General features: G+C 37.1%; 1 protein-coding gene and 1 long non-coding RNA gene across 3 annotated transcripts; both read right to left on the minus strand.

Moving 5' to 3' along the window:
• Positions 1 to 31,374: 31,374 nt before the first annotated feature.
• On the minus strand, positions 31,375 to 101,863 carry LOC147393167 (SNARE-interacting protein KEULE-like). 2 transcript variants are annotated; one of them, XM_086454982.1, is made up of 21 exons: positions 101,555 to 101,862; positions 97,364 to 97,422; positions 87,523 to 87,604; positions 87,265 to 87,343; positions 85,766 to 85,816; positions 85,577 to 85,673; positions 85,371 to 85,403; positions 75,761 to 75,889; positions 57,145 to 57,336; positions 56,969 to 57,052; positions 56,764 to 56,862; positions 56,581 to 56,657; positions 51,689 to 51,785; positions 50,857 to 50,982; positions 50,471 to 50,566; positions 45,127 to 45,246; positions 44,943 to 45,020; positions 32,492 to 32,691; positions 32,067 to 32,157; positions 31,855 to 31,944; positions 31,375 to 31,672 (listed from the first exon to the last, which is right to left on the minus strand). In XM_086454982.1, exons 1-21 carry the CDS (start codon positions 101,625 to 101,627, stop codon positions 31,619 to 31,621), a joined length of 2,007 nt encoding a protein of 668 aa, XP_086311108.1. In that variant the 5' UTR covers positions 101,628 to 101,862; the 3' UTR covers positions 31,375 to 31,618. The 2 variants fall into 2 exon arrangements, with proteins under 2 accessions (XP_086311108.1, XP_086311109.1); XM_086454983.1 differs by lacking the exons at positions 44,943 to 45,020; positions 45,127 to 45,246 and having other exon boundaries at positions 101,555 to 101,863.
• A 29,215-nt stretch (positions 101,864 to 131,078) lies between these two features.
• Positions 131,079 to 131,589, minus strand: LOC147393168 (uncharacterized). The gene is made up of 2 exons (XR_015182453.1): positions 131,435 to 131,589; positions 131,079 to 131,367 (listed from the first exon to the last, which is right to left on the minus strand). It is a non-coding gene; the product is annotated as an uncharacterized LOC147393168 (long non-coding RNA).
• Between the last annotated feature and the right edge of the window lie 12,590 nt (positions 131,590 to 144,179).

Raw genomic sequence — 144,179 nt, forward strand, 5'->3', positions numbered from 1 at the left:
GAGAATGGAGATTCCATTTCTAAAGCTGAGTTGGAGAAGGCTGAGGAGCCCATTGTGATTAGAACCGTGGCCTCCCTTGAGTCCCTACCCATTTTACCAAGGTATATTCCTCCTTTGTCCCTTCCTATTTCTACTAACAAGATGTTACCTTCAGTGATACAGGCCCCTACACTTGAGCTTAAGGTTTTGCCAGATCACTTGAAGTATGTCTTTTTGGGGGATAAGGAGACGCTGCCTGTTATTATATCCTCGAAGTTGGAGGAGAATCAAGAGAAGAAGCTTGTGGACATTCTTAAGAAGTACGAGACCGCCATTGGTTGGACTTTGGCAGATATCAAGGGAATCAGCCCAACCATGTGCGTCCATAGAATCCTATTGGAGGATGGTGCCAACCCACCAGAGAAGCCCAGAGACGCCTACATCCACCCATGATGAAGGTAGTACAAGATGAGATAATAAAATTACTTGATTGTGGCGTTATTTACCCTATTTCAGATAGCAAGTGGGTGTCTCCTATTCAAGTTGTGCCAAAGAAGTCTGGAGTTACTGTAGTAAAGAATGAGGAGAATGAGCTAGTACCTCAACGAGTTGTGACTGGTTATCGAGTTTGCATAGATTATAGAAAGCTCAATGCGTCAACAAGGAAGGACCATTTCCCTCTGCCCTTTATCGATCAGATGCTTGAGAGATTAGCTGGTTACCCTTTTATTGCTTTTTGGATGGATATAGTGGGTACAACCAGATCTGTATAGCCCAAGAGGATCAAGAGAAGACCACCTTCACTTGCCCTTTTGGCACTTATGCCTACAGACGTATGCCATTTGGATTATGCAATGCACCAGGTACGTTTCAACGTTGTATGCTTTCCATTTTTTCTGAATACATTGAGAATATCATTGAGGTCTTTATGGATGATTTTAGTGTCTTTGGTAGAGATTTTGATACATGCTTAGGAAATTTGGAACTTATTTTAAAACGTTGTGTTGAAACTAATTTGGTTCTGAATTGGGAAAAGTGTCACTTCATGGTGACTCAAGGGATTGTTTTAGGACATATTATATCTGCTAGGGGGATTGAGGTTGATAAATCTAAGGTAGATCTTGTGCGTTACTTACCCTCTCCCACTTGTGTGAGAGAGGTTCGGTCATTTCTTGGTCATGCAGGATTTTACAGGAGATTTATCAAGGATTTCTCTAAGGCATCAAGGCCCTTGTGCCGGTTGCTCCAAAAAGATACTTCATTTGAGTTTGATGAGGAGTGCAAGAAGGCTTTTGAGAAGTTGAAGGAGTTATTGACTACTGCTCCAATTATGTCTCCACCTAACTGGTCCTTACCTTTTGAATTGATGTGTGATGCCTCAGATTACGCTGTTGGGGCTGTGTTGGGACAAAGAATAGATAAAAAGCCCTATGCTATCTACTATGCCTCTAGGACGCTCAATGATGCCCAACTGAACTATTCCACAACTGAAAAAGAGCTCCTTGCTGTGGTTTTTGCTTTAGATAAATTTCGCTCTTATTTACTTCAAACTAAAGTTATTGTTTATACTGATCATGCAGCTTTGAAGTATTTGATGACAAAGAAGGAGGCCAAACCGAGGCTGATTAGATGGGTGTTGTTACTTCAAGAATTCGATTTGGAGATCAAAGACAAAAAGGGGAGTGAAAACTTGGTAGCTGACCATTTGAGCAGACTTGTACATGAGGAGGACACCTTACCCTTGCAAGAATCATTCCCAGATGAACAGCTCTTTGGGATTGAGGTAAGTGAACCATGGTATGCAGATATTGTGAATTATTTAGTTACTAAGCAATTCCCTGATACTTTACCTCAGTCTAATAAAGAAAAGCTTAAGAAAATGGCTAGATATTATGTATGGGATGAACCTTATTTGTGGAAGCATTGTAGTGATCAAATCATTAGGAGGTGTGTCCCTGAATCTGAGCATAAATCTATACTTGCCTTTTGTCATTCTGAGTCTTGTGGTGGACATTTTGGTGCACGTCGGACAGCCCGTAAGGTATTAGATTGTGGTTTCTTTTGGCCCTCTATTTTTAAGGATGCATATATGTACTGCATGACTTGTGATAGGTGCCAGAAAACAGGTAATTTAAGTTCTAAAGATCAAATGCCCATGGCCCATATCATAACTGTTGAGATTTTCGATGTCTGGGGCATTGATTTCATGGGGCCATTTCCTTCATCTAACGGTTTTCTTTACATTCTTTTGGCTGTTGATTATGTGTCCAAGTGGGTAGAGGCTAAGGCCACCAGAACTAATGATTCTAAAGTTGTTGCAGATTTCTTGAGATCTAACATATTTACTAGGTTTGGAGTGCCTCGTGCGATTATTAGTGATGGTGGATTACACTTCTGCAACAAAACAATTGATGCTCTGCTAAAAAAATACAAGGTGAATCACAAGGTGGCAACACCATATCATCCTCAAATGAATGGACAAGCAGAGGTCTCAAATCGTGAGATTAAGGGAATTTTGGAAAAGACTGTGGGTTATACACGCAAGGATTGGAGTAAAAGACTTGATGATTCACTTTGGGCCTATAGGACAGCATACAAAACACCAATTGGGATGTCTCCATTTAGACTTGTCTATGGTAAGGCGTGTCATTTACCAAGTTGAGCTTGAGCATAGGGCGTGGTGGGCTGTTAAGTCTTTCAACATAGACATTGATGAGGCCGGTTTACATAGAAAATTGCAACTGAATGAACTTGAGGAGATTAGAAACGAGGCATATGATAGCGCATGGATTTACAAGGAGAAAAGTAGAGCTTTTCATGATAAGATGATCCGTGGCAAGGCCTTTGTTGTAGGCCAAAAAGTTCTTCTTTTCCATTCTAGACTTAAACTTTTTCCTGGTAAGTTACGTTCTAGATGGGTTGGTCCTTTCGTTGTCACTAATGTTTTTCCTCATGGTGCTGTACAGATAAAAAGTGACAAAACTGGAAATGAATTCAAGGTGAATGGCCATCGCTTGAAGCCTTATTATGAGGCTTTTAAGGAGCACACTGTGGGAAGAAGTACCCCTCCTAGAGGCTCCACTCACAAAGGACTAAAAACGAGGTACAAAGTCTAGGCTGAAGGACTGTAAACATTCAAGCGCTACTGGGAGGCAACCCAATTCAGCCAAGGCTATTGAGGATACATCAACACAGATTTGCATTTTCTTTCTCTCCTCTATTTACTTTGGTGGATTTCATTTTTTTTTTTATTGTGTGATTTTCGTGAATACCTTGCTCATGTTTATATTTCTACTTACAGGCTTATTCTGATTTACATTGAGGACAATGTAGGATTTAAGTGTGGGGGAGGGATTTACAACTTAACAAAAAAAAAAAAAAATTAAAAAAAAAAAATTAAAAAAAAAAATTTGTTTGTTTTTAGAATTCCTTCCAACTCAATGATGAAACTGATTCTTAAGATAGATGGCTTGTAAATAGAATTGAGCATATTTTTACAGATAAAACAAGAAATGGAGTTAATTTGCTTATATTGTAGTCATACTTGGAAATTTTGATGCACATTAGCCTTGATTCGAGTAATATGTTATCTTAAAGTGAAGCATGGAGACATATTGAATGATACTTGCATAATTCCGCATATTTGTGAGCTATTCGAGCCTTATAATTGATTCATTATACATATCAATTTAAACTTCTTTTCTGAGTGCATCTTGTGAATATCATGTTTTCTAGAACTTGCTTTAAACCTGCTTGAGACAATTTTACATGTTCAGATTTGGAGAAGACGGAGGCAAATTAGGATTTCACCACCATGACCAAATAGCCTTTGTCCTGATTGTGATTTGACCCTTAGATAGCCCTTTGAGCCTTCATTAGCCTATTTTCTTCATTAACCCACATTCACTTACTCTTTTTAACTTAAACACTTTACTTACCCTTTTCCTTGGAACTAGTGAGCTTGGATCTTGTTTATAAGGTGATATCAAGAAGGGTGGAAAAGCATAAGTGTGGGGGAGGATTTCATATGGTTCTAAGGTGTAAGATTTGTTAAAAAAAAAAAAAAAAAAAAAAAAGAATGTGATCAAAGGAGAAGTAGGGACATGAAAAGAAGTGTTGTGATTTAAAGAATACAAGTTCTGAAGAAATGGGAGCATTACAAATCTCTCAAGCAAAGTGAAAAAAAAAAAAAAATTGATGAAATCTACCTTAGAGCGATCGAAATGTGGTACTTAATGATGAAGACCTATTTATTGACATTTCTAATTGCTTTCTAGTTCTGAGGAAATTTTGTGATATCCTTTCTTTTCCTTCTTATGAACCCTTGACCCTTTAGCCCCATTACAACCTTTTCAAAGACCTCTTGATCCTTTGATGTTCTGTTTTAAATGTGGAGAGTGGGTGGACAAGCAAGCCTATGGTTTAAACTGTTTTCACAAGTGTTTGAGTGATTAGTGTAGCTAGCACCATATCAAATTGAGAGAAAATCAGAGTGATACATCGTGAGAAGTAAAGTTTGATACAATTTGTGCATTAACTTGAGGATGCATATTACACTTATATTTGGCTACACACACACACTCCAAGTATGCATGCTATATAGTCTTAATAACTCTGTGGCTTATTTTTGAAGTAAACTTGTGCTCTTCCTACTTTATTATGCCATACCATCTAAAGGATCTCTGAGATGTAAGTTGGAAGGATTAGAGTCATTTAATTTGTGTTAAGTCATTGTGGTGTTTTTAGTTAGTCTTTGTTGTTTTCCTTGAGTTTCTATTAGGTTACATTTTGTTCTGTTTTGCCCGAGGACGAGCAAAAGTTAAGTGTGGGGGAATTTGATAAGAATGCAAAATGTCATATTTTTCTCCTTTAATATTTAGTCCTTTATACATATTTAGTGCCTAAATGTACTCATTATTCTTTTATTTTGATTTAGGATGCAAATGGAGGTGTTAAGTGCAAAACGAAATTAATTGGGCGATTTTGGACAGTTTTGACATCGCTTCGTAATCTGGGCATAACTCTCTCATCCGAACTCCAATTGAGATGATTCCAAATGCTATGGAACGCTGAGAAAAAGATCTACAACTTTCGTGTTTTGAGTTTTAAGAGATAATGACTGTATCAAGGTCAAAATTGGGTTTGAAGTTGCTGCACGTAAACTGTTGACGCGAATTTGCGAATTGTTAAAAATTTGACGAGGTTTATTTTCGAAAGTCTCCAAATCTAGTGCACGAAAATTCCAACTAAAACACCACTTTCCTAATTATATTAGGACTTTATTTTATTTTAATTAGTCAGATTTATATATTGTTATTGGAGGATAAGATTTAGGATTTTTTTAGGAGATTTTGTTAGCTTCTAAGAAGGAAGAGAAGAACGGGTAAAAGAAAAAAAAAAAAGGAAGATCTCTATCTCTCTCTCTCTTGCTCTCTCTCTATTAGGGTTTTTTTTTATCTTTTCTTTAGGAAAGAGGTGGCTGAAACTGGGGGAACTAGGGGCCAACGAGTTGCTGTCAAGAAGAAGGAGAAGTTGCTGAAATTTTTCAGCAACATTATTGCCGTGAGGAACATCACCACCAACACATCTCAAACTTCTTTGGTTGTGTTAAAAAGTGTAACCCTTATGACTTTTATTTATTTTTATTATTGCAACCCTAGTTGCTTTTGGATTAAAGAACATCTTGTTGGATTCTTAAGTTGGAAATTTTTAATTCAATGAGTTAGTGACTTTCAGATTCATTAATTGATGTTTTCGGATTGGTGATATGTAGACACATGAATCAGTGAATTTTAATTATGTATGCTGAATTTTCAGTTTGGTCATATTGAAAACTTTGATATTAACGGTCATTGAAGCCATAATTGTATCTCTAATCACCTAATTGATTTGGAATATGATTTAAAAGTGGTTAAAAACTATGAACAATAGTTGTGATCTGAAAATTGCATGTTCTTTAGCCATGGACTTTTCCATAGGTTTGAAGAGTAGGTTATTGAATCATAATTCCTTTTGATCTTAATGATTTGTTTAAGAAGTTGTAAGGATACGCTAAGTATTAACTTGATTGCTTAATCAAAATAACTAGGTGATGGACTTTTCCAAAATCCTAGGGATTATCTAAGAAGGAATTTATAAGATGCATGATCTCTTTAGGCTTGCACTTTGATTCAATTCGGATATGTAATTAAGGCATAAAATTCGTTATCTATGTTGAAGCAATTTGATTAGTCATTTAATGAATTTGTTTTTCTGAATTGTGAGAGAAGATGATCAATTGTAAATAATTATTTCTTTCTTTTTATTTTTATTATTATTTTTTTTTAATCCGAATCGCCAAAATTGAAACCCCTACAAATTTGTGTAGTACGTTTGTTTTCAATTTGTTAATTAAACTAACTAAAATTTGTTATGACTCTTTAGAATAGGAGTACCCGCAATCCCCGGCCAATAACGATACCCTACAAATCACTTTACTACAATCTTCTATAGGGTTTATTGATGACTAAAATCTGGTCAATCAAAGCGCAAACCTTAGGGTTCAGACGGACCAGTAGAATTAGGAGAAACCGTGTTAGAGCCAAGAGGGTCAAGTCCTGAAAGCAATCCTGACGACCATCAAGACAAAGCCAGGTCCATGTAAAAGTAGTTCAAATCAAATTTGTTGAAAGATGTTTTAATAAGAACATATTGTCAATCATTTTCAATAAAACTATCTTCTTTTTTGAATAAAATCTCCTTTTCAAATACTCATTGTGTGAATGGATTAATTATGGATTGGTGCACGAACCTCAATAAAATGATTCTTAAAAATGTTATCAGGGGGGTGACACTGAAAATTGGTTAAATTCACCTTCAAAGAGGTTTTAGGGTTATCATTGTATCTAAGCTCAATCGTCTATCGTCTAGCTAAGGTTGTAATCGGTCAGTTAGAGTGAACATCAATATCAAGTCAACAGTCAGAAATGACCTCAAAATTTCTCAACATCGTCCAGTTGTTCTTTGAAGATTATAGTGCTTCAATCCTACCGGTTGTAAGCAATATCTCAGTCCTCAGTCCTAATCAAAACTCGGTGTGGGTACTTGTCTTGAGTTTTCGTGAGTCATTTGAGTTAGCTCGAGTCCTTTTTTCAGCAAGGTCATGTCTTCTTTAGATTGAGTTTACTCTTTCCTATTGAGTCAAGATAGTTCATCGAGTCTATAGAGGTGTCTGTCGCCCCTTCTGAATTTGATTGGATAAATAAAATTTTTGAATACCCCGAGCGCATTAACGAATTAACTAATAATCTAGCTTCAAGGATATATTTCTCTCCTGAACAAGAAGATGAAAGTCGAGCTCAAGAAGGCAAAGGTCATTGACCTTGGAACATAAATTAAATCCTAAAGAGATTCAAATAAAAACCATCATATCCCTAGAGGAACACAAGGGGATAATGAATTTTCTCAGAAATTTCAAAAGACTTGTCTTAGTGGGCTTATGAGGATATGTTAGGTGCAAGTTTGCGTATTGTTCAACACTAAATAGATACTCGCCCAATGAGATGAAAATATCGATGGAGATGTTATAAAATATATCAGTGCTATCCTCACTGCATCTTGAGTTGCAAATCACATAGTATCAGTTGATATGGGGGTACCCTCTGAACTGATCTCTGATAATGGGGGTACCCTCTGAACTAATCTCTGATAATGGGGTCATACTTCAAAGCTTACTCTGTGTTCAAAGTTCAAGATCCGGCATCACAAATCATCCCCCTACCGTCCTCAGATCAATGGAACGGTTGAAGCAGTTAGTAAGAGTCTTAAGACTATCATCAGGAAAATGTGTCAATCACATTGAGATTGGTCAGAAAAATTATCATTCACACTATGGACATATCAAACTTCAATTCGATCCTCTACTGGATCTACTTCCTACTCCTTAGTGTATGGCATGGAAGCAGTCTTGCCAGTTGAAATGAAAATTTCGTCTCTCAGGGTCTTGTTGGAAAATCATTTGTTAGAAATAGATTGGGTTCGTCAATAGTATGAAGAATTAAACTTGATCGAAGAAAATGAGTCAAAGCCCTATACCACGTGCAAGCTTATCTAAGAAGATTCACCGTGCATTTGACAAAAAGGTCAAAGTTTATCATTTACAAGTCAAGGATTTAACTATCAGACTTCAAAGAAAATTGAGCACTCCTCCTCGACTATAGGAGAAAGTCTGAACCAATTGGGGAAATTCATTCATTAAGGAATACTGTCTGGAAAAGTCGTCAGACTTCAAGATCATGATGGAAGTGAACTACTAGAACCAACCAACCTTGACCAAATCAAACGGTACTACATTTAAGGAGGCCATCTTTGGTCAAATCAATCCTCATATTACCCAGTTACCCAGTTCAACATATCCTTTCTCAACCCCTTTGCAGCCTTTTCAAAAATAAAAATTATGCCTTTTTCTTTATCAGCCTAATCACCTAACCTAGGGGAGGGAAAATCCGAACTACGTTTTGGTCTGATCCCAAAAATTTGGGGTATGTAGACAACCTGAGAAGTTACTTCAGGCCCGACCACATCAAAATAAAAAAATATATTTCTCATACAATAAAAAAAAATCAAGAACAAATTCAAAAAAAAGAAATATCATCCAAAATAGGGAAGAAAATTTAAAGAAAAAGAAATAATTTAAAAGGAAATGCCACACAAGGGGCATTTGGGTTTTTGAGTCTCAAAATCCTTTTCTTTTTATACCCAGTCCTAAGCCTACCCATAAAAGTCCTCCTAAGTACCGTGCGAGAAGTCAAGGAAGATAGCAAAGCATGATCAGACAGCAACTCCAGAAGTTCAGAGGAGAAGAAAAAGAGAAAAAAAATGATGATGCCTACTAAGTTGAAAACTCGGAAAGGGCGACTTAGGCAAAAATTAAGGCAAGCTCGCAAGGTTGAAAATCTGAAAGGACAACTTTGGAAACAATTAGAGCCAAGAAAAAAAAAAGCTCGCTAGATCGAAAACCTGAAAAGGCGATCTAGGCAAAAGCTAGAGCAAACTCGATAGATTGAAAACCTGAAAAGGTGATCTAGGCAAAAGTTAGAGCAGCAAAGAAAAACAGAAGAAAATCCCAAGCTGAGAGCGGTTTGAGCTGAAACATCAGAAGTCCGAATAACCAAGTTCAATACTTAGCTTAAATCAGGCATAGACTCAGAAGCCACAAGTATCTTGTCTACGATCGATCTGAAAATTTTTACTCCCCCAAGTGAACCAAGGGGGATAAGGGTGAATTCTATGATGAAACTCGAAAGGAAATAATTTTGTACTCTTGAGCCTGACTCAAAAACCTTCAATAAAATTAATCAACATTAAAAGTTGAGTCTTTATTGCGCTTGTGGTAATCAATTATTTCAAACCTTCATACAAGGGGCATTTTCTTTCTTTTTTTAATGTAACTTTTCCCCCTTATGCTAGGGGCATTTTTTTTTATGATGTGTTCAATTATTTTCAAGGCCATGGTCATTGTCAAACTAGAGGCATTTAGCTTTTGGGCAATGTTAATCCTAAGAGATAATGAGAACCCAAATTTAAGGTAACCCTCTTGATAACAGTTTTTCAAAAAACTCTTGAGGTTCAAAAGAAATAAAAACTCAAGTTTTAAAACTTTTTGATAAATCCTTGAGGTTCAAACAAAAGCATTTTGGATCTCACATAAGGAGATATGGCATTCTTTCTTTCTCCAGATTCTTTTCAGATCCGATCATTCTTGGAATCGATCATTTCTCTTCCAGATTCATTATCTTCAATATTTATTCGTTCTCCGGTTCGTTCTAATCAGTTTTCTCCAAATTCGTTCATTCTTTCCCAAAATTCATTCATTCATCTGCCAGTTTTACTCAGTTTTCGTCAAGGGTTATCTTGGATTTTGCTCAGTTGCCGCCAAGGGTGATCTTGGATTTTGCTCAGTTTCCGCCAAGGGTTATCTTGGATTTTGCTCAGATGCCGCCAAGGGTTATCTTGGATTTTGCTCAGTTTCCGCCAAGGGTTATCTTGGATTTTGCTCAGATGCCGCCAAGGGTTAACTTGGATTTTGCTCAGTTGCCGCCAAGGATTATCTTGGATTTTGCTCAGTTGCCGCCAAGGGTTATCTTAGATTTTGCTCAGATGCCGCCAAGGGTTATCTTGGATTTTGCTCAATTTTCGCCAAGGGTTATCTTGGATTTTGCTCAGTTTCCGCCAAGGGTTATCTTGGATTTTGCTCAGATGCCGCCAAGGGATATCTTGGATTTTGCTCAGATGCTGCCAAGGGTTATCTTGGATTTTTGTCAGTTTTTGCCAACGGTTATCTTGGATTTTGCTCAGATGCCGCCAAGGGTTATCTTGAATTTTTCTCAGATACCGTCGAGAGTTTTCTCGAAATTATGCTCAGTTATGCCCAGTTTATGCTCAGTCTATGCTCAGTTTATGCTCAGGTTATGCTCAAATTTCACAGTACACACACTTGCACATTTGCACTTTTTAGTCAGGGAGAATTCTTTAAAATTCAAGGATCTGACACCGTCAGTGAGAGTTTGCGCTCAAGGACCTGATAACCTTTTTAATTCAGGGAGAGCTTACCCTCAAGGATCCGAACACCCCGACAAATTACTAAATCAGGCTGCAAAATGAATTGTCACTAGCTTTGACATTCGGATATCGCACTATCTACCAAAATAGATTTGCTATCTAGTTTGCTTCAACCCTCTGCCAAAGAGGGGCATCTGTAGACACCCCATTTTTGTACTCGCCTGATTAATCAACTCGTCAACCCGATCGCAATGATTCCCAATGATGGATGTGTATTCCATTGCTTTATTTTGTTACCAGATGTGTTTCAGAAATCCGGATGAGGTATCTCAAACTGACAAAACCTTAGAAACCACGCTACGCTAGGAAAATACGACCCCAGAAACATAGAAATCATCATCTTACAAATCAAAAAGAAGCTTCACGATAAAAATCACTAAAAATGACCAAATTATCAAAATACCCCTAACATCAAAATAACCCTAGAGCCTACGTTACGATTAGGAAAACTCATTCAAACACATAAAATAACAAATAGAAATCAAATAAATCATTTCACCAATTTTAATAGAATTTGACAAAATTATGAAAATGCCCCTCATAAAGTTCACGACCATTTCACACAAAAAATTTCATAAATAACACAAACCAATATTTTCATTGAATTCCTTACGAAAAATCGATTCTAAAACATCTTAGAACATTAAAAACTGACTTAAAACGTGAAAAGTCCTCTCTGGGGGCAAAATGATAATTTCACAATTTTCATAATTAAAAATTTTGAAATTAATAAATAAAACATTAAATAATTAAAGTGAAACATTGATGAAATTAATTTAAAATTTTGAATCAAAAAATCGATCAATCGAACTTTCAAGTAAAATTGTTGAGGGTTCGTGAGATATTTCTTTAAGGACCCCTCCATTTGGGGGTCCAAAGAATTAAAGAAATAATGGAGGGGGGACTCAAAATTTTTTTAGTGAGACTTGGTGTGGATTTAGTATGAGAGGATTGGTGAGATTTTTGTGTAGTGAGAATTGGTAATAGTGTTTATAGTGGTTAACCCTTTTTGGGATGAGGATGGGGGTATTTATAAATTTTTGGAGATAGTTTGAGGAGTATAATGGGGTGAAGGGTCAGAAAAATGGATAATGGCATTGGTTTTAAGGATGGAGGATATGAAATTTGAGGTTAAAGGGAGAGTAATTGTGTAATGAATGGAAATGGGTTGTATTTTGACCCAAATGATTTGGATCTTACCCAAATCCATTTGGGTAGAGTGTTTGGTAGAGTGAGATGAGTGATGGTTGATGGGGAATGAGAGTGTAAGGGAGTTGTTTGGAGAATGAGTATTAGGTTGGTTGAAGAGGTGAGGTGTTTAGATTTAGGGGAATTGGTTATGTAAGAGGTTGGTGGGTTGGTTTTTGGGAGAATTAAGGAGATGAAGACATGTGAAAAATATAATGAGAGAGTGAGGTGATGGGGTGTGTTCATTGGTGATGGTAGTTGTTTGATTAGAGAGAAGGTTATGGGAAGTCTTTGCTATCGGAAAGGTATAAATTTTTTTTAATTTTTTTATTATTCTTATCTAGATTTTTAGCAATGTAATCTATTTGGAAAGTTAGTAGAGACCGGCTTTGACCGGGCGGGGTTGGTGCCTAACACCTTCCAACCTCATAACATGATCCCCGAATTCAGTTTTTCTGTTCTAGATTAGTTCTTATCTATTTAGAGTCATTGATCGGTTCCTAGACCGTAATAACTAGGTGGCGACTCCCAAACCTCAAGGGTCAAAAGCGGATCCGCGCACCCCGCGGATCGAGGGCGCTTTCAGGCCCTAATATTTGTCAATCAGAAGTGATGGTTATTTCAAAATCATACAAACAACCACATTCTCACCTCATCTACTTTATCAAAGAAGGGGAGATTCTGAACAATTGGGGGGAACTCCCTATTACCTTTGAGGCTACTATTGCCTAAAAAAACACCGTTATGCAAAATCAATTTGCCTGAAGATCATAACGAGCCCTCGTCCTCGGGTAAAGACTGTTTTGAAGGTTCTTTATTTTTACTAATGCATAATTACTCTTCTTATTTCAAATATCCAGAAAATAACACTCAAAGATAAAAAAAAAAAAATAATTCTTCAAAAATCAAAAAAGTCAAAAAGTCTTCAAAAAATAAAAAAAATCAAAAAGCTTTCAAAATCGCAAAAAAAAAAAGATATTTTTCAAAAGTCAAAAAAAGACTTTTCTTAGAATTTAAGGGATTTGTCTCAATCAAATGAATCTTTAGACATAATAGACTATGAAAGGGATGAGTATGACTTTGATATCGAACTTGACTTCGACCTCATGAAAATCGAAGAAGAGTCAGAGGACAAAGTCAAATACCCTCCTAAAGAAATCAAAGAGCTTTTAGAACGACATGAAAAAGATATTCAGCAAACATTGAGGATACAGACTCGGTTAATCTTGGCACTGAAGATGACCCACATGTTATAAAAATCGGAGCCTTGTCAACACCTTAACAGAAAGAATAAATGATCGAACTACTTCGTGACTATCAATACATCTTCACCTGGTCCTACAGAGATATGCCGGACTTAAACACGGATCTAGATGTACATAAATTACCAATCGCTCCTAGAAACAAGTCAATCAAGCAAAAGTTGAGAAGACTCAAACTAGAATGGACACTCAAGGTCAAAGATGAAGCAATGAAACAGTTCCAAGCAGGATTTCTCGCAGTCTCCACGTACCATAAATGGCTAGCCAATGTCGTTCTGATACCAAAGAATAATGGAAAAGTGTGAATGTGTGTCAATTATTGAGATTTGAACAAAGCCAATCCTAAGGATGATTTTCACTATCTCACATCGACACTCTAATCGATAGCACAATTGGACACATCATGTTCTCATTCATGGATGATTTCTATGGTTACAATCAGATAAAAATGACAGAAGAAGATCAGGAGAAGACAACATTCATCATATCCTGAGGTATTTTTCATTACAAAGTCATGCCATTCGAGCTCAAGAATACCGGGACAACTTATCAATGCGCAATGACGGCTTCATTCCACGATATGATCTACAAAAAAATGAAGATTTACGTAGATGACATGATTGTTATGTCCAGTTTGGAAGAAGACCATCTAATAAACTTGAGAATGTTATTTGATCGGCTAAGGAAGTACAGTCTGAGGCTCAATCCGGTAAAATGCATCTTCAGGGCAACGTCAGGCAAATTATTAAGCTTTATCATCAGTAGAATAGGCATTGAGATAGATCCAACAAAGACCAAGTACATTCTCAATATGAAAGCACCAGTGTCAGAAAGGAACGTCCGAGCATTTCTGGGTAGAATACAATATATCAGCAGATTCATTGTGCAGCTCACACCTATCTACAAACCAGTCTTTAAGCTGCTCAGAAAAGAAGTATCGAAAGATTGGAACGAGGACTGTCAGGAAGCCTTTGACAAGATAAAGAAATATTTACTCAATCATCCAGTCTTGGTTCCTCTTACACCAGGGCGACCCTTATTAATGTATATCTCGGTGCAAGAAACGTCTATGGGCTGTGTATTGAGGCAACACAACGATTCAGGTTGAAAAAAACAAGTCATCTACTACTTCAGCAAGAAGTTTATTAACTATGAAGCAAAATACTCAACACTCAAAAAGACTTGTGTACTGATTTGGGCATCTCAACGACTATGCCATTATCTCATCAGCTACTCAACTATGCTTATCGCTCAAATGAACCTTCTCAAGTATCTCTTCGAGAAGCTAGCGTTGACAACTCATACCACAAAGTGGCAGTTACTGTTATCTGAGTTTGACATCACCTATGTCACTCAAAAGATCATCAAGGGGCAAATCATTGCCGACCACATAGCTAAGCATCCCTTACCTGACTACAAGCCATTAAAAATGAATTTCCCAGATTAAGCTATCCTATTAATCAAAATTGAAGATAGTGACGAAAAGAAAAGTTGAAAGATGTACTTCGACGGAGTTGAAAACCAGAAAGGGAATAGAATAGGGGCAGTATTGATCAAACCAGATGGATCTCATGTTCCGATTGCAATCCGACTGAAATTCTAATGTTCCAATAATAAGGTAGAGGACGAAGCATGTATCGTAGGATTGAAGGCAGCAATTGACTTGAAGGTGAATGAAATCGATGTGTTCGGAGATTCAAGTCTAGTGGTCTATCAGACAACCGGAGAATGGAAGACTCGAGAACAAAGATTAGTTCCTTACCATGAATACCTTGAAGAATTGAGCTCAAAATTCACCAGGATCTCATTCACTTACATGCCTTGAGCCAAAAATTAGTTTACAGATGTATTGAGTACGCTTGCTTCAATGATCAGTATTTTAGAAGGCTTAGTCATCGATTCTATCAAAATTGGCGTTCAAGACGAACCAACATATTGTTTACCAGTAGATATAGTAAAGCCTGAGGAGAAATCATGGTATGTAGACTTTAGGGCATACTTAGAAGATTGAACCCTCCCATCAGACATGACAACAAATAAATGAAAAACCATTTAGAGATTGGCAAGTCAATTCTTCTTAAGTAATGAGATTCTATTCAAAAAATCACATCACGAGATTCTCCTCCACTGCGTCATAGAAGCAGAGGCTAAATGATTGATTGAGACTGTACATGGTGGAATCTGCGGACCTCACATGAATGGTCATATGCTTGCTAAGAAGATCATGAGAATGAGATATTACTAGTCTACAATGGAAAGTGATTGCTATCAGCATGTTTGTAAATATCATCTCTGCCAGATCTATGCCAATAAGATCAACGCTCTATCTTTAGAATTGCACAACATGACTACTCTTTGGTCATTCTCACTCTGGGCCATGGACGTTATTGGACAGATTTCCCCAAAAGCTTTAAATGGATATCGTTTCATCTTGATCGTTATCTATTACTTTACCAAATGGGTAGAAGTAGCCTCTTACACTAATGTCACAAAGAGCAGCGTGTTAAAGTTTGTTAAAATAATATTATTTGTCGGTATGGTCTTCCAAGTGGAATAATAACCGACAACACCAAAAACCTCAAGAACAAAGACATGGCAAAAATGTGCGAAGACTTCCAAATTAGTCATCATATCTCTATACCTTACAAGCCCAAAATGAACGAAACAGTTGAGGTCACCAACAATAACATCAAAGGAATCATCGAGAAGATGGTAGTTGAAAGCACCCTCGATCTGCAGGGTGCGCAGATCCACTTTTGGTTTTTGAGGTTTGGGAGTCGCCACCAAGTTATTACGTTCTAGGAACCGAACATCGACTCGAAATGGATAAAAAATAACTAATTTACTTTAAAAAAAATATTGAGTCCGGGGATCACATTACGGGGTTGGAAGGTGTTAGGCACCAACCCCGCCTGGCAAACGCCGGTCTCTACTATTCCCCAAAGAAGATTACATTGCTAAAAAATCTAAAACAAATAAATAAAATAATAAAAATTTACCTTTATAATCGCAACAATGGTTCCCTCAGAACTGGCGGAGAGATTCCTTACTTGTGATTCCTTTCTTCGTTTCTGTCACTGGATCTGCTTCTAATATTCTAAGATGAAGTATCTTCTTCTTAGATCTGAGTGTTTTTTAAATTTTTAATAGATTTTTGGGTGTTTTAGAAAGATTTCTAGGTATTTTTTAAGCTAAAGTTGGGGTATGGATGTTAGGTAAGGAGTTAGGGCTTCAAAATCAGGATTTGGGGAAGGCTAAGGAGACTTCTTAACCTACTTTTTCTAGACTTTACTTTTTCATACTAAAATAGGTCGTAGGAACCCTTATTTATAGATTTTTTTAAGTGCTTTTTAGATTGAGATAGTGTTTAATTATAATTATTTTAGATAGAGTTAGTGGTTAATTAGAATTATTTTTAAATAGAGTTAGTGTTTAATTAGAATTACATTAGATAGTTTTATAGTTTAATTAAAATTCTATTAGATAGTTTTAAAGTTTAATTAGATTTCTTTTAGATAGTTTTAGAGTTTAATTAGAATTTTTTTAAATAGAGTTAGAGTTTAATTAGAATTCTATTAGGATTTTGACTTTGGTCTTATTAGATTGATTAGGGTTTTGACTTAAGTCTTACTTGATTGACTAGAATTTAGGGTTTTGACTTAAGTCTTACTTGATTGACTTGACTTTAGGATTTTGACTTAAGTCTTACTTGATTGACTTGAATTTTAATTAGGATTTTACTTTACATGAATTAATATTTTAATTATTGATTTCAGAATTTTTAATTATTAAAATTATAAAATTACCATTTTGGCATTGGAAATGACTTTTTACATTTTAAGTCATTTTTTAATGTTTCATGATGTTTTAAAATTGATTTTGCATAAGGAATTCAATGATTATATTGGTTTTTTTCATTTATAAAATTTTTTGTGCGAAATGGTTATTAACTTTATAAGGGGCATTTTCGTAATTTTGTTAAATTTTGTGAAAATTGGCGAAATGATTTATTTGATTTTGATTTGTTGTTTTATGTGTTTGAAAGGATTTTCCTAAGCGTAATGTAGGCTCTAGGGATGTTTTGAGGTTAGGGTATTTTGGTAATTTGACAATTTTTTAGTGATTTTTATCGTGAAATTTTTTTTTGTCTGAAAAATGATTATTTTTATGTTTTTGGAATTATATTTTCCTAGCGTAGCGTGGTTTCTACAGTTTTGTTAGTTCGAGATACCTCATTTGAATTTCTGAAACATATCTAGCAACAAAATATAGCATTGGAATAATCATCCATCATTGGGAGCCGTTGCCATCGGGTTGACGAGTTGATTAATCAGGCGAATGCAAAAATGGGGTGTCTACAGATGCCCCTCTTTGGCAGAGGGTTGAAGCAAACTAGATACAAATCTATTTCGGTAGATAGTGCGATATCCAAATGCCAAAGCTAGTGACAGTTCATTTCTCAGCCTAATTTAGTAATTCGTCGAGGCGTTCGGATCCTTGAGGGTGAAACTCTCCCCGAACAAAAGGTTGTCAGGTCCTCGAGCGAGAGCTCTCGCTAACGGTGTCAGATCCTTGAATTTTAAAAAATTCTCCCTAACTAAAATGTGCAAGTGTATGCACTTGAAATCTAAGATAAATCTCAAAGGGTCTGAGCAAAATTTGAGTAAAACTGAGTAAAATCTGAGCAAAACATAAAATCTAGGAAAATCTGAGAAAAATTTTGACTTGAAACAAAACTTGAAAAAAACTTGAGGTTTGAGAAAAATCTAAGAAAAAGTTGATAAAAAGTTTAATGTTATACTCTACCTAACCTGGGTGAAAGAGTAATGAACTTATTTATTTATTTTATTTTTTTTGGGAAGTTTTACTCAACCTACTCGGAGTGAAAAAGTAATTAACTTAGCTTTTTGGAAGTCCTACTCTACTTGCCCAGGGTGAAAGAGTAATGAACTAATTTTTTTGGGAAGTTCTACTTTACCTATTCGGAGTGAAAGTGTAATAAACTAAACTTTTTGGGAGTCCTACTCTACCTGCCCAGGGTGAAAGAGTGATGAACTAATTTTTTTGGGAAGTTTTATTCTACCTACTCGGAGTGAAAGAGTAATGAGCTAAACTTTTTGGGAGTCCTACTCTACCTGCCCACGGTGAAAGAGTAATGAACTAATTTTTTTTGGGAAGTTCTACTCTACCTACTAGGAGTGAAAGAGTAATGAGCTAAATTTTTTGGGAGTCCTACTCTACCTGCCCAGGGTGAAAGAGTAATGAACTAATTTTTTCTTTTGGGAAGTTCTACTCTACCTGCTCGGGGCGAAAGAGTAATGAACTAATTTTTTTTTGGAAGTTCTACTCTACCTACTCGGAGTGAAAGAGTAATTAACTAAGCTTTTTGGGAGTTCTACTCTACTTGCCCAGGGTGAAAGAGTAATGAACTAATTTTTTTGAGAAGTTTTACTCTACCTACTCGGAGTGAAAGAGTAATGAACTAATTTTTTGGGAGTCTTACTCCTGCCTAGGATGAAAGAGTAATGAACTAATTTTTTTGGGAAGTTCTACTCTACCTACTCGGAGTGAAAGAGTAATGAACTAAGCTTTTTGGGAGTCCTACTCTACCTACCTAGGGTGAAAGAGTAATGAACTAATTTTTTTGGGAAGTTCTACTCTACCTACTCAGAGTGAAAGACTAATGAACTAATTTTTTTGGGAGTCCTACTCTACCTACCCAGGGTGAAAGAGTAATGAACTAATTTTTTTGAGAATAAATAGGGGATTTACACCGCATTTGATTATTTTTTTAAATAAAAAATTAAATTTTATGAAGGTCCGGTAAACATTTTAACTCTTTTTGAGTCTTAAGAGTTTTCAAAATTGCTATCAAGAGGATAACCTTTAATTCAAAGTTAACCTTATCATTTGGGGTTGAAATTGACCAGGCTTCAAAATCAAAATGGCCCTAGTTTGATAGGGAACATTGCACTGGGGATAATTGAACATAATTTGAAAACAAATGCCCCTAGTGTAAGGGGGGAAACTGTACTCTTTAGAAAAAGGAAGTGCCCTTGTTATGAAAGTTTGAAATCCTACCGCAAGCGCAATAAAAGTTTAACTTTTAATTTTGACTTTTTATATTCAAGATTTTGAGTCAGGCTCAAAGAAATTAGAACAAAATATTTCTTTCTGAAATTCATCATAGAATTTGTTCTTTCTCCCCGTTGGTTCGCTTAGGGATATGAAACTCTTCAGATCAATCATAAACGAGATACTTGTATCCACTGAGTCTATATTTGGTTCAAACTTGATATTGAAACTTGATCATTTGGACTTCTGATATTTCGGCTCGTACCACCTTTCAGCTTCTCAACTCAACAAAGATTTTCTTTTATTTTTTGGTTGCTCTAAGTTTTTCCTAGATTGCCTTTTCAAGTTTTCAATCTAGCGAACATGCTCTAACTTTTTCCTAGATCGCCTTTTTAGGTTTTCGATCTAGCAAGCTTACAATTTTTTCTCTTTTCTTTGCTCTGATTGTTGCTAAGGTCGTCATTTCAAATTTTTAACCTTGCGAGCTTGTCCAAATTTTTGCCTACGTTTCCTTTTTAGGTTTTCAACCTAGCACGCTTCATTTTTCTTTTTCTTCCATTTTGAACTTCTAGAGTTACTGTCTGATCATGCTTTGCTATCTTCCTTGACTTTTTCGTGCTGTACTTAGGAGGACTTTTATAGGTAGGCATAGGACTGGACATAAAAAGAAAGGAATTTTGAGGCTCAAAAATTCAAATGCCCCTTATGTGGCATTTCCTTTTAAATTTTTTTCTTTTTCCTTGAATTTTCTTCCCCATTTTGGATGATATTTCTTTTTCTTTTGAATTTTTTTCTTTTTAGATTTTTTCTTTGTCGGGAAATCTATTTTTTTATTTTGATGTGGTCGGGCCTGAAGTAACTTCTCAGGTTGCCTACGTACCCCAGAATTTTGGGATCAGAACAAGAGTATAAATTGTGAACGGTAAAAATCTCGAAGTCATCAATGTTCCAACAGATGCAACTTAACTCAGTCAAAATTCTCAATCTCGGGGATGACTCTAAAGAGGCTAAGGATTAGCTGACACTTGTATCCTCGGCATTTGGCAAAGGCACCATGATCGTTAACTTTCAGAGTTTTCAAACACAGTCTGTCACAGATTATTCGACAAAGGCAATCTTTTAAAACCTAAAACAAAAAAAAATGTATCATCAAAATTACTATTTTTGGCTTATGACGAAGAATCTAGGACTTTTCTTAAAATCAAGTGTTTTCGAAAGCAGTAGATATATCTGAGGCCACTATGTAAAAAACCTATTTCATTTATTTCAAATAGTGTTACATCATTCTCATTAAAAGCAGGGTATAAGAAGGAATAGCGGGCAAAGAGCCACTCAAGCATTTCCCTGAAAAGTGTAGTAGGCATCAAGTCATCCTCTAAGACTCTGATCTAAGCAGCTTGGTCAACGATGATTCTCTTCAAATCTGAGGTATGACGACACACCAAATACTCAAATATCATACCATCATGGAAGTCTCTCTCAAGGACAATCACGCTACGTTAAGCTCTCTCAAGACGATCCCATAATTTCTATGAAAAGGGAAGATGGAAGTTCAAAATTTGGAATTAATAAGGAAAAACGAAAAATATCTCAAAATTGTATCGCATGGTTAAAACGCAAATCACTTTCAAAAATCATCTCATTTTATCCGAGACTTCAAACCGAGCTCCGTGCCAAGAAGTCAGGGATTTCAAAGGCTAACCCTGTTAGACCCCGTGTTTGGGTAGCCACATCTTACAAAAATCTTCAATCCATCCAACGTTTTTAATCATCAAGCAATAAATTATTTCGAATTCGTGCAAATAAAGGATCTAATTTATTCTTTGCAGTTCTTTGCAAACAACTCCTACAAAGAGGGGCAGCTGTAGACACCCCAATTTGCACGAACCTGTTAGGAAGATCCAAATTTCCTCGAATTGATTCCGATTTAGAACTCAAGCTCTTTGACGGACCCACAATGCCACTTGGCATCATTATTCATGCATACATGCATACATACATCATGTCATATAGTTTGCATGCTCAACCTTGTCCCTAACCCGTAATCATACTCCATTCATCGCTCCATCACCCATACCATAACCAAGGTCCATTTCCGCCTCCAACCTAACCCAAGTCCAAAATTCAAGTCCATATCCTAAATCCAAAGCCAAGTCCATTCCAAGTCCAAAATCCATGTCCATATCCTAAATCCAAACCTAAGTCCAAAACTCAAGTCCATATCCTAAATCCAAAGCCAAGTCCATTCCAAGTCCAAAACCCAAGTCCATATCCTAACCCAAACCCAAGCCCAACACCAAGCCCTCTCCAACTCCATTCTCTCATCCCTTCACAAGATGACACATGTTGATACCTCATAAGCCCCCAATACCCAATGCATCATCTAATTGGAGGGTCAACTTTCCTTTTGTGAAAATTCAAGAATGCCCTTCTCAAAAAGTTTAGTCAAACCAAAAAGGTTATTTGATCTTTGGTAATAGTCCATAAAGGTGAGAGAACTTCCCATTATGCCCTCAAAAGGTGGGAATCTTCAAGTACATACATGGAGTTCTCCCATTGGTCTATTTCAAAAATACACTTCCACCCTTGCTTTATGAGTTATTTACAAATGAACTAAGGTCTACTTTTCACCTACCACTTCACCTTTACACATGTCATTCTCCCATTCACCCTCCCAAAAGTATTTTTATTCTACCATTGGTCCATTTCAAAAATACACTTCCACCCTTGTTTTATGTGTTATTTCCAAATGAACCAAGATCTACTTTTTACCTACCACTCCACCTTTACACATGTCACTCCCCTATTCATCCTCCCAAAAGTACTCCTATTCTCTCACCTCTATTTACCAAAAAATCAAAGATCAAAGAATGCTTTTAGGATTTCTTCACAAATGTCATCTTTACCCTCATACAAATGGAAAATCCAAAAAGAAACAACTTAAACCTCATGTCCATTTTCTTTATTTTTAGGGTTGGACCACTTTATCCCCAAAAGTTCTCCAAAAACTCTATAAATACCCTCATTTTCTATGAACAACTCATGCTCTCAAGCCCCCATCTTTCAACCTAAAACTCTACCAAAATTTCTACTCATCTCTCATCTCTCAACCTCCAACACTCTCAATCCTCAACTACATCCTTCAACTCTCAAGTTCATTCAAGACCTCCAAGGGGACAAGGTGGGATAATAGTTATTCTTTATTTTCTTTTAACTTGCATCTTCTCCTTCTATCCCTCTATTTTTTTTTCTCTTTAGAAACCTCTAGGATGTAATGGAGAACCCTCCTTCATCCCGAGTAGATTGAACCTCAACCTTGGGCATGGAATGCTTGAGGAGGTTTGGTCGAAAGGATGGAGGTTGAAGCCCTTTTTGACCCATTCTCATATCATGCATCATAATGTACACTATGCACACACATCACACATGTTTGGCCATGATGAAAAATTGTGTAGCTCTCTTGATGGGGCTAAAACACTAAGTTTCTAGCTAAGCATGCATGCATTAAGGTTGTGGATCTAAAGGGAACTCTATTCATGGAACTTCTCTAAAATCCTCAACTAACATTCCAATTCATGTAAAAATGTGATGACTTTATGAGATATCCTCTCCTATAGGATATTTCTCATGTCTACACAAACATTAAATCATCTGTCAAAAGGGGTACATACACACTATGTGCACCCACCCACTTCATGCATCTCATGCATTTTACTTGTTATGTTAATCTTTAAAAAATGGCCAAATCTAAAGGTAACCACCATAGGTGGAGTGAATAGGGTGCTTAACACCTTTCCCATTCTCTAACCGAATCCCCTTACCTATATCTTAGGTAGACCATACATTTTCCAAGAATGAGTCACTACAATGCCATAAAAAATGATTTTCAAAAGAATCGATTCGGGTGCCCATTCACACCCATTTAAAAAAAAAGAATGGTGGCGACTCCAAACAACGTAGCATTGAGGTTCAATGATGAACATTCTCATATCTACAGCGTGTGGCGCCAAAGGGTGTAGGAAGAAAATAATGATCGCTATGGGGTGCCTAATAAATCAGAGGTGTAGCGTTCTCACCGAGTAGAGGACGCCAAAGAGAGAGAAAGAGAGAGAGAGAGAGCTTGCTACCTTTCTTTCTCTTTTTTTATTGTAGGGGTCTGTTGCAGGCAAGCTTAGACGGAAAGGGTTGAAAGGTGGCTGCTAAAGCGTCGATAATAAACTTACAATGTTAGTGAAATGGTGAGGGACCAAGGGGGGCAGCAATATTTTTTATATATGGTAGCAGCCAACAAAAAAATTGTTGCTGGTTTTATAGAGAAGGCAGCCAAAACAATGTGAATGGGTGCTGAAATGATGAAGGACCAGAGGGGGGTGGGGCAACAATGTTTTTTTTTTTATATGGCAGCAGCCAACAAAAAAAAAAATTTTGTTGCTGGTTTTTATAGAGAGGGTAGCAAAAAAACATGAATGGGTGCTGAAAAATGATGAGGGACAAAGTATAGGTGTTGGAGAAGAGTTTAATGGCAGAAAGTGAATGGAAGAAAACGTTGTGACTGTATGTATGGCTATTGAAAAAGAAGGTTAATCAGAAAACATGATGGCTATGTATGACTGTTAACATGAGGTGATAGGGGCTGGTTTAATGGAAGAAAACGTGGTGACTCAATTTATTGATGAAGAAAGAGAGAGTTGCAGTTTTTGTAAAAAATATCTTTTTTTTTTAATGGCAGCCAAGCAATAAAACGTGAAGCTCCTCCCCAAATCGTCCCCTTTTCTATAATTTTATAGTGGTTCCCTAAACAAAAAACGTTGAGAGAGAGAGAGAGAGAGAGAGAGAGGAGAGAGAGAGAGAGAGAGAGAGAGATAAGGGAAAGATGGGAGAGAAGGTGGAAGGAGACTTGGGTAAGAGGAATCTGTTGGAGAAAAGAGTGATGGAGAGAAAGTTGGAGAAGATGAAGAAGAAAAAAACGTGGGTAGTTTCTTTTTTATTTATTTATTTATTTTTATTTATTTATTTTTCTTTTAATAGGATGGGGGAGGCATCCCATGCTACTCATACTACGGTAGTTTATTATCGTTGAATCCTAATTGGTTGATTTTTTTTATTTGAATTTGAATTTCAGATTTGTCTACATTTTGATTTGATATTTAAGTTTGATGTTTTAAATTAAATTTGAATTTGTATTTGATTTTAAATTTTAAATTTTGAATTTCAATTGTTAGATTAAAATTTAATTTGACTTTTGATTGGTTGTTGGTCGATTTTATTTTATTTTGATGGTTTCATCGGTTCGATTTTAATTTTGATTGATTGATCGATTCGATTTAATTTTACTTTTTAAGTGGTTGAATGATTTTTAATTTGATTTTCAATTTGATTTTGATTTTGATTTTAATTGATTTCTTGATTTTTAATTTAAACTTAATTTTTATTTTATATTTTAATTGAAATATAATTTGATTTTCGATTTTAAATTGATGTTAAATTTTGAATTTTAATTTGATCTTGGTTAAATTTTAGTTTAATTTTCAATTTGAATTTTATTGTGATTTTTGGTTTAAATTTGTTTTGAATTTTAAATTGATTTCTTAGTTGAATTTTAGTTTAATTTTCGATTTGAATTTTATTTTCCTAGAGATTAGGGTCTCTATGTTAGAGTTGGATATTGAGGGGTATTTTGATCATTTTGGTGATTTTTTTATAGATTTCCTCGAATTTCTCTATTTTCATCGATTTGGGTCCCGTTAGACTTAAAATCACATTCTGAGTGCAATGGAGGTACTTTCGAGATTTTTCGAAGGTACAAATTTAATGAAGGGTATTTTTGTCATTTTGGGTGATTTTTAAATATTTTTACAAATTTATCTGTTTTCATCGATTTGGGTCTTGTTAGACTCGAAATCACATTCTGAGTGCAATGAAAGTACCTTCGAGATTTTTCGAAGGTCCGAAATTTATGAAGGGTATTTTTATCATTTTTGTGATTTTTACGAATTTTAGCATGAGGTTTCTTTCAGTCACTATGTGAGTATTTCTAAGTTCCAAAGTCATATTTTCCTAGTGTAGCGAAGTCTTTAAGTTGTCAAACTGTGTACTGAACCTAAGCGTACGTTCTTGCTAAATCGGGTGTAAGGTGTAACGATCCTAAGCATGAGTAAATTTCTATGTCGAGTTGTAGTGAGTGGGGAGGATGAAAAGACTAGAAATAGAAGGAATCAAGCAGTACTCACAAGCCTTCGAGTTCTTTTATGCTCATCATTAGGAATCCACAACAACTGAGTGACGAATTTTTGAATTAGGCAAGTGCAAAAATGGGGTGTCTACATTAACACCTTCCCTTTTCTCCAATCAAGTCGTTTACTCCGATCTCAAGTTGATTAGTACCTTATCCGAACGAGAGTTACTAAACGCCAAAAAATGACACTTTTTCTAAAAATGTACATCAGGTGACCATTCACACCTTTTTGCAAATATGAATGGTGGCGACTCTAAACCTTCATAGAAATAGTATTCGTAATCGAAAATCGCACATCTACAGGCTCAATATCAATATGTTTTTCTGATATATATGTAGGAAATCTCATCACATGATGGTGTGGTTTATCGATTAATCTTAGCACTTATATAATATTTACACAATTTACCACAACTGATTATAAAATACATCTTACACATTCTATCTAGACCATCTAATACCCTTACGTTATACAATTATAACTTTCCTCAAAACCTTATGGACTTCACGTGATTTCTTTATTTCCTAGTTTCCATTTTACAACTCGTAATTAAAAATCAAATTCCTTGGTACAAATGTCTAGATTTCTAGATTTCGGTATTCTCAAAATATAAATCACATTCCACATTTCACCAACAGAAAATAAACACATATGTCACGCAATGTTATAATGCAGACAAATATGGTGTTGAATACCAATAAGTACGATTGATTTCATGGTTGATATTCATGCCTCAATCAAGAAATCCCATAATTACCACTGAAGGACATCAACGTTAGTTCTTGATTTTATGGTTGGCCTGACCGCAAGTAGTTCGTCCTTTGTCTAGCTCAGGTTGGCAGTTGACCAGGATATCCCACGATCACGAGGACCCTTTTTCACTTAGGTCAATTGGTTTGACTACTATAAGCCTTTCTCGATCACGGGGACTAGTTGTCTTCGTCATACCAATAAGACTAGCATGTGAAATCTAAAGTATCATTATCTTATGCACCAACTTTTCTTTCTCATTATTATCCAAAAATAAATAAACACTTCCTGGGTACTCCTGACTCAAACATAAATGGACGTGCCCTCCCTAGCCAAAAGTAAATAACACTAGGTACTCCTAACTTGAAATACAAACGAATACTGAGCATTTTCTCATCCAAAGTCAATGATTCCGGGTATTGACTGATCCCAACTATCCATCCGTTGATATTTCTAGCATAGGACTTCCAATTTCATAAGCTCTGATGTACATAACCATAACCATTCTTATAATAAAGATTAATACCACCTTCCAAAGATTAGGATACCTTATCCCTAATTCCTAATTAAGTCTTAACATTTTCCCGTTAACTATACTAACTCATCAAGTTTGAGTTCGAGTTTTGTTTTCCGATATAATGTATTTCTTCAAATAATTCTTATTTGAACTCACATTCCATATCACACAGTCAATTCAAGTTAGACTTACTACTATATTATCACAGAGAATATAATAATGTTTTCTAAAATATATTTGAGTTTATGCCAAAGTATGGTTCGTATTTTAACATAAAATCGATCATTCATAATTATAGTACAACACAAGAGTACAAGGAAACTTGATCTTTAAACCTTCATAAAATAAGAAGAATTATTTAAAAAAGTGATTTTACACTAACAGGTCACCTGCATTTGACAAAAAATGTCATTTTCTACCCCTCACATGTCACTTGCAATGGTAGTAGACTGATTTCTATGGTGGCACCGCATAATATGCCTGCTGTGGGTGATGATGCCACCGTGACTCCCACCATGTAGATTCAGAATTGCATAGAAATTTGTTATTTTTTGCAGCTTGGTTTGTGTTTATTTTGTTTGTGTTCTACACATTATTTGTCAATAATTTTGACTAATATAGTGATATTAGAACACTCTAATTTAAAAATTCATTTCTTAAAAGAATCAATCACAACTACCAAGCAAAATTATAAATTCGTGATTACGATCTTGCAATCATTAATAATGATAATTTATGCGGAAAAAATATCATAAATAAATTTTTTGAGATATAAAATATAGGTCACAATCACATAATGAATAAGTATTGAAAGTATTTGAAGAAGGGAAGGAATTCTACTACATGGTTAGGTATGAAACAAAAATTGAGAACACTAGTATACCATAATTTTTTTGATAAAAGTAAAATAACTACAATCAATTGTATCTTCTCAATAAAACTGAGAGGAAAAAAAAGGCTACCTTATGCATACTAGTGGTCTTCCCTCCAATCCCAATCGAACTTGTCAAACTTTATTGATACTAGACCAACCTCTTGTGCTCCTTTGATTCAAATTTGTGTAAGACGTTGAAAAATACAACTGAGTTTTGGACAAGACTTAGCTGGGTTTTATGAGAAGAAGTAGAAATTAAACAAGTTCGCTGAATTATGGTGAAAAAACCAAGGTAAGGGGTTTCTAAATTCTTTTGAAAGAGAAGCAAAATAAGTCTCTCTTAAGATTTATATAATGGAGTGAATTTGATAACCATGGGTTAACCTTTTCATGGTTACCTCAAATGACACTCGTCAAGGGACTGAGAGAGGGTGCTCCCATGTGTCCCGAGAGAGCATGGTCTCGAGACACCTAGAAGGGTTCAGTGTTATGGGTAATTAGCTCATATTGACCATAGTCAATGATGATCGACTCTAATAAACTAACCATAACCCTAATCAGATTCCTTGGTTAGATTGAGAGGTGGGATCCACTCTCGGTTAGAATAAACCTAATTTCCAACATCTTGACCTCGGCCAAACTTGGTTGACTCGATTGATCATTTCTAAGAATTCCACTTCGGAACCCTTGACCGAGCTCATTTCTTATCTGATTTCGACGTGTGAATAATCCATCTTGAATAACTTTCCAAGATCTATCCAATGACAGTATTCGTTTGTCAAAACTCTTACTCTTATATCAATTGTCTTTAAGAAGTATTCCCACTTGTCTTGATTTTTCGTCAACTTGCGACGATACTTGATTAATCTTATTGTAATGATTCTTTTGATCTTGTAGATTCAATTTATTCGATCTCTCACACATCATATTGATAATTCCTCGAGATACGTAATATTTCAAACAGGTCTTCAAATTCAAATAGTGTATAGTAACACACAATCTACCATAATTGGTTATATAAACCTTACAACTATCAAACAAAATATGTGGAATCGTGAAGATGATCATACAAACATGTTTATTCTAATAAATCTTTTCAATGAACCATTAGCATAAATATATTTTGATGTAAATTATTTAATCTACAATCAAATTGTGTAATTTCGAATATTCCGAAATGAAGAAGAATTCTACCTTTAGCGACTTGTATTACCTTTTTCGCTCTTGAGCTTACACTAGTTGAAGAATCCTCACTACCACCACCAAACTCAGCTGAAATTATACACTTAGAAGTTGAACTTCATGGTGTACAAAAGGGAATAGAGTCTAAAGGTTAAGATCAACCATTCATAATTTGGGAGAGTTATTAGGAGGCTTTATTGCTGAATGGTGATGCTTGGAAGGTGTGGATGTGGACTTGATTTTAGCTGAGGCAAAATGTCTTTTTATGAAAACTTTTAAATAAGGATACTTTGGATTTAACCATGGTTTGGTTAACTAATTTAACCATGCATGTGGGTCATCATGCCATGTGGAATGGGCAAAACTTGGGACTAACAAATTTCCTAAGTCAGCTCACTTGAGGACACACACCTTGACCATAGTCAAGGCTACTTGACCAACTAGTTAATCTAGATTAGTTGACTAATCTCAGTTATAGGTTAATTGATTAGTTTAGTGGGTTGTGGGGTCCACCACTCCACCCTAAGTTAATATAATTCCTGACTTCGGTCAAACTTGGTTGACCCAAGTGGCATTTTTTTTTTTGTGGAAAGTACGGTTCGAGACCCTTGACCAGGCTTGTTTCGTCTCAAATTTTGTTGTTTAAATAGAACCATTTCGACTAACTTTCCAAGATCTATCCAATGATATTAGTATCTTTTCAAAGTCATGTTTCCTTACAACTCCTGCCCTTATGATGTATTCCCTCTTGTCTTTGTTTTTCCATTTATTCTCCAAGTGCACTTCATTGATAAATTTTTCGGTAATTATGATGCTCTTGCAAATTTATTTACTTAGAAATTTCTAAATCCCCTGATCTCAGTTGTCCTGACTGGAAATTTCCTCGAGATTCATGGTGACTCAGATGAATCATCACACATTCCCACTTGTACCTATGGGAAAATGAAATTGACTATCAATTTCGATCCCCAAATGAAAACTATAATCTCCTCTGTTCTTATACTCCACCATCATCACATTCGATTCCCACCCTCTCTCTTACTGGCCACCGTATCTCTCTCTCTCTCTCTCTCCCCGTCTTCAGATTTGTTTTTTACTCGCAAGTTACTTTTAAATGCTATAAAACAATGAAAACTGATTTTCCAACCCTACCCATTTTGCATCACCATTTTTCCATGGATTTCAAAATCCATGGAAATTGACTTTACATGCAATCAAGCAGAACCCTTGAAGGAAAATCTTATAAGATGATAAACTACACTTATGGAATTAAGATGTGAGTGATTTTTTTTTTTTGCTCACAGAACAAAAGCCAATTGGCGCAAATGACATGCAATAGAGAGAGAATTTCTCTCCCACACGCATGCCCTCAACTCACAAATTTTAATTTTAAGATTTCAAATCTTAAAAAGGAATTTTGGACCCACATTGGCAATCTAACACCACCGCCTTCAAGATTTCTTGAAAATAGAATATAAAAAGAAAAAACTATCGAGTTTGATCTAAGATTCTGAAAAGGACAGCTACCTAACACCCAAATTTAAAATTAAAGGGTGAAAAATAACTTTTTCAAGATCATAGAATTTCATCCTTTACAACCCCTTGACATTGGATCATGTTTATGAAAGCTACAAGGTGATCAGATAAAAAAAAAATTCCTTTCTTCCACTGTAGCAAGGAGAATTTTTTTCTCTTATTTGCTTGTGTCATTTGCACCACATATTAAACTAGTGTTGGGCTGCGAGCCAAAAAATACTCATCAAGAAGTATATATTAATTGATTGAATATAGGGGGGTTGAGGATGCTGAGATGTATCAATGGAAAGCTTAAGAAAGAAAAGCTAAGATAATTTTATTTTTTTGAAAGTTTATCAGGGTAAGGCATGACCCAAACCTGGCCACAAACAGCATGCTAAAATAAAATTAATTAAGATGGTTTAATCACATGCAATAAAAACGTGGATTAACACCCACTAATAGGATGCACATGCAAGTTAAAGGTTCTTCTAAAATATTGGAAGTAAGCCTCAAAAGAATGTGGACGATGAAGCAATAACTGAAATAAGCATCCTTGCAGCAACCAAAGACATGGTCGTAGACAATATTTGGATTGAGAAACAAGATTTGTTCAGCCGAACCCAATATTATGGGATGGTATAAGACTTAGACGATGTGCTAAATAACTTTTGTCATCTGGATTAAAAGACCCAAGCAAGCCAATTGACAATAAACACAACTTTACAACAATACCCTATATATATATAGGTGTATATGTAGGGGAGCCCAATGGGCAGACAATCTTAGGGGGACAACTTTGGGAGACAAATATTTGTCCTCTATATGGCTTAAAAGTTTTGGATTGGGCTGACTTTTTGTGCGGATGATCTCCTTCGTGTAGAGATCATCCTCACAAAAAATCAGCCCAATCTGAAACTTCTAAACATTTCAAAAGTATTTTACAAAGTTGAAGAATTGTGAACCGCCGATTTTTATCGTTAATTTGTAAATCACTTTTGATGGGGTTAGAAGTTTCAGATTGGGCTGATTTTTTGTTAGGATGATCTACATGCATAGAGATCATCCTCACAAAAAATCAGCCAAATTTGAAACTTTTAAGCCATATAGGATAAATTTTGTCTCCCAACGTTTGTCCCCCCTAAGATTGTCTGCCCAAAGCTACCCTATATATATACAACATGAATCACATGCAGCTTCAGCCCATCAGTTACAATAATAAGCATAAAAGCAAAGGTGTTGACATGACACATACTCTGAAAGAGGCCACCCCGGCAGAACCTATTCTACTTCAGCTTAAAATATTTGTTTGTTTTGTATAAATGTAAAAATTGGTAGGACGAATAATGAGAAGAAACTTGTATCTATGTTTACAAATGTTTAGGCCAACCTAAATACTTGAGCAAAAAATGAATCTAGTTATCTCCTTGACACCCACTATTTAAATCTGAAGATCGTCTAGTGAAAGTTCTTCTGTAGTCAGCAGCTTCAATTTCTGCATTCATAGTCACATAAATGAACAATAACACCATTTGGTGGACCCTAATTTATACCTTTCTTTCTTTTTTTTCTTAAAGTAGATTGGAGAAATTCATAGTTTCAAATTCTTAAGCTAAAAGATGTTAGAAAGTTGAATTTCTATAGAAGTCTTCTGAAAGTAGTGTTAGGGTTTATTACCGTGATAAATTGTGGAGGATCATCAAGGCTAGATGAACCTAGGACAACTTCCCTCTTAAGTTTTGTTGTGAGCTTGTGACAAACTCTTAGCTGAAAACAAAAATGGCAATATACAATAACCAGTATGACAAATTAAGTATAACCGGACTAACGAACTCATCAACCCACCCAGTATATATGGGTGTAAAGAAAATCCTGATAGCATTTCATACCTCAGATCGAGTTGCTCCACCTATGATAAATACAAAGATACGTTGGCCCATCCTTTTGAAATCACTAGATGCATGCTTCAGTATTGAGTCACTACAAATGGCAAGGCAACTGGGTATCAATAACAAAAATACATGAGAAAATCATTTGTGCAGCAAATCATCTGCTGAGCATACGATGTTCATGGCTAGTCACTTAGTGGCATTCAATTTCACATGGGAGAATCCAAATCAATAGTCAATGTCAAATAATCATGTTCCTAGTGGCCGAGGTGGGTACAAAAATGATTCTGCTGTTAGTGTAGAGAAATCAGGTTTTCCTGGCAAATTTTCCCAGACTTTCCCAAACAATCGAACACACCCTTAATTGTCGATCAAGGGGAGAAGAAATTGGAGAACAACAAAAGAGGAGTTATAAGACTACATACCTTGAATACCCATCGTCGGAATTACGAGGACGAGCCCATGTGGCAGTCCGTCTCGATCTCATTGAATGAGCAGCCGGAACTTGACTTGTCCGCATAGAAGCAGCACTCTGTGTGGTCGCATGGACTGTCGGACTTGGATCATTCATACATGGATAATCATTCTTTGGTAGTTCACCTTTGCTAAGTTTTTCAATCAGCTCCTGAAAGATGGAAGGAGCCATGATCAAGTAAACCCATTCATTTCATACATGAAAAAAATAAAAGATGGCATGGTTCAATAGATCATAACTAATCCCCATTGCAGCAAATTTTGTTTTTGTCGTAATGGAATGATTCCTCTTACTGGATATTATAAGAAAGTGATGTTTAATTTAGTGAACGTTGCACCATAGTATCCTCTAATTTCTTATTTAATACATAGTGCCACGTGAACAGTAATCACTATTCCTCCATTCTTCTCTCTTCTTGTTTCTATCTTCTTTACTTCTATATGCTGAAAATCCTACATGGTATTAGTGCAAAAAAATTTATAATCGATCCAAGAATCATCTACAAATCTACTGAAGACATCTACACATTTAAGATTTTTGGGTGCATCATCATTATGGAGAGAGAAATTTTCTACAACATCTAGGGTTTTGGATTGATGGGAGTTCTTCATTCACCAAACAATGAGTGTGATTATTCTACAGATTTTGGTTGCTTTTTTAGCTTTTTTTTTATCGTTCTTGTGATGTTTTAAACATCCATGTAGATTATGGAAAAAAATACAGATTTTGACTAATTGGACGTACATGAATTATTGGGATTCAGTTTGAGGGACTGATCTTCCCTAGTTGTTATTATTTGATGTTTCGAAGTTATAAAAAATTGTCTTTGGGAGTTTCAGAGATGTTTTTTTGAAAAAGTTATGATCTTTAAAGGCTCTTGTCATAATCCTTTCTATATTGTAATGTTTCTTGTAAGTTTTTAAAGGCCGTATAGCCCCATTATTATTGAAACTGATTTGTGTAGATCGATTGATGTTGTTGATAGTTGATTTGTGATAATCAACAGTGTTTTGTGGTTGGTACAAAAATATTTTTTTATTCCAATGTGTTTTGAGGATGACTAATGGCAATGAGAGTGATTCAAGCAAGATCACCCAATTAGTCCCCCTATGTTTACATCTACACTGTCAGATAATCCAAGTCTTCATATCACGATGGTAAAACTTGATGGCAGAAATTATTTGGAGTGGTCTCAATCCACAAGAATGTTTATATGCAGTAGAGTAGAGGAAAAGGGGGCTACATTATTGGGACCTAAGGAGCCCCCATCTACCGATGCTTCTCATGAGAGATGGGGCTTTGAGAATCTCATAGTTATGTCGTGGTTAGTTCCCTCTATGCAGCCACAAATATCTAGGGTGCTTATGTACCATCGTAGAGAGAAAGAAGTTTGGGATGTTGATGCCCAGACATACTCACAGGTAAAAAACGTAGCTAGAGTGTATCAGCTACATCAAGAGATCTCAACCTCGAAGCAGAGTAGCAGATCATTAATTGAATATGTTTCCACTCTTCGTGCTCTATGGTAAGAGTTGGATTTGTATCACAATTTTATGCCTACTGCTCCTAACAAAGCATTGAAATATAGGAACCAGGTAGAAGAGACTAGAGCATTTGAGTTCTTAGCTAGGCTCAACCTGGAGTTTTGAGTTTATGCGTGTTCAAATACTTGGTAAAGATACCATTCCCCCACTCAACCGCATATATGCATTGATTCAGAGTGAGAAAAGTCATTGACGCTATGGACACCTCAGTTGGACAGATAGAGAGGTCTGCTATGATTAGAACATCAGGGTCATAGAAGCTTTTTAAAGGTGGAAATCATCGCCGGGGAAAAGGGCCTTTAATTGAAGAGAAGGAAAAATGCAAATGTGATCATTTTGGAAAGACTCATCACACTAGAGAGTTTTGTTGGTATTTGGTTGGGAAACCATCTACATTCAGCAAGCCAAATTCCTCTTCTACACAGTTTGGAAGTTCATATCAAACACATGCCTCTCAGCCAACATCAGGTGTTACGACCACAGATTCCCCATCTTTTATTTCCCAGTCTATACCCTCTCAAACGATTGTTGGTATAGATCATGCATCAGAGGTTGAGTTATTGCATCGCCGTCTTGCACAAGTTGAGCATCCTCTTACACCTCCACTTCCCTTGCCCATTCAAGTATACATGCGTTTGCACATCTTGTGTCTCTTTATACTTCTGAGTCACCCTTGAGTATCGATTCCGGGGCCTCGGATCATATGTCATGTATGTACTCATTGTTTACTTCTTATTCTGCTTCTTCTAGTAGTCTTCATGTCAAAATTACAGATGTTTCCTTCCCCTCTGTTGAATGGGAAAGCGCAGTTAGTTTATCTCCTATTTTTCTTTACCAACTATTCTTTATGTTCCCAGTTTTACTTCTAATCTTCTTTCTGGTAGTCTTCTTTGTATTATAACCATTTTTCCTCCTAATTGTGTGTTCCAAGATCTGGATACAAAGAGGGAGATTAGACGTGGTCGTGAAGCTAATGGGTTGTATCTTCTGGACACAACTCTGACTAGTGCTCTCCAGTCTAGTATCGATAGTATCAGTAGAGATCAGATTATGCTTTGGCATAACCAATTAGGTCATTTAACTTTTTCTACTTTGAAGACTATGCTTCCTGAATTATTTATGTTTGCCTGTTTGGATGCTTTTTGTTGTGAGGTATGTGAGTTAGCTAAACATACCTGTGTGTCGTTTCCTATACGTATTTCCCGTACCCTACAACCCTTTGATTTGATTCATAGTGATGTTTGGGGCCCTTCGCCCATTTTATCTTATCTTGGTTTCCTCTATTTTATCATTTTCTATCGATGATCGCACATGATACACATGGTTATATCTTATGTAGTCGTGGGAAGAAGTTCCCTACATCAGTCGTTATTTTTATCTGATGATCCACGCTCAATTTTAAAAAAGGATTAAAGTCTTCCCCTCTAATAATGCTAGGGAATACCAAGAAAGAAAAATTCAAACCATCTCAAAGAACAAGGGGTTCTCTATCAAAGTAGTTGTGGGTACACATCACAAAAGAATGGTGTGGTGGAGGCATCGACACTTACTTGAAGTTGGTCGAAGTTTATAGAATATGAAGGTGGACAAGAGATTGGGGTCTGATACAGTACTTATATCAACATATTTAATCAACTGCATGCCAACCTGTGTTAGGTATGCAATCTCCACATCAGTTGTTTCTTTCCACTCCTTTATTTATATTACCCTTCTGTGTTTTTGGATGTGTGTGTTTTGCTCATGTGTTGTGGCCCTTGAAGAAAAAGTTGGACACAAAGTCAATCAATGCATATTATGCATTTGATTGGTTATCCATCCAGTAAAAAAGGATACAAGTGCTATGATCTTATCTCTGGGAAGAGCTTTGTAACCATGGATATAACCCTTTTCGAGTCAAGATCTTTCTTCGATGGTCCTACTTTGGTACCTCTTCAAGGGGGGAGTAGTAGTGATGAGGTACCTCTCCTGGTTCCTTTATTTGATGTTTCTGTCTCCCCGACTCCTTTCTCTTTAGTTCGGTCACCTTCCTTGGCTGACACTACGATTGGAGATGAGGGTAAGGAGCTGAAGACTTAATCAAGACATCCTAAGCTAACAACTATGGTAGCTAAGCAACTTGTTCAGTCAACCTCCAAATATTCAAGTAATCCTACTCCCATTAGATGACCTTCCTATTGCCTTATGTAAAAGAAGCATTCTTGTACCATTGCACATCCTATTTCTAATATTCTTTGTTATTCTTCATCTTCTCCGTGTTTCCAATAGTTAGTCTCATTTCTTTCTTCAATGTCCATTCCGACAAGTGTTGCAGAGGCCCTTTGTCATCCAAAGTGGAGGGAGGAAATGCAAGAGGAGATGAATGCATTAATAAAGAATGACACTTGGGATCTTGTCCAATTTCCTGATAGGAAGAAAGTAGTTGGATGCAAGTGGGTATATACCATTAAATGTAAAAAGGATGGGACAATTGATAGTTCAAGGTGCGCCTAGTGGCCAAGGGCTTTATATAGTCATATGGAGTTGACTACTAGGAGACATTTGCACCAATGGCAAAGATGAACTCGGTAAGTTTATTATCAATACCAGCAAATCTTGTAATGGCCACTTTATTAACTTGACGAGAAGTATGCTTTTCTTCATGGTGACCTAGTATATAGCACCCCATCTTGGCTTCAGTGCTCTAGGACAAGAAGGGAAGGTTTGCAAACTTAAGAAATCATTATATGGCCTAAAACAGTCTCCCAAGACTTGGTTTGAAAGATTTAGTGAGGCAATGAAGAGGTTGGGTACAACAACTTTAAGTAAACATACCATATTTGTAATGCATCCTGATCACAACACTATAGTCCTTTTGGTTTATGTGGATGATATTATTGTGTTAGGCTACAATACTGATGAAATTCTTAAGTTAAAAAAGTTCATTGCATGAGAGTTTGAAATTAAAGATCTTGATCCCCTTAGATACTTTTTGGGAATTGAGGTTGCTAGGTCAAAAAAGGGCATCTTCATCTTCTAGAGAAAGTATGTTACTGATCTTTTAAAGGACACAAGAAAGTTGGGTGAAAAATCAACTAATAGGCCTATGGAGACCAATCGAAAATTGGACACAGAAGATGGTGAGCCATTTGAAGACACTTGCTCTAAAGATTAGTAAGGAGATTGATATATCTATCACTCATATGTCTAGGTATTTCCTTCTCTATTAATGCCATTCGCAAGTTCATGCATTAACCAAGGACTAGTCATTTGGAGGCAGTTGAGAGGATTTTGAGGTATTTGAATTCCTCACTAGGATGTGGCATTATCTTAAAAAATAATGGACTTTTCGCATGAAAGCTTTCATAGATGCAGATTGGGCAGGATCTATTACTGACAGACGGTTTACCTTAGGTTATTGTGCCTTCCTACGAATGGTTATAAATCTCATCTGAGACTGAGATGACCCATCCAAGTTGTCTTAGTATCATCCACCAACAAGACGAGTAGACAGGTCGTCTCAAAGACATAGTTTGTTCTAAGTGTAATGCATTTTTTTTTTAAATCTCGTCTGAGACGACTCAAATAAATCGGATATCTTGTCTGAGACGAGACGTCAAAATGAGTTTTAAAACCATGTTCCTAGGTGGTAATCCTATCACTTGTAGGAGTAAAAAACAATCTGTTGTAGCCAAATTGATTTGTGAAGCAGAATAGAGGGCAGTGGCCTATGGTTCGTGTGAGATGACGTGGCTTAGAAGTCTCGTGGACGAGTTTACTTGTTCGGGGGGAGATGAAGCTTTATTGTGATAGTAAGGCAGCAATTAACATTGCCCACAATCCAGTACTTCATGATAGTATTGGAAATAATTTAGTTAGTTGCTATAGTTACTTTCTAGTCTTAATTACTTAGTAGTGATAGTATTTTATTTAATTCTTATTTATAAGAACCTTTCTGTAATTTGACATTTGTAATTAATATAAATTCCTACCATGCTCTCACAAAGAGACTTGACACAATTATTCTCAAATTTTTCTTGGTATCAAAGCCAAGGAATTTTCTCCTTGCTCACTTTCTTCTCTTTACTCACTAAACCCTAACTTAGAGTCAGTCTCATTCGATCTTTTCCCCTTCGAGGGTCTTTCGATTTTTTTCTTTCTTTTCGTTTTATCACATGCTGCAATAATGCATTGTGCTTCTACCCTATGCTAGGGTTTATCTCTACATAACAGTAGTTGCTCTCTTTTTGGTGTGCGATAGCAACTGAGTCACAATAGTGGTTGTTCATGGTGCTATAGTCCCTATTATTGGACCATGCGACAACCTGGAGTCTCTGATTAACCCTGCGACAACAGTTACTGGTTCATTTTTTGACTTACGACAGCAATTTCTGTTTCATTTTTGGATTTGCGACACCCCTAGAGTATCTGAACAACGGTTACTGGTTCATTTTTGGATCTGCGACAACCCTAGAGCATCTAATCTATCTTGCGACAGCAGTCTTTGTGTCGTTTTTGGATCTGAGACAGCCCTAGAGTATTTGAGTTATCTTGCGACAGCTTGTGTTGTTTTTGGACCTTGCGGCAGTGTTTTTTATTTCATTTTGATCCTACGACAGACCTGGTGGACTCTGCGACAAATTTTCTAGTTTCTTTGTTTCGTTTTTGGTCTAGCGACAGGTCTGGTGGAACTTGCGACAATTTTCTTGGTTTTGTTTTGGTCCTGCGACAGGCCTGGTGGACTCTGCGACAATGTTTTTCTGGTTTTTGGTTTCGTTTTTGGTCCAGCGACAGGTCTAGTGGACCCTGCGACAGCGGTTTTTGTGTTTGGGTTTCGTCTTGATTCCTTTTTTGCGACCTGGGATTGTAGCAGCAGCCTGTTGACAGAGTTCAATAAAAGTTTGGACATTGCTCTCTGATCTCCTTTCAAACCAAATCAATGTCTTCGGCATAAGGAATTCCACCTTTCGCTACAGTCCTTGGATCTAACTCTTCAGCTCAACGTATTACCACTGCTCTTCTTGATGGTGGGAACTTTCAGTCATGGTCTCGATCTATGTGTCTATTTCTAGGGAGTAGAGAGAAATCTGGATGAATTTTTGGGACTGTTACTAAACCACCTCTAACTGACTCTAAATTTGAATCATGGGAGATCGATAATTGCACTATTCTTGGGTGGTTGTTTAACTCCATGGAGTAGCGCATTTATACCATGTTTATGTACCATGAAACAGTTCCATCTTTATGGTCAACGCTTACTCGGACATACGCACATTCCAGGAATGACTCGAGGATTAATGAACTTTATCGAGACATTGCCCAGGCTACCCAAGGGACTTAAAGTGTAGCCGATTACTTTGGATACCTTTAGTCACATTGGGAAGAACTTTCTCACTATGAGTTTATGGCTGAATTGTCTTCAGAGGTAGCCGATTATGTTGTCAAGCGGATTGCTCGACATCAAACCTACCAATTTCTTATGGGTCTACGTCCAGAATTTGAGGCACTTCGAACACAGATCCTCAACACCACTCCTTTACCTTCTTTATTTGAGATATTTGCGACAATTGACAGTAATGAGCGTCATCGCCGTATTCCTCCTCCTCAGACTCAGCTTCCTGGCATTGTTTTTGCTCCAATTACAGATTAGATGGCCTTAGCTGCCAACTCGATTTTCTCCGACTTCCATACCCCTGGACCAGGGAATTGTGGCCGTGGTAGCTGTGGTCGTGGTAAAGGTAGTGGCCTTACTTCAGTCATTGTGGAAAGACTGGTCATGAGAAAACTCGCTGCTTTCAGCTCTATCCTCATTTGATACCACGATCTTCCTCCACTTCATCTTTGGGACTGACTACTCCTTGTGCTGCTACAGTGGAGTCATCATCTATTCCTTTCACTGATCCTCCGTTTTCACTTGGCACGATTGACTTACAACATCTACAGACTCAAATTGCCACTATTGTATGGGATCAGATTCAAGCTCATACTAAAACCTCTTCGGCTACGGCTTCAGGTATTATGCCTCCAGGTACATCCTCTGTATTCAATGTCACTCAGTCTAGCTTTACTCCTCTAACAAGGGTTATTAATTCTGGTGCCTCTGATCACATGATTGGTGAGTCTAACCACTTTACTTCTTCTATTTTTTCCACTACCCATAGGGAGGTTTGTTTTACTAATGGATCTCTTACACTTATCCACAACAAGGGTATCATCCCTTTGTCCTCTGGGATTTCTCTAGATTCTGTGCTTAATGTCATTCACTTATGTCTTAACCTTTTGTTTGTTAGCAGTATTACTAAATCTCATAATTGCTCAATTACCTTTTTTCCTAATCACTGCATTTTTCAAGACCTGACTTCGAAGAGGATTTTTGGCAAAGGGTATGAGAAGGATGGGCTGTACTTGTTTGGATCTCAATCTATTGCTGCTCCAGCTTCCGTGCTTCCATCATTTGGCAATCACATTTTTACATCACAGACTCTAGATTTATGGCATGCTTGCTTAGGACATGTCAAGTTTCAAACATTTGTGTTCTTTATTTCCTGCTTTAAAAACTGCTTGTAGTGGACATAAATTTCAATGCTCTGTGTGAACTTTCTAAACACACGTACTTCTTACATTCCTCGTATGCATTGATTTAATGCATTATTTGATTTAGTTTATTCTGATGTATGGGGGGCATTCCCCTGTTACTACCTTTAATGGTCATCACTATTATGTTACATTTATAGATGACTACTCTCGTTGCACTAGGGTTTATCTGATGTGTTCACGTTCTGAGGTGTTCCCAATTTTTGTTAATTTTCTTAAAATGATTCAGACTCGATACAATATCACTGTTAAATCTCTTAGGTCTAATAAGGGGGGGGGGGGAATATATATCTGATGGTATTCGCTCCCATCTTCATGAGAATGGTATGTTTTACCAGTTGACCTGTTCTTATACTCCTGAATAAAACGGGGTGGTAGAACGTAAGAACTGTCGTCACCTCATGAACATTGTCTGTTGTCTTCTTCATGGAATGCATGTTCCAAAGGCATTTTGGAATATGGCAGTCCTTTCTACGGCTTTTCTTCTTAATCGCATTCCAAGTCGCACCTTAGAGGGGTAGGTGCCCCTTCATGTCTTTCAACCTAATAGCATTATCCCTCCTATTACACCTCGTGTCTTTGGGTGCACGTGTTTTGTTCAGGACAAGACCCCCAATCGTACGAAATTAGATAACAAAGCCATTCGATGCATTTTTTTTTGGGTTACATCTCTATGTCTAAGGGGTATCGGTGTTATGATCCAATTTCTCACCGTGTCATCCACACTCTTGATGTTACCTTTTTTGAAAATGTTTCATACTATCATGATACATCTACTTTGTAGGATTCTTCTACTTTGCAGGACTCCTCTCCTATCTTACTACCTTCTCCAGTTTTTCCTCTGTCTTCGCCGCCACTTTAGGTCTACACTCGTTGCCCTCACCCCTCTACATCATTGCCAACCTCCTCCTTAGATTCATGTATACCCTCTTCTACCTCCACACATATACCTGTTCTTATTCCATCTATTTCCAACTCTCATTTACCTATTGCCCTTCGCAAAGGTAAGCAGGGGTGTGTTACTGATCATCTTATTGCCCATTTTGTTTCTTATCAGGGTCTTTCTTCTTCTTATCAGGCCTACCTTGCCACAACTTATTCTATTCGAGTTCCTTGGTCTGTCTCAAAGGTATTAAGAGACCCTTAGTGGACAAAAGCTATGACTACTGAAATGGATGCTTTGCAAACTAATAATACCTGAGAACTTGTTTCTCTTTCGTCTGGGATGTGGACTGTTGGTTGTTGGTTGTAAATGAGTCTTCATAGTGAAATATCTCGCAAATGGTACTGTTGATCGGTATAAGGCACGACTAGTTGCTAAGGGATTTACACAAACCCCAGGAAAAGATTTTGGTGCCACGTTCGCTCTTGTCGTCAAACTCTTCACTGTTCGCCTTCTTATCTCCCTAGTTGCGTGTAACTCCTGGCCACTTCATCAACTTGATGTGAAGAATGCCTTTCTGAATGGTGATTTGATTGAAGTGATTTATATGGATCCTCCTCCAGGATTTCGTCTTTAGGGAGAGTATTCTGGGAAGGTATGCCGCCTACTGAAGTCTTTATATGGCATGAAGCAGTCCTCGCAAACTTAATTTCAGCATTTTTTTGATGTTATTCTTTCTATGGAATTTTCTAGATGTCACTCAAATCATATTTGCTTTATTTGTCGAGGAGTGGATGGTCGTTGTTTTGGTCTCTATGGATGATATCATTGTGACTGGAGATGATGCACAGTAGATTGACAAGGTCAAGACGCTATTGAGTCGTGTTTTTAAGGTTAGAGACTTAGGTCCACTCAAGTACTTCTTGCGGATAGAAGTGGCTCGCTCTCGCCGTGATATGTCACTATCTCAGCGTAAATACACATTGGATCTTCTTCAGGACACTGGGATGCTTGCTTGTCGTCCTGCTTCCTCTCCTATGGATCAGAATCATTGTCTTCAAGCTGATTTTGGTGATCTTTTATCAGACCCCTCTTCTCATCAGAGACTTGTAGGCCGTCTGATTTATCTGACTAACACTAAACCGGACTTGTCATTTGCGATCAGTGTGGTCAACCAGTTCATGCATACTCCGCGTACATCTCATCTTGATGCAGTTTATCGCATTCTTCGTTACTTGAAGTTACATCCTGGTCTTGACCTTTTCTACTCTTTATCTGTTCAACCGCATTTGTCTTGTTTTACAGATAATGATTATGCTGGCTCTCTTATAGATAGGAGATCTACCTCTGGTTTTTGTACCTTTTATGGTAATAATCTTATCTCGTGGAAAAGTAAGAAACAAAATGTGTGATCTCGTTCTTCTGCTGAAGCTGAGTATCGTGGTATGGCCCTTGGTACATGTGAAATAATTTGGCTTTGGTCTTTGTTGACAGAGTTGGGTTTTCCTGTTTTTAGTTCTTCTACTCTGCTTTGTGATAACAGGTCTACTATTATGCTTGCTTCTGACTCCATTCTTCATGAAAGAACTAAGCACATTGAGGTTGATATTCACTTTCTCAGGAAGAAAGTTCGATCTGGTGACCTTCAGACAGTCTTCATTCCTTCTTCAGATCAGCTTGCCAATACGCTTACGAAGTCTGTTGGTCCGTCTATCACTATTTCTCACCTTGTCAAGCTGGGTTTAGTTGATATATTCTCCCCAACTTGAGGGGGAGTATTGAAAATAATTTAGTTAGTTGTTATAATTACTTTTTAGTCTTAATTACTTAGTAGTGATAGTCTTTTATTTAATTCTTATTTATACGGACCTTTCTGTAATTTGACATTTGTAATTAATATAAATTCCTACCAAGCTCTTACAAAGAGATTTGACACAATTATTCTCAAATTCTTCTGATAGGACCAAGCACATCGAAGTGGACAAACATTTCATCAGGGAAAAGGTGTTGTCCAAAGAGCATATAGAATGCCAAATTGCAGATGTTCTTACCAAGTCATTGGCAGAAAAAAAGAAAAAAAAAGAAAAAAAAAAGGCACATGGAGTTACTTCGCAAGCTTTGCATGACTGACATAGGATGTATTATATTATGGTGTTTCTGATTGCACCATAGTATCCTCTTATTTCTTATTTAATATAAATAATAAAGAGTTATTGTTCACTATAAAGCGTTGTGTGAATAGTAATCACTATTCTTCTATTATTTTCTTTTCTGGCTTCTTTCTTCTTTACTTCTATATGCTGAAAATCCTATAGATATGATAATGTCATTTACATATCTAATCTTTCCCTGTAAAAACAATCTCTAAGTGACTAATAAAACATGGGTGAAACATGCTAGAGACAATAAATCCACTCAAGACATCTTCTTGCCTTTCTTTTTTCCTGAATTCAACAGCAGCAATGAAGTTATTAGTATTTGGGAGTTGGGGAAAATTACGGGTGAAAACAACCAAATCATGACCTCATAACTTCTTTCCTTAATAGTGATTGTAGTCATGCATCCACAATTGAACTCTGATTAATATTTGCGACAGAGCCAAAACTCAGAATTATTGTACCTAGCATTTGTGGTCATTCTTTTTAAATGCACCTTGACTTCTGGGCAGTAGCTTAACAATCTAGTAAGTAAAATCTTCTTTCATCATGCCCCTTCACCCCTATAAAACTTCAAACTCAAATCATCCAGATTGACAATTCAAATCATTGAGATCAAATCAGCCAAATAATCAAACTTGGTGATTTGAATTGTTGATCTCAACGACTCATGCTCAAATGTCGAGATCAACAATTTATAATCAATGATCTCAATGATTTTAAAAGGTTGATCTCATCGATTGGATCAAATGTTGACCTCAACGATTTGAATAATAGAACTCGATGATTTGAATCATGCACCTCAACGATTGAAAGGGGTTCAGAGGTCATTAAGAAAGAAAAAGTTTACTAACTGCACTACCAAGGTACTGCCCAAAAGTTAGGGGAAGTTTAGAAAGAAATCCCTCCATTAGGTTTCATTAAGTAATTTTCCCTAAGACGAAACATTAAATTGTTATCGGAATAAGTGTAGTTAAAGAAACCCAGTAAGTAACAAGGGCATTCCAGGCACTGAGGTCCCTAGCTGTTGCCTAGCCATCATCTATGGTGCAGATTTTATTTTTTATTTCATTTTTAAATCCATAATAATTATAGTTGGCCGAGGCTCTCTATGTGTGAGCTTCCATATAATAGTAGAAATATCATTTACCCGACCCTAAATCCTTGGGATAAGGATTTGCTGACGAAGATGATGAATTTAGCTAATGAACATAAAAAAAGGGTTATGAACTTGATCTTTGAACAAACCTCTATCATAGGGTAAAAACGTGATAGCTGCCATGTTTCTTCCTCACCAGTTCGATCTTTTCGAGCTGCATGCTTCTTCTGATAATCAGGCAAGAACGTGAAGCCATTATTAGATATTGGACTTGGAGTTGTAAGGAGGGAACTCTACGGTCATAGACAACTTTGTAGAGTTTCAAATGCTTACCTTCTGAACATCAAACTTGAGAGAGAAACCCCCTATGGAAGTCTTTTTGGTATCTGATGATCCCTCAAGCAATCTCATGTTGCTAACAGCATTCATATCCTCAGGTGATAGTCTTGCTAACTGAAAAAGAAAATTGGGATATCTTCCATGATACGTTCAACCAAAATTTCAATGATGATGATCTTCTAACCAAAGGAATCCAAAACAGAAAGGAGAACAAAAAGAAGATGCACATAACTACCTTCATCTTAAAAAACAGGAAAAAAGAAGCGGAGAGAGTGGTACACGAAGGTAAGTATAGGGCATTGGATGATCTATATAACAATTTAGGTACAAAAAATGTAGGAAAGATACATACAAGTTGGCGCGAATTAGGCAAAAGAAGACTAAAGATTTAGATAATAGTTTTATAGTCATTTGGGATCCAATTATTAAAAGACGAAGCTTCTGGCTGGGCTCTTGGAAATCAACATTTTTTTCTGAAGGGTGGTAAGGTTGTCTAATTGAAAAGCACCTTGACGAGTATTCCTGTGTATTTTATTATTATTATTATTTCCCCTTTTTCTATTACTAGGATTGTAGAGAAAAATCTTTATAACATGTCCCGTGGAATGATAAGGGTGGTATCCATAGGATTCATTTAGATGGTTCAAGGCCAATTTGTGCCCTAAAAAGAAAGGTGGTTTGGGGATCCGACTTACTCAAAAGGAAGAATTTAGCTCTTTTAGGGAAATGGTGGTGCAGATTTTATAAAAAAAACAAAAAATTTTGTGGAGGGTGATTAAAACTAATTTGGGTTGGGAAACTGGGTAGTGCTCGCTTTCTAAGGATGTAGTGTTTGAATGGAAATTCTTAAGGTATTGCCCAAATTAAGAAGGTTGCTTCCAGAGTGGGAAAAGGAGATAGTTTTTTTGTTTGTTTTTTTTTTGTGTCCTTGTTGTGTGTGGCGAGTCCCTGCTTAAGAATCAATTTAGCAAACTTTATGTAATGTAATTTAAGAAAAACAACCTGGTTTAGAATTTCAAGGTGCTGTTGAAGGATCTAGTGACGTAAACACTTTCTGCTGTACAACATAAATACTGGCCAAGTAACAGCAACTACTAAATCAAACAATTGAAGAAAAAAAAAACAGGCAAATATGAAATGAAATGATTCATTAAACTGACAGTCGCAATTGTCAAAATGTAGCCCACTGGCTTGCAATGTTCAAACCCCAAAAGGAACTAGGATATAATCTCACAGAATATCAAATCTAATATGTTCAACTTGTTCCCATATGGCCTCTATTTATAGACCTTTTTTAAAAACACCCCGAGACCCTGATTGAGTCTATTAGTTACAATCCCTTGGCCCATAAAAAGTCTAAATTCATTACATCTTTGTACCCTGAATAAGACTAGATTCATTACTTAACAACCAAAAAGCTAAAATATTTAATTTAAAACTAAACCTAGTTTCTAGAAAAATAAAGATTTCAATTCATTTAAAAACCATATGGAACTAAGACCATTGTCCCAATTACCCAATTTTTGAGGTCAACCTTACTTTTCTCCATGAATGGGATGCTGCCCTTCCCCCCATGTGTGGTGTTGCTGCTAGGTTTGTTGAACTTTGACTTCTTTCCAGCTGGAGCTGAATTCCCCATGAATTGGGTACCGTATGGGCCCCTACTTTGAACAACACAATGATAATGTTGTCCTCCTACAGATGATCTAATGTGGGCTCAAGAACAAAAGGTTTGATAAATGGAGATGGTGCAACCATGCTTGATGGATCAACTGTTGGGGTTGCCTGAACACCTGGATCTATGATAAAGGATTGATGGTTTGATTTGCATTATTTTCCCGTGGAGGAGAAACTCATCCTTGAGTTTGATCTTCCAATGGAACTTGCATTTCCTCCTCTGGATGTGATGACTCTTGGCATTACATGCAAATCCATTTTATGTGCTCTTTAGCAGCTCGCATAAACATGCAATATTGAAGTCTAGCCAGTTCGCAACATTCAAAGAAAAAAAATTAAAATTTTGGACCAACGTCAAGTACCACATATAGTTGGTAGATTGGATTCCATATAATGGGTCAGTTGGCATTCAGTCAAAGTAGTTTCCTCTAGACACCCCTGATGATGATCCCTCTTCCCATGCCTGTTCCTCCTTCTCCACCCCCTGTCAGCTCATCACCTCCTTCATTGCAAGTTTACTTTCGGCAGCCTCGTAATACTACCATCACTTCTATGCTAGACCAACTCGCTTCTTTGCTTCCAGCTTTGTCTCCTACTATCCCTTGTGATGATCGTCCTATCGCCACTCGCAAGGGTAAGCGCACTTGTATTTATCCCATTTATAACTATATATCTGATTTTGCTCTTTCACTCTCCTATCAGAGTTTTCATGCTTCTGTTTTCACTGTTTCTCCTCCTAATACTATTGTAGATACTATTGCCCATCCTGAGTGGCGAACAATTATGATTGTGAGTTGAATACTTTTGAAAAGACTCAGACTTGGGAACTTGTTCCTTTTTCGCCTAGGAGGAAGGCTGTGGGATGTCGTTGGATTTTCACCCTTAAGCATAATCCTGATGATTCTATTGTTCAGAAGGCACGTCTGGTGGCAAAGGGTTATGCTCAGACTTATGGGATAGATTATCAGGAGATATTTCCTCCGGTTGCCAAGATGACCACCATTCGAATTCTCTTTTCTATTGCAGCTATCAGAAGGTGGCCTCTCTTGCAGTTAGATGTCAATAATGCATTTCTCAATGGTGATCTTCAGGAAGAAGTCTATATGATGCAATCTCCCGGTTTTCTTACACCTGCTTCTCCTGCACATTGTCTGTCATCTTCGTCATTCTCTTTATGGACTAAAGCAATCTCCTCACGTATGGTCTGAGCCCTTTACTAGGGCAATGCATCAGTTTAGTTTCCATTAGAGTTCTACTGATTACACCATTTTCTTGCGTCACTCCAAGGGAAAAACTGTCGCTCTGATTGTTTATGTGGATGATATTGTCCTTACTGGAGATGATAGTGCTGGCATTACCAAGGTAAAATCTTACTTAGAACGTCAATTTGAAAATAAGGACCTTGGACATTTTCGGTATTTTTTGGGTATTAAGATTGCACGGTCCCATTCTAGTATATTTATCTCTCAGTGTAAATATATCCTTGATTTAATCAGTGACTCCGGTAAGCTTGGTTCTCGTCCCGTCGATACTCATATTGAGCAGAATCACAGGTTGCCTGATTCTGAGGAGGAGTGTTTGTCGGATATTGGCTAGTATCAGCGTCTTATAGGAAAATTGATCTACTTGTCTATGACTCGCTCCGACATTGCTTATGTTATTAGTGTTGTAAGTCAGTTTATTCACTCGCCTCAAACATCCCATCTTACTGCTGTCTATCGTTTTCTTAGATATCTTAAGGCATGGACAGATGCAAATTATGTTGGGTCAGTGACTGATAGATGGTCCACTTCTGTGTACTGAACTAAAGTTGGTGGTACCTTGGTAACTTGGTGTAGTAAGAAGCAGGATGTGATTGCTTAGTCCAATGCTGAATCAGAATACAGAGCTATGGCACTTGGAGTGTGTGAGTTGTTGTGGCTCAAGACCTTACTAGTTGACTTGTGTCTTCCCGTGACAGCTCCCTTTTCACTATATTGTGATAATAAATTAACTATTAACATAGCAACAAATCCGGTTCAGTATGATAGAACGAAGCATATCCAAGTTGAGCGACATTTCATTAGAGGGCACATTTGTACTCCCTTTGTTCCTACATCTCAGCAACTTGCCGATATTCTTACTAAAGGTGTTAGCAAAACCACCTTTGAAGGTGTCTTATCCAAGTTGGGCATTGTTGATATCCATACACCAACTTGAGGGGAAGTGTTGAATAACTTTTTTTATTTAATATTTTATGTATTTTGTCTTTTTTTGTCTTTACTACTTATTAGACTTTGTAATCTCTTTAAAACCTAATTAGGACTTTGTAATTAATTAAGAAGTTAGATTTCTCTTAATGCAATTCTTCTTATATCGATAACTCCATCATAACAACTTAGAAACCTTCTAAAATACTAAAACGTAACTTTTAATCTATATATAATATAATACTAACTTTCTAAACCTATTAAAACTCAATTTGGACACTTCTAAGCTTCTAATAATAGCCTAAAGAATAAAAACGAAATTAGAAAAACATATAAACCTAAAAACAAATTAAAGACTAAACAATTAGAAACTAGACATAATAGAAACTTCCTAAAGTTGAAATAGAAATTAACTCACCAAATTCTAGATAAATTTAAACTGAAATAACCTAAAGACATGATTAAAATCAAAATTGGGTTGAGTATAGACCCAGCCAGGTCAACCCGAACCAGGCCAATCAAACTCAATTGACTAGGTTAGACTGAGTCAACTCGGTCAGATTTGGATAAGTTGATTTGGCCATGGAAATTCTATTCTCTGGAGCAATTTGTTCTACATCATTATATAAAGCCAATAACAAAGTTGTTGATCATATTCTCATCCATTGTACTTTTGCAAGAGATATTTGGTCTAATTTCACTTATCTCATAAGCATTGAGTGGATCATCCCCAATTTGATCAGTCAACTTTTCTAAGTAGTATTCCATTTCCTTTTAAATCTCATAAAAGAATTTTCTGAGGCATACGTAAAGAAATTGGCAGGTTTTTTAGGGGAAAGAGTTACCTGTCAATTGTGTTAGAATTAGCATCAGGGGTTTCTTGTATTTTGACATAGGCTCTTTACAAAATTTAGGGTATTCTTTTTCTTAGGATTGCTTATTTAGGAGGGATTTCTTGGTGGATAGTTTTTTTTTCTTCTACTTTTGGCCTCTTTCTGTTTGCTTTTCTAATTTTTTTTTTTTTTTTTCTTTTTGGGTGGTTTTCTGGACCTTTTTTGTATGATATTTTATGTTTTTTAATGAAATATCTTTACTTATCAACAAGGGAAAATACACTAACAACAAAAGATTTTAATAAATCAACGAATGTTTGGAAAACTGCATCAAAAGTTTGAAACAAAGTAAATGGGTTTCCTTGTTACATAGGAAACAGGCAGGGAAAGGTGGGAATGGATGGACATATTATCTTGTCACGTGCTAAGAGAAGCATAAGTTTGTTCAAGGAATAGTCTTGCCAAAACCTTGTATACTTTTTTTTCCTTTTAATATAATGTACTTTTGTTATCCACCACGAGTACTCAGCATATCCCACTTGCACATACCCACAAAGGGAAAAGAAGAAGATTCATAATACCCTGGAAATGAACCAGATATTGAAGTACTGCTGAGCAATAATGACAAAAGGGACCTACCTGCATCAACTTTGAACCTTTGTCACCCTCAAACTTCTCAGGATAAATGGCTGAATAAATCATCAACAACCGCAATTTATTCTCACGAGTTGAGTCCTGCACAGCAAAGACATTTCATTTATCAAATATAGGGACATTTTTAACGAGAATAATGCTGAAGTGACCTCAGGCTGGAACCTCATATCGCACTTCTTGATGTGAAAGTGTATGGGAACCGTAGATGTTTTTCATCGAGATACGAGTGAAAAAGCATCTATGGTTCCTATCCACTTTCACTTCAAGAAGTGCGATATGAGGTTCCACCTTGAGGTCACTCCAGCACGACTCTTTTAACTAACTGTAGTGAACATCAGTTTTCATTCAAACTTAAATCCTTGTTAGGCAACCTGCTTTGTCCTTAAAAAATTGATTACTTCCTTCGTTCCTGCATCTCCAAAGACAAGGTCTTGCTCGAGTTGCCCAAGTTCTCGAAGCCCATGTTCTCTGATGATTCTGTTGATTTTTCCAGCAATCTGCATCATACATTCATACCTTATTAGCATAGTTCCGCCATCCTCATATCAGGCATTCTAGCTTTCTATAATAGCACACTAATAATGTATCTCCTCTCTTGGTTAGGGAGCTATAAATGGAGAGTTCTCAAAGTCATTCTTGTACATATGCAAGTAATTCACAATCTGCAGAAACAGATGCTGTGGACCACATTTCCATTATAATACATCAAATGTGTCTACTAACTTCCATTGCAACCTGTATGGACTTCTATTTATAAGTATTATAAGAGGAAACAAAACAAAAGGTTTCTTCATTGAGTTTACAGTAGGTAGTGAGAATGATGAAGTCAACAAATCACATAGCTGCATGTAATACAGCAGCAACATAAATCATTTCAAGGTGATGGCATAAACCCTGGAATACACTCAGAATTCTTAAATCACTACAAGATCCAGAAGGATTTCTCATGAGCAACAAGAGCTTAGAACTAATTTAGTACACAAGAAGTCAAAGGTCCAAAAAGCTGGTGAAAATACGTTATGCTGGGGTTTTAAACTAATAAAATGGGATGAGTTACTACATACATAAATGGAATAAAGTTTTGAATATTATACTTTCCTCATTTACAATTCTTGATGAAAAATCATTTTACAAAATTAACCCTTGGAAAATGAATTGTGAGTCGAACTGTGAGCATGAGATAAATGGAAACAACTAACTAACCTCTACATGAAGGGAAAGCTTGTCAATTTGTTCACTATACTGTGGCAAAGCTTGAACCATTTTTTGCAAGTCCCGTGTCGATAGCTCAGTACCATCTCTGTATAACAGAAGAAGTTTGAGGGTGAGAAATACATCGCAACCGGACAGTAATTATGTGACCTAAATAAAAATAATATCAAATTGACTGATTAAAGTACACTAATGTGGAAAAAATATACCTTGCCTAACTAGCACAATAAAAAAAAATGGCCTCAAGATTTACAACAATTCTAATCTATGGAACAATCTTATAACCCGCAGACTAGAAAACCTATGCAAATTTAAATAAGAAAACAGGAAATGGTCATTCTTAGACTGTGCAAGTAAAATTTACAACCAAAGAAACAAAAAGAAGAAAGTAGAAAGCAAGATATTAGATTTTGACATATTGCCAAGAAAAATTTTCATTTCCAAAGGGCTCACAAGAAATCCAATTGATAGGTTATTTCTATTGGAAATATTAGAATATTAGTTCTAGTTTGACTAATATTAGTTTATTTCTATTCTTTCTCTGTAAGGGCATATATGTCCATTCACTTATTATTGGTTATATATATATATATATGCTTCATTATGAGGCTTGACTTTTCTCTTCTGAAATTCTTCTATTTCCTATATATAGCCAATCGAAATCATGCTTACTTTGCAAAATATTTTGATGAACATTATTTCGTCTAATATAATAAAAAGTGAGTAATTTAGGGATACCCCTGAAAAATTGGTGATATTAGATTTGCCCCCTGCAAAATGCAAGATTGGGTTTACCCCCCTTGACCGAAGGTCAATGTTGCTTTTTATTTTATTTTATGATTTGATGGTGAAATTGGGCAAATTATAAATTACTATTAGAAAGGACATGTATAGTGCACATATGAAGCTTTTAGGAGATACAAGAGTTTGGGCTTGATAAATTTTTGTACAAAAAATGATAGCTACACTAGTTGGACTAATACAAGAAACATTTTAATGTGTAGAATAATATTTTCAAAGGCATTGGAGGCTTACATGTTGAGACATGCCTTAGGGTGAGTCTCTAAAAGAAAACCCTAAGGCTTCAAGGAAAGACCCTTTTTCCATGAAGGCATACAACTTAATAAAAGAGACAATGGAAAAGCTTACCACTGGGGAGGCACATGCATTTTTGGTGCCTTAGACAAGGTAGTCTTTATGGAGATGTGTTGTATTTCTTCTTTTTCTTTTTTTCTTTTTGCTTTGGTAGTGTATTTACGTAATAAATCTTATAACTATGAAGTTTTTTCCTTTAACATTTAAAGGTCCTTAATTATATTACACACACACACATATATCTCTTTGTGTGTGTGTATGTGTGTGTGTGTATATACACATGGTTTAAAATCTCGTTTCGTATCAATGTTTTGGCTTTATCAAAAACCAAAATGATACCGAAACATTTACAAAACATTACGAAACATTTGAGACATTAAAAATTGGTCTTTCAAAGAGAACCTAGGTCAAGGGGCATGTCATCAATTTAAAAATACAAGGGTTTCTCAAATATATTTCGAAATATGGGAGGGGGGGGGGCTTCCTAAAGCCTTCGTTCTTTGAGAGGAGACTAAGGTAAAATGCATCCATCAATTAGAAAACACAAGTTTCTTCAACTCTTTACTCTATTATCACTTCTCACCCATCTGGAAAAGAAAGAAAAACCAGAGATGAGAAGGGAAAGGAGAAAAAGAGGAAGAGTGAAGAGATAACAAACTTGTGGAGGTCCTCCAAATTGCAAATTCTTCCGGCAATTTAGGTATCTGACGTCTTTCTCTCTCTTTCTCTCTCTAATATGTAGGGGTGTCAATGGGTAGATTCCAGTTTGGTTCCAAAGAAACTTAGAACCATAACCATTACATTTAGTTTGGTTTCGATTCTTGTCGGTTCTGGGTCCAATTCCAAAATAAATGGAACCAGAACCGTCAAACATCACATGTACCCATCGGTTTCAGTGCTCAAGAATCAAATTAGAAAAAAAAGTATTTCAAATCATTATAAATAAATAAAAAATTCCTTTCAAAAAATTAACATATTATCAATAAAATTATTAACTTAGTCATAATTTGTTATACTAAGGATATAAATTAAAGATTTTTTCCAAAAATAAAAATGTATTTTAGTTAAAAGTGTTGAGTGTTGTGTTATCCGCCTCCGCTCCCGGATGTCACGTGCTCATGTATCGTGCCCCAGTTCGACCCGTGACCCCCTTATATTCATAGTTCTGCCTTCCACATCATATTGGTCCTTTGGGATAAATGGTTTGTCAGCATGGTATCAGAGCGGGCTTTCCTGTTCTCCACATCACCCAATTCATACCTCCACGTGCTTTGGCCCAGTCTGGCCCACGCATGCAGGGGCATGTTGAGTTTAGTCCCACATCGGACACAAATTGCCTTGTCTCTCTCATCATGGGCCTCTCTACTCATTGCCAATTGGTTTTAAGTTGAACCCCCAAATTTATCATGGTATGTGTTAAGTATTGTGTTATCCGCCTCCATTCCCGGGTCTCACGTGCTCACATATCGTACCCCAGCTCGACCCGTGACCCTTTTATATTCATAGTTGCGCCTTCCCCATCAGATCGGTCTTTTGGGGTAAATGGTTTGTCAGCATGGTATCAAAGCGATGGGTTCGTATAGGGCACAAGTTAGTTGCTAACCATGGTTCCAAATATACTTGTTTGGTTAAATTGAGTGGTGGGACCCACCCTAGGTTAGAATTGTATGAATTCTCTAGACTTTGACCCAGATCAACGTAGGTTGACCTTTTCGGGAATCCAACTTCATGCTCCTTGACTGGGCTCATTTCTCATTAGAATTTGGCGTCTAAATAGTCAATTTCAAGCAACTTTTCAAGATCTTTCTAATAGTATTATTTGTTCTGCAAAATTTTAACTCCTTATATCGCCTACCGTAACGGCGTATTCCCATTCGTCATGGTATTCTGTACACCTTTGACGATACTTGATCGAATTAACCATCGTACTACTCTCACTTTCTTTTAAGATCATTATTTTAATTTTTTTAAATCACTCGACCTTACGTATCATATTGGAAATCTTCTTAAGATACATGATGACTTGATTGAGTATCACAACATACCTTCATTTATGTAATTTGCGAATGATTTAATATTAATTGATGAGACTAAAGAAAGAATCAACATCAAAATAAAATTATGTAGAGAGTGATGTTACGAGTCCAAGGGCTTTAGGAAAAGTAGAACCAAGATCAAGTGTGCAAAATGCAAATTTAGCATCGACACCCAGGAAAAGGAGAGCCCAGTTAAAATTGATGGTCTAAAAATACCTCAAAGTGACCAATTCCATTGTCTCGGGTCTGTGATCAATAAAGATGGAGAGATTGAAGAAGTAGTCGTCAATATACTAAAAGCTGGATGGTTGAAGTGCAGGTGCACTATTGGAGTAGTATTTGTAGATGCATACCAATCAAACTAGGAAAGATAAAGTTAGAAATGAACGCATTCAAGAAAATGTGCAAATAGCTCCAATAGGTGATAACTAAGAGAAACTTGGCTGAGATGGTTTAGGCATGTTCAACTAAGGCCAATTTAAACCCATGCTTTCAAAACTCGTCTGAGACCGAGACATATCGCTCAAGTCATCTCAGTATCAGGCATGGACGAAACAAACAGACAAGTCAATTTTTCGGACAAGATTTAAAACCCCACGTTCACTTTTTTTCATTTTTGAACGAGAGGTCTCAAATGTATCAGAAAACTCGTCCAAGACGACTCGATATCTAGCATGGACGAGACGAGACGTGAAACCAAGTTTTAAAACCATTTTTCAACCATAGAAGAAATATACAAGTCGAAGATCCTAAAGGAGACAGAGGAAAACCCAAGAGGAATGTGGATGGAGACGTAGAAAGCAGATGACGAACTCACTCTTAATAACAAAATACTTTGCTTTGGACAAAGTGGAATGGAGGAACATGATTCATTTATCATGTTCAGCCAACCCCAAATCTTTGGGATAAGGCTTTGTTTCTGTTCTTGTTGTTGACACAATAAAACCTGCATCTATTTATTTAGTATATAGTTCTATCATGTATGGAGTTTTCTTTTACTTTATATACTTTCTTTACTTCTTTTTAATTTTACAAGAAACTTCCAAGTTAACTATTGCTAAATATTATATCATAATTCATGCATGTACATCAAAATTCCTGCATTTTAGACTTCTTGAGGGCACCATGTTAGATGCCTCTCACCCATTACAGACTGTGTCACTGTTACGTAGGTGTACAATTATACCAGTATAATAAACATGATCTAAGACAGAGCCGAAAATAGAATATTTAAATAAATTAGAATTTGTTTCAAAAAGTGGGCCTGGGTGTGCCAAACACATTAGTATAACTCAGCAAGACATGAAAAAAAATATTCAGAAATGGCTTTCCTTTGTTATTATATAGGTAGTAGGTATTCAATACTATGAAACTATAAGCTCCAATGATTGGACAATGCTTTACAAGAACTGAACTGGCTATTAAAAAGAAAATGATGTTGATATAAAAAGAATGGTAGATCATCAAGAACTTTTAGTAAAATCAGAGATGTTTCATACTGAATCTTCTCAAAGTTACTCAGTTCCATCATCATCATCATCATCATCTAGGAGTTGTTCCAGAATATTGGGGTATACCATCATGTCATAAAATTTAAGTAGAGAGATTCTATTGTCTCACCAACTTTTGCTAGCACCACCTCAATTCATATGTACATCACCAAAGAATTAGCACACATCTTGGGGTGGCATTAGTAAAAGTTGGTGTAGCAATAGAAGCTCTCTTTAAATAACGGGGATTCAATATACAAACCTGGAACCATGCTGAATCTGTGCTGCTTTGTTCTTTGATACAAAATTGGTCATCTTCTCATGTAATCTTTCGCTAGCCTGCCAAGCAAGTTAATGATAACAAACAATCACACAGACTATGTACACAAAAAACTACATAGAAAGAAAAAAAAAAAAAAAGGAAAAAACAAAGCATGGGATATACATCTGCAATATGTGCATGGCGGAGCTCTAGCCAGACAGGATCATGATCCTCCAAAAGGACTTCCTTCTTCTCAGGTGTACCACCTGTTTTGCTTGGAACCTTAACCAATAGACAGATTAATAAGTCAACCTCTCTGATAAAGGAAACTTCAAATGAAACAGAAGGGCATAGAACTACAAATTAATTTTGGAATGCAAAAGCATACCTCATGAACATATTTGTTTCCATCCATATTTAGTAAATCATGGCACATTGCATCATACGTCCATTCATGTATGATAGGAGCAATCTACACGTGCAAATTTAACATATTAAATACTAACTCAACCAACAGAGAAAGTGGTAAGCAAGAATATCATAGAAGGAGCGCTTTTCTACAACCTGGTCTACAGAACGGTCCAGGATGAGCAACTCGCATGTTTCTGACTGAGGAAAGTGAGGTATAGAACTTTTATACTTAGTAATATAGTTCCAAACTAAAGCAGCAAGCTTCGTAGGAATTACATCACGAAATGTTGTCACTGTGGATGCATCCAGGGACTTGGCAGCACGGTATCGAACAAATGGAAGTTCCTGAGAAAATGTAAACACGTCATAAAACTCCGAAAAGAAAAAAAAAAAAAATTTAATTGGATTTGTTCGAAACACATTACTTCGACCAAGGTATTATATTTCAGTTTGAGTATCTTCTATTAGACTCCAAATGGAAATATTTTGTAGAAAATTTTCGATTACTATGGAAATTAATACGAGTTTCATTGAGTTGAAATTGAGAGAGAAGTTAGAAGAGATTAATTAGCCCTAATTAGGCTTTAAACGTATTGCATAGTCTGAGAAGAGGAAAAGACTAAAAAGGACACACGGACTAAAAAACCCAATAGCAACAGACTTATTTAAGACTCTCCCTTAAGTTGGTGCGTGGCTATTAACAACACCCAACTTGGACAAGACACTTTCAAAGGCGATTTTGCTAACACATTTAGTAAGAACATTAGCGAGTTGTTGAGATATAGGAACAAAGGAGTACAAATTCGTCCAGAAACAATCTTTTCTCTAATGAAATGACGATCAACTTCGATATGTTTCGTTCTGTCATGCTGAACCGGATTTGCTACTATGTTAATGGCTGATTTATTATCGCAATATAGTAAGAAAGGGACTGGCATAAGAAGACACAAATCAGCTAGTAAGATCTTGAGCCACAACAACTCACACACTCCAAGTGCCATAATTCTATATTCTGACTCAGCATTCGACCAAGAAACCACATCCTGCTTCTTACTGCGCCAAGTTAACAAGTTGCCACCAACTTTAGTACAATACCCAGAAGTAGACCGTCTATCAATCATTGAACCAACATAATCTGCATCTGTCCATGCCTCAATGCGAAGATAACCATGATTATTGAATAAAATACCTCGACCAAGACATCCCTTACGATATCTAAGAATACGATAGACAGCGGTAAGATGAGATGATCGAGGCGAGTGCATAAACTGACTTACAACACTAACATAGGCAATGTCAGGGCGAGTCATAGACAAGTAGATCAATTTTCCCACAAAACGCTGATACTGGCTAATATCCGACACACACTCCCCCTCAAAATCAGCCAACCTGTGATTTTGCTCAATAGGAGTATCAGCGGGATGAGAACTAAGCAGACCGGAGTCACTGAGTAAATCAAGGACATACTTACGCTGAGAAATAAATATACCTGGCTGGGTTGCGCAACCTCAATACCTAGAAAATAGCGAAGATGCCCATGATCCTTAATCTCAAATTGACGTCCTAAGTAAGTTTTTACCTCAGTAATGCCATCATCATCATCTTCAATAAGAACAATATCATCCACATAAACAATCAGAGCAACAGTTTTTCCCTGTGAGTGATGCAAGAAAAGGGTGTAATCAGCAGAATTCTGATGGAATCCAAACTGATGCATGGCCTTAGTAAAGCGCTCAGACCATGCGCGAGGAAACTGCTTTAGTCCATAAAGAGAACGGCGAAGACAACAAACATGTGCAGGAGAACCATATAGACTTCTTCCTGAAGATCACCATTGAGAAATGAATTCTTGACATCTAACTGAAAAAGATGCCACCCTTTGAGAGTGACAACAAAAAAGAGAACGCTAATGGTGGTCATCTTGGCAACCGGGGCAAATGTCTCCTGATAATCAACCCCATAAGTCTGAGCATAACCCTTGGCCACCAGACGTGCCTTATAACAAGCAATAGAACCATCCGGATTATGCTTAAGGGCAAAAATCCAGTGACATCCCACAGCTTTCCTTCCAGGTGGAAGAGGAACAAGTTTCAAAGTCTAAATATTTTCAAGAGCATTCAACTCATCAATCATAATTGCTCGCCACTCAGGATGGTTAATAGCATCTGCAACAGTAGTAGAAAGAGAAACAACGAAAACAGAAGTAAGACAACTCCGATATAAGGGTGAGAGGGTAGAATCAGATACATAATTAGAAATGAGATAAGTACAAGTGCACTTACCCTTACGAGTGGCAATAAGACGATCATCATAGGGTACAGAAGGAGGTGGAGTTAGAAGCGAGGAAGCGAGCTGGTTTGGAATAGGAGTAAAGGTAGTATCGCATGGACACCAAGAGAAAACCTGCAGTGGAGGAGGTGACGAACAGACAGGGGGTGGGGAGGGAAGAACAGGTATGAGAAGAGGAAATAAAACAGGGAAGGAATCATCAGGGGAATCTAGGGGAAACCACTCAGATTAAATGCCAACAAACCCATTGTTGTATGGGATATGCTCAAAAAAAGAAACATCCCGAGAAATGAAACGCCGTCGAGAAGGAGGATGGTAACAATAGTATCCTTTATAGGTAGAGGAATAACCCAAAAAGATACATTTTACGACCTTATGGTCAAGTTTAGTATGAGTTTGATCAAGAATTTAAACAAAGCAAAAGCACCCAAATACACGTGGAGAAAGGGAAAACACGGGACAATCCAGATAGAGCTGAGAAAGGGGCGTGGCAAACTGAAGAACCCAGGATAGGGTCCGATTAATAAGGTAAACAGCAGTAAGAACAGCATCGGCCCAATAGGATTGTAACACGTTCATGCCAATAGAGAAAGCACGGGCTAAGTCTAAAATATGACAATTTTTTCATTTTGATCGACCATTCTGCTGAGGGGTCTTAACATTTGACATTTGATGCTCAATGCCAGACTCTAAAAAAATTTCAAGACCTCACTATAGGTGTACACAATACCATGATCAGAAAGGAAAGTCTTGATGGTACAACCAAACTAGGTATGAACCATAGCAAGAAATTACTTGAAGATCCCATAAACTTCCCTCTTGCGTTTCATAAGATAGACCCAAGTGATACGACTATGGTCATCAATGAACAAGACAAAATAACGAAAACCAATAGTGAATGTGACATGGGAAAGGTCCCACACATCAGAATGAATTAGGTCAAACATAGCAAGTGCAGTAGTATTCATACTAATAAGATAAGAAGAACGCACATGTTTAGCTGAGAACATGTGTTTCAAGCAAATTGTTATTATTAAATAAAGCAGAGAACATGTGTTTCAAATATCCAAAGGAAATATGGCCTAAGCGTAAGTGTCAACGCATTACAAGAGCCTTATTAGACTGACTACTATTACTAAACTGAAAAACATAATGGGTGCTAGGTGAACTAGTTACATTTAAGAGATACAAGCCATTCACTTCACATCCAGTGCCAATCGTCATCTTCGACCCCAGATCCTGAAAGACACAATGAGAGGGATAAAAAAAATTACACTGCAATTCAAATGTTTGGTAAGGCTACTAACAAATATAAGGTTAGTAGTAAGTTGAGGAACATGCAGTGTACTAGTTAAGGATAGAGAAGGTGTAACAGAAAAATGACCTTGACCAGTAATAGAAGATAAAAAACCATCAGCAAGGCAAACCTTGTGATGACCAGAGCAAACACTATACGTTTTGAATAAGAACCGGTCATGTTATCTGAGACACCAAAATTAATGATCCATGGTGAGGAAGTGGTAGAAACACTATGTCCATAGTATCTGAGTGAACGAAAGTAGAGACCAACTGAGATAAAATTTCCATCTGATTGAAGAATTTCCTGAATTTGTCAAACTCGACTTAGGATAGAGATACCAAATTCGAGGAGGTAGTAGCTGAAGGAGGTCCTAGATCAATCGTCGGTTGAAAGACTACATGAGTTGAAGATCATTGAGACTGTTGGCATTGCTAATTAGGACAACCATGAAGTGCATAACAATGAGCCTTCACGTGACCCAACTTTCCACAATGATTATACTTATGTCACTAATGGGTAGGCAGAGACCCACTGTGGGGTTGTGGAGAAGGTAAGCGAGTAAGCATAGCGGAGTGGTCTCCTGAAAAATGAGGTAGGACAGCTGCGCGATGACTCTCATTAGCTAAGACATAAGAATACGTAGTCTATAGGGACGAAAAATGATCCATACCTAATAAATAAACTCTCGCATACTCAAACTCATCTCGGAGACCAGCTAGAAATTGAAAATTTCGATTCTTATCTAGAATCGAGACAAATAATATCTCATCAAAAAGGTCCTTCCAGGTATAGGACAAGGAATAGAAGGTCAATTCTTCCCACTAAGCACGTAGCTGTAATATATAAGTGGTAACTGAAGAGTCAATCTCACGCTCTAAGTTAAATATCCGGACGTCGTTTTGATGTTGCGAGTAAATGCTCTTTGCGGAATCCCGTATCTGTTTTGTTGTTGAGAACATAAAACCAACCGTAATGTGTGATTGCATAGATGTAACCAACTAAGATCAGACCATAAAATCATTAGCAAACCAATGGGAGTAAGAAGTGTCAGTTTGTGCTGGTTGTTTGTCTGCCCCTGTGAGGTAACCGATCTTTCCTTTTCCACCAATGAACATTTCAACCGATCATGCCCAAAGAAGATAATTAGGACCATCTAATTTTACGGTAGTAATTTGAATTCCTAGAAAGTCGGTTGAGTGAGAAGGAAAACCACTCGATCCATTACTATTGCTAGTGATCGAGGAAGAGGACGTCTTATAAGCTGTCAAAGGATCTGTGTATTTTTTTTGAAGAGAGTTCAAATAAGACGAAGGGATGGCTCTCAAGGAGAAAATGATAGCAGCACCCTAAAGGTGACAATGCACGATCGTAAGAGGCGTGAAAGCTGATCAAACACGGCTGTGGGTGACCCGAGTAGTTATTACCGCAATCGTAGGGAATCAAGAAGCAATATTGCTATGAGAACAGCCCCAAACAACACTTTGTTGTGATCACAAGCCTCCGTAGATGTTCAAAAAACTGTCGCCACCCTCATATAACAACCTACAATGATTGAAGATTCAAAAAAACAACCACCTGCTGTGATCGCATGCCTCAGACTAGCAACCTGTTGTGTCGCACAAGTCAGAATAGCCACCTGCTATGATCGTAGGCCTCAAACCAGCAATCTACTATGTCGCAAAGGGTCAAAATAGCCACCTTGGCTGTCACCTGCACAAAACGACAGCAACTGTTGTGTCACAAGGGTCAAAAATCTCCACTTTGGGTGTCGCCTACTCAAAACGACAACAACTGCTGTGTCACAAGGGTCAAAAATCCACTTTGGGTGTCACCTGCTCAAAAAGACAGCAATTGCTGTGTCGCAAGGGTCAAAATCCTCCACTTTGGGTGTCGCCTGCTCAAAACGACAGCAACTGCTATGTCGCAAGGGTAAAAAACATCCACTTTGGGTGTCGCCTACTCAAAAAGATAACTGTTGTGTCGCAAGGCACTGTGGTGGTGTCGTAGGGCTTGATCTTCAGCAAACTAGTACTTTGCTGTTATCGCCAGCCCTAAACAGCAGCATTGCTATGAGTACAGCCTGATCGCAGGCTCCAAACAATCCTCAACTCCCTATCGCATGATGCAATTAGGGTTTGTGGCGACAAAGAACCCCCGTAAAGGTGATATGTATTGAAGACGAGAGGTGTGGAGTGTTGATTTAAATAAGAGGAAGGCGATAGAGTTTGTAGCAGAAGAAAGAGTGGGGGGCGATGGAGGTAGAAAGAGCCTAGCTCTAATACCAAGTTGAAATTGAAAGAGAAGCTAGAAGAGATTAATTAGACCTAATTAGGCTTTAAAAGTATTACATAGTCTGAGAAGAGGAAAAGACTAAAAAGGACACAGACTAAAAAACCTGATAGTAACAGACTTATTTAAAAAAATAAAAGAAATATTATGCAAATCTATATGAAACCATAGTAAAAGATTTGAAAAAAAAAAACCTTGAAACACACTCAAATTTTCATACCATAATAAACAAACCATATGGAGAGTAGAAATGAGGTTTAGTTTGCATTTAGTTACATGTTTCCATATGTATTTGGGATTCTGATAGCCAAATGCAACTACAATTTATATGGACTAGAAAAATAATGTCACATTAATTACATACACTTTATTATGTAAAACACTAGCTTAAATGAACCAAATATTAAGTATTAAATTCTCACATTAATATATTTTCATTTTTAAATATGTATCAATAAATTATTAATATACCCAACTATTTAGAAGAAAAATTGTGTGTACTTGCGTATAAGAAGTGGTAAGATACTTAGAATACATCAAAATAAGATAATATACTGAGGGCTAGGTATTCCTAATTCTACTAATAATAAATATTGTGTAATTGTCAGGTCCTTTCTACAAGCAATTTATATTTTTTAATTGTTTTTATAAATATTGTTAGAAGATTAGGGTTAAGGAGAAGAGGAAACTAGAGAAGAGAAATAAGTCGGTAACTGCCAATAGGGTTCGGCCGCTCTGTTATATTAAAAACATGTGGTTGATCGTGTGGGCTTACATATTAGGCTTACATGACCTTCCATTAATGTCCTATGACATGGGTTGTGTTGGCTTAAGTATTGGGCCCACACGACATTAAGTAAGAGCTCTAACACTCCCCCTCAAGCTGGAGCATACAAATCTGACATACCCAACTTTGTACAAAAAGTAAGAAAGGAACACCTGGATAATGGTTTTGTGAGAACATCTCCCAACTGATTTTCTAACTTTATATAAGGAGTAGATATCTTCTTAACCATTACCATATCACAAATAAAGTGGCTATCAACCTCAATGTGCTTGGTTTTCTCGTGGAATATTAGATTACTAGCTATATAACTAGCAGCCTAGTTATCATAATAAATAGGCATAGGAGTAGGAACTTCAATCCCCATCACCTTTAAAAGGCTTTGAACCCATAGCATCTCACATGCAGTATGTCTCACCGCCCTGTATTCTACTTCAGCACTAAAACGAGCTACAATTTGTTGTTTTTTATTGCACCAAGTCACCAAATTACCTCTCACGAAAGTACAATACCTAGAAGTAGATCTACGATCAGTCAATTTCCCCGCCCAATTAACATCTAAGAAGCCAGTAATGGATATAAGAGGTGAAGGTCTGTATAATAATCCTTTGCCTGGTGACCACTTTAGATACCTCAGCATCCTATACACAACATCCTAATAAGTCTATTGCGGAACATGCATAAATTGGCTAACTACTCCCACAACAAAGGTAATATTTGGACGAGAGACAGTCAAGTGGATTAGTTTGCAAACTAATCTACGATAACACCCTACATTAGGATAAATATCCCCATGTTTAGCATCAAACTTATTAGTGGGATCTATAAGAGTATCAGTTGGTTAATAACCCAAAGTACCAGTCTCAAATAACAATTCTAGAACATACTTCTTTTGAGACAGACTAATACCTTCTTTGGAGCGGGCTACTTCAATACCCAAGAAGTAGCGAAGAAGACCCAAGTTTTTAGTGTGAAGTTGTTTGACTAGATGAGTCTTCAAATATGAGATACCACTAGGATCACTTCCAATGATGATGATGCCATCCACATAAATTACCAACACAATAATTCCACCAAAAGATTGCCTCACAAATACTGAATGATTAGAAGTGGACCTAGCAAATCCACAGGCAAGAACAACTAACCTAAATTTATCAAACCACGTTCTAGACGACTATTTCGGCCCACAAATTGCCTTCCGTAGGCGACACACTAGTCCAGTCTTACCAGAGGCAACATATCCAGGTGGATGCTCCATATATACCTCCTCCTGTAAGTCTTCATATAGAAAAGCATTTTTAATATCCAACTGATACAAAGACCAATCATAACACACTGCAATAGAAATAAAAACTCTAATAGAATTCAGGCAAGTCATTAGAGAAAAAATCTTACTATAACCAACCCCATAAGTTTGTGTGTAACCCTTGACTACAAGGCGAGTGTTCAACTTCTCAACAGATCCATCAAGAAGATACTTGATTGTACACACCCATCTACACCCCCACAGCTTGTTTCCCAAGTAAAAGCGGTGATAGATCCCATGTATGATTATCATGAAGGGTTGTAATCTCCTCGTCCATAGCTAGTTTCCACCCAAAGGAAGATAATGCCTGCATATAGAAAATAGGAATAGAAATAGCAGACGAGGAAAGTGCAAACTAGCGAAATGAAGGTGACATCCAATGAAAAGACAACAAATCAGTAATGGGGTGGTTAGTGCAAGATCTAGTACATTTCTTTAAAATAATAGGAAAATCACTAGAGGTAGAAATAGATGTTGGTGGATGTAGAGGAACCTCAAGGCAAGCTAGTGATGGATTTTGGGCTAGTAGAAAAGATGAAGGTGCTCGGAAATGACTGCATTGGTATATACTTGAAGAGGCATAGTTGAAGAGTCACCTGCGAGAAGAATTGGAAGTAGAAGAGGAAATTGTGGGAGACAACTCCCCTTAACGAGAAGATGCAATATCCAAATCAAATGAGGAATCTACAGAAGAAAAATAAGGTGTAAACTTAAAGAATGTCACATCAGCACTTACATAGTACCGTTGAGTGATAAGACAATAACATATCTACCCTTTTTATGTACGAGAGTAACCCAAAAAAAAACATTTGATAGATCTTAAAGAAAGTTTATCCAACCTAAGCTCAAATGAGTGAACAAAGCAAACACAACCAAAGACTCTAGGAGTAACAGCAAAAGGATATACTTGAGGATAAACCAGAGAGAAAAGTGATTAACCATTTAAAATTGATGACGACATGCGATTAATAAGATGACAAGCTATGAGGGCAGCATCAACCCCAATAAGACTTAGATACATGCATTTGAAATATAATGGTGCGAGCAAGATCAAGTAAATGACGATATTTTTGCTTAGCAACACCATTCTGTTAAGAAGTATTAACACAACTAGTCTGATAAATAATGTCATTATCTGAATAAAAAAACTGAATAAAAGATTGCATGTATTCTAAAAAATTATCAAAATGGATAATTTTTACAAATTTGACTGAAATTTCTTTATAAAAAGTAAGCCAAACACGAAGTAATTTAGTGCGATCTTTCAATAAGAAGAGTCATGTCGTACGAGAATAATCATCCATAAATACCATAAAGTAATGAAAACCAGATAAATTTTTTATTTTTTACAAACCCCAAATATCTGTATGAATTATTTCAAAAAGACTAGATTGACGACTCTCGCTACGATTAGGAAAAGAATCATGGTGGTACTTGCCCAATTGGCAAGCCTCACATTTTAAAAATGATAACACGACGTAAATTAGACAAAGGCACATGACCCAACCAATAGTGTCACTGTAGGGGTGAAATTGAAGCATTCAATGCAAAAGTCGGCGCATCTCGCATTAAATAGAATAATCCATCTTCTCATGCCCCAAACCAATCATCTTCTTTGTTTTGAGATCCTTAAAGACGCAATAAGAAGGGAAGAAAGCTATGAAGCATTGCAATGATTTTGTAAGCTAACTAATAAAAAGTAGATTAAAAGGAAAATCAAGGATCGAAAGAGTAGAAGATAAGGGAAGAAATGAATTCGGAAAAACATTACCTTTGTCAACTACATTACAAGTGGACCCATCAGCTTGTACAATGTGAGAATTAAGAGAATGGAAATTAAAAAAGAGACAAGATATACGAAACATGTAGGCACTAGCTTCTAAATCGATGACCCAAGATGAGGGAGACTTGGCATCCATAAATGTTGGATTATCTAAAATAGTTATGGGTGGAGTAGGTCCTGCAGTCAAGATAATCAACTTCTGAAGAATCTCTCCCAACTATGTGGTAAGATCAGAAAATGAAGCTCTAGATGTAGTCTGAGAAATGCAATCAATGGAATCAATGGAACTCCGAGGAGGTTCCTCTTGAGCTTGATTATAATAATTTTTCAAAAGAAGAATATTTCGCTTAAATTTTACTATTTATCAAAATATTTCCACCAAAATCTTACATTTTTATACTTAAGATATGATTATATCAATAAAAATTTACAATTCAATGAAAATTTTGCAAAACGAACAATAATTTCTACAATATATACAAAAGGAAATTATCAACACTATAGTTCATGTTGATCCTGTGGAAATGGAAATATTTTGTATATTTTATGGAAATATGTTGAGATTTAATACTAAGATTCCAATTTTTGAAATGGTAGGTATAACCATATCTCAAAACTTCATGGCATTTTGGAATATTTCAATGGAACATCCATGTTTTGGCCAAAATTGGAGCGGAACATTGACCTCAAAACATTGAATGTGTTGGGAATTACTTGCAATATTTCAGTTGAGACCCTTCCAATATTTCTCATTAACATTGCCTCAAATGAGATTTTAAACCTTTGTCTTAAGAAGCATTCATATGATAAATTTGGAAAAAAAAAGTGAAACTTGCACTATCGTGGGCCAAATGTATAAAACATTGCCTCCAATGAGTTTTTAAACCTTGGTTATAACAAGCATTCAGATGATAATTTTTGAAAAATAAGTTAAAGCTGCACTATTGTGGGTTAAATGCTCTAAAACAAGAAACTCAAGGCCTAAAACAACGTAACTAGAAGTATTGAGAAATGATTGGGAAGCACACAAATCAACAGATGATACTCTCATCATCGTAACCTTGTCCCAAAATTTTGGGCCGACTGAAAGTATCCTTTGCCACCGTTAAATTATGTCTACAACCATGCCTTTTTATAATTCAAGTGTGCCAATATCTGCTCTCACTACCTCAATCCAAATAATTTTTATTTTCTTCTCGCTCTTTAGTAACTTTCAACTTGCATGTTCCTTCTAATTGGGGCTTAATCAACCTTAGTTGCACATGTGACATGACCACACCATCTCAATCGACTTTCCCTTAGTTTATCATCTATTTAGGTTACTCCCACAGTTGTGTTAGCGTATTCATTTCTACCTTTCTTAGTCTTTCCATTATTTTACCTCTACTACACTCAATCTCTGAACATATTTCATCATTGCCCAAATATACTCTATGAAGCATAGTTCGTTTTATTGTCATTTTATTAAAAAAAATTATTTAATGGGATTTGTCGATTGTTCACACCACTCCAACCATCCAACTCCAATTGAATGGATAACATTCCCCTGAATTGCTTCATCTTTATAAATAATAGAATAGATATAAAGAAAATGGCCACTTTGAGATATTGCTTAGCCATCAATTTTTATTAGCCATTCTTCTGTATGGGTGCCATTAATTAGGTTGTCCTCCACATACTTTGTCTCAATTCTACTTTTCCTAAAGGTCTCGTACTCAAAAGTAGTCCTAGGGAGTTTTAATTTTGTGAGTTCTCCCTTTCTAGTTTCATCATCAAATGCTGAGTGACCTACGTAAGCTCTTGAATGTTAGTAACTACAACCATTGTTTAAAATCTTGTTTTGATTCAATTTTTTGGTTTCCACAAAAAAATTGAAATGAAACTAAAGCATAACCAATACATTCTGAGACATTGAAAACATAAGTTCTTCAAGAGGAAACCGAGGTCAAGGGGGCTTCTTAAATATTAACCAAAGAATTGAGGGTTTCTTTAAAATCAACCATTTTAAAGGGATAGATATGATGTTTTTATTTCTCTGTCCTTTTTCGTCTTTTCCTATTTCAACGCCTTTCATATAAATAGGAAACAATGAAATAAAGATATCACTTTTCTCTAGCACAATCTCTCTCTTTCTAAATGACGTAGCGGAAGCGTGTGAATCGATAGATTCAATAGGTAAACAAGCAAGAGCTTGAAATAAAATAAAGCTAAAAAGTAATTAAAAGAGAAAAGATAATTGAATTAATATATTTGAAATTCATTGAATTTCGTTTTTGAATACTAAAACGTAACTTTCTAATCTATATATAATAGAATATTAACTTTCTAAACCTATTATAACTCAATTTGGACACTTCTAATAATAGCCTAAAGAATAAAAACGATATTACAAAAAAAATACAAACCTAAAAACAAATTAGAAACTTTCTACTAGAATTAGAAAATAAAAATCCTACTAGAACTAGAAATGGAAATGCTCTTAAAACTAGAAAATAGAAACAAATTCTACTAGAATTAGAAACTACTTAAGACTCTTAACTTTAATTATAGATGTCCTACATCATGCCCCCTTTCTTTGAAAAAACTCTACCTCTAGTTGTTCTTGAAGGCCTCCATTTTTTTTCTTTTTAATTCATCTCTCGCTCTAATCCACGTGCAACATCTATTCTCAAGACTTAATTTAGAAAATATAATTGACCATAGCATATTATAAGGCAAATCCTTCACATAAGCATTATCATTTATCTTCTTCAAGATAGCAAGGGGTACAATTTTCTTCAACTTGGTCTTATTGTAAGTTTTGGTGGGAAGCAATCTTTACTAAGATAAACCATGACCAAGTCTCCTACATAGCTCTTGAATCTTCCATGCCTATTTGGAATGGAGTAATAAATCTCAATCACATGTTTTTGAATAATTAATTGGCGTGTTTCCAAGTGGTATTTCATGTGATCGTCAAAAATTGTGCATAGTTCAATGGGCATGTTGAGACACACCGTACATTCTAGTTTCTAGCCGATTTGAACCCCAAGTTTGAGATGGTTCGAGTTTTGATTCTAAAAAGGGATCATCTTCCTCCTTTAAACATAGTGTACTCATAAGTTCAAAGTGAGGCAAGTCGACGATCGACTATAGGACAAGTGAGTATCCCTTTGAGTGACAGATCTATCATGGTGGAAGATAGACTTTAGGGGGTAAGAAATTTGATAAATCCACACATAAGTTCAATGGTAGAGAAAGGAAAAAGTGTGATAACTGTGGCAAATTTGGTCATATTCCAGCAAAGTGTTGAGACTTAATAGGTCGCCTTGACTCATTCCAACTTAAGGACATTCTTCTTCAACTCATCATGCTTCCAATGTACATGATAAATGATTCCCCGAGTTCTGAGATGTCGACTCGATGGTACAAGCCCCATTCTCCCAGGATGATATTGTCCATTTAGGGACTCTGTTGAATGATTCCACTGCAACTTCTTTCACACACACAAGTACCTCTACTTCTACTTACCTCATTTCAGTCCACATCTTGGATTTATGACTCGGGAGCTACAGATAACATGACAAGTAAGTCTTCTTTCAATCTTGTAGCCCTTGTTCATGTAAGAACAAAGTTCGTTTAGCTAATTGTTCATTATCGTCCATAGTCAATAAAGAAACTAGTTTTCTTTTGTCTAATGTTTTACATGTTCCTAACCTCACTACAAATCTTGTGTTTGTTAGTAGTGTTGCAAAAAATTGTTTACCTTTTTTTCCTTCTCATTGTGTCTTTCAGGACTTGACAACAAAGAGGGTGATTAACAATGGTTGTGAAGTAGATGGCCTGTACCTTCTCAACATTCCAATGTGTCAGTGCTTAGGAAGGTCAATAAATCCCGGATATTGCGATGGCATATTCAATTGGGTCATATTTCTTTTAAGTATTTAGGACGTTTGTTTCCTTCTCCGTTTCAGTCCAGGTCTTTGTTAGAGTTACAATGTGAAGTTTATCAATTTTCTAAGAACTGTCATTCATGTTATCCAAAATGTTTAAATAAAAGTTTTTCATTTTCTCTTGTGCATTCTGATGTTTAGGGACCTTCCCCTATTACTTTTTTATTTTCATATTTTGTTACTTTTGTGGATGACTATAGTAGATATATTTTTTATTTTTTTGCTTATCGTGACTATAGTAGATATACATGGATATATCTGATGAAAAATAAAGAAGATGTCCATTCAATATTCAAAGACTTTCATGCCATGATCCTTACTCAGTTTGAAAAAAAGGATCAAGGTCCTTCGATGGGAAAAAGGAGGCGAGTACTCCTATGGAGGTCTCTAAGAATTCTATGTTGCACAAAGGATAGAACAACAAACCTCATGTGTCTCTACACCCTAACACATTGATACTATGGAAAGAAAAAACCATCATTCGTTGGAATTAGGGAGGACCCTTCTACTGGTACGCATGTCCCAAAATATTTTTGGTCAGAAGTTGTTCTTACTGCTTGTTATATAATCAATCGTACTCCCTTTAGTGTCTTAAACTTCCAACCTCCTTTAACAGCTATTGAAAAATTTTGAAGAAACTTCTTGGAAAATGGTTTGAAGTTAAAGAACTTGGACCTCTCAAATATTTTTTGCATATCAAGGTAGCTCGTTCCGAGACATGCATTTTTATTTCCTAACGTAAGTGATGCAAGATGATGAAAGAAGAAGATGAAAATAAGGGGGTTAGGGAATCTGGTTAGGGATTGGGTTAAGGATTTGTGCTATGATAAGGTATACCCAAAAGGATTTGGGTGTTAAGGTTTAATTTTGACCACAATCCCAATAACCTAAAAATAAAAAAATTATAATTACAATATTTTCAACAGGGTAAAGGATAGGGTTAAAGGTTAAGGTTTGTAAGGTAAGGATTAAAAGTTGTGGGAAAGGGGTTTCAAGAATTCAAGAAATCAAAATCAAGAATGAAAAATTCTTGAAAAAGTCAAGAAAATAGAGTTTATGGATTGGTTTCTTGAAAAGATTAAAGAATTCTTGATGGAGTCTTGCTGGTTTCTTGATCTCTCACAAATAAATAAAAAAATTATAGAAAAAACGGATTAAAGAACATAAGAAAAAGATTAAAGAAAAAAAAAACAATGTATTTACCTTGGAATCACCTTAATGATTTTCATGGCATTAATCATGCTGAATGCACCAACATCCAAACAACAAAAAGGTGAACTTTTTTTATTCCCTTAATCATTTTGAAATCCATTACAATAGGCATATATAGGCTAGACTCAAAATCCTAATTCTAAAATTATATAAAAATTGACACTTTTGACTTTGAGATGCAAATCCCATGTAAAACTAATATCGTATCAGTATTTTGACCATAACTTTCTCAAAACTCATCGGAATCATAAAATCTAGGACTCGCTGGATAGGTAATTGAATAACCTTTTAAATAACACCAAAATCAACTTAATATGATAAGTTTTGACCTGCCAAAATAAGGTCTAAATAAAAATAACGTAAATAGTACCTAAACTTGAATCAAATTCCTAAACTAACCTAATAATAAACTTCTAGAATAAATAAAACAAAAAAATGAAATAGGCCCATAAATAAAGCCAAATAATTAAAATAAAATAAAATCCTAAAACTAAAACATGACCAAAATAGGTTAGGCTCGTGAACTTTGATGTCCCCATCAGTAAGTATGTGTTGGATCTACTTTAGAAAAATAATATATTTGTGTCTTACAAGACCAGACATTACTTATGTAGTGAGTGTAGCTAGTCAGTTCATGCATGCTCCTCATACGACTCACCTTAACACAACCTTATGCAATCTTCGATGTCTGAAAGGGTGCCCAGGAAAGGTGGTTTATTATTCTAGTCGCATGGCCACATGAGAGGGGAGGCATGGTCCAATGCAGATTAGGCAAATTCTTTTATTGATCGTCGCTCAACTTCGGAGTATTTCACTATGGTGGGTGGTAAGGTAAGTTGGCGAAGCTAAAAATAGTCTATGGGTGCTCGTTCAAGTGCAAAAGTTGAGTTTCGAGCAATAGCATTTGGCATATGTGAGGTGTTTTGGTTGGGATTGTTCCTTTGAGCGCTAGGATGCTCACCTCCTCACCCTTTTGGTTAAACTATAACAAGGCTTTCATTAATATAGCTCATAATCTGATACAACATGATCGTACGAAGCATGTCGAGGTAAATCACCATTTCATCAAAGAGGTCACTTCCAACAAAATATGTACTATCTTTGTTCCTATGTCTCAACAATTGACCGATATCCTTACTAAAGCCTTGAGTCGTGTCAGTTTTGATCATCTTATTAGCAACCTAGGCATGTGTGATATCTTCACACTAGCTTGAGGGGGAGTGTTATCAGATACTATGTTTTATGTTTTTATTTATGTCCTTTTTTCATCTTTTCCTATTTTTATTTCATATAAATAGGAAGCAATGGAATAAATAGATTACTTTTCTCTTAACACAATTTCTCCTCCCCCCCCCCCCCCCGCGCGCCCCCGTCACCCCCCTCTCTCTCTCTCTTTCTCCAAACCCCAGATCAATTTTCTACAAGTATAGTCATATGAATGTCAAGACTCAAATTGAGTTTATCCCTCTTTGTGGGTTTGTTCATGTGTGACAGAAGAGAGAAGGGGTGAACCACTTACCTCTGTGCAAATTAAGATCTTCAGCTCTGATTGAACTTTGATTAGTGCAACTATCCATGTATGTCTCTCTCTCTCTCTTGTTACCAAAAAGCCCTGACATCTCTCTCTCTCTCTCTCTCTCTCTCTCTCTCTCCTCTCTCTCTCTCTCTCTCTCTCTCACTCTAAATATATCTGAGTGTGAGATGAAAAGGATGAATTGTAGATGAAAAGGTCAAGACTCAACAGTTTGTTTCGGTAAAACTGAACAAAACAAATTGTTCTTGGCTTTTGTCTCATAATGTTGAAAAATAAATATGTCTTAGCTGAAACATTTGGAAACTAAAGGATATTTTGAACCATGACTAAAACTAGACAAAAAACAAATAAGGATTGAACTAATTCATGATGGAAATCAATTGTAACTCGGAACTAATTTATCTCTTCACCACTTGTTCTCGAATTAATCACAATTCTCTAATAAATAAACTTAATTATGTAAATATATACTATATCCATATGAGACTCCTTGCTTTAACAATAACCACCAAATCAAATCCCTAAGTACAAAAAATCACTTTTTTTTTTCTACACTTGTTTCCACGACTTTACTTATTGGCACCCTTTACTTCTACCCCCTCTTGCACCTTTTATTGTAGAATAATGATGAAATGACTTCCCCCAAACTCTCCTGACGTGGTTGTGCATAGAACCATAGATTTTTTCCTCAAGATACACAACTGCACATATTTATGGGAATGTGCAGTTGTGTATCCTAAGGAAAAATATATGGTCCTATGCACAACCAAGTCAGGAGAGTTTGTGGGGAGTTTGCCAGAGGGGGAGTTAGAAAATCACAACTCTTTACTATTAACTTCTAAAACTACTAACCTTTGTTGTGTGGTTATATCCTCCCTTGAAATAACCACACAATCATTGCATATTGATTGCTTATTTATCAAAAGTAGAAAAAAATTCTATACAGATTTTCTTGGTTCCAGTCCAAATATTTGTACACCTTTTTGAAATATTTTCTATCACAAGGTTATATACCAACACAAACTCAAGGATCTCATTACCCATTTCATTTTTTTTTTCTCCAAATCCAAGTCCTCCATGCATCTGCTCATATCCTCTACTTTCTTCCCTACTTGAGCATTTAAGTATCTTAATATAAAAATCCTATCTACATTGGTCTTTTTTAAATGAGTTCATCCATTTTTTCCTAGAATTGTCCCTAAATGTTTCTTCTAATCCAACTTAAGATGCATAAACACTAATTCTGTTAATTTTTCCTTCTTTCCTAACACCACAATTTTATTCTTTAAATCTTTATCAACTATTATACCTACAACAATTATATTTTTATCAACTATTCTACCTACAACAATTATATTTATCCCTTTTCCCCTATAACAAAGTTTATAGCCATCAATTTTATTTTCGTTTGTCCCTCTCCCGGAAGCATGCTATGTTATTTTTCTTCCTTTTCATCATATCTACTAAATATAAGCTCTCATTGAGTTCCAACTCCAGGTGACGATACAAACAATACACTGTCAAATTAACATATTTACTCACACATCCAACTTGTGCGAGAAACCTTCATTACTTCCCACTACACTAGGCGAGATAGTTCTAGAGGATGCCCTAGCCAAAGCAGGCTGAGTTGCATTGAAGGACTGTCGGGAACGCCCTAATAAGAGTTGAATGAAATGAGGAATGTAGGGTTACACATGCTGCCAACCTGACATAATTCTCGTGTTATATAGGGTCAAATCAGTAATGTAGGGTCAAAAAGCACTGTACAAATGAAGTTACATATGAAAAAAAAACAAAAAGGATATGATCCTGGATTTCAATGGATTGGTGGAGCAGGATGTGCACACTAAACCACGAATGTTTGGGACAATGCAAAGAAGCCTAAGATTAAGATGGCAACGAAACGAGAGTAACACAACAGGATATATCTACTCCCTAAATAAACAAGATTTCAGGGTAACAAGGCAACAACATGAACAAAAGTGTTGGAAGCATTTCCACACTTATGTAGTTAATATTGAGTTGGTTTGCATGTAGTATCTGATCAATAAAGCTTGTCTTTTCTCAAGTAGTGGCGTTTTTATGATCCTAGACGACAATCCCTAAAGGAATTTTGTAATAAAGAAAGGAAATTATAATCAACACAACAACGTCGTCCGAAATTGTACTTGATAACCCAGTGTATAACATTTTTTTATCGGTTATCAAGAAAAAGAATGCACATTGCCTTACACCCAGCTTTTTCATGGTTGAGATGAAAATTGAAACTAGAACATTAAATACTAAATTGGCCCTAATCAACATGAATCACCATCTTGAGGAGTTCAAAATCCATACCCTCAATGAAGCAAAAACCGTAGCAATGCGGGTGGCCATCACATTCAAACAAGCATCATAATGGCAGGAATTCTCCACATTTTCCCCAAAAAGTTCCTCTAGTGCTCGCTCGTTATCAGTGATAAAACCCTGTGAAATAAGTCATTCCACTTTTAGCTATCCCAAAATCAATAGGAGAATAGCTCCAACCAAGGTGTTGAATTCTAGTTCAATTCTTATTTCAGTCATCTTGGAAATGGAAATGGAAATGTGTATTGGAAATATTTCGATTAGTGTGAAAACTAATACAATTTTCTGGGAATGATGCAAATACCGTGGAAATAATGGAAATATTGAAAAAATATTCATTGAAATTACAGTAAATGACAAAAGAAGAAAAAGAAAACATACTCATAGGTCGTCAAATCCCAATGAAATAAATGGAGTGTGAAAATGAAAAGCAATAGCATTCCACTGGATGTTGGTGTATTATTTGAGGGCCAAATTTCAACATATTCCCATGGAATATTCCAAAATATTTCAATTTCCACAAGACTCAACACGAAATTTAACCGCCAGACAATTTCTTTTTGTATATATGTTTGTCAAAATCACTAATCATTTCATGAAATATTTCAGTGAACAGGCCTAAATAATAAAATTCCAGGTATAAAAATGTAATATGTCGATAGAAATATAATTAAAATAGTACAAGTCAATTGTAATGTTTTTCAAATTTATTCTAAAAATATTGATAAATAATAATAAAAAAGTATAATCTATGGTAAAACAACAATAGCAAAACCTCAACCCAAAGAATTGGGTCGGCTTAACGAATCATGCTCATCCATTTTACTATATTTAGAGCAAAGTTTCCTATAATTGAAAGTGAGTTCATGTATGTTTTCAATACTCCATCCACATTCTTTTGGGTCTTCCTCCCGTTCTTTTAGACCTTCAACTTGAATATTTTTTTCTAATAAGGGTTGTAATCGGCTCTCGTCAAATGTGCCCAAACCATCTCAGCTGACTTTCTCTTAGTTTAGCACCTATTGGAGCTAGTCCTACATTTTCCCAAATCGATTCATTTCTAATTATATCTTTCCTAGTCTTTCCACTCATCCATCTCAACATTATTTCTTCGCAATGCCACCCAACATTTAGCTCCATCAAGCATAGCTAGTCTTACTACATAAACTTTTCCTTCTAATTTGATTAGTATGCATTTTCCACATAGTACTCTAGAAGCACACCTGCACTTTAGCCATCTAGCTTTGGTTCTATGGCCATGTTCCTCAATTTGTATAATAGACTCGAAAATGGTTGTTTTGGGGTATTTCTAGACCAGCAATTTTTTTTTTTGCACATTCCTCCTAGGTGTTAGTGCTAACTTACACTCCACATACTTGGTTTTGATCTACTTGATCTAAAGCCCTTGGACTCCAACATCTCTCTCTCCATATTTTGGTTTTGATCTACTTGATCTAAAGCCCTCCAATATCTCTCCATATTTCAACTCTCTTCAACTCCCTCTCGAGTCTCAAAGTCGTTGTATAGACTATAATGGAATTGTTGATTACATAAAGTATCCATTCATTAGTGGAACTCAATTCATTATTAGTTAAGTATCAATATATCATCTTATTAATTATGTATTTTAAGTATATATAGTTATGTATGTCTGTATGTATATATAGGGTTCGGCTTTGTTGACTCGAGAAATAACACACGATCTTGACCGTGTAAACACAACATCCAATAGTGGCTTCGAGATATGCATAGAATTTCAACTGTTGGATGTTGTGTCTACACAATCAAGATCATGTGTTATTTCTTGAGTCATATTTTTTTAGTCAACAGAACCCGACCCATATATTTGTGTGTGTCCATGATCTAATTCATTGGATATATTGATAATTTATTCAAATATATTAAAAAATTATACACAAACAAAACAATGTGAGAACGTTAGTACTTAATAGTTTGTTCATTTACATAAGTGTTTTACATATTAAGTGTATGGAGTTAATGTGACATTGCTATAATCATTTCCATGTATAAAATAATTGTCTTTGGCTACCAAGATCTTAGATATAATCCGCCAATGTATTGCAAAACACTACTAATCTTCAAGTTCACCACCCATTGTTGTAGTTTGATGACTTATGACTTATGAGTGCACTTTCATGTCTATTTCATAATTTCCTACAACTATAATGAAATCTTCTTCAAGATTTCCATTTCCATGAATATTGTATCAATTTCTACATGAGTTGAACAAGTTGTATATTTTTGGATGACTATAATAGAAATAGAAACCAAAATTTAACAAATTAACACTTTGTTCAAAAATAACAATATTCAATATGGATATGAGAATAATGATGTCACATTAGCTAGATATACCTTACTACGTCAAAAATTCTCGCTGAAATAAACACATTATTAAGTATTACATCCACGCATGGCTATATACTTTATTTTTAAATATGTTTGACTAAATTACTAATATGCCCAACTTACTAGCATATGGACTATTGTATTGTGTTAGTATGAATGTGCTAATATACAAGGTATTAAGTTTTGATTTGATGTATATTTTGATCAGGCTAGAAATAAAAATATTTTGATCAGTGTGAAAATCAATATAATTTTCATGAAAATGATGGGAATATGAAGGATTTTTAATTATTATTGTAGGAAATGATAAAACATCCAATTAAACACATAAATCATAAATAAAATAAACAACCAAATGAAGTGTAAAAAAAGTTTAACAATGTTCCACTATATTGGAAATAATGTAGTTTCTTTAGTTTCTTGTTTTAATTCTATGTAAGGGCATTCATGTCTATTCACACTAGGTAATATATATATATATATATCAAGCTCTCACTTTGAGACTTGAGAATTACTTTCCAAAATTCTTCTTGGTATCAAAGCCCTAGAGGACATCCCATCATGTTTTTAGGTTCTCCTCTTCGATTTCTCTTGAGACCTTGAATCTCTTCTCCTCTCCTCTCTTCTTCTCCTCCATTCCCAACATCTCTAGATCTTGAGACCTAATAACCTAGCCGAAGCTTCATTAGAAGGTCTCCCCTTTGAGGGCTTTTTTATTTTTTTGATTCATATTCCTTTATCCATGTTGCGATAAGGTTTTTTCTCAATTTTTTCCACATGCTACAATTCTGTACTGTGCTCTTTTCTGCCCTTCGATAGGGTCCTTTTTTTTTCTACCCTTGCTGTCCTACAAAACCTTTTTGTGACCTACGACAGCCACAGTGTGCTGTGCAGGTGAGTGCAACAACACCTAAAGTTTTTTTGGCATCTACAATAAAGGGATAACCTTCTAATAACCTTCGGCAAAAGAAGATGGCTGAGGTTTCTGACCTACGATAGTAGCAGCTAGCTGTATAGGTGTCTGAGATATCTTCTAGAAGGTGTTCTGGACTTCGGCAACAGCAGATTGCTATGTTTGTGACCTACGACAGCAGCAGCAACAACAGTTTGGTCTTCTTAACCTTCTGTAACAGCAGATTTTTGTATTTGTGACCTACGACAGCAGCAGCTTACTGTATAGATGTCTACAACAACAATTGGGGGCTACGTGAAGCCTTGCGAAAACAGCCAACCTGTTTGGGAGACCTATGACAGCAACAGACTGTTGGGTTGATAATTGCGACATCTATAGAGGCCATGTGGAGCCCTATGACAGCAGTTAGGCTATTTTTCTTACCCTCGACAGCAACAAGGGAGCCTTTCTTTGTGTGTCTTGGACAACAGTGACCTCCCTTCAAACAAAAGTTTCGACTACTTTGTTCACAAAAAACAATGACATCGCATCAAGAAACCAAGGACTCCAACATTAGTCTTGGAGCAAACTTCTCAGCCCAACGCATTACCAGTACCCTATTCTATAGTCGGAACTTTCAGTCCTGGTCTCGGTCAGTTAGGCTTTATTTGAGGAATAAAAGAAAATCTAGATAGCTTTAGGACACCATAATAAGCCACCCCTTACTGATCCCAAAACTGAACAATGGGAGATTGACAACTGCACTATCCTTGGATGGCTTTTTAACTCCATGGAGTAGCACATCTACACCATGTTCATATATCATGAGACAGTCTCTTCGTTGTGGTCAGTCCTCACTCAAACATATGCACATGCTTAGAATGATTCGAGAATCTACAAGCTTTATCGAGACATCGCCCAAGCTACCCAAGGGACTCAAAGTGTAGCTGACTACTTTGCATTCCTTCAGTCTCATTGGGAGAAGCTCTCTCACTAAGAGTCTATGTCTAAGTTGTCTGCAAAGGCAGCTAAATATGCGGTTACATGGATTGCTAGACATCAAACATACCAGTTTCTCATGGATTTACGTTCAGAGTTCGAGGCACTTCGAACACAGATCCTTAACACCACACCTTTACCCTTTTTATTCAAGAGATTTGCGACCATTTATAGTGATAAGCGTCGTCACCGTTCAGTTCCCTCTCAAACTCAGGCCCCTAGCATTATCTCTACTCCAGCTACAGATCAGATGGCTCTAATAGCCAATTCGAAATTGTCGTTGAGAAGACCTGCTGCTTTCAACTCTATCCCCATCTGTTGCGATCTTCTTTAGGATCTGCTCCCCGTGCTGTAGTTGTGAAGTCGTCATTAGTTCCTCCTATTAATACTCCTGCTTCCCTTGGCATTATTGATTTGCAACAATTCTAGACTCAGATTGCTACTATTGTACAGGATCAAATCCATGCTCATACTCACACATCCTTGACTATGGCATCAATTACCACGCTCCCAGGTACATCTTCTGCATTTCATGTTACTCAATCTGGCTCTGCTTCTCTGACTTGGGTAATTGATTCTGGTGTCTCTAATCATATGACCGGTGAGTCTAGCCATTTTACTTCTTCTATTATTCTCATTACTCATAAGGGGGTTCGCATTGCTGATGGGTCCCTTACTCCTATGCACAGCAAGGGTACCATCCTCTTATCTTTTGGTTTTTCTCGTGACTCTATGCTTCATGTTCCTAACCTATCTCTTAACCTTTTGTCTGTGAGTAGCATTATCAAATCTCTAAATTGCTCCGTAACTTTTTTTCCTACTCACTGTATTTTTCAAGAACTAACTTCGAGGAGGATTTTTTGCAAGGGATTTGAGAGAAATGGCTTGTACCTATTTAAATCCTAACCTACCACTATTCTTGCTTCTGTACTTCCACTCTCTCGTAGCCATACTTCTTCTTCTCAGACTTTAGATTTATTACATGCTCGCTTAGGACATGCCAATTTTTAACACTTATGTTCTTTATTTCCTACTTTAAAAACTTCATGTAGTGAACACAAATTTCAGTGCTCTGTGTGTGAGCTTTCTAACACACATATACTTCTTATATTCCTCGCATACATCAATTTAATAAATTATTTGATTTAGTTCATTCTGATGTGTAGGGACCTTCCCATGTTACTACTTTTAATGGTCATAGATATTATATTACATTTATTGATGACTATTCTCGTTGTACTTGGGTTTACTTGATGTATTCTTATTCTGAGGTGCTCCCCATTTTTGTTAATTTTCTTAAAATGATTCAGACTCAATACAACATCAGTATTAAATCTCTTAGGTGTGATAACAGAGGGGAATACATTTCTGATGAGATTCAATTCCACCTTCATGAGCATGGCATACTCCATCAATTGACTTGTCCCTACACTCTTAAACAAAATGGAGGGCGGATCGCAAGAATCGTCACCTCGTGAACATTGTCCGTTGTCTTCTTCAAGGAATGCATGTTCCCATGTTATATTGGAATATGACAGTCTTAATTGCGGCTTTTATTCGTAATCGCATTCCGAAACGCACCTTAGGGGGACAAGTGACACTTCATATTCTTCAGTCTGATAGCACTCTCTTCCCCATTACACCTAAATTTTTTGATGAACTTGTTTTATTTAAGACAAGAGTCCTCATCGCACGAAATTAGATGACAAAGCCATTCGTTATGTTTTCTTAGGTTACTCGTCTATGTCAAAGGGGTATCACTATTATGATCCCCTTTGTCATCGTGTAATTCATTCTTTGGATATCACACTTTTTGAAAATGCTCCTTTTTTCCATGTTACATCTTTCCAAAACGTTTTTCCTTTACAGGATCTTTCTTTTATGGTGCTACCTTGTCCAATTTTCTCTCCACCGTCATCTCCTCTACAGCACTCTTTTCCTCTGCAGGATCCATCTTCATCTTTGTCGTCTCTTAAGGTCTACGCTCATCGCCCTCGCCCCTCTCCAAACTTGCCAACCTCTTCCTTAGACTCAGGTATACCCTCTTCTACTCTTACTCCTATTACTTCTATTTCTGACTCTCACTTGCCTATTGCACTTCGCAAAGGTAAGCGGGGGTGTGTTACTAATCCTCCTATTGCCCATTTTGTTTCCTATCAGGGATTCTCTCCTTATTAAGCCTATCTTGCAACCATTGATTTTATTCAAATTCTTCGGTCTATATCAGAAGCTTTGCGAAATCCTAAGTGGATTGGAGTCATGACTGCTAAGATGAATGTTTCAAAAAAAATCACAATTGGGAGCTTGTTTCTTTCTTCTAGGGATCGGACTGTTGGTTGTAAATGGGTTTTCATAGTCACGTATCTCGCGGATGGCATTGTTGATAAATAACAAGCCCACTTAGTTACTAAGGGATTTACACAGACTCCAGGAAAGGATTTTTGTGCTACATTTGCTCCTGTAGCTAAACTTTCTATTATCCGCCTTCTTATCTCTTTAGTTGTCATTCTTAGCCTTTCAACCAACTTGATGTGAAAAATACATTTCTGAATGGGGATCTAACTGAGGTTATCTATATGAACCCCCCCTGGGTTTTGTCTTCAGGGGGAGTATTCTAAGAAAGTGTGTTAGCTTCTCAAATCTCTGTATGGTTTGAAACAGTCTCCGCAAGCCTAGTTTCAACGTTTTTCTGAGGTCATTTTATCTAAGGAATTTTTCAAATGCCATTAAGATCATACTTGCTTTGTTCATCGAGGAATGGAAAATCGTTACACCATTATATTGGTATATGTGGATGATATTATAGTAATTGGAGATGATGCACAGTGGATTGACAAAGTTAAGATACTATTGGGTCGTGTGTTTAAGATTAAAGACTTGGGTTCCCTCAAATACTTCTTTGGGATAGAAGTGGCCCGCTCTCGTCGTGGTATTTCACTATCTCAGTGCAAATACACATTGGATCTTCTTCAGGACACTAATATGTTTGGTTGTCGTATTGCCTCCTCTCCTATGAATCAAAATCATTCTCTTCATGCCGAAGCTGATGATTTATTATCTGATCCTTCTTATCAGAGACTCGTAGGCCGTCTGATTTTTCTGACTAACACAAAATCAGATTTAACCTTTGCGGTTAGTGTGGTCAATCAATTCATGCATGCCCCAAGCACCTCTCATCTTGATGCCGTTTATCGTATTCTTCACTACTTAAAATCTCCTCCTGGTCTTGGATTTTTTTACTCTTCTACTCTTCAACCACATTTGTCTTGCTTCACTGATGCTAATTACGCTGGTTTTCTTACAGATAGGAGATCTACCTCTGGTTTCTGTATTTTCCATGGTAGTAACCTGATCCCATGGAAAAGTAAGAAATAGAGTGTGGTTTCCCGCTCTTCTGCTGAAGCTGAGTATCGTGTTATGGCCTTTGGCACTTGCGAGCCTATTTGGCTTAGATTTTTACAAATGGAACAAGATTTTCCGGTCTCTGACTCTTCCACTTTGTTTTGTGATAACAAGTATGCCATCATGCTTGCTTTTGACTCATTTCTTCATGAGAAAATCAAGCATATAGAGGTTGATGTTCACTTTCTCAGGGAGAAAGTTCGATCTGGTGCTTTACAAACGGTCTTTGTATCTTCTTCAGAACAGCTTGCTAATATGCTTACAAAATCTATTGGTCCTTCTATCACTAACTCTCATCTTGTCAAGCTGGGCTTAGTTGATATATTTGCCCCAACTTGAGGAGTATTGGAAATAATGTAGTTTCTTGTTTTAATTCTATGTAAGGGCATTTATGACTATTCACACTTTAGGTAATATATATATCATGAGAGTTGGGAATCACTTTCTTGTACGCACATCTTTGAGAGCCCACAAGTAAAAAAATAAAAAAAAATTCTAAATGGAAATGAGTAATAATGTCACATTAACTACATACACGATATTTGAAAGGTATTGTCTGAACAAACTATTAAGTATTTTATTCACACATTATTACATTTTTATTTTTAAAATATGTATGAATTTACCATATTATATAACTAATTAGAATATGGACCTTGTATGAATGTACTAACATGCTTAGAATACATAAAAATTAGTTGACATAGATAGCTAACTAACTATAATTAACTTAAAATAACAATATCACATCATGTGTAATCTTATTATGAGTGAAATTATCATTATGTGTAATTTAGAAGTCCTTCATAAAGCATTTTATAAGTTCTGTTATTTTCCTAAATTTATCAATATATTAGAGAATAATTTTTTAACAAGGAATATTTCGATCGTACTATTGATCGAAATACTCCCACTTGAATCTTGCATATTTATGCCTAAAATTTAATTAATTTGGTTGAATTTCACAATTGATCGAAATATTCCGCAAAAATGATTAGTAATTTCCATCAAAATATAAACAACAAGAAATTTTTGGTTCAATTTCATGTTTCAACCAAATGGAGATGGAAATATTTGTGTATATTTCGTGTAAATATGTCTAAATTTAATATTGTGCTAATATGCCTACAATACAACAAAATCGGATGATATGTAAAAACCTATCAAGATACAATTTTTCTATTAATTATTGCATATTATGTGTGATTTACAAGGCTTTTTTTACAAGAAATATATTACTTTTCTTATTTTAATAAATCTCGTCAATACTACCAGATAAATTTCTTTTTCAAAAAATATTCCGGTCAACTTTTGCTATTTATCAAAATATTTCCACAGAAATCATGCATTTTGATACATGGAACTTGATAACTTTGGTCAAAATTTATTGTTCATCGAAATATTTCATGAAATGGATAGTGCATCCACAGAAACAACAACAAAAAAGTAAATTACAGATTAAATTTCTTGTCAAGCCTGGTGGAAAGGAAATATTTTGGCATATTTCACGGAAAATGTAGAAATTTAATGCCATGGCTCCAACAACCTCCTGGATTTTTGCAATACTCATAAACAATGACTTCCTATAATAAATTTGAAATTTGTGCCTAGAGACACAATTTGGGACGGGGCTTACTCAAAAGACCCTACACCCCATGTATAGAGTTTTGACTTACTATGTCTATTTCGGTCTGCCTGGGAAGGGAAATATTTCGATCAGTTTGGAAATTAATACAATTTTCAAACATGGTGGAAATGATGAAAATATTGAAGAATTTTTATTGAAACTGTAGAAAATTAAAAGAAAGCAATCAGGATAAAATTCTTTGTACTTGCGAGGTCTCAAACTAAGAAACCGTGCAAGTGTTTCAGTTTCCATATAATTTAAGCACAAAATTCAACAGTAACAAGGGAAACATAGGAGGCACGAACAAATACCTGGCTGTCTATAGCAAAGTACTCCAAATTCATCTGCATGTTCTCACCCAAATGAGAAGGAATCACAATCAAGTAAATAAACTTTTCAAATAGCACCTAAATATGCAATGATCAAATATGGAGGCATGCAAACTGCTAGAGTACAGTATCGAATCCAAAAAGAATTTAATGCCACAAACATCATAAGAAAATGAGATAAATTTAACCTCTCTCAATGCACCTATGCGAGGTAATACACTTGTATCATTCTTAATGAGATTAACCAATTCCTTTGGAATAGGTGAACTGAAGAATACATATGCCCTGAAAAAAAAAAAAAAAAAAAACATTACACATAAACTATAGAATCTCAATGAAAACTAACATTCCCTCAAAGTTGTAGATCGTATACATACTTTTTGTACAAAGGCACTCTTCCTGACATGTCAGACAAAAACATGACAATACTGCACATAACCAATAAAGAGTTAAAAATTTCTCCATTCTTTAGTTGCAACCAAGATATTAAATTCCAATATTGATACCTATTGGTTCAGTCTGGAATTAGAAATATTCTGTACAAATATTTTGACCAATGTGAATTTATTACAATTTTCCCGAAAATGAGGTGAAACTTATAATTGAAACTGTAGGAAATGATAAAACAGACATCAAAACATTAAACACACTCTTTAAGTCATCAAACTACAATGAACAACCATATGTAGTAAGGAAATGAACAATACATCCCAATATGTGTTGGTACTTGTATTTGAGAGCTCAATAGTTCAAAACACCAATTTTTGACAAAGAAATGAGAATAATAACATCACATTAACCACATACACTTTCACATTAAAATACTTATATCCAAGCAAATAGAAGATAGACGATTTGGTGTGTATGCTTATATGAATGCGGTACCATGCTTAGAATATAAATAAGTTGACGCAGATATCAGATAAATCAAGATACATTTCCACTAATGAAAATTTGCTAGTCTTTTCTCTGCAATTTATATTTTGTATAATTTTCATAAATTTTATCAGTGATTTAGGATCATTTTCTCAATAAAGAATATTTACATCAAAATTTACTGTTCATTGAAGTATTTCCACCGGCTTGCTATGGCTATATTTTCAAAATTTATATTTTGAAAATTAACTAATTCGGTCGAAATGTTCTGCTCAACAAAATATTCTGAAAAATGACCGAAATCTATATAAAAAGAACTTGTCTGTTAAATTTCATGTCAAGCATAGTGGACATAGAAATATTTGGGTAATGCTTTGTAGAAATATGTCAAAATTTAATACAATGGCTATAATTGAAGAACATGGCAATATTATATTTTTGAAGTTTTGAAACCACATGTATATATAATGAGGGACATCCTAGATGTCGTGATACACAGGAAGTGTAACTAAAAAATAATAGTACCAGAACAAGAAGTAACATTTGGAAAAAAGAAAAAAAAAAACTAAAATAATAAAAATCATAGAAAATAATAAAAAATCACAAAATATGTGAGAACAAAAAAAAACAGCATAGATCATGGTGGGATAGTGTCAAATCCACCTAGATTTGTAGCTCTACAAATTGATAATCTCAACAAAGAAATGACGTAGAATTAAGCTAATGGATTTGAGAATCATTAGTCTCTAGTTTGGTTTAGAAAAAAAAATCACTTCAAATTCAGATGAATTGGGGTGGCATTAGCAAAAGTTGGTGTGGCAATATAATATCTCATTTTTAACTGAATGAACTACGATGAAGCAGTCATAACTGTAAAAAGAATGGACAAAGGAAAGCACCAAGGATCTGTAAAAATATAAAACAACTTAAGGCAGTTCATCTCGAGAGAATTGAGAAAACAGTGTCAACAGCCAATAAACAAGAAAGGGAAACTATTTACTTCTCTCTTAGTGGTTGGATGAAGTATATGGCATCCATGGTAGGCAAAGGCTGCCTTCGCCTGTAAAGGTCTTCTACCACTGCAAGGAATATGGAAAAATAGTAAGCTCTAAACCAAGAAACCAGCAGTCTAAGGTTCAAACTACCAATAACAAAAAAAGAAAAAGAAAAAGAAAAAAAAAAAAGAGTAGAGTGCAATGGGATAAGAGAGCAAAGTAATATCTAAGAGAAGTAAATTCTTAAGCATGTTGTTTCTTACATGACACTCCTTCCTCTGTGATATCTGCCATCTTGCAAGAGTAAGACATGACTTTGACAGTAACTTTGTCCATAATGAGAACCTGCATTTGATTAGTTAAAATGGACTAAAACAGGGCCACATCATGTACTTATGCAGAGATACATAACCGAAAGTTTGAAACAATAAGCTCCAATAATAAAGAAAAAATTCACAGAAACTTTTCAAGGAAGAAAAATTACAGTCGAGGACTAAATATCTGGATGTTTGCAGTTATCATACAAGTGAATGCATATGGAGAAGACAAGAGTAAACCATAGGGCATTCAGTCAAGAAAAAAAAAAAAAAAATTACTTATTTCACCATCAATATGAGAAGGGGCCAAAGGGGTCCCTTATTTCATACATATATCATATGAGAGATTTCTACAATACAATTAGGAATGGAACAGGACACGAGGACGAATCTTTGCCAAAAGGGACGAGTGATAGATTGTTATTATTATCCTGGAGCATTTCAAAACTCGAGGACAAGTTTTTTCAAACCAGGGAGAATTGATGGGTACCTTAAGAGTCTTTGAGCACTTTTGGGATTTAGTTTTAGACCAATCTGTACTCTAGTTTACATTTTATATCAGTTATTAGTAATTGGATCTGGTTTTGTAGCTTCTTCTATATTTATTTCACGTTTTAGTATTTCAAATAAAGAGTGGTCCACTTAAGTGTGGGTCTAGGGGAATTATTTTAATTTATTGTTAGTGGGCCCATGGGAAGTTGTACAGCCCATGGGGGGTTATTTTAATTTTCAGAAACTTATGTATGTGGGAAACGTGGGTCATTAAGTGTAGTTTAGGAACTTTAATATAATAAGTGATTGAGGTTTTATATCAATAGAAACTCTTGTTATGTTCTGGTTTCGATGATGAATAGAGATTGAATAGAAAGGATTCTGGAGCTTTTTCTTGGGTTTGAGGTGTGATGCCTTCTACGATGATGTGATGCCATATTCTACCATGGTGTGATTCCAAGGTAAATTATCTTCTACATCCCTCCTCCACTATTTTCTTCGTTGTTTCTTTCTTATTTTATGTGCAATCCATACACATCCAAATTGGAATACCAATTACCTTGAGTACATGCTAATTAAACCCCTCCAAACCATAACCACTAGCTGCATTCACTATTATACTCTTATTTTTTCCTATCCCTTAAACCGTAGATCCCTAACCAAACCCTAAAACTCATTAAAATCCTTTTTGTGTAAATCTCTTACAACCACCCTAATCCTTCCATATTGTTGTTTCACATTCACAGCATCTAGAAAAATGGTTGCTCCTTGTTAGAGTTCTAGATTTAATCTATTTTATCTTTATGTAATAGGGAGTATTGGGCCCATAACTCATTATGTAAGTGGGCCCACACCAACAACCCTAGCCCTCATAACACCACCTTTTAAAGCCCTAAACCTTTAAACCAGACTTTAACCAACACATTACAGCCTCTTTTTGTTGAATAGTTTTATTTTATTTAGTATTTTATCTCTTTTGTCCTTTTTTGTCTTTTCCACTTATTAGACTTTGTAATCCCTTTAAAGCCTAATTAAGACTTTCTTATTAATCAAGAAAGTGTCTCTCAATTCAATTTGGTATCAGAGACTACCTCCATTGCCCCCCAACCCCTTCTACCTCCATCACCACCCAACACCCAACCTTGCTACAACTCCACAAACTCTCGCATTCTTTGGAAGCTGCGATCACTGCAAACCCATTGTTTGGAGGCTACAATCACTGCAGTCCCATTGTTTGGAGGCTGCGATCACAGCAACTTGCTGTTTGAGTGTTGCGACGACAACAAACCTGTTGTTTTTTAGGCTGCGATCACAACAGCTTGTTGTTTGAGCGTTGCAACAAGAGCAAACCTACTGTTTGGAGGCTGCATTCACAGCAGCCTTGCTATTTGAGGATTACAACAGCAGCAAGACTGCTTCTTGGTGCCCTACGATTTAGTTGATGATTGTTCAAGTCACCTTCAGCAATGTTTGATCACCTTCCACGCATCTTACGATCGTGTATTGCCACTTTTAAGGTGCTGCGATCAATTTCTTATTTGAACTCCCTTCAAACCAAAGCACATTTTTTTTTATGGCCTCCAAAACGTCTTCTTCCTCAATCACCGGTAATAGTGATGGATCAGAGGGGTCTTCCCTCTCATTCGACCGACTTTCCAAGCATCCAAATTACGACCATTAAATTAAATGATCCTAATTACCTTCTTTGAGCCCGATCAGTTGAAATGTTTATTGGTCGAAAATGAAATATCAATTACCTCACAAGGGCGGACAAACAACCTGCACCAACTGACACTACTTATCCCCAATGGTTTGCTAATGACTCTATGGTCTGTTCATGGCTAGTTACATCTATGCAACCACACATTGCGGCTAGTTTTATGTTCTCCCAAACCGCAAAACAGATATGGGATTCCGCAAAAAGTATTTACTCGCAACGTCAAAACAATGTTCGGATCTTTAACTTGAAGCGTGAATTTCCCGCCTTTCACAAGGTAACTCTTTAGTCACCACCTATATATCACAGCTACGTGCTGGATGGGAAGAGTTGACTTTCTACTCCTCGTCCTATGCTTGGAAGGACTTTCTTGATGAGGAATTATATGTGTCGATTCTGGATAAGAATTGAGTTTTTTAGTTTCTAACCGGGCTTCGGGATGAGTTTGAGTATACGAGAGTTCATTTATTGGGTATGGATCCCTTTCCGTCCTTACAGACTGCGTATTCTTATATCTTAACTGATGAGAGTCGTCGTACAACTGTCCTACCCCACTCTTCAGGAGACTACTTTGCTATGCTTGCTCGCTTACTTTCTCTACAACCTTCCAACAAATCTCTACCTCCACGTCAAAGTTGGGTCACGTTAAGGCCCGTTGTTATGCATTTCATGGTTGTCCTAATCAACAACGTCAACTATCTGACTGATCCTCAGCTCATGTTGTCTCTTGGTCAACTACTGATCAGGAGTCGGTATCTATGTCCCAAGCTGAGCTTGACAAGTTCAGGAAATTCTTCAATCAGATGGAGACTTCATCTCAGTCGGTCTCTACTTTCGCTCACTCAAGTACCTTTGCATCTGCACATAGTGTTTCCACCACTTCCTCACCATGGATCATTAATTCTGGTACCTCGGATAACATGACCGGTCCTTTTTCAAAACCTATAATGTTTGCTCTGATTATCACAAGGTTCGCCCTACTGATGGTTTTTTATCTTCTATTGCTGGTCAAGGTCATTTTTCTATTACACCTTCTTTATCCTTAACTAATACACCGCATGTTCCTCAACTTATTACTAATCTTATTTTTGTTAGTAGCATTACCAAACATTTGAATTGCAATATAATTTTTTATCCCTCTCATTGTGTCTTTCAGGATCTAGAGTCAAAGAGGACGATTGGCACTAGATATGAAGTGAATGGCTTGTATCTCTTGGACGCATCTGTTTTACCTAACACTCATTCTGTTTCTCAACTTAGTAGTAGTAGTCAGCCTAATAAGGCACTTGTAATGCGTTGGCACTTATGCTTAAGCCATATTTCTTTTGAATATTTGAAACACATGTTCCATGTTTTATTTAATAATACTAATTTGCTTGATTTTTCTTATGAAACTTATCAATTAGCTAAACATGTTCGTTCTAATTATCCTATTAGTATGAATACTACTGCACCTGTTTTGTTTGACCTAATTCACTCTGATGTGTGGGATCCTTCCCCCATCACATCCACTCTTGATTTTTGTTATTTTGTCATGTTCATCGATGACCATAGTCGTACCACTTTGGTCCATCTTATGAAACACAAGAGTGAAGTACATGGGATATTCAAGTAATTTCTTACTATAGTTCATACCCAGTTTGGTCGCACCGTCAAGACTTTCTGTTTTGATCATGATACCGAATACACCTATAATAAAGTAAAGAAGATTTGTTTAAAGTCTGACATTAAGCATCAAATGTCCAATGTTGAGATCCCTCAACAACATGGTTGATCAAAAAGGAAAAATCGTCATATTATGGAGTTAGCTCGTGCCCTCTGTATTGGCATGAACGTACCACAATCCTATTGGGCCAATGCAGTTTACCTTAATCAGACCCCCTCTCGAGTTCTTTAGTTTGCCACTCCCTTCTTTAAGCTACATCCGGATCGTCCCTTATTTTCCCTTCCTCCACGTGTGTTTGGGTGTGTCTGCTTTGTTCAAGTTCTTGACCACACTCGCACTAAACTTGACCCTAAGGCTGTAAAATGTATTTTTTTGGATTATTCTTCTACCCATAAAGGATACCACTGTTATCATCCTCCCTCTCGAAGGCGTTTTATTTCTCGGGATGTCTCTTTCTTTGAGCATACCCCATACTACAATAGGTCAATTGGCATTTAGTCCGAGTGGTTTCCTCTAGATTCCCCTGATGATGACCCCTCCCTTGTTATTTCCTCTTCCCATGTCTGTTCCTCCTTCTTCTCCTGTCAATTTGTCACCTTCTCACTTGCAGGTTTACTCTCGGCAGCCATACAATACTACCATCACTTCTATGCTAGACCAGCTAGCTTCCTTACCTCCAACTCCGCCTCCTACTGTCCCTTGTGATGATTGTATTATCACCACTCGCAAGGGTAAGCGCATTTATACTTATTCAATTTTTAATTATATATCTAATTCCACTCTCTCACCCTCCTATCAAAGTTTTCTTGCTTCTGTTTCCGTTATTTCTCTTCCTAATATTGTTACAGATGCTATTGCCCATCCTGAGTGTCGAGTAACTATGCTTGATGAATTGAATGCTTTTGAAAAAACTCATACTTGAGAACAAGTTCTTCTTCTGAGATGAAGGCTATGGGGTGCCGATAGGTGTTTACCATTAAGCATAACCCTGATGATTCTATTACTCATTATAAGGCTCGTCTGGTGGCCAAAGGGTATACTCAGACTTATGGGATTGATTACCAGGAAACATTTGATCTTATTGCCAAGATGACCACCATTCGAGTTCTTTTTTCTGTTGCTGCTATCAGAGGGTGGCCCCCTTTTCAGTTAGATGTCAAGAATGCATTTCTTAATGGTGATCTTCAGGAAGAAGTTTATAAGGTCCAACCTCCTGATTTTCTTGCCACTGCCTCTTCTGAACATGTCTGTCATCTTTGTCGTTCTCTTTATGGACTGAAATAGTCTCCTCGCGCATGGTCTGAGCGCTTTACTAAGGTCATGCATCAGTTTGCTTTTCATCAAAGTTCTGCCAATCATACTATTTTCCTGCGTCACTCCCAGGGCAAAACTGTCGCTCTAATTGTTTATGTGGATGATATTGTCCTTATTAGAGATGATTGTGACGGTATTGCAGAGGTAAAATCTTACTTATGACGTCAATTTGAGATTAAAAACCTTAGGCATCTTCGTTATTTTTTGGGAATTGAGGTTGTACGATCCCATTCTAGTATCTTTATCTCTCAACGTAAATATGTCTTTGATTTACTTAGTGACTCCGGTCAATTTGGTTCTCATCCCGCTGATACTCCTATCGAGCACAATCACAGGTTAGCTAATTCTGAGGGGGAGTGTTTGGTCAATATTGGCCAGTATCAACATCTTGTGGGAAAATTGATCTACTTGCCTATGACTCGTCTCAACATTGCCTATTCTGTTAGTGTTGTAAATCAGTTTATGCACTCTCCTTGCACATCTCATCTTACTGTTGTCCATCGTATTCTTAGATATATTAAGGGATATCCTGGTCGAGGTATTTTGTTATGTTCAGTAACTAATAGACGGTCCACTTTTGGGTACTGTACTAAAGTTGGTGGCAACTTGGTAACTTGGTGCAGTAAGAAGCAGGATGTTGTTTCTCAGTCAAGTGTTGAGTTAAAATATAGAGTTATGGCCCTTGGAGTGTGTTAGTTGTTATGACTCAAGACCTTACTAGTTGATTTGTGTCTTCTAGTGACAATCCCAATTTCATTATATTGTGATAATAAATCAGCGATTAATATAGCAGCAAATCCAGTTCAGCATGACAGAACGAAACATATTAAAGTTGATCGACATTTCATTAGAGAGAATATTGTTTTTGGGCAGATTTGTACTCCATTTGTTCCTACATCCCAGCAACTTGCCAATATTCTTATTAAAGGTGTTAGCAAAACCGCCTTTGAAGGTATCTTGTCCAAGTTAGGCGTTGCCGATATCCACGCACCAACTTGAGGAGGAGTGTTGAATAACTCTATTTTATTTAATATTTGATCTCTTTTGTCCTTTTTTGTCTTTTCTACTTATTAGACTTTGTAATCCCTTTAAAGCCTAATTAGGGCTTTGTAATTAATCAAGAAAGTGTTTATCTCAATTCAATTTTTTCATTAACTGAAATACTCATGTAACCATAGTTGCAATCAGAAAAAAAAAATTCTGATCTATAGTGCCACAGCCAAGCCAATTAAACACCCCATTCTTGACAACCTAAACTTCTCTTCACAAAAGAATCCCATCCCTAATCCCTTCACCAAGAATCGACCTAATCCTAATTTCTTGACTTGAAATCAACCTATAGACCCTATTCTTTGCCTTCTCATAACCTGAAACCTCATATCTTTAACCTACAGCCTCTATGAGACCAATCAAACCCATCATCAAGTTCATACCGTAGTGACCCCACCCTTCCCAAGGTAGAAATAGCCTTTGAATCAAATAGATCTAGGTTGTCCTACATCAGCTCCATCAATTTTCTTATCCTTACACTCATCACTAGAATAGTGAGGTAGAACCTCCTTGGCGTGACTAATTCTTAGTTACGAGGTATGCATATGCTTAAGTATGCTCTTCACAACGGAGTTTGTGTGTCAACCCTTACTCCTTTGACAAATATGTATGCTATCAAGTTGTGTTTTCTTGTTACTAAGGCATAAAATGGGTCGGATTTTATTCGAAATCCAAATTTAGCAGGTTTGGACCGTTGGAGTAGATCCAAATAAAAAATGAGTTAAAAATGGTTTGACATCCCTTGATCCAAGTTGGATTCAGATCCATCCGTATATCCTCCTAGATTCGAATGATATAGTGCTTTATAAATTATTGCAACCCTAACAAGATGCCATGTAGGGGATTGGCCTGATCAGGTAAGGACACAATGAGTTGATACAAAAGGGACCATTGCTAACAACAAGTGCCACGTGATGGCTACCCATGAAGGAGGCCATAACCGTTGACGCCGCCAACCAATCAGGATTACATGATAATGCGTACGAGTCCATACAGCACAGTTGTCAAGCAATTAGAAAAATGCCACCTGGCACCAGAGAGAGTCAAGGGGCGATGGAGGCAACGCCAATGCCACTTAGCCAGGGACATCTGGCAACTAAAGCCCTAGTGAAATGCTATAACTATGAGGGAAAGCCTTAGTGCTAGGGGGAGAAAAATCATGTAATAATTCTATAATATTAAGCATTTTGGGACAAAAGAAAAGACCTTGTCCATAATAAACATTTATATATATATATACCTTGGGTTTTCGGGCCTCTTAGAGCGCCCAACTAATCCCACAAGTCATGCATGTCACCCCTTCCACAAGCACCACATTGTACTAGGATAAATCCCAGAGGGTGGCCACCAAGGGGAGAATTGAACTCATTGGGGAATGTATCTAAGAGCCCAAAAGCCAAAATCACTATACTATACATGGAAATGAAAATGGTAGTGTCACATTGACTACATGCACCTCAATATGTCAAGCACTTACTTAAAAGGAACAAACTGTTAAGTATTATATTCTCACATTACTATAATATTAGATGTAGTAGTTGAGGTCAGTACTAGTGAGGTCGGTACCCCAAATAGCCTAGAGGTGGATTATAAACCCTTTTGATTCACCCTATGCCACTTACGTTATCCAACAAACTATCAACATGGCCTATTCCCCAACCTTGTGGGTTCCATAACCTCGTCAAATCTACTTCCATCCTCCCTAATATAAATTTTCCACAGATGGGCAACCACCAAGGTATACCATTGGCTTGATAAGCTCTAAATTCCAACCTATTGGAGTGACATCTATCCCATTGTATTGAAGAGTTCAAGATAGTATTTCTCGGATAAAGGAAAAATTGGCTCAAGGTGACACCAAATATACACTTACACAAACAATAATTGAGGAAACATGAATAAAAAAGTCATTAATTGCTTGTGCTCACTATATATGCTCATTGTAAGAAGCAATGTGCACTGCCAATGATCAAGGGAAAATGAATAAAAAAAAGTCACTTAGCTCATGTACTCATTACATTTGCTCATTGCAAGATACAATGTGCCCCAAAATGGGTACCAAAACCTTTGTGTCTTGGCCATGCTAGGATAAGACCTACCAACTTGTAGGCAATGATAAAGCATCATTTTAGGGTCATTAATTAAATAGCCCACTTGACCTATTCTCTCTAAAATTAAGTCCAACCTATCACAAAATAACTTACTTTTGTTTAATTTGGATAATCCACACAAATAAGGGATTTAAATGCTCTACGTGCACAGGATGGGATTCAAGTTGGTATTTGCTAGTCTCGGTCTCAGTTCAAGTTCAAATCAATCTTGGGGATTGGTTTACCTTTCTATTTTATTCTATTTTACCTTTATAATCATTTTATTTTATAAGAATTTATGTTATATTAAAGTAGTAGAAAAGGATATTTTGAAGAACCTAAAAATATTAAGTTTCAAATCAATATATAATTCAGATCTAGATGGATATATGGATGAATCCATATCTAATCTGTATCCGACTCGGAGCATGAGACATCAAACCATATTCGACCCATTTTTTTATACGAAATTACTCCAAGGCCTAAAAACCACTAATTTCGGCTTTCAGATCACTCAGATTTTGGATAAAATCCGACACATTTTATACTCTAACTTAAACACATACAATATATATATATATATACATATATATATAGGGTAGCGTTCGGCGGCCAAAACTTTGGGAGCCAAATTTTTGTCCTATATGGCTTAAAAGTCTTGGACTGGGCTGATTGTTTGTGAGGATGGTCTCTATGGTGAGGAGATCATCATCACAAAATAATCAGCCCAATCTGAAACTTCTAACCCCATCAAAAGTGATTTACAAGTTGAATTGCGGACCATTGATTTTTACTGTTAATTTGTAAACCACTTTTGACATGGTTAGAAGTTTCAGATTAGGCTGGTTTTTTGTGAGGATGATCTCGATGTGATGATGATCTCCCACCATAGAGATCATCCTCACAAAAAATCAGCCCTTTCCGAGACTTTTAACCCATATAGAACAAAACTTTGGTTCCCGAAGTTTTGTTCGCCTGAATGTTACCACAAGGATTGGGTTCGCAAATATTTCAATATGTGGTTTGTATTCCACAAACCCAAAACAAGCCATACTGCAAATTGTCTCACTTCAAATGGATTCGCAGTTCCGTACAATGGGAGTGATCTTAGTAACTTGTTAGACTTCTAAATAATAGCTTCAATCTTCAAATATGCTCCATGCTTGAAGGGAAAATATAGTAGACTGTCCCTTTCGAATACACAATGGAATCCAGACATTTTCTATATTCTCATTTGTGTGTGTGCATGCAGAATGTAGACAACCTTGTGGCATAGAGAGCAAAGAGCAAATGAGTAAAGAATAGTATTATAAAGACTTCAAGCTAATCACTAACAGAATTAATAATACGATATAAGCTAATACATGTGCATTGATGTAATACACATTCCAGATAAGTAGCAATGCAATACATTTGCTAGTAAAATCAAACATTAAATACGAAATATTTTAAGAACACCTTCCAAGTTGATTTTGAGTCCCCTGTTTTGGCCGATCGAAGCATTTCATGCAACAATCCTACATAAAACCATACAAGATAAATATAAGAGAAGTAACCCACATGGATGACCTATAGGTCTGAAACTAACCAGTGTGGCAAATCCAATAATATAAATGCATGCTTGTCATGCAATGAATTATAGTAAAATCTTATCAAGATTTATTGGGGAAAGTTGGAATAATAAGAGTGATAATATCCGAAGTCACCAGGTCAGGGTTTGGGAATATGATGGCAAGGGGAAGATTTGCAAAATTCAGAAAAAGTGGGGAAAATAAAGAAAAGGCGGGAAAAAATAAGCTAGGACTGGAGATGTGTAATTGTTCTTATTAAGTGGTTTTCTCATATCATATCATAAAGTCCCATATTAAACTACAATAACTAAACTGAAATGCAAGAGTTCATCAAAAGCGAATGCTATCTGCTCAGAGGATCGAAAGTTTATCACCTCAAGACTCGATACGGTATTTATTTACCTTGACTCTAGAATATTGCAAACCTAAAAAAATTCTATCAATAAAGTTGGCATATGTTAAGTGTCAAGACATTTTATTTTAGAATATACTCTCTAATTACCAGGGAAGTAAGGTTTTTCACCCTGATTACTAGTGTGACCTGCAAAAATACTCTCTAATTATTAGGAAAGTCATGTTTTTCACTCTGATAAATGAGGGTGACCCGCAAATATACTCTCTAGTAAGTAGGAGAGTCAAGTTCTTTACCCTGATTACTAGGGCGTGACCCGCAAATAAACTCCCTGGTAACTAGGGGAGGCATATGTTAGAAACTCCCTAGTTAACAAGGGAACCTTTGTTTGAAAAAAAAATTCCCTAATTACCAAGGAAACAAGTTTACTAATGATGGGGACATCATAATTCACAGGCCTAACTTATTTGGGTCATGTTTTAGTTTTACGATCTTATTTTATTTTAATTATTGGCCTTTAGTTATGGGCCTATTTCTTTTTTTGTCTTATTTATTATAAAAGTTTATTACTAGGTTAGTTTAGGAATTTGACTCAAGTCTACATACTATTCACGTCACTTTTATTTAGACCTTCTTTTGAGAGGTCAAAATTTATCATATTAAGTTGGTTTTGGTGTCGTTTAAAAGGTTAGTCAGTTACATATCCAACCAGTCCAAGATTTTGTGATTCTGATGTGTTTTGAGAAAGTTCTTATCAAAATACTGATAGGATATTAGTTCTAAATGGGATTTGCATCTCAAAGTCAGAAGTGTCAACTTTCATATAATTTTAGTATTAGGATTTTTAATCTAGCCTATATATATATGGTTATTGTAATTGATGAATGAAATACAAAAAAAAAAAAAAAATTTGTTGTTTGGATGTTGGTGCATTCAACGTGGTTGATGCCATGGAAATCATTGAGGGTGATTCCAAGGTAAATATATCTTCTTCTTTTTCTTCAATCTTTTTCTTCTTTTCTATCTTCTTCTTCAATCCGTCTTTTCTACAAAAAAATTTGTTTATTTCTAAGAGATCAAGAACCCTTTAATCATTTCAAGAAACCAATCTATATACTTTGTTTTATTAATTTTTCAAAAAAATTTGAACTCTTGATTCCTGATTCTTGAATTCTTGAATTTTTCAATTCTTTAACTTTGATTTTTGATTCTTGATTTCTTGAAAATCCTTTTCCTTAACCCTTAATCATTTCCCCATTCTCTTAACCTTTAATTCTTATCCTATAAACATTAACCTTTAACCCTTTCCTTACCCTACAACCTTAACCTTTAACCCTTTCCTTACCCTATAAACCTAGATCCCTAACCTTAATTGCAAAAATTTTGTATTTTTTTTTATAGCCATTGGGATTGTGGTTGTAATTGCAAAACATCAAACTTAAACCCTACAGCCCAAATCCTTTTGGGATTACCCTATCGTAGCCCAAATCCTTAACCCAATCCCCCTAACCCTTTTTTTATCTTCTTCCCTCACCATCGTGTATCAACTAACTTTTTTTATCAACAAAGGAGGCAAATTCTTCTACGATACTTAAATTACTAGGTGTGACGTATAAGCTCATAGATTTCTAGGAAAGGAGGGAGTTAAAACACTCATGATCACCAAAAGAGGAAAACAAGTCAAATTAACAAATGTGGATTGGGAACCATGTTTTTGTATTAACCGATATAAGATACTCTACGATGATATTTTTGAGACAGTCACGCTTATTATATAAGGGATCCCCTAAGATCCCAGTAAGGCCAAATAATTATATGGGTCTGCATCTACCCAATAAAAAAAGTTGAACGGGCCCAAGATAGGTGCAAGTTGCAGGTTCCCAATAAAGACTATGGCAGGAGCTTCAATATGGGCTATTTTTTGAGGGGACAACAACATTTACCCTCCTCAGGACCAGGAGTGGCCATCCTCATTGCCAATTAAACCCTTCCCCCATCAAGATAGAATATTTCTTCTTGGCATTTTTAGGTTGAAGGGGGCCATTCTAGGGTTCCAAAAAGAAAGGCGGAAGACCAAAAAAGATAGATAATAATTCAAAAAACAATGGAAAACTGAAAGAGAAAGGGGTAGAAGGATACCTCAGAGGGATGAAAATGAAAATGAAAATGAGAAAAAAAAAATGGTGGAGTTGCAACAGTGATTGATTAGAGGACGGAGTTTCGCTAGAGACGATAAGAAACTTAGAAAGAGAGAGAGAAAAATATAAGAATTGTTCTCTGTCGAAAAGTGGGTGAATATAGGGTTCAAGAAAACGGACAAGTCCTCCCAAGGATTACACTAATTATTAACGAATGGTCATTCATTCAAAAAGCTTAAATGGGTAGGAATTTAAAATTATGACGATGTCATCATAGCAACGTTGCCTTAGAATCGTTTGGAATGCAACACATATCCTACTATGCATGAAAAGAGAGCACAATCAATTTCAAAATGACACACATCCTAACAACATTTAATGTAGGGACAAGGCAGTTACAAAAGCCAGCACACATCAATCATCGATAAAAATCTCTTGAACTAAGTTGGTAGCTCAAAATCAATGCAGTTGGTAGCACAAAAATCGAGAAAGTTCGACAGAATGGCTCAAGGTTTGAAGCAATCTTTCAGCCCTAGAGCATGAGAGAAGCTCCAAGACCGAGAGAGGGCTATTGTGAGGCAGGATAAAATAATCATGTGTTCAAATGACAAGGTAATGTATGTAACATATCTCGTTACCACAACATTCTCAATAAAAGGTCACTCTGAGTCTTGGAGGTGTTAAGCTGGAATTTATATCATATGTCACCTATCATCCTGAGTGCAAATGTAAATTCTTGATCTCACCCCTTTAATTAGTCAGCTCATGATTGCCTCCAAAAATTAAGGGGAAGATCTTTACACCTTAGAAACATGCTAGAATAGCTATTAACCACATGGCAATAGAATAATTCCAAATCTCCCGCAAAAAGGAAGTTAATTCCAAGAAGGAAACTTTTAATAATGGATAAATTCAGATCAGGAAATCCGGATATGAAAGTATTCTAATGGTAAATTTATAAATAGAGGTTAAACCAAAGGCAAAGGTACACAATTTTCTAAGACAAAAACTGTTAGTCTATCAAATTCTCAACTAACTTGAGAGTCAGAGTATTTTTTAAGGGATCCAACTGAGAGAAACAATTGGAGATTGAAGAAGGGCAGAAGGATCATCAAGGATTTTATCCCCACATTGGGATTGGCAACATGAATCCTATTTCGCACTTCAAATCTTTCTTTCTTTTATTGCTTTTGTTAGTCAATATAGCCAAATTTTAGCAAAAATCAAATGTTCAAATTATTATCATAACTAAATTGTAATCACATGTGCATGGCCAATTGATAGGAAAAAACATTCCTACAACTTGACACCTGCAAATATAATGAATCAAGTCCTGAAGCTTTATCCATTAAATTCAAAAAGCAAGAAAATATATTTCATGTAAATCACAGACTAAATTGGATCATAAAACTTTCGAAATAAGGGATCACGTGTCACCATAATCGCAAGAAATTTAATGAGCATCAATCAATTATTAGTCTCAATTTAGAATAAGATCAAAACTGAAACCTTTAGACTACAAACAAAACAATTGACCATAATTAAAACAAAAGATTCGGGGAAAAAAAGAAAAAGAAATAGAACTTACGATCGCGGCTGATTTGCCTGAAGTTTCTGTACTCTCCACCTTGAGACGACGAATCAGAATCCGAGAACGACATGATTCAGAGACTTCTGTCGAAGAAATTCTAGAATTGCAGAAAAAAGAGACAGGGAGGGCAAAGAATGCAGGAAAGAGAATGGCTTTGATGAAAGATCGGTACTTCGAGACGAACAATCGAGTATTTTTTTTGTTTTTTCTATTTTTCTTTTTATAAAACTCGTGAGATAGAAAGACCGACTCCTTAAAAGAGAGAAGGAAAGACCCTCCCTTTGTGCTTTTTTGGGCAATGTCGTTGGCCTGCCTATTGATTAAATTAACACAACCCACCTTTTGTGTCCAATGCACCAATTTAAAGGGAGCTAATTGCACCCACCTTTTGTATTCAAAACACCAACTTAAATTGTAGATTTAAAAAAAAAAAAAAAACAGAAAACAGAGATTCTATTGCCACACAAAAAATTTGCACACACATTGGGGGTGGCGTTAGCAAAAGAAACTCTCTAAACAAAATGGTGAAATGATTAAATTGGCCCTAGTAAAAATACTCTCCACATACTTTTAAAAAGACTAATTTTTTGGTTGGTAGTAAGCTATCAAAATTTTCACTGTGATTCGATAGGATCCTACCAAATTTACCTAAAAGAACTTTAGGACCTTAGAAACCTACCAAGTTCTTTTAGGTAAATTAGAGACTTTGATACTGACCTTTCAAATAAAGATTCGTTTGATTCTATTTATTTTTTATTGGTTGTCGTGATTTTCTAACAACCCTTAGAACAGGAGTTGAGGTATTCATGGTAATTTTTAACTTAATTTACAAGTTCTAACATTATTGTTTCTAGTATCATGAAATCCTAATTGAAAGCTCATAGATGTAAAGAAGAAAAAGAAAAATAAGAAAACTAAAGGAGTTTCGATTGGAATGTTGGGTGCAAAAAATAACGAAAAAGAAAGGTGGGTGAATAGATAATTTCAAAATTTTGAGAAGGTGTAAGGAGTAATTGGTGCAAAGAGCACAAATGGTGGTTGCAAATACCCCAACCCTTCATTGTGACAAGCATGAGATAATTTGTTGAGAGAGCTTTATTGCTAGACCAACATTTACTTAGAGAACCAATCATAGTACTATTCTCATACCCCTACTTGGCACAGTCAAGTGCAATCAGTTTAGTTGGATAAGTCTTTAGGTGGATGATACCATAGATCTGGGTTCAAAACCAACCAGCACCGAGTTACTGAACTTATTAAAAATAGGCTTATTGATAAAAATAAAAATAAAAAACATTTACTTGGAGAACCTAACGATGTGTGTTAATGCTTTAATGGATTGGAATAAGAATTGGATTGCTCTAAGTAAAAGTTAGTGTCTTAATAGAATCTTTTTTTTTATATGAATGATTTAGACATACCCCTTCCACATTTGATGAATATTTCAGTTATCATTGTGTTTTCTAATAGATGACTTCCATCCCTTAACCTCAATATTCTCTAATTGACTAATAAAATGACCTAAACAACCTCTTGTTCAACTTCTATATAGAAACCTTTGATCTTTCTTTCGAAAAGTTTTAATCTTTAACGTTCTGGATGAAATCTTTTACCTTTATTAGCATATTTAAGATTATACCTACGTCAACCTACAAACATCGAGAATGAAATGGGATTTTTAGGGAAGTATAAGATGATGGAATTTTGGGTAGAAGAATCAAAAGTTTTTTACAAGAGGTTATAAGGTGATATTGAAAATGATGGGCCAAAAATAAGGTTAAATAAGTTGAAAATAATTTACCATATAGGTTGAAGAGCTTGAAACTGTTAGTTCCATATTTTTTCAATCCCCAGACTTAAGTTGTGTGTCGGACCAATTTACATTTGAAGACATATGAAGAATTCGATAAAGTCGCTCAACCTTAAGCACCTCGACAAAATGCTCCAAATGTCTGTGCACAATGCCCAAAAGGTAATGAGAACACCTAAACCATTCTCCAACACCTAAATGATTATTAGGTTGATTCATATTGGTAAGGACATTTTATTCTTGGACCCATTCAATCATTAAAACTTCTGGTAGTAAAAAATGGCTTGTTGAAAATCAAAATGGCTATAAAGATATTTTGATAATTCTACCATCCTTAGATCATTTCATATCCCTTGGTGAGTGTTTGAGGATCTTATATTGGCAAGATCTACAAAATCCCCAAATTATTTGATCATTAGACCTCCCAAGAGCTCAAAATGGCATTTTGATAATTAAACTAGGGGTCCTTGCCAATTTTCCAAGGCCACTGACAGCAAGCACCCATGTTCAACCAAGGGCGTCAGTGCATCCATCAGGGCCACCAGTAGAGGCACTCCAATGGTCTGAAAATTGGAAAATATGATCGTTGGAACTATCGGTGCCCTCAATAATTAAATCTACACCACCGTTAGGTGTAACTTGACCCTTATATGTCTTTAAAACTTAGCCCTTAAGTTTATTTGCGGGTTGATCAAACCCTAAAGATGATTTTCTCTCCTTTCCTAACATCTAGAGAACACCCTTTATCCATGGAAAGTCTAAACCTTAGTTGAACCCACCTTTAACCTAAGCCCTTCCTTGTTTGATCCCACTTCATATTCCATCAACCCTTATACACATTGGCACATCTATTGGAGCAAAAAGCTAATGTTGAAGGAATGAGTGATGCACGAAGACCTCAAAAATTGATTAGCATACATCTTGCAATTGAGTGAGTCCTTGTTATTTTGTATTTTATTTCAAAATCAATGTATGAGGTTACTTGGTTCAGCCCTCAAAAATCAAGTTCTTGTTAGAATCAAGGATTTTTAACAGGAGTAGAGGTTCGTGAGTTTTCGAGGGACAAAACTTACAATTTCAAAAGGATGCGTTTTTCTCAATCTTAAGGTTTTAGAATTTAACCTATATACCAAAATTCTATGTAAAAGGTTTGAGGTAAACTATAAACCTCTTTGATAGTGAACACCAAGTTCCTAGAGTAGGAACTTTGGGAGTGGACGTAGGCATTTTGTCGACCCACTATAAAACTGCATGTCTTGTGTTTATGCAAATGCCTTTATGAACTTATGCTTAAATGAATAAATGTTGACATGAATTACATATGATGGATCTTAGTGTTAAAATTCAACAATTGCACATTAAGACATAAAGATCTAGTAAATCAATTTAGGAAAGTATTTAGTCAAACTCATTGTTTCCTTAAGTTTAATTTGAAAAGAATTTTAAATTATCTTATTCATCCCCCTCTATGACTAGACATAGTCAAAGCAAAAAAATTTCAATTTGTATCAGAATTGGTTATTCTAGAAAGGTCTAACAACCTTGAGTTGATCCAAATAGTTTTGAATCATGTCTAACTCCGAGTGGTCCTCCATTCAACCCCAACATTTGATGACTCAAAATATGCATTTTGGAAAACTAAGATGATGATATACATCAACTCCTTGAGCCATGGCATTTTGGACATGGTTGAGAATGGATGGGAACCACCTATGGAGGCTATCGAAAAAAAAAAGGTGTCTCCACTTCGGTTCCAAAGTCATCTAATGATTGGACAGAACAAGAAAGATCGACAATACCAATAACCACATGGCATTTAATGTCATTCACTCGGTTATGACCAAAAATGAACTTCGAAGAATTTGTACTCGTTTGTCAGCTAAACAAGCTTGGCAAATCCTAGAGACTACATATGAAGGCACAAACATAGTTAAAAAATCAAAACTTGAACTTCTTAGGATTCGATTTAAAAATATTAGAATGGAAGAAAATGAAAGTTTTCATGAATATATACTAAACTTTGTGATATTTGACATTTTATGTATTGTCTAGGTGAGATTGTTCCACAAGGTAGGATATGTTTGAAAATCCTTAGATCCTTACTTAAGAGGTTCACTTTAAATGTAACCTTGCTAAAAGAGTACCGAGATGTTCAAACCATGAGTATAGAAAAACTTATTGGATTGCTCACCATAGTTAAGCTCCATCTCGAAGGTCCTCCCTCAAAAGAGAAAACTATGGTCCTTAAGACATCTTCCTCCAAGTCATCCTCAAATGAGTCAAATCAAATTCCCCTTCCATCCTCCTTTCAAAAATATAGTAATAAGATTGCTAAGGAAAATGTTGAGTGACATAGATGATGAGGATATGGTTTCAATGGCATCAAAATTCCATAAACCCTTTAGGAAGAAATGATCGAATAACTTCAATAAAAAGAGTAATCCTAGTGACAAAAAACGACCCATTTGTAAACCTCCTTATAATTCAAATGATGATACTAAAGGTTATAACTATAAAAGTGATCGTTGAATTATATAAATTAATTATTTATACTCTCCTTAGCTTGTGGGCAAGTAAGGGATCGAACTCAAGAGAAAAGGGGGATGTTATCAAGTTAGTAAGAAATGAAGCTAATCTAATGTTATAATTCAAACCTATTTTTGTATTTTTTTTAAACAAGATGGAAAGTAAAATGTTCTTGAAAATTAAAGCAATAGAAAAGAAATTATATTAAGTAAACAAAGATAAAATATCCATTAGTGATTAGAGTAACCTAGGATTAGCCCATAAATCTATATTTGAGTTTACCCTTCTTTACACTCAAACACAAAGGCTTGGTGTTAGCTCCTTGAGTTGGAAGACATGGAATAAAGCTTTTGTGAAAATACTGTAGTTAGGACTCTTTCACTCACTAATGTGTGAAGTCCCTACCACCAAATATCAAATTTAAGCATGATTTATCTAGATCTCATTTAAGCATTGAATATCTAAGTTAAGCATATAAGGTGTAGAGATTCAATTGAAGCCTTGATCCATTAGAGTTGGATAAAACCTTTAAGTGAATCTTATAAACATTATAAAGAGCATGAAAGGATAAAGAAATAACATATAATTAAAAATTACTCCTAGGCTTCCTCCTCTCACTAATGGAAGGAGTCTAGCATATGGTCATGATAAGGGTACAAAAGAAATAAAGAGAAACAATACTTGTATTACCATCTCCTTAAGAAATTACAAAAGTTGCTGAATTGAAAACCTAACTAGAAAATAAAAATTACAGAGTAAATACCAAAGGTATTGAGGAAGAATAAGAAAAGGGACAAAAGTCCAAAAAACTCTTTCTAAATTAGTAAAATGATTTATTTATAGACTTGAGGCATTCTCGAATGATTCAAATGTAGTCGCTGTGGACATGGGATTTTCATCATTTTGAAACATCCCTCCACTTTGGGGGATTTTGGAGTCGCCACCATTCAAATTCAGTAAAAAGGTGTGAATGGTCACCCGATGTCACATTTTTTGAAAATCACATCATTTTGATGTTTGATGACTCTCGTAGGATAATACACGTGGTCCAACCTTTGATTCAAAGGTAAGGGGATCCATTTATGGAATAGGGAAGGTGTTAGGCACCCTACTCCATCCACGTAATTTGGTAACCTCGGATTCGGTCTTTTAAAATAAAAGAAAATAAAATCGAAAAGGATTCGATGTGTGCCCTCAAGTGTGAGGGGCTTTCAATGTTGGTTCAAATCATTGAAGGCACCCTTATGAAGAAGGGGCCCTTTGGTGATTTAAATCATCATGGTATGTGTAAATGTGTAGAGAATGGGAGAGTATAAGAGGGGATTGAGGGGTATTCTTTATCAAACTCACATTGTTCCAATCTTGATCTTCAAGGATGTACCCCTTTAAGTTGATCTTGACTTGCTTGAGGATGTAGAAGATTGAGTTGAGTTGGAAATTCTAGAGAATTGAGAGTGAAGTGTTGAGTATGGGATGAGAAATAGTTATGTATAGATGATTGGGATTAGGATAGTTTTTTTTTCAAAATTTCATTAGTTGTTATAAGGGGAGAATTGAAGGATTTTTATAGAAGTTGGAGGGTTATTTTAGGGGTATAATGGGATGAAGGATTGGAATAATAGATAATGACATGGGTTTTAGAGAAAAAGGGTATGAAATTTAAAATGGAAATGAGGGTAATTTTGTAATGAAGGAGATGTGTTGTATTTTAACCCAAATGGTTTGGATCTTACCCAAATCCATTTGGGTAGAGTGTTTGGTGGGATGAGATGAGTGATGGTTGATGGGAGAATTGTGGTGTAAGGTGTTAGGTGTTTGATGGAGTGTTGGGTTGATGGAATAGGTAAGGTGTTAGATTTAGGGGGATGGGTAGTATAAGAGGTTGATTGGTTGGATTTTGAGAGAATTGAAGGGATGATGACATGTGGCAAATGGGAAGATGATGAGATTGGTTGATTGGTGATGGTGGTTGGTTGATTAGAGAGAAGGGTATAGGAGTGATGGTGGGAGGTATGGGTTGAGGTGATTTTGTGGGAGTGTTTTAAGGAAAAGTGATGGGTTGAGGTGATTTTGTGGGAGTGTTTTAAGGAAAAGTGATGGGTTGAAGTGTGGGAGATATGGGTTGTGATGTGGGTGGTTGATGGTGTTAGAGAATGGGGAATAGGTTAGGGTATGTAGGGTATGGGTTGAGAGGTTGGTGGTTGATGATGTTAGAGAATGGGGATAGGTTAGGTTAGGGTAGGGTATGGGTTGAGGTGATTTTTTTGGAGAAGTGATGTGGTTGGTTGATTAGATGAGGAAGGTGGAAGGGGGTGATGACATGTGTCACCTTTTGGTGTTGAATTGGTGATTGGTTTGATGTGGATGATGGGTTAGATTGGGTTTGGGTAGTGAATTGGGCTTAGGTTGGGTTGGGTTTATGTTGGATTGGGTTTAGAAATGTAGAATAAGGTAGTTTTGGGTTTTATGTGATGGGCTTAGCTTAGGTTGGGTTTGGGTGTGGTCTTAGACCATTTATGGAGAGGAGAATAAGACTTTTTGAAGGTATGGGCTTTGTGGGCCCAATACGGTTTATTATTTTTGGGCATTTTTGTGTCGAGAACCCACTCAAATTTTGGTGTCTACAGCTGCCCCTCTTTGCAGGAATTGCGTGCAAAAGAATTGCAAAGAATAGACGAAACCCTGATTTGTGCGGGTTCGAGGATTTCACTAAGACAAATTTTGAAAACACTGATTTGGTTTGACAAATTTGATGATAAGAAATGGCTACCCAAGCACGAGGTCTGACAGGGTGCCTGTTGATTTCTTTGACCTTGTAATGCGGAGCTCGTGTGAGGTCTTAGATTTGTGATGATTTTGTGAAAACTTTGGCATGGGTATTTTCAAACTAGTCTTTAAGCAATCGAATTTGGCTTTTGCAAAATACCATTTTGACTTTTGATTTTTTTTTCTTTTGATTTTCTTATTTTTTGATTTTTTTGATTTTTTGATTTTTTGATTTTTTTTTAATGTATTTATTGGTGGTCCGTTCTTGATGCACGGACTGTTTAAATCTCATTCGGTCCGTGCTTTAAACACGGACTCTATTTTTAATATTTTCGGTCCGTGCATGAAGCACGAACTGCGCTAAATTAATTCAGTCCGTGCTTCATGCACAGACCAGAACCTTTTTAAATCAAAACGTCATGCCAAGACCTTTCATTCGGCGATTTCGTTTCGTTTTCCTTTAGTTCTTCATCTTCCTCTCTCCTTCTTGTTCTCTTGCGATTTTGGGTGTTTGAGGAAGCTCGTTGGGCGTGTGGAGACTCAGATTTTCCTTGGATTTCTTCTTTGACAGAGGTTAGCTTATCTTTCCTTCTTTTAGATTAATTTCTTTCTAGTTTGCAAACTTCTATCGCATGACCACCTGCTTCGAACAATTTATGATGAACACATAACCTGTTGAATGTATGCTCTTTATGCTTCGTCCATTATTTTGAAGTTTTGCTTGCATGAGAATTGATTATACGCTTTTGCCCTCTTTTGAAATTTCTTATCACATGGCTCTTGAATCTCGAAATTCTCGTTGTATGCCCAATGTAATTTGTATTGCTTTACCTGCTCTTGCTTTTGCATGAGGACCTTTGTAGTATGCTTGCCTTACCTTGCATGCTCTTTTATCGTATGTGTTTTTGCAATGTTCGTGGCATGTCTCTTATGATTTATTCATTTTTCCTTGCACGCTTTTGTTATTTACCATGTTGATATTTAAACATGCTCACCTAGAAACCATAGGATTTGCTTTGGATGTTGGGATGGGTCCCTTAGGTATAGGTGCAGTTAGATAATGGTGAACTTTGGGAGATGATTGGGAGAATGGTGAAGCCATCGAACGAAATGATTCGAGTGATTTTAGGGATAGTTGGACATAGGTTGGGGTTGGTTTTCGAAAGGGGCTCGATGTAGTTTTGAGGAAGGGTGAGCTGGTCTTTTGACTTGTGGGGATATTTTGAAAGGGTTCCTTTGACTGGGTCAAGGTTTTGGATTATGGGGTTGGTTTGGTCTAAGTTAGTCTTGTAGGTTCGATCAAGGTTGGGGCTTTGGTCTTGGTAGGTTTGGTTTGGGCTAGCTTTTGTGGGTTACCTTTATCAAGCAGTTGGATTTTCTTGTAGATGGTGCGTACTCGAGGGAGCAGGGCTGCTTTGGTTGGCGAGCCCGTATGCAGATTGACCGTGATGACTAGATACGAGTAGGAGACTGTTAGGGCACCACCTGCAAAGGAGGTGACTCAGTCTTCATCGAGTGACTCGTCCTCTGGGAGCGAGGCGGATATTGATGTCTCTTGACGTCGTGCTGCGGTTCGACGAGAACCTGGGAGGAGCAGGACTAGAGACGCGGCTAGTAGAGGTGGCCATGGTGGCCGAGGCAATGGTGGTAGTGGTGAGGGTGGTAGCGGTGGTAGTGGTGGTGGTCGTGGAGGTCATGGTGGTAGCGGTAGTAGTGGTGGTCGAGGACGAAGGGTCAAGGGAGCTCGTACTTCGATTCCTGCGGAGGCCAGGAAGGGTGTGACGGACACTTCTCTTCTCACTGGGTTGAGTAGGCACGTTTCGATGTACGTGCGGATGGACGTGTCGACCCCTTATCCATCCAGCAGTTACAGGGGCAGTTGGAGGACCTTCATGTTGGAGTTTGCCCTGTTCATGGAGGATCTGAGAGGTCAGTTTACTCGGGCCAATTTTGGAGCTTTCTTGCGGATCCCATACTTCAGATTGGACCGCTCGATTTTTATAGCGATGATGGAGCGTTGGTTCCCAACCACACATACTTTCCATATGCCCGAGACTGAGATTGGCATCCGGCCATCAGATTTTGTTACTATCACTGGGATCTCCATGGAGGGAGAGGCCATTCTTCCTCACATGCTGCCGTTAAACGAGATTGCAGAGTTGATTGGGGCTCCTTATATTCCAGCTGCCGAGGTCAACAAGCTTCACAGGCTAGGCATACGGTTTTTGTGGTGTTTGCTGCAGTCTTCCGCCTCAGTTTTTTACTTTTGTTGGGGAGCTGCTTCTTTTTGGAGGACGACTCCACGGTGATGACTTGGTTTCTCTCTTTCCTTCAAGACATCCACCGAGTAGCTACCTAAGACTGGGGGAGTCTGATCTACGGCACCATCCTTGGTGGCCTAGATCGTATCGTGGAGGGCATCACTTCCGCACGAGGTGGCGGTATCTCTGCCAGGTTCTTTTGGCCCTTTATCGAGGTACTTTCTTTCTCAAGTCTTTGATTTTTAGCATTTCGTTTCTTTTGATCGATTGGTCTGATCTTGTCGCTTTCTTTTTCTTCCAACTTTTTGTACATGTACACTTTCCTTACTAACTTCCTGAGATGCGCCATCCTGATAAGGGCTACCCTCTAGGCATTTTTTGGACCACTCGAGATGGGCGCGTCATCAAGAGCAATGCCCGTAGCGCTCGAGCCCATTTTGACAGGTGCCATCTTCATGAGGTGAGTGACTTGTTTCGGTTTGTAGCATTAGGGTTTCCTTTCAGCATTTTATATTCTCAATTTTTTTTTGTACAGATATTCTCCGTCACCTTTCCAGATCTTCCTCACTCGGTCCAAGAGCGCTGAGAGGTGTAGGCATCTTTCGATCGAGACATGCGACGAGAGCTCTATCCTTGTTTCATTGGTCGTCTTTTCTACGTATACTATTTTGGGGAGCGGTTATTCTTTCAGCATGATCGATCTCTCAGTATCCCGGCAGCTCTGGTGACGCCTTCTTCTATAGATCTATTGACTGAGAAGTACTTGGTCCAAGTCGGTGGGATACCAGCGCGAGGGCTTCTAGTGAAGGGTGATTATATCAGTTGGTTCAGGACCGCCTCCATTGGTTGCCTGATGCCTGCTATGCCCATGCGTGCTGGGATCACTGATATCGGTGGAGTCTTCATCCGGGAGCATGATGATACCGTGAGTCTTGATTTTTCTCTTCTTTTTGTCTTCTGATTCTATATCTGTTCAAGTCTAATTTTCTACTTCTTTATCAGATTGGTGATCTACGTGGCCTCCGGGAGGGGTACAGTATGATCGAGGCCCAGGCGGCCCGTTGTGCTGAGATGGAGGCTCGATGGAGAGCAGCTCAGGCGGAGGTGGCAGCTCAGGCTGAGCGTATCCATGAGTTGGAGATGAGGCTGGCCATGAGAGAGTCTCGTTCACAGGCCGAGATGGTACGCTTTTTCTTTTCCTTTACCTCTTTCAATTCAGTATTTCTATCACTGTAGGCTGATTGCTTTGTTTTCTTGTGGTGTTTTAGGACTATCATCGACGCCATGATGGGGACACCTCCTCCCACTCAGGTACATTTAATTTCAGTCATTTCTTTTCATTAGCCTGTTTGCATATTTGCCTGTCATTTGAGTGCATCTATTTATCTCTTCAGGCTTCGGATGGTGCCGGACCTTCTACCCGACCCCCAACTTTTATTGTAGATTTTTCGGAGACTTCCGATATGGGCTTAGGGATGCACGATCTGCCTGCCTCTTCGGGTACCGGCTCTATCTTCTCCGGACTGAGGGACGTAGATCTATCTGGTGTTGATTCTGTTGCACGAGATGCTCCTGGATCAGAGGATGATAGACCTTAGGATATATTTAAGAACATTGCACACATGTATATATTTTTTTGTATTTTGTGCACCTTGTATAACTCATTTTAATTATATATATCAGCATTTATTTTTCATTTTGGATTTGTTGGGATGAAATCTCTTGTGACCTTATCAGACTTTTATAGTGTTTGAGCACGCGAGTCCTTAGGACTCTCAATTGGCTCGTTCCCTGATTTAAGTCTTCTCAAGATCTCGAGATACGTATGATGAGATTTTTGGGCCTCCAAAAGGTCTACATGCACGTTTCGAGGTATTTGGGCCCATGATGGCCCTCCTGGTATGACCCGAATTTTTGAAACCCCGAACGAGTGTGATTGAAACCATCATTGAGCAACCGAGGCTTGGAAGTGGTAACATCAGATAACTAGGGTTTGTGGGGCCCTTTTCTGCATCAATTCAACATCTTGAATGTACTGGTCCGTTCATGAAGCACGGACTGCTCTGATTTTGAACGGTTCGTGCTTCATGTACGGACTGTTTGAATTTTTTTTGATCTGTGCATGAAGCACGGACTCAAATAGGTTTATTCGGTCCGTATTCCATGTACAGACCAGAACCTTTTATTTTGCCTTCTTAACCCACAGAACCTCATTTGGTCATTCTCTTTCACGAGTTTAGGAATTTCACACCCACTAGGGCATCAATGGAGCCCACTCATGCTTTGGAGGATTCAACCAACTTTGATCTTGCGGTCGAAAGCTCATCTCCTGCTCTTGAAGGCAACTTCAACCTTCCCAATCTTAAAAGGTACACCGTTGTAGACCCCTTTTTTACATCAATAGCTTAGTTCTATGACCCATGAAGAGAGAATTAGGTGGGATTCCAACAAGCTTGGGTTTACTCTCTCTTTGTCAAAGGTCACTATCATGTGGGATTTTATAGAGGCTTTTATGGGATTTTGGGTCCCAGAGCTCAATTTGTTTCGTTTTGGAGACAAAGAAATGACTCCTACGATTGAAGAGTTTGAGCGCATTCTCGGACTTTGCCAATCGTCTCGGGTGGTCGTACCACCCTTGCGTGAAAGTTATAGGAAAGAAGCGTCGGGATTATTTGGGGTCACAAAGCAACAACTAGAGCGGACTGATGGAAACTCAAATCTACTCAAGGTTTCTAAAGAATTTTTGCTTCGATGGCTTGGAGACGTGAATTCCCAATCTCGTTTTGACATTTTGACCTTGGTGGTAATGAACCAACTCTTGTTCCCTCGGAATGATGAGTATGTGAATCTAGCTTTGATAAGCGTACTTGACCAAGTTCGTCAAGGTTTTAGATTGGCTCCTATGCTTCTAGGGAAAATATATTTGTCTCTCACGGCTTGTTCGAGCGGGAGAGAGCGAGTGTATCATGGGTGTGCTCCATTATTGCAGGTAATGTCCCTTTTTTATCTATTTCAAGTTTGCAAACATCACGATTAGAGTTGAAGCCTTTAAATTTTGAAGTGTTGTGATTAGAGTTGACTTCCCTTTTTGTTTAGCTTTGGTTCTTCGATCATTTGGCTTTGACTACACCCATTACTCGCCCTTTCAACGTCCATGCTGATTTAGTGGTTTTGATGAACAAAAGGAAACTCCCTGTCCATTTTGGTGGTAAGTTGGGTTGGTTTGAAGGTTTGCAAGGTATGCTAGATGAAGAGATACGTTGGTTAGGCACTTTCCAGCCTTCGGCTCCACCTGTTCTTTTATTTTCCCAGAGTTGTTTTGCCATATTGATTGGTTTGACTGGGGCTACTCACTACATCCCTCTTCGCGTGTTGCAGCAATTTGGTGAAGAACAGGGCATAGTGACTCATTGAGATTCCCGAGAGTTGGTTGGGTTTTTTTCTCCTTCTCCGCCCTCATGGCGATTGCGTGATTGACTAGAAAAAGCTTGGAAGAACCTGGTGACTCTTGACAACCCCGTATTTCCTGGTTATTCTTTTTCGAACTACCAACTTTGGATGCAACAACAGATCGCTGAGAGAGCTTGTGCCACACCTTCGGTTCAAGGGACGTCTTCTGGTTCTCGTTCCTTTGACCACCGTGATCGATTGGAGGAACTGAAGGTGTCTCATAAGCGGATTGAGAAGATTTAACTGTGTTCTGAGAATGATTTGAAGAACCAGATAGCTCGACTCGAGTCTTTGAAGAATGAAGAGTCTTCCATTCTAAGGGCGGAGATTGATAATCTCCGGGAGAGACTTGCCCAGGGTCCTTGTTTTGATGCCTTTGCATCCTACCTGATGAGCCGTGATGCTTCGGACGCTGAGGTGGTAATGATGGGGCAAGATGCCCACATTCGTGCCTTAGAAGAGAGACTCGATTCCTTCTTCATTTCTCGGTGAGATGTGTGATTGGCACCATTTTTTTTGTATTTTCTTTTCGTTTACAAAATGTAATGTGAAACTTTTTTGAAATGAAAGGAAAATAAGTTTTTTACTTACTTGGCCTCAAGTATACATCTATTGCTTTGAAAACATGATGTTTCAATAAGTCCTAGATTTTTCATCATTAGCCAAAATAGTAGTTTTGAAAACATTTGAATTTTTAGTGATTTGTCTTTGTCAAATAGATATTGTAGATAAAAAATATGCAGATTTTTGAAAATTTTTGTTATCTGGATGATATTTGTACTTTTGCCAACTACTGAGGATATAGATGTCAGCAGTTCTCCGACTCTTTTTAGAGTCATCCCCAGTGCCCCAGTATTGGGTGAATATCGATTGAGCAATGGGACTTAGGATTTTGGGAAATTTTTGCCGTTCACAGTTTATACTCATACGGGCCAAGAGTTCTTCATTTTGTTTTTTTTTTTGTTTCCTTATTGCCCCTGGTGCCAGTTACGATTTTCACCAGACCCCGTTTCCACATTTTTGCGCATCGACGTCTTTTTGGGTTTTCATCGTACCGGTGGCTTTGATTTTGCCATAGTCTGATTCTTTTACTCATAGCGCCCTTTCAGATTTTCACTATGCCCTTTCAGACTGTGCTTGTATTTTTTGGATTTTTACATTACAAATCTTGTTTAGAGCTTCTGTATCTTTGTGGCTTGGTGACTCAAGTTGAGCTGCGAGATCGGCGACTCTACTCTTGTAGTGGCACTCTTTCTTGAGTAACAGATTTAGATTCCCCTCTTGAGTTTGCTGACGACTATTCGTGGTTCGGCAACTCAAGTTGAGCCGTGAGATCGGCTATTCTACACTTCGAGTACTCTTTTTTTTCGATTATCCGACCTGGATTCCCCTCTCGAGTCTTCCAACGACTAATAAGACTTGAGGTCCGGATCAAGCTACTAGATCATTGGTGCTGCCACCGTTATTATGATGCCTTAGAGCATTCCCTAATCTGAAAGGACTTTTGATAGGATGAAGGGTTGGCTAAGGTTGTGTGTAGTGGAAAGGTACAAAAGAGGTTAAGGTCTAAGTTTATCTGAAGTGGGCTAGACTTGGGATTCGTCTATTTTTATTTCGAAAAGGTGATCTATGTCTCCTCCCAGCGTCTCTCGAACTTGTTTAGGCTGGAGATTTGGGTCGAGCTCAAGATCAAGTGTCCAAGTTTTTGACTGTTTTGATTTTTTTGTTTTTTTAGCCGTTCACAGTTTATCCTCATGCGGGCCAGGAGTAACTTGATGCTTTGACTTTCTGATTTTCTTTTCTTTTGTCTTTTGTCTTTTTTTTTTAATGTTGACTTGCCCCAGTTTTAGGTTAAGAAATGAACGTGATGGCTCAAAGGGGTTGACTAGGTTAGATAGTTATTTTCAGGCTAGCAAAGATGGCCTTTCGTCATCTCAGGGTCAGATCTTAGGCGTAGTATTTTTTGACAGTGTCAGCATTGATCGGCTGAGGGAAGACTTGTCCATCCATCTCTGTAAGGATCAAAGCTCCTTCCGTCATCACTTTCTGTACAATGAATGGTCCTTCGTAATTTGGTCTGAATTTTTTCCTAACATCTTCTTGTATCGGTAAAATCTTTTTCAAGACAAGGTCTCCTGGTGAGAAATTCCGGGGTTTGACTTTCTTGTTGTAGGCCCGTGCGATTCGTCTCTGATAGATTTGGCCATGACAGATAGTTGCGAGACGTTTTTCTTCTATCAGATTTAGTTGATCAAATCAAGCTTGAACCCATTTTGTTTCATCCAACTTTGCTTTTTTTAAGATCTGAAGGGAAGGAATCTCAACCTCAACGGGTAAGACTGCTTCCATCCCATACACCAATGAGTACGGAGTTGCCCCAGTTGAAGTCCGAAATGAAGTCCGATAAGCGTGAAGGGCGAAAGGCAACATATCGTGCCAATCCTTGTAGGTGACTGCCATTTTTTCGATGATTTTTTTGATGTTCTTGTTGGCAGCCTCAACTGCTCCGTTCATTTTGAGCCTATAAGGTACAGAGTTGTGATGAGTGATCTGGAAGTCTTTGGACATCTTGATCATATCCTTGTTTTGAAGTTCTTGGCGTTGTCTGTCACTAATCCGCTAGGAAGTCCGTAACAGCAGATGATATTGTTCTTGACAAACTTTAGAACGTTGCTCTTTGTAACATTGGCATATGATGCAGCTTCTACCCATTTTGTAAAGTAATCGATAGCGACTAGGATGAAGTGGTGCCCATTTGAAGCTTTTGGCGAAATCTGTCCAATAACGTCCATGCCCCAGAGTGAGAAGGGCCAGGGAGTAGTCATGTTGTGCAATTCTGACGGTGGCGCGTTGATCTTATTGGCATAGATCTGGCAGAGATGGCATTTACGGACGTGTTGATAACAATCACTTTCTATTGTTGTCCAGTAATATCCCATTCTCATGATCTTCTTAGCAAGCATGTGACCATTCATGTGAGGTCCGCAGACTCCACCATGCATGGTTTCGATCAGTCGTTTTGCTTCTATTTCTGCCACACACCGGAGTAAGACTTCATGATGTGATTTCTTGTACAGAATGCCATTGCTTAGGAAGAATTGACCTGCGAGCTTCTGAATAGTCTTTCGATCATTAGACGTGGCGTCTGATGGGAGGGTTTGATCTTCTAGGTATGCCTTGATGTCCGAGTACGATGACTTTTCTTTAGATTCTTCTACTTCGACGGGTAGGCAGTAAGCTGGCTCATCTTGAATCCCAATCTCGAGGGGGTCGATGACTAGGTCTTCTGAAATACTGATTATGGAAGTGAGGGTTGCTAGTGCATCAGCAAATTGATTCTTAGGTCTCGACATATATGTGAATGAAATCCTATTGAAGCTTGAGCTTAACTCTTCGAGATACTCATGGTAATGGATTAATCTCTGTTCTCGGGTCTTCCATTCTCCAGTTGTCTGATAGACTACTAGGCTTGAGTCTCCGAAAACATCGATCTCATCTACCTCTAGATCCAATGCTGCTTTCAACCCTCCTATGCATTCTTCATATTCAGCCTCGTTGTTAGAACATTGGAACTTCAGTTTGATTGCAATTGGCACGTGGGACCCATCTGGTTTGATCAAGACTCCTCCTATACCGTTCCCTTTCTGATTTGTTGCTCCGTCGAAGTACATTTTCCAGTCTGGTTCTTCGTCATCATCTTCAATCTCAGTGAACAATATGGCCTCGTCAGGAAAGTTTGTCTTTAATGGCTCATAATTAGGCAACGGATGCTCAGCTAAATGGTCGGCAATGGTTTGCCCCTTGATGGCTTTTTGAGTGACATAGGTAATGTCAAATTCAAATAATAGTAATTGCCATTTTGCAGTACGACCTGTTAACGTTGGCTTCTCGAAGAGGTACTTAAGAGGGTCCATTCGAGCGATAAGCATAATCGAGTAGCTGAGGAGGTAGTGGCGTAGTCGTTGAGATGCCCAGACCAGCGCACAACAAGTCTTCTCGAGTGCCGAATACTTTGCCTCATAATCAGTGAAGTTCTTGCTGAGATAGTAAATGGCTTGCTCTTTTCTCCCTGACTCATCGTGTTGTCCCAGTACACAGTCCATAAACGTTTCTTGCACTGAGATATACATCAGTAAGGGTCGTCCTGGTGTAGGAGGAACCAAGACTGGCGGATTGAGCAAATATTTATTTATCTTGTCGAAGGCTTCTTGACAGTCCTAGTTCCATATTTTTGGCACGTCCTTTCTAAGTAGCTTAAATACTAGTTCGCAAATAGGTGTGAGTTGCGCAATGAATCTGCTGATATACTGTATTCTACTCAGAAATGCTCGGACATCCTTTTCTGATACCGGTGCTTTCATTTCGAGAATGTACTTGGTCTTTGCTGGATCTATCTCAATGCCTCTTCTACTGACGATAAAGCCCAATAGCTTGCCCGATGTTGCCCCGAATACATACTTTGCTGGGTTGAGCCTTAGGCTGTATTTCCTTAGCCTGTCAAACAATTTCTTGAGATTTACCAGATGATCTTCTTCTATGCCTGATTTAGCAATCATGTCATCCACATAGACTTCCATTTCCTTGTGGATCATATCGTGGAATAAAGCCGTCATTGCACGTTGATAGGTTGTCCCGGCATTTTAAAGTCCGAATGGCATGACTTTGTAATGAAAAGTGTCCCGGGGTGTAATAAATGCTGTCTTCTTTCTTCTGCCATTTTTATCTGATTGTACCCAGAGAAACTATCCATGAATGAGAACATACCATGTCCCGTTGTGCTATCGACTAGAATGTCGATATGAGGTAGTGGAAAATCGTCTTTAGGACTGGCTTTGTTCAAATCCCGATAGTCGACACACATTCGTACTTTCCCGTCCTTCTTTGGTACCGGAACGATATTGGCTAGCCATTCGGGGTACGTGGAGATTGCGAGAAATCCTGCTTGAAACTGTTTCATCACTTCATCTTTGACTTTGAGTGTCCATTCTGGCTTGAGTCTTCTCAATTTTTGTTTGATCAACTTGCTTCCAGGAGTGATCGACTGCTTATGAACAGCAAGATCCGTGTCCAAATAGGGCATATCTTTGTAGGACCAGGCGAAGACGTCTTGGTAGTTATGCAGTAGTTCAATCATTTCTTCTTTCTGTTGAGGGGTTAATAAGGCTCCGATTTTCACAACACGTAGGTCATCTCCAGTACCGAGGTTAATTGAGTCTGTATCCTCAATGTTTGGCTGTACACCTTCTTCATGTCGCTCTAAGAGGTCTTTGATTTCTTTAGGAGGGTATTCCACTTCGTCCTCGGACTCTTCCTCAATTCCCATGAGATCGAAGTCATACTCATCCTTTTCATATTCTGTTCTGTCCAAAGGTCCATTCGATTGAGACAAATCCCTTAAAATCTGAGAAAAATCTTTTTTTGACTTTTGGAATATATCTATTTTTTTTCAGATTTTGAAAGTTTTTTGATTCTTTTGTTTTTTGCAGACTTTTTTATTTTTTTGATTTTTTTGATTTTTTGATTTTTTTGATTTTTGATTTTTGAGTGCTATTTTTCAGACATCTGAAATAAGAAGAACAGTCATGCATTAGTAAAGATAAGGAGCCCTCAAAACAGTCTTTACCCGAGGACGAGGGCTCGTTATGATCCTCAGGCAAACTGATGTTGCCTAACGGCGTTTTTTTTTTAGGCTATGGTAGCCTCAAGGATTAGAGGGAATTCTTCTCAATTGTTCAAACTCTCCCCTTCTCTGAGGGGGCGGATGAGATGTGAAAGTGATTTATTGGGTGATTTGGTCGGTGGTTCGGAGATGACCATGATCTCCGATTGATTTTTGTCAGATTGGGGCATAGTCCCTCCCAAACTCGGTGGGATGACGACTGATGCCCAGTCAATGCCAATGGGGAAAGGTGATTATTTTCCCTTACTCTCAATTGCTTCTTCTTTTGTGGGCTCTTGGGTAATCATTGACAGACCTTCGTCGGAATCCCCATTGAATAAAACATCAATGCCTTCTACGAAGGATGGTTGGGACTCAACGACTGGATCTTCTTGTATATGCACAGGCTTGAAATTTACCCTTTTTGGCCTTTTTGCTGGTAGTGGTTCCGATAAGCTGTCGGGTCTAGTATGAATTTCGGGAAGCTAACGCTGATATGAGGAACCCTGCCCAGATTCCAAACATTCGGCTCACGATTTTGTTTTCTCGCTAGTCGAAGCTTTTTTTTTCTTGTCATTCATGTCCGATATATCCTTTTTCGTGGGCCTAAACCCCAGGCTGAAATAAGGAATGTGTTTTTTTGCTTCGACCGGCGTATCTCTCCCTCTTCCTCCTGGTCCCAACCCTTGTCTAGGTCGGTAACCTGCTTTCTTCATAACCCAACCAATCATCAGATTTGTTTTTGATAGCTTTGCTTTTACCTTCTCCTGCCCTTTCTCAATATGATTGACAACGACGAATTGATAGGAGTGGTACATCGCCTTATCTTTTGTCATCTCAATGTCGATAAATGGCACATTCAGGGCTCTCCCAACCGGGATAAGATTTTCTGCCAGCACCGATATCATTCTCTACCCCATAATGAATTTGACTCTCTGGTGTAGAGAAGAAGGTATAGCCCCGGCTATATGGATCCATGGCCTGCCCAGTAATAAATTAAAGGTTGTTGGTATCTCCATGACTTCCAATGTTACTTCGAACGTACATGGGCCTATTGTGATAGGTAGATCCACTTCTCCTAGAGAATCCCTTCTCGAGCTATAAAAACCTCGAACAACCTTGTTATTAGGTTTGACGTGTGACCAGTCGACGTTAAGTTTGCGGAAGGTTTCCAGAGGACAAACATTAAGCGCTGAGCCGTTATCAATCAGTACTCTGGCAACCATCATGCCTTGCACATGACCATGATGTTTAACGGTTCTACGTGCCCCCGCCCTTCAAGCACAAATTCACTTTCAGTGAAGATAATAGGATTGGGGGCCATGATTGGCCAACCGTCTGTTCCAACTGTGCCGACGAGGTAGTTGCAGGTACATGCGATTTTCCCAAAACTCTCAGTAATGCCTCCTGGTGTTCCTCTGACTTCTGCATCAGACCCAGAATACTGATTTGAGCTGGCTGTTTGTTTAGCTGGTCCACAATATTATGCTCACTCTTACGAACGAGCTTAATAAAGTCTGCAGCTTCCTTGTTCGTTACTTTAACCTCAGCCTCTTTATCTGTCACCTCCTCTTTTTTTTGGTCACTCTCGCTCAATTTTCCCTTTCCTTTTACCTTTCTCTTCTCTTCATCTGTCATCCCTTTTGTCGTTTCTTTAGTGTCTTCCCTGATGCTTACCCCCTTTGTTGATATCTTTTTGTATCTCCCTGCCCTTGTCATATGATCGATATCAGCCACCATCACTTTCTTCATGGTCTCAACCCCTGAGGTTGTGGTGATAGTGCTCTCATAGCTCCAGGGAACTGCTTGGTCGGAGCTATAGGGGAATGATTTAGGTGAGTGTATGGTCATGGGAGGTAAATCGGGTTTTACATTGAGAATGAGGGGTGGTGGTGATAATTTGGATGAAATGGTAGTAGGGGGAGTCGATGGAGTGTATGGGATGATAAGCGATGAACGTGAAGATGCAGTGTATGGTATATGGAGAGGAGGTCGGGTTGATCCTTGAGCATTTGGCAGTGTGTAGGGGATAACAAGAGGGGGTCTGGCTGAAAGCGCCCTCGATCCGCGGGGTGCGCGGATCCGCTTTTGACCCTTGAGGTTTGGGAGTCGCCACCTAGTTATTACGGTCTAGGAACCGATCAATGACTCTAAACGGATAAAAACTAATCTAAAACAAAAAAAAACTGAATTCGGGGATCAAGTTACGGGGTTGGAAGGTGTTAGGCACCAACCCCGCCCGACCAAAGCCGGTCTCTACTAAATTCCCAAGTAAATTACATTGCTAAAACCTAGATAAGAAAATAAATAAAAATAAAAAGTTTACCTTTCCGATGGCAAGGACTTGGTTCCCTCAGATCTGACAAAAAGAACTCCTTGTACCGTGCTCCCTTACTTCGTTCTGCTTCCGGATTTGACTTCGGATCTCCGAGGCAAGGTATCTCCTTGTTTTTGAATCTGAACTCTTCAAGTTCGTTGCGGATTTGGGGATGTTTTTAGAAGGCTTTTGGGTGTTTTCTAGACTAAAATTGAAGGAGGGATGTTAGCTAAGGAGTTGGGGCTCCAAAACTAGGGTTTATGGGGGGCTAGGGGAGCTTCTAGACCTACTTATCTTAGGGTTTATTATTTGATACGAAAATAGGGTGTGAGCACCTCTATTTATAGATGTTTTTAGGGGTTGATTTGGATAGAGTTAGTGTTTAATTAGAGATCTTTTAATTAGAGTTGTGTTTTAATTTGACTTGTTTTAGGTAGAATTGTGTTTTAATTAGAATTGTTTTAGGTAGAATTATTTTTAAGTTAGAACTCTATTAGATAGAGTTATTATTTAATTAGAATTCTATTATGACTTTTGGTCTTATTTGATTGACTTTTAATGTTTTGACTTTAGTTTTAATTGATTGACTTTCAATATCTTGACCTCAGTCTTGCTTAATTGACTTTAATTTTGACTTCAGTCTCACTTGATTGACTTTAATACCTTGACCTTAGTCTTGCTTGATTTACTTTGATTTTTGGAGAACCCCTCCTCTAAAATATTTTTAATTCTTTGGACCCCCAAATGGAGTGGTCCTTAAAGAAATATCCCACGAACCCTCAACAATTTTGCCTGAGAGTCCGATTAATCGATTTTTTAGGTTCAAAATTTTAAATTAATTTCATTAATATTTAAATTTAATTATTTAATGTTTTATTTATTAATTTCGGAATTTTTTATCATGAAAATTGTGAAATTACCGTTTTGCCCCCGGAGAGGATTTTTCACGTTTTAAGTCGGTTTTTAATGTTCTAGGATGTTTTAGAATCGATTTTTCGTAAGGAATTCAATGGAAATATTAGTTTTTGTTATTTATGAATTTTTTGTGTGAAATGGTTGTGAACTTTATGAGGGGCATTTTCGTAATTTTTTCAAATTCTGTTAAAATTGGTGAAATGATTTATTTGGTTCCGATTTGTCATTTTATGTGTTCGAATGGGTTTTCCTAAGCGTAACGTAGGCTCTAGGGTTGTTTTGAGGTTAGGGGTATTTCGGTAATTTGGTAATTTTTAGTGATTTTTATCGTGAAGCTTCTTTTTGGTCTGCAAGATGATGATTTCTATGTTTTTGGGATCGTACTTTCCTAGCGTAGCGTGGTTTCTAAGGTTTTGTCAATTCGAGATACCTCATCTGGATTTCTGAAACAAATCTGGTAACAAAGTAAAGCAATGGAATACACATCCATCATTGGGAATCCTTGCGATAGGGTTGACGAGTTGATTAATCAGGCGGATGCAAAAATGGGGTGTCTATAGATGCCCCTCTTTGGCAGAGGGTTGAAGCAAACTAGATAGCAAATCTATTTTGGTAGATAGTGCGATATCCGAATGCCAAAGCTAGTGACAGTTCATTTTGCAGCCTGATTTAGCAATTTGTCAAGGTGTTCGGATCCTTGAGGGTAAAGCTCTCCCCGAATTAAAAGGTTGTCAGGTCCTTGAGCGCAAACTCTCACTGATGGTGTCAGATCCTTGAATTTTAGAGAATTCTCCCTGACTAAAAAATGCAAATGTGCAAGTGTGTGCACTGTGTGAAACTGAGTAAAACCTGAGCATAAATTTAGCATAATCTGAGTATAAACTGAGCATAATTTGAATATAATCTGAGCATAGTTCCTGAGAAAACCCTTGGCGGCATCTGAGCATAGTTCCGAGAAAACCCTCGGCGGTATCTGAGCATAATTCCGAGAAAACCCGGCATCTGAGCATAGTTCCGAGAAAACCCTCGGCGGCATCTGAGCATAGTTCCGAGAAAACCCTCGGCGGTATCTGAGCATAGTTCCGAGAAAACCCTCGGCGGTATCTGAGCATAATTCCGAGAAAAACCCTCGGCGGTATCTGAGCATAGTTCCAAGATAACCCTTGGTGGCATCTGAGCATAGTTCCGAGAAAACCCTCGACGGTATCTGAGCATAATTCCGAGAAAACTCTCGGCGGCATCTGAGCATAGTTCCGAGAAAACCCTCGACGGTATCTGAGCATAATTCCGAGAGCGGTATCTGAGCATAGTTCCGAGAAAACCCTCGGCGGTATCTGAGCATAGTTCCGAGAAAACCCTCGGCGGTATCTGAGCATAATTCCGAGAAAACCCTCGGCGGTATCTGAGCATAATTCCAAGAAAACCCTCGGCGGTATCTGACCATAATTCCGAGAAAACCCTCGGCGGTATCTGAGCATAGTTCCGAGAAAACCCTCGGCGGTATCTGAGCATAATTCTGAGAAAACCCTCGGCGGTATCTGAGCATAGTTCCGAGAAAACCCTCGGCGGAGACTAAGCAAAATCCAAGATAACCCTTGGCGGAAACTGAGCAAAATCCAAGATAACCCTTGGCGGCAACTGAGCAAAATCCAAGATAACCCTTGGCGGAGACTGAGCAAAATCCAAGATAACCCTTGGCGGCAACTGAGCAAAATCCAAGTTAACCCTTGGCGGAGACTGAGCAAAATCCAAGATAATCCTTGGCGGCAACTGAGCAAAATCCAAGATAACCCTTGGCGGAAACTGAGCAAAATCCAAGATAACCCTTGGCGGAGACTGAGCAAAATCCAAGATAACCCTTGGCGGGAACTGAGCAAAATCCAAGATAACCCTTGGCGGAGACTGAGCAAAATCCAAGATAACCCTTGGCGGCAACTGAGCAAAATCCAAGATAACCTTGGCGGAGACTGAGCAAAATCCAAGATAACCCTTGGCGGGAACTGAACAAAATCCAAGATAACCCTTGGCGGAGACTGAGCAAAATCCAAGATAACCCTTGGCAGAGACTGAGCAAAATCCAAGATAACCCTTGGCGGCAACTGAGCAAAATCCAAGATAACCCTTGGCGGAGACTGAGCAAAATCCAAGATAACCCTTGGCGGCAACTGAGCAAAATCCAAGATAACCCTTGGCGGAAACTGAGCAAAATCCAAGATAACCCTTGGTGGCAACTGAGCAAAACTGGTAGAGGAATGAATAAATTTTGGAGAAAACTGATTAGAACGAACTGGAGAACGAATAAATCTGGAAGAGAAATGATTGATTCCAAGAATGATTGAATCTGGAAAAGAATCTAGAGACTGAAAGAATGTTATATCTCCTATGTGAGATCCGAAATGCTTTTGTTTGAACCTCAAGGATTTATCAAAAAGTTTTAAAACCTGAATTTTTATTTCTTTCGAACCTCAAAAGTTTTTTGAAAAACTGTTATCAAGAGGGTTACCTTAAATTTGGGGTTCTCATTATTTTTTAGGATTAACATTGCTCAAAAGCAATATGCCTCTAGTTTGACAATGACCATGGCCTTGAAAATAATTGAACACATCATAAAAAAATGCCCCTAGTATAAGGGGGAAAAGTTACATTAAAAAAAGAAAGAAAATGCCCCTTGTATGAATGTTTGAAATAATTGATTACCACAAGCGCAATAAAGACTCAACTTTTTAATTTTGATTAATTTTATTAAAGGTTTTGAGTCAGGCTCAAGAGTACAAAATTATTTCCTTTCGAGACTCATCATAGAATTCACCTTTATCTCCCTTGGTTCACTTGGGGAAGTAAACATTTTCAGATCGATCATAGACAAGATACTTGTGACTTCTGAGTCTATGCCTGGCTTAAGCTAAGTATTGAACTTGGTTATTCGGACTTCTAATGTTTTAGCTCGGACCGCTCTCAGCTTGGGATCTTTTCCTATTTTTCTTTGTTGCTCTAACTTTTGCCTAGATCGCCTTTTCAGGTTTTCAATCTAGCGAGCTTGCTCTAGCTTTTGCCTAGATCGCCTTTTCAGGTTTTCGATCTAGCGAGCTTTTTTTTCTTCTTGACTCTGATTGTTGCCAAAGTTGTCCTTTTAGATTTTCAACCTTGCGAGCTTGCCTTAATTTTTGCCTAAGTCGCCCTTTTCGGGTTTTCAACTTAGCAGGCTTCATCATTTTTTTTATATTTTTTTTTGTCTCTGAACTTCTGGAGTCGCTGTCTAATCATGCTTTGCTATCTTCCTTGACTTCTCGTACGGTACTTAGGAGGACTTTTATAGGTAAGCTTAGGACTGGGTATAAAAAGAAAAGGATTTTGAGGCTCAAAAACCCAAATGCCCCTTGTGTGGCATTTCCTTTTAAGTTATTTCTTTTTCTTTAAATTTTCTTTCCCACTTTGAATTTTTTTTCTTTTGAATTTTCTTTGATTTTTTGATTTTTTGTGTGGGGAAATAGATTTTTTTTTTATTTTGATGTGGTCGGGCCTGAAGTAATTTCTCAGGTTGCCTACGTACCCCAGAATTTTGGGATCAGACCAAAACGTAGTTCGAATTTTCCCTCCCCTAGGTTAGGTGATCAGGCTAAGAAATAAAAGGCACAATTTTTTTATTTTTTATTTTTGAAAGGACTGCAAAGGGCTGAGAAAGGAGATAATGAACTGGGTAGCAAGGAAATTGATTCGGCCAAAGATGGCCTCCTTAAATGTAGTACCGTTTGATTTGGTCAAGGTTGGTTGGTTCTGGTAACTCGGTTCCATCATGATCTTGAAGTCTGACAGCTTTTCCTGGTAATATTTCTTTGATGATGAATGGACCTCCCCAATTTGGTTTGAACTTTCCCCTGGGATCAAAAATAGGTGCCCTGTTCTCTTTGAGTACTAAATCCCCGATTTGTAAGTGACGGGCCTTGATTTTCTTGTCAAACGCACGGGCGACTCTTCTTTGATAAGCTTGCACGTGATACAACGCTCTCAGTCATTTTTCTTCGATTAAATTCAACTCTTCATACCGTTGGCGAACCCAGTTTACTTCTGACAACTGACTTTCTAACAGAACCCTGAGAGATACGGGATTTACATTTCAACTGGTAAGATTGTTTCCATATCATACACTAGAAAATAGGGAATAGCTCCAGTGGAAGACTGTTTTGAAGTATGATGTGCCCCTAGTGTGAATGGTAACTTTTCTAACTAATCCTGATGTGATTGACACATTTCCCTGATGATTGTTTTGAGATTTTTTACTAGCTGCTTCAACCTTTCATTAATCTGAGGACGGTAGAGAGATAATGTGTGATGCCGGATCTTGAACTTTAAATATAGAGTAACAACTTAAGCTTTGATGTACAACCCATTATCAAATATCAATTCAAAAGGTATCCCCATATCGATTGATAATATGCGATTTGCAACTTAAGATGTAGTGAGGATAGCACTGATACATTTTATAACATCTTCTTTAATTCTATTGATATAGACGAGTATCTAGTCCATGTTGAACAACACTCAAGCTTGTACCTAACATACCCTCATATGATCACACGAACAAGTCTTTTGAAATTTCTGAGAAAATTCATTATCCCTTGTGTTCCTCTAGAGATAAGATGGTTTCTATTTGAATCTCTTTAGGAATTTATTTTTGTTCCGAGGTCAATGACCTTTGCTTTCTTGAGCCCGACTCTTATCTTCTTGTCTTTGAATCTAGATTATTAGTTAATTCGTTAATGCGCTCGAGATATTCAAAAATTTCCTTTATCCGATCAATTTTAGATGGGGCAACAGACACCTCTATAAACTCGACGAACTAATTTGACTCAATAAGAAAGAGTAGGCTCAATCTAAGGAAGACATGACCTTGCTAGAAAAAAGGACTTGAACTAACCCAAATGACTTATGAAAATTCAAGGCAAGTACCCACATGAGTTTGATTAGGACTGAGGACTGAGATATTACTTACAACCGGTAGGATTGAAGCACTATGATCTTTAGGGAACAACTGGGCGATGTTGAGAAATTCTGAGGTCATTTCTGACTATTGACTTGATATTGACGTTTACTTTAACTGACCGGATTCACAACCCTACCTAGACGATGGACGATTGAGCTTAGATACAATGATAACCCTTAAACCTCTTTGAAGATGAATTTAGCCAATTTCAGTGTCACCCCCTTGATAACATTTTAAATGAATCCTGAGATTTTATTGAATTTTGTGCACCAATCCATCCATTTAATGATTATTTAGAAGAAAAATAATTTTACTGCACTCTTGAAAAATATTGACAAATAATGTTTTCATTGAATAACAACTTCAAACATATTTCAATAATTTTTCATGCAAATATATATCTTTTGTAAATCATTTTTCCTTCATTTTCTTTTCTTTTAGAAAATATTTTCTTCTGGAAAATATTTTTTCTTTGAAAAATAGTTTTTATTTGGAAAACATTTTCTCTTGGAAAATCTTGTTCTTATGGAAAACATTTTCTAGAAAACATTTTTTCCTTAGAAAACATTTTTTCTAGAGAATAACACTTTTTCTGGAAAATACTTCTTTTGAAAAATATTTTTTCCTAGAAAATACTTTCTTTTTCTTCTTTAAAAATTCGATTTCCATTTTGATTTAAATGGCCTGGTTCATCATGATTGTTGGATCGGGATGGACTAGGTCATTATTGTAAAAGAATGGATTTTTTTTATTGGATCGGTGCACCCATTTTAATTTTCAAAAATAAAATTTCTTTGATCCTTGAGTACAATCACGCACTTTGATCTCATCATTCACATTACTCACATACATTCATCCAACAACAGGCACTCATTCAATAAACAACCCGGGAACACCCACGATAAGTTCGAGTCGTGACCTATGGGAAAGGTTTCTAGACTCTAGGCTTACTACATGCAATGCATTTTTATCTGGCCACCCTTGCCTAAGCACACCTATATACCTTTCGATACGTGGTGACTTGGTTTGATATATCGTATAGGTGATAATCTAAAACCTCAATTCACTTCTCTGAAGCCAAAAAACAGCCAGTTTGATCTCCAGTTGAGAGGTGGCGCACAATGCTGAGCAAGGGCCCACTTAAATACCTCTCGTCTAGAATAGACGTAGTCTATCCCCCTCGTACAGTAGGGTACAGCGGGGCAAGATCTTGCTTAGGCACCGATTTTGACCAAGAAGTGCAATTGATATACTTAGATTACCTTTTATACCTACGGGTACGAGTCAAGAGTTGTAGCTTTCATAAATGGTTTGGCATCCCACGAGGGGACCGACCACGTACTAGTACTACGTTGGCAATCGGGACATGTGACTGTGTGGCTCACAATAGGACAAAGGCTCAGGTCGCCCCAGCTTGGGTGCATCAATATGTCTCTCAGAATCACCTGATCAGACGGTATCGATGCCCCCAGTTTGATATACCCTAAGGTACGTGACTGGAGTTGTGGTTTTCATGAATGACGTCGCATCTCCGAAGAGACCGGGCCACGCACTAGTGCCACGTTGGCTATATAGGACGTGTAAGTGGATAAAACAGTAAACGTGCTTGTGGTGTGTGCAAAACAGGGTGGGGTGTGCCCGGGGCCTTTTCTTTAATAAATGGGCCCATGGGCCAGATCAAACCACTCAAACCATCAACATATGGATATCGAATAAATATTGATCAAAAATATCCAAAATATCCAATTCGAAATCAAAGCATGTATATATCCATTAAGATCATGGCATTTCAGATAATCAATCAATGAACATAACACATAATAATCGATCAGATCCAATATTGAAATATGCACAAAAAAATTCTTTTTTTCCTTGGAATTTCAGGAATTGTTTTTGCATTTTTGAATTCAGGACTCAACAAATTTCTCAATGAGAACTTGGGTTATCTCGACTAACACATTAAGATTTCAAAATTTACAAAGAGTCATTGGGCCCACGTGATTGATAATCCAATGCCACGACTTTATAGATTTCGATGGAAAAGTTTAAATCCGAAAATAAAATTCACATTACTCTTTTTTCTTTGATCCAAGGAATGGCCATGAAATCAAATTTAAAATCAAAATTCGAAATGAAAATCAATTTATATATATATAAATTCTTAGAATTTCATTCGCCATAAACACTTGGCATTGGATCATTTTTTCGGGTGCCACGTGACAAGGTCAATGACTCTTAGTAAGGAAGATACCCTACTAAACTAGTAAGATTAGCCCATTTTTTTTTATATAAAAAAAAATTCAAACCAAAAATTTCCATGTTGCTGCCAGCACAACACTCACAAAAAAAAACATTTCTTTCTTTTATGTGTTGCTGCCAACATAACACTCACGCAACAAAAATCAAAACATTTTTTTATCTTTGATGTGTTGCTACTAGCATTCTCACGGCACTTCACTTTGCTGCCGGCACTTCACTTTGCTGCCAGCACTCCCAGCAAACCACTCACAATACTCTCTTTTACACCATTGCACACAATAAGTCCAAAAATTTTTTTGTTTTAAAAACTATGTTGCTACTAGCAACATTCATGACATAAAAATTGTGAATGACATCACTTTAAACAAAAATTTTTGTTTTATTTCAGCTAGCACGCACAGCATATGTATATATATGGTGATTTGCAAAATCAAAAACCTTATAAAGCATTTTCTCTTTTACCGTATTTTCTGCCAGCTCTCAACTCAAACATCCACACATTAATATCTCTCTCTCTCTTTTTTCTTTTTTTAAGGGGGACAAAATCTATATAGGCCCAACTGGTCAAGCCTTTGAATGAGTGATGACTTCAGCAACTAGGAAACTTTTCAATTTCACAATTAAGATTCAGCAACAAAGCAACGAGTCAAAATTTCACAACTGAAATTAGGACTTTTGACTGATGTACTTAATGCTTACCAATGCACATTCACTAGAGCTTTTATGGCTCACTCTACTGTTCACAGATTCTGCCGATCCATTTGTATACAGTGGTTCATGCTTAATACCATCAACTTGGTCATGGACCCACATAACTAGTATGAGTAGTCCAATTACAGCAAATTGAGAAACGTCAACCATGACCTCTGTATCAATTGGATTCTTTATAAGATGAAGACAATCAATTTCTGTTATTAACGATGGAATTTCTACCTGGTACTGATCTCCAACTCGAGGAAATATCTGAGGATCTCCAAAGATATCATTCACATCATCGGAACCCGGAGAGAGAAACTGATTGGAAGATGTTTCTTCCATGATGAACTCTCCATCACGATCCAATTCAACTGAATTCATTGGTTTCTCACTGCGTTTCTTTGCTGTCCATTCTCATTGGAGAAGGAGATGGAAAAAAGAAAATTTTGATTTTATTGTTGGCACACCACTCATCATATTGAACATATTGGGGGTTTGACGATTGAAATCGCATTTCTACTAAGAGCACACCACTTCTACAGCCAAATTTAAAACGCATAGTTGCTGTTGGCTCACGGTACCCAAAATTTTTTTCTTGCTTGCTGTCAGGGGCAGCACGCCTTTCATAGAAAAATTATTATAAAAAAAAAAACTTGTCAATCGAAAGGTCAAACTCGCCTACAAATAAATCAAAAAGAATTTTCCCTTTTTATTATATTTTTCTTTTAAAAGAAACGCCCACGGATAAATCGACGCATGCCTAATTAGAAATAAAAATCAGTGATCTCTCCGCTTCCACAGCCATTAATCCATTTTTAACACCAATCCTTTGAAATTTTTGCGTTATTTAGGATCACCCTAAACGTCCCTCAGTTGATCCACAAAAGTAGTGCTTGATTAAACCGTAAAAATAATATGCCAAGTCATCAAATATTTAGAATCAAAATGCATGCTTAATAATCGAATAATAATAAATAAAAAAAACGGAGATGCAAATATAATCATGAATAAACAAATAAACAAGAACAAAATAAATAAATAAAACTAAATAAAAACATTCTAGGTTATTTTAGCGAGGTTCCCATACTTGGGGTTTTTCAAGTTTGATCCTCAATGTCCCCAGTGGAGTCGCCACTGAAAGCGCCCTCGATCCGCGGGGTGCGCGGATCCGCTTTTGACCCTTGAGGTTTGGGAGTCGCCACCTAGTTATTACGGTCTAGGAACCGATCAATGACTCTAAACGGAAAAAAACTAATCTAAAATAAAAAAAAAACTGAATTCGGGGATCAAGTTACGGGGTTGGAAGGTGTTAGGCACCAACCCCGCCCGGCCAAAGTCGGTTTCTACTAAATTCCCAAGTAAATTACATTGCTAAAACCTAGATAAGAAAATAAATAAAAATAAAAAGTTTACCTTTCCGATGGCAAGGACTTGGTTCCCTCAGATCTGACAAAAAGAACTCCTTGTACCGTGCTCCCTTGCTTCGTTCTGCTTCCGGATTTGACTTCGGATCTCCGAGGCAAGGTATCTCCTTGTTTTTGAATCTGAACTCTTCAAGTTCGTTGCGGATTTGGGGATGTTTTTAGAAGGCTTTTGGGTGTTTTCTAGACTAAAATTGAAGGAGGGATGTTAGCTAAGGAGTTGGGGCTCCAAAACTAGGGTTTATGGGGGGCTAGGGGAGCTTCTAGACCTACTTATCTTAGGGTTTATTATTTGATACGAAAATAGGGTGTGAGCACCTCTATTTATAGATGTTTTTAGGGGTTGATTTGGATAGAGTTAGTGTTTAATTAGAGATCTTTTAATTAGAGTTGTGTTTTAATTTGACTTGTTTTAGGTAGAATTGTGTTTTAATTAGAATTGTTTTAGGTAGAATTATTTTTAAGTTAGAACTCTATTAGATAGAGTTATTATTTAATTAGAATTCTATTATGACTTTTGGTCTTATTTGATTGACTTTTAATGTTTTGACTTTAGTTTTAATTGATTGACTTTCAATATCTTGACCTCAGTCTTGCTTAATTGACTTTAATTTTGACTTCAGTCTCACTTGATTGACTTTAATACCTTGACCTTAGTCTTGCTTGATTTACTTTGATTTTTGGAGAACCCCTCCTCTAAAATATTTTTAATTCTTTGGACCCCCAAATGGAGTGGTCCTTAAAGAAATATCCCACGAACCCTCAACAATTTTGCCTGAGAGTCCGATTAATCGATTTTTTAGGTTCAAAATTTTAAATTAATTTCATTAATGTTTAAATTTAATTATTTAATATTTTATTTATTAATTTCGGAATTTTTTATCATGAAAATTGTGAAATTACCGTTTTGCCCCCGGAGAGGATTTTTCACGTTTTAAGTCGGTTTTTAATGTTCTAGGATGTTTTAGAATCGATTTTTCGTAAGGAATTCAATGGAAATATTAGTTTTTGTTATTTATGAAATTTTTTGTGTGAAATGGTTGTGAACTTTATGAGGGGCATTTTCGTAATTTTGTCAAATTCTGTTAAAATTGGTGAAATGATTTATTTGGTTCCGATTTGTCATTTTATGTGTTCGAATGGGTTTTCCTAAGCGTAACGTAGGCTCTAGGGTTGTTTTGAGGTTAGGGGTATTTCGGTAATTTGGTAATTTTTAGTGATTTTTATCGTGAAGCTTCTTTTTGGTCTGCAAGATGATGATTTCTATGTTTTTGGGATCGTACTTTCCTAGCGTAGCGTGGTTTCTAAGGTTTTGTCAATTCGAGATACCTCATCTGGATTTCTGAAACAAATCTGGTAACAAAGTAAAGCAATGGAATACACATCCATCATTGGGAATCCTTGCGATCGGGTTGACGAGTTGATTAATCGGGCGGATGCAAAAATGGGTTGTCTACACTGGCCGAGTTTTGATGGTTTGGTGATCCATAAGGTATAATTAGAGGCGGTCGGGTAGTAGCATTTTGATGAGTGGGATGGATGGTGAGGTCGACCAATCTGAGTGGTGGTAGTGAATTTTGGGGTGAGTTTGTTGTATAATGGTTGACTGTGCTGACTGTTGGTGCTTCTGATCCCTGAGTTAAGTGGACCCTGATTTTGGACCCGATAGGCGCTATCAAGACAGACGGATTGAAATCGAGTTCCTTATGAATGACATTCACCCTGTGTCCACTTCGCCCTTCATTGTGAGTAGGTAGGAGGTTTTGATTGATATTCTGTTGTTGGGGTGGGTTGGCAGGCCCGTCTAGGATGAAAGCCGTTTTATGGATCAAGTTCTGTACCTGATGTTTGAGTTGCCAACATTGATCTGTAGAGTGTCCAGGCTTACCCATATGAAATTCACAGAACAAATTGGGGTTGTACCTTGGTCCTTTGGCAGCCTCAGGATTTGGTGGACGTTTTGCAACATACTTACCCCTGAGCAAGATTGGCAGTAACTCAGATAGTGTCATGGGTAACCTAGTAAACACTATATTTACTCTGTTGGGTCGTGCCTGCTGGTTCTGCTCATATATTGGTGCATGCTGTGCTTGTGGAGGAACTGTCCGGAAGGGATTCTGCGGTGTTGGAGCCCAAGCAGCTCGAGGTACTAGCGCCCAAGGGGCCTGGGGTGCCTGTGGCCTTTGAGCTGGTGCTTGAATAATGAGAGGTTGGCTGGGTTGTACATTATTAACTTGGGTTTCCTCTTTTTTTTTGACAAAAGGCACTGATTTCTTCTGTACCGATGTCCCCGCTGTTGCACTCAAGGCTGTAAAGTCAAATATTAGACCAGTTCAGATCCCGTCCTCGACCCGATCTTCTACTTGAACTAAATTTGAGAAGGTGCCTGTAGTGTGTCCAACTGAATGAGTGTAAAAGGCATGCCCCAGTGTTGAGATGAACGTAGTGTTCATCTCTTGTTCAGTCATTGCAGACCGTATTTGTGAAGCGGACTCCCGCCATCTCTGGGCATACTATTTCACTGTTTCTTTGTGTTTCCTCGTCATCTTAGCCATATCATTTCGATCCAGACCCACATCTGTATTGAACCGATAATTGTGCCAGAACATCTCAGCTAAGTCCTGCTAACTCTTGATGAGTGTATGGTCCAATCCTGAGAACCACTTGAGGGTCGGTCCTGTTAGGCTTCTTTGGAACAGTTATACCAGCAGTCTGTCATCCTCGCCATATTGGCACATTGACCCACAATACAATTTAAGGTGCGATAGAGGACACCCAACGCCATTGTATTTCTCAAATTCTGGGCATTTTAACTTAGCCGACAGCTGTGCGTTAGGATAGAAGCACAGGTCCCTGAATCTTTTCCCCCCAAAGTATTTGTGCCCTTCATCCGTCGCATTTCCTCTTGGAGAGATTCGATCTGTCGGGCCATTTTGTCGTCGATAGCACTCTTAGCTTCGAGAGCCCTAAAGTCACACTCATCATCTAGGATCACCACCGGAGGTGGTTGATAGAGCGGAGGACCCTGATATATTGGCACAGTAGGAGGTGGGGTGGTTTGTTGATCTGGTCGAGGTTGCTCGGGTAGTTCGGGGTTCGACCGAGATGCTTGGTGCTGGACGGCTTGTAAAAAGTTGGTACCACTCAAAATGGCCATTAACATTTGTTCCTGTCTTTTCGTTGTTTCTATTAACTTTGCTATCATCGCATTAGCTTCGGCCAGTTCATTTGTGGAAGGCTGTGGTTTATCTGAGTTACTCATAGTTGATGAAGATGATTGGAGAAAGTATGGAGGCTTCTCAGGATGTTTGTACTTTTTTCGTTTGGCCACCTGGGGGTATAGAAGACCAAGCGTTATTATCTTACTTATCAAAAAGGAAAATGCATGATGTTTTATTACGTCCGGTAATTATTAGGGATGGTACTTAAAAGTGAATTTTAGTTAGGTGAATTGAAAATGTGGTTTGCTAGCACGGAGTTGGATCGTTTGAGAGAAAATAATTACATCAGCACGAAGCTGGCATCGACACGGAGTCGGTAAAACATTTTGAAAAAGAAATTTCATTAGCACGGAGCTGGCATCGATACGGAGTCGGTAAAGCGTTTTGAAAAAGAAAGTACATCAGCACGAAGCTGGCATCGACATGGAGTCGATAAAGTATTTTGAAAAAGAAATTTCATCAGCACGGAGCTGGCATTGACACGGAGTTGGTAAAATATTTAGAAAAAGAAATTATATCAGCACGGAGCTGGCATCGACACGGAGTCGGTAAAGTATTTTGAAAAAGAAATTTCATTAGCACGGAACTGGCATCGACACGGAGTCGGTAAAGCATTTTGAAAAAGAACTTACATCAGCACGGAGCTGGCATCGACACGGAGTCGGTAAAACCTTTTGAAAAGAAATTACATCAGCGCGGAGCTAGCATTGACACGAAGTCAGAAAGACATTTTGAAAAAGAACTTACATCAGCACGGAGCTGGCATCGACACGGAGTCGGTAAAACATTTTGAAAAAGAGATTTCATCAGCACGGAGCTGGTATCGACACGGAGTTGGTAAAACGTTTTGAAAGAGTAGTCTTCTGAGATAAATCGAGTTAAAATAACCCAAGTTTTTGGTAGCCTCCAATTCAGTTCTCTGAAATCATCGCCGGCCAGGCTAATCTCTAAGGAAGAGGTGGCGCACAATGGTACTCTTAAATCACCTTATTCCCTGAATAGACGTAGTCTATCCCCCTCATATCAACAGGGTAAGATCTTTCTAGGCACCGACTTTGATCAAGGACTGCAATTGGTGCTTTTTGAAATATATATTTTTTCTTTTTTGAAAAAGATTGAATTCATTTGAGTCGATTGATCTGTTGTAAGTCTTGTTAGATCAAGAACTTGGTTCGAAATTGGATACGGATCTGGACCTCATACCCAAATGAAACGGATCTGGGTTGTAAATCCCGTTGAAACGGATCTGGATTTGGGTCATGGACCCAGTTAGAATGGATATGGATCTGGGTCGAGGACCCAGTTGACATGGATCTGGGTCGATGACCCAGTTGACATGGATCTGGGTCGTGGACCCAGTTTGAAATGGATCTGGGTCGTGGACCCAGTTGAAGTGATTCTAGGTTGGAGATCCAAATGAAATGGATTTGGGTCGGGGACCCAGTTGAAATGGATCTGGGTCGTGGACCCAGTTGGAAATGGATCTGGGGTGGACCCAATCAAAGTGGGTATGGGTCATGAACCCAGTTTTTAAAATGGATACTTAGTAAGAGATGATAATGGGTTTGATTACGACCAAGATCGATAGTGAGCCACGTTGGGCAAAATCCATTTTGAGCGGGATCGATTCTAAGTGGTAGGCCCTGAGTTTTACAGTAAAGTACTTTGTTCAACCATTTTTAAGCCTTAGAACTAAAAACAAAAAAACTCCAAGAAGAAAAGTTGTCAGGACTGACATAAGAAACAAAATGAGCAATTTTTTTTTTTTTTTTTGGGTCCGTTTTTCAAGTACGGACCTAACATTTTTTGGCTGGTCCGTGCTTCAAATACGGACCAGAACTTTAAAATTTTTATTTTATTTTATTTATTTATTTATTTATTATTATTAATTTTTTTTTACACTGGTCCGTGCTTCAAACACGGACTTTACCATTTTCTTGAGTCCGTGCTTCAAACACGGACCAGAATCTTTTTCTTGAGTTCGTGCTTCAAACATGGACCAGAACCTTAAATTATTTTTTTTTACACTGGTCTGTGCTTCAAACACGAACTTTACCATTTTCTTGAGTCCGTGTTTCAAACACGGACCATAATTTTTTTCTTGAGTCCGTGCTTCAAACACGGACCAGAACCTTTTCTGACTCTCAAAACTTGCTCTGTTTTTTGTCCTCATCCCATTTAACCTAGAATTTCTGGGTTTTGAGGTACATAGCCTCTATTTTTTGGCTTGGGCCACAAAAATGTCACTTTTTTTTTATGATGCCAACATAAACAAAAAGCGACTTCCCCCTTTACCTAGGGGACATGAAACAACACATAAAAGGGGAAACCTCATAACATCTATACAACTTGCCATCGTGGGCTTTAAAAAAAATAAAATTACATCACATATGAGCATGGGATGGATACGGAATTGATTTTGAAAGTCTTAGTGTCCTTTGTCTATTAATTACGCTTCGATGCATGCGGTTTGTAGGTAGTTTTTCGACTACCCATTCTTCAAACCTTGATGTACACCGAAGTGTGCATGTCTTAGGTTGGTGAATGGGGTGGATGTTCTCCTCCCAGCCACCCAAAATAGCTATCTCGGGGGCTTGAGCGTACCGGCATCCGGGGTTAGAAATTTAAAGAGGAGGGGGGGTGGCTTATGCATTGGGCTATGAATCGCATGTGCATATGCGTGTATTTTTTTTGAAACGTATCCATCCTTACATTCTTTGTCCCAAAATAAAAATAAAACAAAAGCATACGTAAATAAATATTACAACCATTCCCATGTGAAACTTGCAAAAAATAACAAAATAAAAAAAACAAAGCAAACGTTAGTAGATAAACAAAAAGAAAGGAAAACAAACATTTTTTTTTTTGACAATGATCGAATCCAAGAAGAGGGTCGGACCTGCTAATATGGATCCCTAGTGGAGTCGCCAAGCTATGGACATGGGATTTTCATCATTTTGAAACATCCATCCACTTTGGGGGATTTTGGAGTCGCCACCATTCAAATTTAGTAAAAGGGTGTGAATGGTCACCCGATGTCACATTTTTTGAAAACCACATCATTTTGATGTTTGATGACTCTTGTAGGATAATACACGCGGTCCAACCTTTGATTCAAAGGTAAAGGGGTCCATTTATGGAGTAGGGAAGGTGTTAGGCACCCTACTCCATCCACGTAATGTGGTAACCTCAGATTCGGTCTTTTAAAATAAAAGAAAATAAAATCGAAAGGATTCGATGTGTGCCCTCAAGTGTGAGGGGCTTTCGATGTTGGTTCAAATCATTGAGGGCACCCTTATGAAGAAGGGGCCCTTTGGTGATTTAAATCATCGTGGTGTGTGCAAATGTGTAGAGAATGGGAGAGTAGAAGAGGGGATTGAGGGGTATTCTTTTGTCAAACTCACCTTGTTCCAATCTTGATCTTCAAGGATATACCCCTTTAAGTTGATTTTGACTTGCTTGAGGATGTAGAAGATTGAGTTGAGTTGGAAATTCTAGAGAATTGAGAGTGAAGTGTTGAGTATGGGATGAGAAATAGTTATGTATAGATGATTGGGATTAGGATAGTTTTTTTTTCAAATTTTCATTAGTTGTTATAAGGGGATAATGGAGGGATTTTTATAGAAGTTGGAGGGTTATTTTAGGGGTATAATGGGGTGAAGGATTGGAATAATGGATAATGACATGGGTTTTAGAGAAAAAAGATATGAAATTTGAAATGGAAATGAGGGTAATTTTGTAATGAAGGAGATGTGTTGTATTTTAACCCAAATGGTTTGGATCTTACCCAAATCCATTTGGGTAGAGTGTTTGGTGGGATAAGATGAGTGATGGTTGATGGGAGAATTGTGGTGTAAGGTGTTAGGTGTTTGATGGAGTGTTGGGTTGATGGAATAGGTAAGGTGTTAGATTTAGGGGGATGTGTAGTATAAGAGGTTGATTGGTTGGATTTTGGGAGAATTGAAGGGATGATGACATGTGACAAATGGGGAGATGATGAGATTGGTTGATTGGTGATGGTGGTTGGTTGATTAGAGAGAAGGGTATAGGAGTGATGGTGGGAGGTATGGGTTGAGGTGATTTTGTGGGAGTGTTTTAAGGAAAAGTGATGGGTTAAGGTGATTTTGTGGCGGTGTTTTAAGGAAAAGTGATGGGTTGAGGTGTGGGAGATATGGGTTGTGATGTGGGTGGTTGATGGTATTAGAGAATGGGGAATAGGTTAGGGTATGGGTTGAGAGGTTGGTGGTTGATGATGTTAGAGAATGGGGATAGGTTAGGTTAGGGTAGGGTATGGGTTGAGGTGACTTTTTTGGAGAAGTGATGTGGTTGGTTGATTAGATGAGGAAGGTGGAAGGGGGTGATGACATGTGTCACCTTTTGGTGTTGAATTGGTGATTGGTTTGATGTGGATAATGGGTTAGATTGGGTTTGGATAGTGAATTGGGCTTAGGTTGGGTTGGGTTTATGTTGGATTGGGTTTAGGAATGTAGAATAAGGTAGTTTTGGGTTTTATGTGATGGGCTTAGCTTAGGTTGGGTTTGGGTGTGGGCTTGGACCATTTATGGAGAGGGGAATAGGACTTTTTGAAAGTATGGGCTTTGTGGGCCCAATACGATTTATTGTTTGTGGGCATTTTTGCGTCGAGGACCCGCTTAAATTTGGGTGTCTACAGTCGTCATTATTCTTGCGTATAATCTCACGTGTGAAGCAATAGGAGAAGTTCTATGGCGATCAAACCGAGGTGGACTGCATCACATTTAAAATCTACTACGTTGCAGCGCTTTGGATCTCATCTTTTGACTGGATGTTTGTTTTGATCTGCTGATTGTAGTGTATTCTTGATTAAGTTATATAAAGTTCATCTGGATGAGTTGATTATTGACCTGTACAATGAATACACATAATCAATTTTTCGATATTTACAATTATTTTTTACAATTAAGTCTACTTAACATGATATAACATGAAATGTGATAAATGGAGGCTTAACCCAATTATTTATTTAAAGTAATGAAATAAGGATAGAAATCAAGATAAATATCTGAGAAAAATGTAGATAAATCAGTGTTTTGAGACACTAATCATACCCCCAAATTTACATTTTTTTAGTCCCTAAGAAAATAAATTTACCACTTTCACAGGCATCTCAACTGTATTTAGCGAATGCAGAAGCCTTTAAACCTCTAGGTTACCCTTACCGGACGAGTTTGACTCATGAGGGTTTGTAGATAATATATCCACAAAATTCGAAACAACTTTTGAAGTAATAATGGTCAAAATCAAAACTTATATCTAAAAGCATAAGTTTTTTTAAGATTTGTCATTCGTTTGGAAGTAATACTTGGTGTGGAGTCTCAACTCTTATTTAGACTTAGGTTGACCTTTAAGATATAGTGATTCTAACTTAGAAACTTATAAGACTCGATTTCCTATAGTGAGTTTCGACCTTCTAACTAATCTTGGATACTTTGATCAACTTAGGGTTTAATTCTAAACTTAGCTTCCTATATGAGGTAGTGAGAAGTGTGGATATTCACTTTAAAATCTCTAAGGGACTTTATCTATGATATTTCAGTGTACTCACGTTTTTACTCTTGATAACCTTACTGAAATTCTAAACTTTTACACTTTGATTATTTTGAATCTTTCTTTTTCGTTTCTAAGGGTCTTTTTCTTTTCTTGTTTTTTTGCTTTTTTTCTTTCTCTTTTCTTTTTCTATTCTTTGAAGAAAAGTAGGCAGCCTTTTTCAAGGTACCCAATCTAGTTCAATGGTTGTTGTTTAAGACATATTCAACTCAATTATATTTTTCTTTTAATCAGCCAACCAAATGAACAAGGGGGTCAAAGTTCATCAAATCCGATTTTTTCCTTATACTCTAGATAGAAAAAGGTAAAAAAAAAACTCACTTAATCCAACCTACTAGACTCTTGGTAACCTTATTAAAAGTAACTATAAATAAGAGGTAACTTTGTTTTAATATTTGCCTAAAAGAAACATGGATGGAGACTCCAGATCAAAACTTCCAACCAAAGACTAATTTAGTATTTTCAACTAAGTGCTTAAAGATATAAGCTAGGATCTTGGACAAAATACAACAAAGTTGCCAAAATATTTTTTAAATAAAAAAGAATAAAGAAAATAGGTGGCTATCCAACCTTACACCCCCAAACTTAAACATGATATTGTCTTCAATATTTTAGTATACATATGCAAATACAAAACTAAAATTGACAAAATAAAATGAAGTGGGTTGGATAGCACCTGAAAATGATCCTACAGTCTTGTGATATTTAACACAATGTCTCCTGAAATGAGACAGCACACTACTCATGACCGTCGCAGCATCGATTGTATTTGTCGTATTAATTGTGATCATATTGTATGATGCCAGAAACAACACGAAAGATACTATGATCATAAATTAGGTAATTGGTTCCTAAGCTATGTTGGAAAAATACACACCAGTATTTTCAACCTACATTGTGTAACTAGCACAAGATAAAATAATTACTAAAAATAAAATAATTATTGAAAAATACTTCAACAACGGATGTTTTTGGAATAAAAGATGAATAGTATAGAATTCATAAAACAAACACAACTGCTTAACAAAGCATAATAAACCTAGTAGCTGTAGACACTCCATTTTTGCATTTGCCTGATTAATCAACTCGTCAACCTGATTGTAACGATTCCCAATGATGGATGATTATTCCAATGTTTTATTTGTTACTAGATATGTTTCAGAAATCTGGATGAGGTATCTCAAACTGACAAAACTATAAAAATCATGCTACGCTAGGAAAATATGACTTCAGAAACATATAAATCATCATCTTGTAGACAAAAAGAAGCTTTACGATAAAAATCACTAAAAAATGACTAAATTACCAAAATACCCCTAACCTCAAAACAACCCTAGAGCCTACATTACGCTTAGGAAAATACTTTCAAACACATAAAACAACAAATCGAAATCAAATAAATCATTTCGTCAATTTTCACAAAATTTGACAAAATTATGAAAATGTAGACACCCCATTTTTGCACTCGCCTGATTAATCAACTCGTCAACCCGATCGCAATGATTCCCAATGATGGATGTGTATTCCATTGCTTTATTTTGTTACTAGATGTGTTTCAGAAATCCGGATGAGGTATCTCGAACTGACAAAATCTTAGAAATCACGCTACGCTAGGAAAATACGACTCTAGAAACATAGAAATCATCATCTTACAAATAAAAAAGAAGCTTCACGATAAAAATCACTAAAAATTGACCAAATTACCAAAATACCCCTAACATCAAAACAACCCTAGAGCCTACATTACGCTTAGAAAAACCCATTCAAATACATAAAACAACAAATCGGAACCAAATAAATCATTTCACCAATTTTAACAGAATTTGACAAAATTACGAAAATACCCCTCATAAAGTTCACGACCATTTCATACAAACAAACTTCATAAATGACAAAAACCAACATTCCCATTGAATTCCTTACGAAAAATGGATTCCAAAACATCCAACAACATGGAAAAATGACTTAAAATGTAAAAAATCCTCTCCGAGGGCAAAATGGAAATTTCACAATTTTAAAAATTACAGATTTCAAAATTAATAAATAAATCATTAAATAATGTAAAGTGAAATATTAATAAAATTAATTTTAAAATGTGAACAAAAAAATCGATCAATCAGGCTTTCAGGCAAAATTGTTGAGGGTTCGCAAGATATTTCTTTAAGGACCCCTCCATTTGGGGGTCCAAATAATTAAAGATATAATAGAGAGGGGTTCTCCAAAAATTTAAAGTCAATCAAGAAAGACTAAATTCAAGATATTAAAGTCAATCAAATAAAACTAAAGTCAAAATTAAAGTCAATTAAGTAAGACTAAAGTCAAGTATTAAAGTCAATCTCATAAGACTAAAGTCAAAATCCTAAATCAAAACCCTAATCTAAACTAATTAAGTCAATCTCATAAGACTAAAGTCAAAACCCTAAATCAAAACCCTAATCTAAACTAATCAAGTCAATCTCCTAAGACTAAAGTCAAAACCCTAAGTCAAAACCCTAAAGACTAAGTCCATCTCATGAGACCAAAGTCTAAACCCTAATTGAAACCCTAAAAAGAAACCCTAATCAAACCCTAATGCTTCTAAAAAAATTATAAATAGGAGCCTCCACACTCTATTTTCGTATCAAAGAAAAAACCCTAGAAAAAGTAGGTGAAGAAGCCTCCATAACCTCCTCAAAATCCTAATTTTGGAGCCCCAACTCCTTCCCTAACACCCCTACTCCGATTTTAGCCTAAAAAACACCCAAAAACCTCTTA

The sequence above is a fragment of the Akebia trifoliata genome, chromosome 10, assembly GCF_017979445.1.
Source record: "Akebia trifoliata isolate Shusen 1 chromosome 10, ASM1797944v1, whole genome shotgun sequence".
Taxonomy (NCBI): domain Eukaryota; kingdom Viridiplantae; phylum Streptophyta; class Magnoliopsida; order Ranunculales; family Lardizabalaceae; genus Akebia; species Akebia trifoliata.

Excerpts from the sequence above, each read along its gene's own strand:
- LOC147393167 (XM_086454982.1), bottom strand. The coding sequence starts at position 101,627 with ATGTCGTTCTCGGATTCTGATTCGTCGTCTCAAGGTGGAGAGTACAGA. Across the intron at positions 57,053-57,144 it reads TGGACCGTTCTGTAGACCAG|ATTGCTCCTATCATACATGA; the intron begins GTTGTAGAAAAG and ends TTGCACGTGTAG. Across the intron at positions 32,692-44,942 it reads GTTTTTACCCTATGATAGAG|GAGCTGATTGAAAAACTTAG; the intron begins GTTTGTTCAAAG and ends TCCATCTTTCAG.